The sequence below is a fragment of the Thunnus maccoyii genome, chromosome 19 (genome assembly GCF_910596095.1).
Source record: "Thunnus maccoyii chromosome 19, fThuMac1.1, whole genome shotgun sequence".
Taxonomy (NCBI): Eukaryota; Metazoa; Chordata; class Actinopteri; order Scombriformes; family Scombridae; genus Thunnus; species Thunnus maccoyii.
This window is the reverse complement of record NC_056551.1, coordinates 13,515,976-13,659,334: the sequence shown is the minus strand read 5'-3', so window position 1 is coordinate 13,659,334 and position 143,359 is coordinate 13,515,976. Positions and strand designations below refer to the sequence as shown.

Here is a 143,359-nt window from a genome sequence, read left to right as displayed (position 1 = left end):
GTACACCATCATGTAACAGTTTCCATATTTTATGGTACTGAGCATTAGGCATGATCAAACCAGGCTCTTTAGGGGCCAGGACTCTAACTTTATACTAGGGCTGCAACTACCAATTACTTTCATTATCAATTAATCTACTGTGTATTTTCTTGATTAATCAGTTACTCATTTGGTCTATAAAATGTCCATAAATATTGAAAAACAGCCGTTAAAATTTCCCACAGCCCAAGTTGACATGTTCAGATCTCTTGTTTTTTCCAACCAACAATCTACAACCCAAAGATATTCGGTTTACTATCATGTATGACAAAGAAAAGCATAAAATTCTCACATTTGAGAAGAGGGAGGCAGCAAATATTTGGCCTTTTTGCTTTAAAAAAGGACTGAAATGATTATTTGATTATTAAAAAAGTGGCCGACTAAATTTCTGTCAATCAACCAATCTATTAACTGACTAATCGTTGCAGCTCTACTTTACACTAATTAACATTGTAAATTTACAGACATTTTTGCCCTGTCATACCTTAAACTGTTTTCTCTACAATAAACAAGACCACTTGCAAGCAAACACAAGCAAATACATAAACTAACACCCTCAGGCCTGAGTCCAACCTCAGTGCCATCTGCAGTGTTGGGCTGGACTATACATAATGGATAGACTGTCCAAACAGACAAAGAGGCTCAAAGTGTATTTGCAGTCACACCAACACACCCAATATGGGCAATAGGAACACTGATTACCGGAATGCTGGAGCACTACTGTATTGCTTTAACATACTGGAAATGAACTAAACAGCAGATTAGATAATACTGTGTCACTGTTATGCACAAGTTACTGTGGTAGTAGATAATGGGTTCAGAAATATCACCTCATGTGTCCTGAAAGTACCTTATTTTCTGTGGTTAGTTTTGGTCAAGTTATCTGCTTATCAGTTCAGGACAGCATGACATGTGGTTGTTAAGCTTGTTCAGGAGGTGAAGCTGAGGCCTACTGATTTCTTGTAGTGGTGGCAAATAAAAAGCACCTAGCTTCCACTGGGTCTCTCCAGCCTCATGATGATCTCTAGTGAAATCCAATACTTCTACAGCTCTAAGAACTGTGGAGGAACAACATGTTGTCTGTTCACATTTCCTAAATGCTAGCTACGTAATTGCCATAATTTGTGGCTGGTCAGTGGCAATTACTGTACCTACAAACACTTTTTAGGTGTGTGGATGTTGGCCAAATGGCCTGCAGTCATTATCAGGGTGAGTACAAATATACTGACTTTAGTGACTCCACCTGTCATTTGCTGTGCTATATAAATTTCACAAACACACACTGTATTTCCCTTATTGACAGCATTTGAGGCTCCAAACATCACTTGTCACATCACTTTCACATGAGCATGACCCTGATTTGCTGTGGTCCTCTAGTAAATCATTTTCATGACTGACTGACATATTGACTTGCATGTGCTTAAAATCAAATCACTGGCCTGCCCTTGTTAAGCTTATACAGCACAGGGAGGGGTTAAAGCTGTGAGGCAAAAGTTGCTCTACATTAATCACAGATTTCCTAGTCAAAGTCATAACACCCTTTTAGTTGTTGCCCTTCTAGAAACTGTGTGGGCCATCCAGATGAAGAACTTACCTCCTTCTTCTTGATCTAAATTTACTACAATACTACTTTTTGTTTGGTTAATTTAGCTGTATTGCAAATTGGGAAACAACTGAATCAATGCACCACTCTAAAGGATAAGGCTGGTGTCATTCTATATTTTTCCATCAATGTGTTTGTCCATCTCTGAATACTTTCTGACTTCTCTACCCAAGCCCACTGGTTCATACCAAAGATGGCACAAATACATAGTTTCAGTCATAAAGTTATTAAAAAGAGGCTTATTAGGTTCTTTACACAGGTGAGCACTTTAGTATTTATCAAATGTTACTCTAACAGGAGTAAATAGTAATAGACTATTTTAAGCAGTGGATTAATACACATTCATTTTTAATCATTTTTGAACAGATGACATAATGACCATGGGCCTCATAAGCCAATTTTCTATCCAATAGCACAAATTTTAACAGAGTTTCCATAAAATCGTCAAAAGAAAATGCGTGTTTCCATCCACTACTGTTGTACAAATATTAGGAGTTGAACAGTTGGTAGCACGTCCCCTGCCATTAAACCATTGCAGAAGAAGAGAGAGGACTTATACACAATTTAATTGTACCTCTGATGAAGGACAGAGAGAGTTTCACTATTTTTATTGTTTCTCCACTGCAGTGTTTCCAAAATTTCATTGACCGGTTTAAGAGGGATGAGGTATACTACCCCCCTTTGCAGAACTGGCAGCAATGTTATTTGAACTGTAGGAGCCCTTTTTGGTCAACTACAAATATTTAACATTAGCAATCAAAATTCTTCATACTCTCTCCTGAACAGGGTGACCAGAATAAAAATCCTATGTCCAGGTGAATAAAATAAGTTTTGAATTGTGAATAATTTCTTTTTGATAAATAACTAAACCATATAAATCCTAATTTTCATCCACATCAGGAACACAGCTGCAACTATTTCCCAATTTGTCTTCTATTTATCGTTATTTCCATGGTGACCATCCATTTCGTGACCCCACTTAAATACATGATTCATTTCCAAGCTCTGTAAGTCCTTTCGTTGTCATATGTTCCATTACTTCACAAAGATCACAAAGATGCGATTCAGAGGAGCAGTCCACCTATAATTAATAGCCTTACGGGCTTCTAAATTCTGGGCAATCTGCCCTCCTGCCATACTTTATTACACCAGTCTAAAAATGCCTCTAATGCTTTATCACTAACATGATCTAACCTGACCTTTTTCATCATCGAAGTCCTGATTTATCCTCTTGTAATAATAATAAAAAATGCATTTATTACAGACTCCCACTTGAAACAAATAAACTTTGTTTACTCGTTGCTTCCCATCCATTTCTTTCTTCTCCTGACATATTCACATGGATTATATAGTAGAGCTGGAAAAAACAGATTTTCCCATGCTTCCAAGTTATTTTTTCACAACATAACTTCAAATTTCAAAATCAGATCTGTGGTTCCCATATGCTCCAAAACACAGCTTTTAATATAGTAATTATGTTTTTGTTAATTAAACAAAGCTTATTTTTCTTGATCAAAAATCCAATTTAAATCTCCATTGGAAATCTGCTTTCTTGAAGGTAATCACCAGGTAAGTCTTTAAAAATAGATACTTAATTACACAACAGATTTGTCTGTAAAGGCCTTTTCTGGCCTTAAGTGCAATCTGTATTTTTTTCCATAATTCATAAATGTTTTCTATTTTGCTCCAAAGCCCTGAGTATCAAACATCAGAGAGCAGGGAATAATCAAACATTCTTAGTTACATTCTTTTATTGGTATCTTACTACCAAAGGTGAATGTCAGTAAGTACAACATTTATTAAAAGAGTAATGCAACAATTCATCATTGCACTCAGCATCGTCAGTCTTACAATGGACTTTTTGAGACAAATAGTCTCAAAATTGATGCACCAGAACCAGAGATATCATATTTTTTTTAATCCACACATTTCTTATTCTTGACAAAACCTGGCGCCTACATTACCCACAATACAACTCAACCATGGACAGTTCAGTTGTAGAGTCTGGTGTGTTAAGCTAGTAGAGGCTAATGTAGCCTTGAGCCGCTAGCCTCAGGCAGAGATGCAGAGTAGGCTGCTGAAGTCTGGTAACCTCACTTCTTTTTAACTCTACACCCCTATATTTTTTGCTGATAAATTTACCAGACTTGCCACAGCTCCCTCTGGGGCAACAAAAGGCTTTATATAACTTTTTCACATATGTAGTAGCACTCCCCATGACCTGTAAACAGCCTTTGATGTGTGAAATCAGAGTAGTTCCCCTTTAACTACAGTTTTGAAGTCGCTTATTGGTGCATTTCCATTTTGAGCAACTTCATACTTCTTCAGTATGGGCTACACTCATCCCTCCATCCATTCTCTAAACTGCTTATCCTGTTGAGGGTCACAGGGAGCCTGAGGCTTTCTAAGCACACATTAGGGAGAAGGCATGGTACTCAACCTATTCACCACTTTCTCTACTGTTAAGCACCTTAATTAGCTCCACCTTCAGCATTATCACCTGTCCTTTTCCCACCACAGCCCAATTCTGATCCACAACTATCCCATCCACATCTCCAACACTCCCTACAGCCCTCACTCAAGTCACAGATCAGTTTACACACAAAAAAACAAAATTCTGTCAGTTTCTATTATATTCACCTTTTGTGTATGACACTGAATATCTCTTTCTTGAAATGCTATTTTCAAAGGTCATTTAGTCACCTGTAAAGGAGAGACTGCAGCATCATTTAATTCATTTTTCAAGGAAAAATGCTAAATATTCATGTGGATTTGCTGCTTTTTTGTCTTATGTGATAATAAACTGAACATGATTTTTGATTTTTGGACTATTTGCCAAACAAAAGAAGCAATATAAAGATGTCATCTTGGAATTATATTGAAAATGGTGAAATATTTTACTATTTTCTGACATTTTAGACCAAACAATTAACCAAACAATTTCTCTCTTGCCTGAATTTATGGATTACAGGGTTTTTTAGGCTGGATTACCAACAAAGTGGACTAATATACTGGGGTCTCAGGCCCCCAGGGACCACAAAAGCTCCACGAAGGTTTACAGTGTGCCAGATGGTTCATGGTAATATAACTGATTATTACAAATAGGCCTTTTTTACAGCAGACATTTTGATATATCATAGCAGAAATAGCACAGGTGTAACTAATAAAATAATGACAGCTGCATTCCTTATTGTTCGTGCTCGCTCAACATCCCATCTTTTGGGAGGCCATCGTTAAGCCAGTGTTAACAGAATTAGTTCCACCTGTGCACTTCCTGCAATGACAAATCAAAAAGTTAAAAAAAAGGCAAACACAATGAGAATTACCACCTAATCTTATTATTTTGGTTTGTGTTATTTTGTTCTTACAAGGTGCACTGATTAGAGGTATTGATTGGAGAAAAATTACAATTAAGCTGCCATGTAAAGTCTGCTGTTTGCACTGATGGGTGCAAAGAGTACAGTCTAGACCTGTTCTATGTGAAAAGTGCCCTGTTGTTATTTGGCGCAACTATATAAAACTGACTTGACTTGAATTGATATAGGTACTTGATGGTGACAGGAAACATCCTGTAGACAATCCACAGAGAATGAGAGGAATAAGGGGGATCAGGTTTGCTACAGGGGCCCCCAACATGTTAATGTAGTCATGCAGCCTTTGCATTGGCCATTTGTCTTTCAATGTAAAAATGATCAAGTATTTTAATGACGTAACACCATGTTTTAATGCACAGAACAACAAACTGAACCAAGTTTAAATAACTTTCCATTCAAAAGTAGGTTTTCTGATAAACAGATTGTTCAGGGGAAATATTATATTCTTATTAAATTTTTGATTTATTTTTGATTAATATCACTATTTTCACCTCCATGTTCAGGAAATGGAGCAGCTTCAATTGAACTTTGATGTCTTACGATGTGAAAAAAACATGTATGAATCTTGCAAAAGTGCAGCATATTGACAGAGGAAACTTTGTTATTATGAAACTAGATTTTGTGATTAAGTGTGCAAACACATTGCAGCCCATATGTGATCATTTAGATACACCCTGGTTGTTACAGAAAGACCTGTTAAGAAAGACCAGAAAGATCTTATATGAATGCATAGATAATTGAAATTATAACTAAAATCATAAAACCAAGCATTCAGAGCACATTAAATTTAGGGTGCTTGGTTAATCAAACTATTCAACATTTATGTATAATCCACATCATAACGCGTAGCACATGTTGCTACAGTGGAGGTTATATAGTATTTCACTAATGGTAAGAAATTCACCATTCATTCAATGGCAGGTGAAAAGCAAGTTTGGGTACATACTGTATGTTTTAGGTTCAATAGAAGCACTGCCTTGGTTTAAAAGGTTGTGTCAGACACCTTGAAAATAATTCTCAAATTAGGTGATATTTCCCAAAGAAAAAAGAGGTGGGGTAGAGCTTTAAATGGAGGAGGCATAGAAAAAGTTCCTGTTTAGAGAACATGAGTGAATTTCGTTTAAGATACTGTAATTAACAGACTGAATCAGGGTGACTTTGGCAAAACCATTACACAAGTTATCTCTTATACTCTGACTGGTATGACAAAGCAGTAAATGGTCTCCTGACTATGATGAAGTTTACTTTTTCCTTTGTTGACACTGTTGATTTTAGCTGCATGGAATAAAAAGATGTGGGAACATAGTTTTACCCTGTTTTGTAGGGTATGTTACACTGCTCTTTTCTGGAGTTTAGAAAGTTACTGAGATACAATATATGGCAAACTCATTGGTTAGTTGTTGTTTTTTCTTGTAAAGTTAAATGTGTTGTTTGAGAATACTTTCAATAAAGCATGAGCTAAACTTCAACTTTCTGTTGTTAGTCCATGCATGTTAATTATGGCAGTCCTGGCTTCACTCCTGGCTCCACGCTTCAGTCTTTCAGTCACTCATTCGTGGGCTTTTCTTGGAGGTAACTAGTGTTGTTATGGAAACAAAGATTTTCTCTTACTGTTAGCATTAGACACTTCTAACACCAGGAAGATGTGTCGCATGTTTCTTGACCACCTGACAGTTGACTCTGTTTGATATTTCTGCATAAAGACGTTGGGCAATGTTTTCCACTTGTTTCCACTTATGGGGAATTAATTTCCTTCATAGCAACAAAACAGAGGACAGGGGAAAAAAATCCCTGTAAATTTAACTGAACCTTTCTGGACCCTCTTGGGACTAATTAGCAGGCAGACTACAGCCAGACAGAAACTTGCAGGCTAAAGCTACAAACTCTTAAAGTGCAATCTCACCCCATCTGTTGTTGTGGTACATGTTGAGGTACATGTTCTCAAATATAACACAGTCCACATTTCTTAAAGGCAGTTCCCAGAAAGAAAAAGATTGGAGAATTTGACACACAGGGAAGCAGAGTGCATAAAGATATTCAGAATATCTCTCTTACTTTCTCTGATGCTGAGTTGCCGCACAACAGTACATCCTCTGAAAGGTAACCCCTGACCTGCCATTTAAACATAGATATGGCAATACTTGATTGAATGAATCAAGATTGAGATATACTGTATATAATTATAGACCTCAAACTAAGTGTATCTTGTAATGTCATCTTATTTTTGTGCTACCAGAGCTCTTAAAGTGTCTTCACGCCTTCACACCTTAAAATCAGTGACGCACCATACTGGCAGTGCTGTACTACTGTGCCACCTTGTGGATACCATATTCCTTAAAAGTTTCTTGTATGGTGCTAAAAAACTAAAACAGAAAAAGTGATATTTTTTCATAGTTCTTCATCTGTGCAGAGCAGACAACACCAGGAAAGGTAACATTAAGATTTAGCTAAGTATACTATTTGTAATGCAATCCAATGTTTGTCTGCCTCTTGATAATCTCTCCCAGCTCTTTGTCACTCTGAGACTACACTGCTCATGAAGGTGGACTACAATATTTGTCTAATACAATACAATACTTCACTAACAACTCTGATCACGATATTTTGGACTTCCAAGTTCATCACAACCTTACAGAAATTATCTCACAAGACCCATCTTCTTTGTTACACACTCTAAGGCAGTGAACCCCAAACAGTAACAACAGGGGAAAAGAGCCAAGTTGAATTATATTGAGATCATATTGTCAAGTAACTGTTTTATATGTTGCTATTATTTTAGCCTAATACTATTATGTCTATTATAACTACTGTTGTAGTTTCAACTTTGTCTGGTTTGTTTTGTTTATGTTATGTTGGGAATGTATGTACTGTATATGTTACATTTTCTACACATCAGCCCATTGTTCTTTGTCTGTTCTTGCATATTTTATCTCTTTTTCTATCTTTGTTGTATCTGTCAAGTCACTATTTAGAATAGAGAGGAATGAAATACAACTTTATTGTCCCCCAGAGTGGAAAATTGGCTTTGGCTCACAGGGCAAGAAAAGAATATGCAACATACACAACCAGTAGAACATTACATAAAATACTGTGGAGCAAGACCTGTAGTTCAGCTTTTTGAGTTTAATATGTTGATTTAGTGTTTTGTCTTTGCGCCAATTAAAAAAAAAAAAAGAAAAGATAACATTGTCAAGAGCATCAGCTGCATGTCTCTACTGCATGTTTCTCATTAGTATCTGTTGTGCAAATGAAACTTTCAAGTTAAACTTTGCCTCAACTGCCAAAGTTTTTAAGACACAAGGCAATATATTGGCAATAAACCCAAGAGTAAGATGGGTTTCTTTAAATTTTATGTTTGACTGATTCACTTTTTTCACTCAAAACTCAGTGAAATTTGTACTTTACTTTATTTTTTCTTAATAAATCTTACCTGGATTTTGACAGCCAGGCCAGCATCAGAGCATTTTTGTTCGCAGATCAAATCAGATTCACAGGACTTTTTCTCAGCAGACATTTTGGCTTGTTGTTTCAGGAAAAGCACAGGTGGAACTAACACCTAACAAAATGACATTAATGATATCTCTGCTTCAGCAATTACTGCAGTGAAATGCAGCTAATAACAATGTTGGCAGTCACACCTGTGTTTGATATGTCAGAATGACTGCTGTGAAAAAGTCTATTCCACTTTAGTTTCTCACCCTTCAGTGGAAATCGCCGCTTTAATGAGTTGATTCCACCCTTTTCTGTTACCGCCACAGCTGACGGAGAGTAGTTGTTAGTTGATGAAGGACCGAGTCCCAGCACATACCAATGGGGGCTGAAGAGGAGCATTAGACACACAATGACATCTGCTAAGTCCCAGCTCCCACAGTTCTGCTCACGTGAACCCCAGTGTGATCAGAGGAAGGGGGGCATCGTATTATGGTTTTGACGTACAGGGGGGCTTCACCTCTAATGACTGCTGCATGGCCCATGTGCAATTTCCAGCTGATCACCCTGAAGCGCTCCCTTCACCCGTGTCAACTACCCTGTATGACATCAACAGCTCCCTGGGTGAAAACCCTTCAGTCTTTGTCATGACTTGCGGTTACAATGCCCCTCTGTTACTGGACATGGAGCTGTGCCCAGACATTGTGTTGTGATTACAACTCTTGAACTACTGTACATGAGTTATGCTGACCTACAAGTGAACTCTACTCTCTACTATTAGTTGGTCACACAGTAGATAAATCCAATAATTTAGTCAATCTATTGATACATATTTGCTACTTTGAAAGTGAGCCTTCTCAAATCAGGATGTGATTTAAAAGACTTATCTCTAGTTTTTGTTAAGCCAGGCTCTTCTTATCCTTTTGATTCATCCAGATACTGTATGCATATGAGCCACTAAGGAATTAAATATTTTATTTAATACCTAGTTACCTAGTTTAAGTATTATTGTGTAAATAACCATATGATTAATAAAAGCAGTTGTCACTCATGCACATGTGCAACCAAAAAAATCAGTTCAACAACCCAAACATGATTATTTATTGTCTTAACTGGATACACAGTCAAAACACAAAGTAATGCAACAAACCAATAACATTATGACATAGTTTTACAAAAATATGTTTAAAAATAAGGTTGAAAGTATGTTTATGCATTTAGCAACTAAATGCACTAAATGTACTTGTTGCCCTCTATAGATGCCCTTTCCAAAGAGAGAAAGTCACTGGGTATATTATGTTTTGTTATCATTTATTAGTTGTATACCAATGATTGATTGAAATTTGTTATTGTAATATGTTGTAACAAGTGCATGCACTAGGTGCTCACCACCAGAACAGTGACAGCTTATCACCAGAGGGGTCACCAACATCAAGATTAATGTAAATTTGAAACCTGTTCATTTGCTGTAAAATAACCAAAGTACAAGTTTTTTTTCCCCTTGTTTTAGCTGTTTTACAGTGTGTTTTTACTGCACTTTCTGATATTTCTATGCTAAACAGGGGTCCATTATTGTACATGCTAATACAATTTAACCACATTCTCATTTGAACAATTTCAGCACTCAGCAAATACAGCTCCATTGATTCTTTGATAGGTGTGCGACCAAATCAAATATGGAATGTCTTGTTTAAATTACCAATGTGTGTGTGTGTGTGTGTGTGTGTGTGTGTGTGTGTGTGTGTGTGTGTGTGTGTGTGTGTGTGTGCGTGTGTTCAAAATTTGAGAGCTGAATGCACATGACTGCATTCACAAGTTACATACTGGGAGATAAAACAGACAAATAAGCAAACTTAGACATTGTGAAAAGAATCATCTCAGTTTGTTGGCTTTTACTCTGAATAGGCTGCTGTTATAATAAAACCAAAGCACAATGTGTAGCACTCACTACTGGTGCTGAAGTCATGAGATAAATACTGTCTATAGGTCTGCCTTGAAGGCCAGGCCTGCAGGCATGTTTAGCTGATTCAGTCCATGGGCCCCTCTGCCAGAACTTCCTGAATCATACAGATATGTAGACACAGGGAGAAGCTCATAAGACACAACTGTTTCTGTGTTGACCACAGGAGCCTCAATCGCTGCTCTGTTTGCCAAAGACAACTGCAATATATTCACACATTTTTATGTAGACTACTACTGTATAGGCACTGAAGTCCTGTAAGAGATCGATGCCTTGCACTAATCAGTCAGTGTTTGTTTGTGGTCTTGCTACCCTGGGATGTGATCGACTCTGTGTTTGTGTTTTAAACACCAACCAGCTCTTGCCAGGATTATTATACTCAGATTCCAGTTTTGGTGAACACAGAAGTAAACTGGGACACGCAAAATCAAAAAACATCAGAAAAAATCTGGACCTGTCAGGAGCTATTAGAAGGCCAGAGTCTCCTCTTGGGTTTAAAATCAGGGCTGAAATCAACGAGTGTGACTGAGCCTTAATCAACGCAGAGCACTGGCCTCATTCCAGTGATTGATTCTCATTCAAGTGAATATTGATTGTCCCCATTTAGAGATTTTAAGCAGCCATTTGTAACAGTACCAGTCTGATAACTCTCCCATCCCATCACTCCTTTATATTGCTCCCTCTCCTCACCATCCAGGCATTTAGGTAGAATGCTGTGGTGGTAGTTGCTCTGTCACTGTAATGGTTTGACATGCTTGATGTGAACACAAATAACAATGTTTACCCAAGTATTATACCTTCTCACCTTTTTCCTTACTTCTTCTTGAGGCTGATTTCTGAATAAATGTGAAACCATAAGTGCGTTTAATTTCCTCCCCTGGGGAATAAACAAATTATGTTGCATCTACATTTTTTCTTTCTGATTTGGGGATAATGCTTGAGATGGCATTTTTGTGCAATCCAGTTATTGGTTGGTTTTATATTTCTACCATACAGTATAACTATCATGTATCCAATTAATTTCCTTAATGCAAGTTCATTAACAAAAGCAAACACATTTTCATTTCTCTCTCTCTAGTTTCTCCTTTCCTCCTTCCTCACAGCTTCTGGCCGTGACAGAGCACTATAACCTTGGACACCGGTGTCAGCATTATAATGATAAATAAAGCTGCAAGCAGCCAACTCACTGGGTCGAAGCGGTCTGGTAACACTGGGACATAGGTGGTGAGGAATGACGCAAATGTTGAAAGTAAATTGGATTCTGGGCTTACAACAGTGGGCTCAGTAAGGCTTAAGTGAGTTTATAAGATACACTTAATGGAATTCAATACAACAGCCTTCAATAAACAAATCACTGTTAATTTAATGCAAATTAGATAGCAGTATTTTTTGGCTGATGTTTACTCAAGGCTATTAACACATTGGTTAATTACTAAATTGCATTCTTAATTACAGCAGGTTATGATTAGGATGTCTAAATAAAGTAATGAGGGCTCTGGCTCAGTGTGATGCTACTCCTTGTATCTAGTTTAATTGTTTTTTGTATCCATCACCTGTCCCACTGAGGTTTTGTGGATGCGCTCACGACTACTTTGTTTCATGATTTGGATATTTCACATTTCTAAGATGTATTGTTTAGCTTGTGTGTACAGATATGGCTCAATTAAAATCTCAATGGGTGTTTTTGGGTGTTTAATCTCCAACCTGTAACTGTGCAGTGTGTTACAGGTGTGGTCCTGCTCAGTGGACGTTTGCCCTGTCTATCATTACATTAACTACCACACAACCTATAAACCCTCCATATGACCAAATGAAACAAAGAGTAAAATACTAATTATCACTCTCATATCATGAAAAGTGTTCATTTTCTTTATTGAACCAGTGAAAATTTAATATTTCTGTTCAATAGTTGCTGTTTATAACAAGACTTTTAATAAACAATTTTATGTTAATTTCCCAATGCCAACACCTGTTAAATGCATGTCCGTGCAGACAGTACACACATCATGTTTCACTGGTATTTTCTTGCAGAGCAAATATATTATTAAAGGCCTTTGAACACCCACACAGGTGTTTTTAATTCCTCTTGCTAATTAGACCTTTAGTCAAGGTTGGGTGCAGCGATGCTAGGAATTTTATGATGTCACATGGAAGTCATAAAAATGGTAACATTATAAATTGTCCCACCCAAACAGCTGCAGCAAAACAATCAGGAGAGTGAGAGAGAGCTGTCAGTCACGTACAGTCCGTTGACACCCACACAGTCTTGAGAAGAGGCCTAATCAGGCAAAAGTGAAGATACCTGTGTGAATGGGCTTTTTGACTCACTTTTTGAGTGAGATTTGTACCCTTAAATATCTTTACCTTATTTACAAGCTTTAAGTCGCCTTATTTCAGATTAGTTTCACTGTCCTATAGAGACACCTAGTGGCTGCTGCTTCCTTTATACCTGTATGGTATTTATTGTTTTATTTTTTTTTCTCCAGGAATCATACATGCCTTTCTTTGGAGGTGGTTTAACATGAATCATCATTATGGCAAGTGATTCTGTTGCACCCTTCCCAAAATACTGGCCTTTGATTAATAATTAATACACAGATAAACAGTTGAGTGTTATGAGGATAAAGAGTTAAGTTGTTGTTGTGAGTGGGGTGATTTCGGGGCTTTTTTGTTTGACATAGACTTCCAGTGAATGAGAAAATATTTCCTTGTTGGCAGAACTTAATATTTTAAAATTAGTAATCTATTTATATTTATGATTCAGTATTTCCTTGATTACTCTGCTATGTTGTTAACATCATTTCGTCTGATGCTCCAAATATCAGTCGGATTTGTTATCAACAACCGTGCATATTGCCATTTTACTCATTGACAGAGGTGTCAAAGTCAGTGCGAGAGGGCAGTGAGAGGGCAATTGGGGACTATGTAACAGAGGTTTCATGGTAACACGATCTTCTACAAGGAGGCAGCTATTCAGTTGTGAAATATCTTAATTTCTTAATTGCTGTTTGATGAAACTTTTCTAATTTACTGAAATTGTTTATAACTTGATTGTAAGTGTTGGAGTTGAATTGTAGTGAACTGATTTGCACTGCTGATGGAGTTTATCTGTAGGTCAGGTCCTTTGTTTTACGAGAACTCCTCTGTTTCTTTGCTCAACATATTTCCTTGTTGGTTGATCATTAACAACATTATTTGCTGAAAGGTTAAACATTTTAGCACATTCATTTTCAAATCCATATTCATGAATCAACCATTTACAGTACATTTTCAATCAAACACAATATCTACACACACAATACACTCACAATATTTGTTAGATGAACACACCCCTTTGTTTCTCTCTATCTCTCTCTCTCTCTCTCTCTCTCTCTCTCTCTCTATCTGTCTCTCTCTCTCTCTGTCTCTCTCTCTCTCTCTCTCTCTCTCTCTCTCTCTCTCACTCTCTCTCTCTGCTCCCCATCTTTCCCACTCTCACATAAACCCACCTCCACCTGCCTGCAGGACCAAAGGTACATTAAGTGTCTTTGACAGGTGCGTCAGTCAAAAAGGAGCGATTTCACCAACACTCCTGTTCTCTGGTCACCCTCTCAGCAAAATGTCTCATGATTATTTTGGATTCTCCTTTATAAGGAGCAATGCGAGAAACGGCACAACCACCGTGGCCCTTAACAATGCAGCAGATATATCCGTCATTGTGGTTTATTTTGTGGTTGTCTTGGCTGTCGGAGTATGGGTGAGTTGTTCAACCTTTTCGTTGACCATTATCTAAATCCTTCTTGCCTGTGAATAGTGTTATATGGTTGTGAGAGTTGTAGTTTAGTTTTCAGTCTTAGAAATTAAACCGAATTCTGTTTGTATTGAGCCACAAAAGGAAAATGTAATGATTTATATTTTGGAGAATTCAAAATAATAATTATATTTGCTAAGATAAGAGGCATCTCAGTTGTTTGTAGCATCTTTACAGCAGCACTTTGAAGTAAATGAGACACATTTTACATTTCAGGTTGCAAATATTTATTTAAATAAGATTTGCTGTATGTGTGCAGTCAGTGATAATGATGAATTGTATGCAGAGATTTTGTGATGTTCTTCCACTCTTTTGTTCACTGTTAGTATGCAATCATTAACAAATATGCAGTGACTGTTGGAATAGTGTGTGAGAGTCTGCAAATGCATTCAAGGATAATCTAAAATGTCCCCCTCTGTTACAGGCTATGGTCCGCACCAACCGATCCACAGTTGGTGGCTTCTTCCTTGCGGGGAGGAGTATGGTGTGGTGGCCAGTGAGTATCTAGCATCTAGCTGCTCAGAATAACAGACAAACACTTACTTTCATGCTTATTGAGATTGAGTTCTTTCTTAATCTTCTTAACTACAGTAACCTTGAAGCAATAAAGTAGCATTATGGCTCATGATAACAAGTTTTTATTGTTTTGTGGTAACTGGTAAAAGGTGTGATGCAGTGTTTCATGAGCCTTTTGTGTTAACATCAGCATTTTATAGAGTAATAACATATTAATAATTGTGTGCTTATTCATTATGCTGACAACATGGCATATCATAAATGCATAGTCAGCTGGAATCTTCTTTGTTATAATGATTATGATCTTTGTTATTCTTTCTTGTAATGAAATTCACTCCAAAAAAAAAGTTTTGAGACTTAGAAATTATATATGTATGTTTTTACAAATATAACCATACACTCCACAGATCGGAGCGTCACTGTTTGCCAGCAACATTGGCAGTGGACATTTTGTAGGAATAGCTGGGACTGCTGCAGCTGCAGGAATAGCCATTGGTGGATTTGAATGGAATGTGAGTAATCAAAGTAGTCTGATGTGCCAATTATATCATTAGCATTTCTTACATAAATGTGTTTCTAACCTGTGACACAGATATTATCAGTTTTCTCTGTTAGGTAAGCTGATAAATCTGTAGATTACCCACAACAAACACAGAAGTCAACTTCATCTTTAGGTACTTCTTAGCAAATAGCAGCACTGATTATTCATGTTTGTGCTCTTTTGTTTCAGGCTCTCATAGTGGTCGTCATTCTGGGATGGCTCTTTGTGCCCATCTACATTAAAGCTGGGGTAAACAGCTCTGTTATTTTCATACTGTTATAATGTCGGATCTCTATCGTAAACATGGGCAAAATTCCAAAACTTACTTACGTATGTAAAAATTCTCCCTGAAAGTCAAAACCCAGGCCTCGGCCTTCCTCCTTGTGATGATGTCACATTGTTCGGGCACGCCCATAAATGGCCATCCTTGTCCATCTTTAGCCTTTGTTGCTTTGGATTTCGGCTCAAACATGTAAAGTTGTTTTTGAGATGTTTCCATTTTGAGTAAAGAACAAGAAGAAGAAGTGAAATCCTACTACTATAGCTTGTTTACATAGTGTCCTGATCAGAGAGGCAGCTCCTAACCAATCAAAACAGAATGGGCTCATTAGGAGGGGGGCTTAAAGAGACAGGAGCTAAAACAGCCTACTTGAGACAGGAAAAAAAACTGTAAATCATGCAAATATATTGCAGCAGAGCCCCAGAATATAAATATAGACCTGGAAATGTGCATGATATGTCCCCTTTAAGAGCTCCCCCACTGAGCAATGAACTCCCAATCAACTGGGAGGTAACAAAAGTAAGTAAAACAAACACATAACAAAGTAAAACTCTCATGTGGATGTGTTTAGGTGGTCACAATGCCTGAGTATCTGAAGAAGAGGTTTGGAGGACAGCGTATTCGCATCTATCTCTCTGTGCTGTCCCTCTTCCTGTATGTGTTCACCAAGATCTCAGTAAGTCGCATCTTAACTCTCATGCCATATTTCTATTTCAACATTTTACCAGTGTCGCATGCAATTGATTGAAATGACACATTTTCTCCTCTCTGCTCCACTCAGGCAGATATGTTCTCTGGCGCCATTTTTATCAATCAGGCTCTTGGGTTGAACATCTACCTAGCTGTTGTCCTGCTACTAATGATTACTGCGCTGTACACCGTCACAGGTCTGTCCACTTTGGATACACTCACTTCCTTTTCCACTAAAATCACGGAATATTGTACCTGTTTACCAAAGTAAGAGGTCTTATCAACTTTATGAATGTCACCATGAGTCACCTGAGTCTTCTCAGGGCTATAAGTAGAGACGAGACATACACACTCCCTCTCCCTGGTTACTTTATCTGTGGTGTATTATTGTGGTTAATTACCCATGGACTGTGATAAGCAGGAATTGGCCTTCTGTTGCTGTTTTGTAACAATGCATCCACACCTGTACTTTAGTGTTACAGGATGAGCAGTGGAAAAGCACTTACATAACACCACTTAACACTGAATACCTAATTTGGTGTAATAAATTGGATCATGCACACAGTTATTTTGATTGTATTCTCTCCATTAAGTTCAGTTATGTACATTACAGGCAATGATTTTGAATGCAGAATATATAAATTAATGGCATCACATGTTGTATTTCAGGTGGACTGGCTGCAGTGATCTACACAGACACCTTACAGACTGTCATCATGATTGTTGGATCATTCATCCTTATGGGCTTTGGTAATGTGTTTTTTTCTTTTTTTATTCTTTTGCTGTTTTGCTTTTATATTGGTTGTTACAAGGGGACAAATCACTGTAAATTAGTCTAACTTACACACTTGTCCACAGCTTTCCATGAGGTGGGAGGTTATGAAAACTTCATGGACCGCTACATGACCGCCGTCCCTGCCATCACGGGTAACATCAGTGAAAGCTGCTACGAGCCTCGGGCAGACTCTTTCCATATTTTTAGGGATCCGATCACAGGAGACCTGCCATGGCCTGGCCTGGTGTTTGGACTCACCATTCAGGCCACCTGGTACTGGTGCACTGATCAGGTCAGTCAAGCAAATGGGCAGCACTGTTAGGCATTTGTGTGACCACTTTTACTGGTGCTATCAACTATCAGTGGTCATAAACACAGACTCATTCAGTTAATCCCCACATATTTGTACACACATTTATGCACCTTTATCTTGCTTTGTTTTTGCCAGACAGCACAGACACGCTTTTATTTAGACCTTGGTGTGACAAACCCAATGACATAGATAAGAGAATATGTCTAGTGATATCTTGTTTTATTTACTGTCAACAAAACCCATGAAAGTCCAAGACCAACAGTGAATTGATCCTACTACCAAGTATTGCCTGTGTAACCAAAGCAAGATGTAGCTTATTCCACTGTGCCATAGACCTCCATTGTTGACCAAAGACTATTAAAAACACATCAGTGATTCACACCGGTGCCACACCATACACTGATAGCCTGCAACCTTCCAAATAAATGGGTGGGGAGTTGCCTTTCATGCTCTGGAAACATGCACCGCTTCCTTGGACCAAAGCAAACACCAGCTTACTGGGATCATCGAGTCGTGCATACTTTGGCTATATTAGCTACTTTAGCTAAATTGTGCTAACCGGGCAGGTATTGTAATTAAGTAACATTAAACTTACCAAAATATTGCGACAATAGTCCGACACAGTGTAAGTCCTGGAGCTGGCTTGAGCATTGGCCTCAGCCTCAAGCTGTGATAGTTGATACTTGGTAGGAACAATTGGACCTAGGGCTGCGCAACAGAAAGACTGGGGAAGTTGTAAAGTACTAAGAGACGGATGAACACAGTATTGGTTTTGGTCTTTTCAATGGATTTGTTGACAATAACAAAATATAGGATATCACTAGCCTTATCCTTGAGGTGAAGAACTAGATGCTAATTGAACTGTTGACATTCAACACACACATTAACACAATGTGATCAGTCTACTTTATGCCTGTTCAGGTAGCAAAAGAGAATACTTATCAGCAAGCATTCCCAATTTGGCTTCTTTAACTTTCATGTTTTATTGTCTTGCAAATATTTTATGTTGAACTTTTAAATAGAATTTTAACTTCAACCATTTTTCCATCCATATACCCATCACTTTTACCATTTATTGTGTCAATGCACTTTTTTTTCCCCTCAACTGTGGCATGTTGTCTTTCTGTAGGTGATTGTCCAGCGCTGCCTCTCAGCCAAGAATTTATCTCATGTTAAGGCTGGCTGCATCTTATGTGGCTACCTGAAGCTGTTGCCTATGTTCCTCATGGTGTTCCCCGGGATGATCAGCAGGATCCTCTACGCTGGTGAGTGTGTTCTAGTTGCTGAAGCTCATCATGTGACTTGTGTTTGCTGATGCAACTCATCTTACCACAGAGATAATGGTGGATTTAAATCATTTCCTAACATCCTGCTGATCTTATTCCAGATGTGGTGGCATGTGTGGACCCTGATGAATGTGTAAAATACTGCGGGGCCAGTGTGGGCTGCACCAACATCGCTTATCCCAAACTGGTGGTGGATCTTATGCCCGATGGTGGGTGGCTGAAGACCTTTGTCTTATGAGCTGATCTGCCTTTTTCGCCCTTCTTTAAATCTGTTATTCTATCTATTTCAGGTCTACGAGGACTCATGCTGTCTGTGATGCTGGCCTCTCTGATGAGCTCCCTCACCTCCATCTTCAACAGTGCCAGCACTCTCTTCACCATGGACATCTACACTAAGATTCGCCGCACCGCCAGTGAAAAGGAACTCATGATCGCTGGCAGGTAAAACACGTCTGGGGCCAGATGCATAAACGATGTGTACGTACAAAAACAATGCATATGCCATTTCCCGCACATAAACTGGGATTTATAAACACAGAATGTGCGCACTTCACGTATTCTTCAGACCAGGCATACACATGTTTTTCTAAAGCAATCTGAGGGTGATGTGATGAGGTAGAGATGAAATATAAGAAGAGTAACAGAATGTTTTAGTAAAACATTGTTTGTTTTGGTTGATAACCAGCAGCACTGATGGTGTCACATTTATAAATGCAACATTGATTTATTACTTTATGTGATTAATTTTATCATTCTTTATCATTAACATAGGAGTCAACATTTTATTTATTTTATCTTTAGATGTGTCATACCTCAGTTTAGATAAGAGTGCTACAACCAAATCATTTATTACATTTCTGAGGTGTCACTACTGACGATGGTTTATAGTCCATGTGATAAATTAATGATATGGATGTTATGAGGAGCCGCACAGCCATGCGTAGTAGCGGCACGTAATGACAGCTGTTATGCTGTTGGAGAACCTCACCAGTGCAACACAATCAGTGAAATGGCATGCAAATTCGGCACAAAAAAATGAGTATGCATATTTCTGGCTTTGTGCGTACACAAAGTTTTGGTCATGAATCTACACAGAGTGTTGAGTGGTGTTTTGTTTGATATGATTTCTGATGATTGTTAAAATTCCTATGTGCCTGCTACTATCTCCACATGTGTGTTTGTTTGTGTATAGGGTGTTCATTTTGGTTCTGATTGGTGTGAGTATTGCATGGATCCCTGTGGTACAGTCAGCCCAGAGTGGTCAGCTCTTTGACTACATCCAGTCCATCACCAGCTACCTCACACCACCCGTTGCAGCTGTCTTCATGCTTGCCATCTTCTGCAAACGTGTTAATGAGTCTGTAAGTTCCCACGTCATCTTTTACTCTTGTGTAATGCTGGACATTGCAAATGATAATGCCTGTTACATTTAAAAACATGGAAGTTTTGAGTGAGGTCAGATGCAGTTCATTATAAGGATCTTAAGTAATTACAGGCCAAAGGTCTTTCTTTGGTAACCTTTACTTTTACTGCGTCCACTGAGTTCTTGTGTAACAGTGTGTCTTCTGACGGTAAAGAAGTTAGAGACAGTTAAAAAGCAACATGGACATATGTTATACGATCTGGAAAAGTGCTGTTAGGGTCAAAGGGCCTTTTTTTAAAAAAAAAAAAAAAAAAGTGTGGTGTGAACATGTACCCTATGTTAATCTGCTTCTCACTCTTATGGTTGTCACATTAGCTGAGGAAAAACCCAGAAGTCATGCACGCCATCAGCTGATCAGTTTCAGTTATCAGCAGATTCATACAATGACAGCTCACATTCAAACAAGTCTGTAAGAAAGTTCTTAAGATTTGAAAAACTCACTCTTACTAATGCTGCTGTCATTATTGCCTCAGCTGACCTCTCCCTCCAATGCTCCTGCTGCATCCTGAAACTCTGGTTTATTGTTGTTAATCATCCACTATTTCAGTTTCAGTTTGTCTAATACTTTAATGTATGATAAAATGCCAGTAAAACTAATGGCATTCTCAGTAGCCTCCGGTGTTCTTTGTGTACAGTGCTAATTTGCAAATGTTAGCATGCTGACAAGCTAACTAAGATAGTGAATATAGTGAACATTAAACCTGCTAAACACCAGCATGTTAGCATTTTCATTATGAGCATGTTTTCAGTATGCTAGTGTTAGCATTCAGCTCAAAGCACAGCTGTGCCTATTGCCTCAGAGTACTGCTAGCATGGCTGTAGACTCTTTCACAGTTTTTCAAGTCTGCCCTAAAACAACAGTCAGGTGGCCAAATGAACATTGACACATTTTTCTTGCTATAATCATTCCTCCTATTCATACGGACCATTGAGAGACTCAGATGGCTGAAGCCTCATAATATCTTCAGGTAAACTTTTTTGAGTAAATTTTTGCTCAATATGAGGACTGTGGATTTTGGCCCCCATCACTTACATTGTAAGCGTATTTGAAATGGGATCTTCTAATGGTCAGTGTGAACCTTCAAGTCTATGTGTTTATGTCTAAACTGACAGTGTTTCCTACTTCTCTCTTTCCTCAGGGTGCGTTTTATGGCCTCATGATTGGCCTGCTTATAGGCCTGTCCAGGATGATTGCTGAGTTTGCTTATGGGACAGGTAGCTGTGTTAACCCCAGTAACTGTCCCACCATCATATGTGGAGTTCACTATCTCTACTTTTCCATCATCCTGTTTGTCATCTCCTGTATCATCATCCTGGGAGTCTCTCTCGTCACCAAACCAATCGACGACAAGCATGTATGTGGCCTCTGTGAGATAAGGCTGGATAAATCATTCATTTCCCCAAATATGACCACTCAGTGGAAGACAATGCCATAACCATCTTTATAAATAATTTGTTTCCACCCATGTGTCGTGTTGTTTGTGTAGTTGTATAGGCTGTGCTGGAGCCTGAGGAACCGTACGGAGGAGAGGGTGGACCTTGAAAAAGAAGACTGGGTTGATAACAATGATTCCGACTATATGGGCATGGAGGGTAAGCACATACACAGTGGAAATATAGATGCATTCACACATGTACTGTACACATGCACAAGCAGACCTTCCTCATTCCCTTTGTCTCTTCCATCACAGAACCAGAGGAGGAGCCAGGCTTGTGCAAGAAGGCCTTGATGTGCTTCTGTGGCCTGGAGGACAAAAAGGCCCCGAAGCTGAGTGCAGAGGAGCAGGCAGAGCTGCAGAAGAAGCTCACAGACACCACAGAGAGGCCTCTATGGAGGAACATTGTCAACGCCAACGCCATCATTCTCCTGGGCGTGGCTGTCTTCTGTCATGGTTTTTATGCTTAAAGAATACTGACTGACTCCAATTGCTCTGGGATAATTTATATTTAAGTGACAGCACTTTATACGAATGTAATTTATGACCAAAGAACTGTAGCCCACAACCCTCTATAATAAGATAATGCACATGTATATCCTCCTACTCTGTGTCATTAAGTAACGCTTTATTTGACATGTCCCTTTTATTCTAATATCCTGTAAATTAAGTAATTTGCAGGTATTTAACAGAGATTTTTACAGAGAGGGTGTTTTTTCTGGAATATTTTGAAAGAAAAAACAGATGAAAGTGTTAAGTTGGTTTAGTTGGTAAGTTCATTTTATTTGGGTTCATACATAATTATTCATTTGCTTAAAAATCTTAATAAGTTAGACTCTTTAACTGACAGAAAATACTGAGTTTTCAGTGTGTAGTTTTGTGTGTCAAACTACATACTAGCAAATTGGGTTGTTTCTTAAAAAAACTCTAAAATGAGCACATTTCCTGTATACTACCAAATACACAACTCTTTCAAAAAAATATCCTAAGAATTAACAGTTACACAGCAGCTACTAATATGCTAGTATAGTGTTTGACACACAAAACTACACACTGAAAACTATATATTATCTGTCAGTTAAAGAAAGAGTCTAATTTATTAAGATTTTTTTTTTTGCAAATTAACAACTACACATTAACCCAAATGCAATGAGTGGTTACTCACTTTTTTCTGTGTTTTCTTATAATTTGTAACAAATTGCATAACCCTCTCACTAAAATGTCCTAAAAGTTAACAGTTAAATACCTGCAAGTTACTCAGAAAATTTCAGGGAAATTTGTATAAAATTTAGCAACCTGTAAAAACTATTATTGTATATATGTTGTGTGTGGCTACTGAACTCCTCCAGGTCATGCTGTAAAATTATATTTTTATAAAGTCTATCTAAAACTCCCAATATATTTCATTACTTTACACAAGACTCTTACGAGAGTGTTTGTGGGATGTAATTTTCTATCATTTTCATTTCTGTTCTTTTTCCCTGAAGTAACACAGTAAGCTGTATTGTAATATATTAACACAGTACACATTCATTGTACATAAATATTCACACATCTGTACACATTGTTCTGAACCCTTCACATTTGTAGGTCTTCCAGTGTTAAGCATGAGTTTCTTCCTTGTCTGTATTGTTGCTTTTATGAGTGTAAGTGTAATGAGAAAGGACAAGGTTGGCTATGTGTTTTAGAGCCTAAAAACATGAGAAAAGAGAGATCAAGGGATAAACAAATACCAGTAAATTACCTGTAACACATAATAGATATGTGAGAAGATAGAAGATAATTACGGTATGTGCTACCTCATTCAACCTAAACCTCATTTTTCATATTGTGTGTGCTCAAAGTCCATGACTGCTATCATATCTTAAATCTGTGCAGCTTACTGTATGTTGTTTTAGGTGTTAATGAATAAAAGCATCTCAGGAAAGAAGGGCTGTGAATTGCATAAAGCACCATCTGACTCTCTTTACTTCCCTCTAGTGGGTCACTGTTGTTCTTTGCTAAAAATATTGGATACTGGTTTGATGTTTATTTAATCACACATTAAATTTCTGGTAAAATCAGCTCTTACTGTATATTGTGCTATCTTTTATTGACTTCGTAAATAAACGCTGAATAACAAACAAACATGATCACTTTTTAATATACTGTGTGAGACCTGTGAGTCATTCCCATTATGATGCATTATCTTGCTCTTCTGTGGTTAATGTACGTAAGTGAACAGCACTAATGTAAGCCTTGAATATATGCACTACTGTTGAATGATTTATGATTTCTGCCTTGGACTTCCTTCCTTTGTTCCCTGCAGTTTTATCTCTTTTATCCCTGACTCAGTTATTCTCCACCAGCTGCATATTACCTTATATCTCTTGTCTGGTGCTGATATTGTGCTGGCCTGCGTGGTGAGTAAGGTAACATTCAAAGGTCAACCGTCACGGAGGCTTGTCTCACTCTCAACAGTCAGATGAGACATTTTTGTTTTAGTGCTGCATGCCAAACACCATCTGTCAGCCACCTTACTCATTCTGAGGAATAATGAAACCAGACATGTTTTGAATTCCTTGAAAATTGGTGATTGTGATGTATTCTAGTATGACAGTGAGTCATTGTTGGAAGAAGAGGAGCTTGAATAAAATGAAAGTTTTGATGGCATTTTTAATAATGATAAAGTAATTTTATATGATGAAGAAGTTTTAGGTCCTTTTCACATGTACTTAATGTTCTTTGTAAGCTTGTGGTGTTGGGTTGGCTTTTAACTGTGGAGTCTTTTTGAGGAAGAGGTTGAGCTGTCTCACGCCACAGTGGCCACAGTGGATGTAATAATTTTCAACATGTAACGTCTTTCAAAATATCTCGATGAAGAGGTAAAATACAATAAAGAACCATTAAGACAGACAAACGTGTCAACAAAATGTCCTTTTAAAATTGGGGATAAGAGTAAAATGACATACATGTGATAACACTATTTGTCATGTTTAATCTACACCTCTTTTTAGATTTTTAGGGTTGCATCACCAATACCATTTTTTGAATGGTTTTGGTGAGATGCAACCCTAAATATCTGAATCTGAAAAATGATGATGATGATGCATGTGTTGACATTGTGGTTGTCCACTACAATGGCCTCTACCAGAGTATACGCATATGCATACTGTCATATATTGACTTTTATTCAGTTTTAAGCCACATTTTTTTTGATAAACTTTTTAGATCTTGGTCATTTTTAACTATATCTTTGAACTGGATTAAGGATTTAAGTCATTAGATGTCTGGATCTTAAGTTATCAGAGAAACAAGCAAGTTAGCAGCAGCTCGGCTAGCAACCCTTCCTGGACGTCCTCTTTCCGCAAAACAGCATCGGAGACACACTGATTTTTAATGTGAAACTGCTTTACTCACTGTTTTTACAGTTTTTTCCTGGTGTACGTTTGTTTTGAAGAGGAAGAGACCTCTGCAGGTAATTCGACTCATGGTAAAAACCTGCTGAACGTCTAGATCTTAAGTTATCAGAGAAACAAGCTGAGCAAACATTAGCAGCAGCTCAGCTCACAGCCCCTACCAGACATACTGTGTCCACCGAACAGCGTCGGAGAAACACTGATTTTTAATGTGAAATTGCTTTATTCAGTGTTTTTACAGGTTTTAATCACCAAATCTGTTTGTTTTGGAGAGGAGGAGACCTCTGCGGATAATTTGGCTCCCGGTAAAAAACATCCTGAATGGTGAACACTGAGGTAATCCTATCCTAGAGAAGTTGGTTGTTTAACACTGAAGACAGCAACTCCCATGATCCCACATTACTTCACACCATCATCACACTACATCTTTTGTTATTGTTTTGATTGAGAGACCCCTAGTGGCAGAAATTACATATTGTGCGTTTAAATATGCAACATACTAAGTTTACAAAGGCTTGTGGCAGGACTAGATTTCATGAAACTATACATGGGTATGTAAAACTGTGAGAACCCCTATAAGCAGTGATGAAATAATACTGGAAGTGAAATTGTGCATTGTTGTCTGAATAAAACATCACTTTCAAAAAATTCAACACAAGCAACATTTAAATCCTGAAAAAAATGTCATACAATTATTTTTTTACACAGTATATTAAGACAGACGTGGGGAGAACAGGGAGGGACTCACATCCACTAACATGCACATTCACATGCACTAACACCCACGCGTGGCTGGACTGGCTTCCAAAACAAAGATTAGAAAGGTTCAGATTACAACACACACAAGAGTGTGACTTCATTCACTGCTCAGGACGCCATTACTCCACTATATCTTTACATAGCAAATAGTTGTTTGCTGACATCTAGTGGGGCTGAATGTCGTATATTGCACCTTTACAAAAAAGATGACTTTTTAAAAATAATCTTATACACATAATTTCTATGTGATTATAGTACTTTTCAAATTACTCAGATGATATGCACTTTTTTAAAATGTAGATATCCTTGTGAAAATAACCACACTTAATGTTAGTTTAGCCCATTCATATGTTGCCCCAGGTCAGGTGTGTGGGGGTGGGGAGTATCAGCATGTAGTACTATTGCCATCAGTGATAGTGTCATTTTTGATATTCCTCGTACTTTAAAATATTCCACCTGTAGATCTATGCTTTTGTCATGGTCCCCCAAAATCAAATTAATACACACACGTTATTGCATGTTTTGGTCTTGGTTTTGCCTTGCAAGAGGGATTTTACACATGTTAAAAAATACCGTGCCAAAATACCAAGTATACCTAAATGTTTTCTTAAACGACAAAATATTTCCCTTCCTCCTCAGTCTGCCCATCGTCTGACAATAGGCTTATGGAAGAATGTAAAGTAGAAATTAGACCTTGTTGAATGAAGTCTGCCTTAGGGCATGTCTGGCACTCTTTTCATGTGACAAGTCTTATTGTCCTAGAAGCTACAATTACATACTGTATGTCTTCAATCTCTTATAGCTACAACTGAACTGCACTTCAACTCTAAAGACAGCAGTGGAAAAATTCTTATAAGAGAAAACAACATGCTCACTCCAAGGACCTTGACTTCGCCTTAAACCTCAGTTTATGGCCAGTTGAGTGCACTTGGTCATAAAGCTCGCCTGCACACATGTATATAATGTTTTGGTCTCTTGACATTTGCAGAAAGTTTATAATAACAGCATTCTAGTTCTTGGTCTATTTTTAAACAGACGCTCTGCCCTGCTGAAAGTGCTTTTTATGTCTCTCACACTGTGAAAAAAGTGCTTTTCCACAGGTTGTACACCAGTATTTTTATGAGTGACTTATACTTGTAGGATTTCTAGGAGCTAGAATTTCACATAGAGAAAATCCAAAGTCTAGTTCAGATCAATGATTCGCAGCAAGACTGGATGCAGCTGGATGCTGAATGCTTCTTCTGTGCTGATATATTGTATTAAGCGGATTAGCTTTTATTTGTCTTTGATAGCCTACAAGCTACATTACTATCTATGAACAGATTAAATGCTACCACCATTTGGCTGGTGACCGGTGTTTCATTTGTTAATGTTAGCTAGCTGAAAAAGAACAAGATGTAATCACTGGACACACCCAGGACGTATCCAATCATGCTAAGGGCGTTGTTTTTGTTTATTTTATTGGAGATACATTTTTGAGCTACAATCATCTAGTAAGTTTTATTAAAAAATCAAAACATTGCTATTGAGTACAACTCATTTTTAATTTGTAATAAAGTTGTACATTTAGGACTTGAAGCTAGAGTTAAAAAGCTAATTAAAGGGCCTCTCAGTCAGCCTCTAACTGTAAGTACGAACGCATAACTTTCCATCAAAGTTCAATCAGGTTTGGTTAACTCACATGAAAGATTTCTGTATTTGTGTTTGTGCTCTTCTCGCTGGCAGGACTCAGTTAGAAAAATATGATGTCATGCACCGGTGCACCAATAAGAATTTTTCTACATTTTGCTAACATTGCCAGACCTCTGTCCCTCAAACCATCAGCCATCAGCTCCATCAAAGGTGTCTTTTAACAACTCCAAAACCACACGCAACATCTGTATTTAAAAGATGAGAAACATTGTGGTTTAAGGAGACATTGTGGTTTAAAAGCAGCCAGTCTACAGTTGGGATGTATTTACTAACTGGCAGGTTAACCATTAGCTAATGTTAGCAGGGCAGCTAAGAACACACAGCATTGAAATAAAATGACTTTGGAGTTACTGGCAGGCGTATTTCTCCTCTTGCAAAGACTATTGTTTTCCGCACATTTCCAGCTGCTGTGCAAAGATAACACATCAGGGACCAGTCTGTCCACTGAAGGCACAGAGATTAAACTGACATCAGCCCTCCATCAAGACAGCAAACAAGCTCAACCCATAAACAGAATCATAAATTGTAAGCCCTCACACTACTTTTTCCTGGAAAAAAGTGATCACATTACTGTAATGCCTTCTATATAATTCATTGTTACAAACATTCATGAATATTTAATTCTTTGAAGATAATCTTTAAGATTTGAAGCCACATTTTCAGGGGCTTGACATTGAATGTGACATGTACTTCCAGTTTCACACCAAAGTTGCAAAAGTGCACACGACATAGTCTGAGTTTGAGTAACTTTTATTGCAGCAATGATGTGTTGACCACAGCTCTTTCTCAAACTTCTTACTTCTCAGAAGTCTGAAGATCTACAGAAGATCAAGTATATGGAACTAATACATGCAATATACTCAGTGCTAAAACTCCTTTTAACAAGAGCTATTTGGTGTTCAGATTTTCTGTTATACTCAGTGACTTATTGCTCTAATGCATCTCATTACATGATGCATTTGATGCTCACATTATGTAAGCGTAACCCTCTTACATTGATTGAAATACAAAATCACTGCTTTTTTTTGCGTGGATCTGAGGATTATTTATATTGGTCAGCATGAAAGCTTGAGCAGATACAAAACTTATTAAAATCCTCGTTATGCAACATCACTGCATGTGCAGATCTGTGGCAGGAGCTTAGGATGCTTCCTTCAAGTTTCTGGGTGAATTTATAAAAACTCAACAGTGTAAAATTTTGCACCTCGCTGCTGTGTTATAAACATTTTCTCCTTGAGGCTCGGTTTGTGAGGAATCCATTTCTGCAAACATGAATGAGATGTGGTCAGTGTTGAATATGAGGGATCTGTTTTCCTGAAGCCTCCAGTCAGCAGCCTGATAGAAAACTAATTTGTGAATTTATGCTTTGTTTTCCCTTCCGAGCTGTGCCGCACTCTGTAGATTAGATCTATTTGCACCAGCTTCCTGTATTTCCTGTGTGCCTGGCTGGTATGTGTGTGTGTGTGTGTGTTAAGTATTATTCATGGCTCTGGGTGCAAATCTTTTATGTTTCGGAAGGATGTGTGCATATTTGTGTATGCATGTGCGTGTGCGTGTGTATGCATATGTGTGTTTAGTCGGGGGTGGGGTGGGGGGTGGGGAGCATTGTTAATGTTTCTCATTGGCTGAAATATTTTCTCTGGCAACTAGAAAACGTGATCCTGCCTGCAGAGGCACTGCAGTGTGTGCTGCAGCGGGAGAGCGCAAACGAGAGAGAAAAGAGCGAGTATGTGAGATAGGGATAAAGAGAGAGAGAGAGAAAGAGGAAGGCCAGAGAGAGAGAAAGAGGAAGGCTGGAGAGAGAGAGAGCGAGAGAGAGAGAGAGAGAGAGAGAGAGAGAGAGAGGGAGGGGAGGGGGTGAGCAAGCAGGCAAAACAAGCAACATGCATAAGGAGGGAGCCAGAAGCACAGAGACAGAGAGGGAGAGAGAGTGTGTGTGTGTGTATGTGTGCATGTATGTGTGAAAACACTGCGCATGTCTGACTGTGAGGTGCACTGACTGGAGCAGACGGAGGAGGAGAAAGAAGAGTAATGAACGGCGGCTGAGACAAGAGGAGAGATAACAGCAGAGAAGAGGGAAGGAAGGAGAAGAAGAAGAAGAGAGATAAACGTCCACCTGAAGCAGAAGAAAGAGACGAACAGAAAAAAAACAACAGAAGAAAAAGAGAACGAACAGCACAGAAGCTCAGGTCACTGCACAGAATAAGCTGAATAATTTGACAGGCTCAGCAGGAGGGTGAGACAGAGAGGGATGGAGAAAGAGATACCAAAGGGAGACGCTCAGCCACAGCTCAGAGGAGAAGGAGCAAGGGTGGGAGAGTGAAGGACAAAAGGTACCACAGAGGCGAGGAGGAGGAGGAGAGGAACAAGAGATGAAAGCTGCCCGAGACATGACGCATCCACCTTGCAACAGCTTCCTCCATCTTACATCTCCCCCATCTTTTCCTCCCTTCCCTGCCGCTTGTTGTTCATCCTGCTAGAAATCAAATGGACAGAAGAGAGCATCCTCCCATCTAGTGAGAAAAAGAGACTGAGAGGTTTGGTTTATCTTCAGCATCAACAACGTCGACGGCGACAATATCTCAATAACTGGAACAGGAGCGAGGAGGCGAGGAAGGACTGGAGCGAAACAAGTGCGTAAGCAGACAGGTGAGGATGAGAAAAGGCTTCGCATCTGTTTCGTGTGCTGTATTTTCTGCATGTGCATCTGTATGTTCCAGATCTGCGAGGTGTGGCTCCTGTGTGTGGGTTTCATAACAATATCCCACTCTTTCTAGCTCTCTTTTGTGTGAGAATCAAATAGACAGAGATGCCTGTTTGCCTTTTGCTTCTGTTACGTTAAGCTGGGATTTACATGGTTGTTGCATCATGGCCGTCCATTTTGCAGATACACAAACCCGAAGATGCATGAATGGAGACGCACATGTCTACTCACAGAGACACACCTGCACAACTACTTATCTGCATCGATCACAAACAAGGCTTAGGAACTGTGAATAGACCCTGATGATGTGTCATTTGAGGTGTAGATGGTATCTTGTGGGTGTCATGTCTCCAGTGGTTATGACATTTGACAGACCTCTGCACAGACAGACAGTGGGGGCAGGAGGAAGGAGGGGAGAGAGTTGGGGTGGGGGTGATAGGGACAGGGAAGGAACGGCCTGTTCTGTAGCTGTCAGCAGCACTAAGGCATCTACATATTGGCCATATATTGGCGCTGCAGTGAGAGTGTTGGGTACGCCATGCTGCGATTGCATAACTGCTGCTCCTGAACACACCCCTCCCACATGCTAAAGCTGCTCCATCTCACACAGTCCAAATATTTTGGCCAGTTCACCTCTATCTCATCACCTCTTAAGCCTCAGCTTGCAGAACGTCAACAATGCCGTCCACCTTAACCCTGTGCTGAGATAGCCTCCTTTAAAAAATAAATAAATCACCTTAATCAATAATTATTGAAGAGCTGGGCATTTGCTGAACCTTTCCCTCATAAATCTTCAATGAGGTCTGTGTCAGGTGGAGCGATGATGGTTATTGCTTTTATTTTCCTGCCCGTGTGCAGCTCTGCCATGTTGCCGTGGGAGCTACACAGACGAGAACAAAGAGCACTTGGCTGTAATGAATTGCGAGGCAAAATGGCCGATGTCTGCCATGAATGACAGCGGGCTGAATTATTAAAAACAACACCTCCTTCTCATACTCAACAAGCACTTTCTGCCCATACAGAAACACAGACATCAGACTGCCATCATACAGAAACCTATGGAATACTTGCATGTGATCACAGCCTGATGGATCGACTGTAAATATAACAGTCAGCCCTTTAGAGTCAAACATCAGCTCTGTAGCTGAATCCTGGGGGAAAAATACATGCATTTAAATCTTGACATTTTAATTGTGTTAGCCTTACATCAACCCACTATACCTGTAAGTTATATGTGAATGTACCATGGAATTGTAAGCAAAATCCATGGTAGAAGGCAAAATTTAATAGAAAAATAAAGGCATTTAAAGGTGTAATTTCAGCCTTAATTATCATGACATAAATCTTCATGATAAACAAATATAAAATGCGAGGAACATTAAAAACAAACATCTTCATACCAAAGTTAATACACATTTCAAATAGCAAAACATGCTACTAAAGTAAATCCTCCTGCACTGCATTTTCATACTTCATTGAATCTCTGCAAGCTGCAGCCAGAAAACATACAGTAAATCTGGGGATTTGTCCTCAGATCACGCTAAGGTCGTAACATGTTATGCAATCAAAACACAACATAATATCCCATACAGGTCCGAGAAGAGATGTGCTGATGCTTTTTTCACCAGCCGAGGCATGAATGTGGATACACATCTCAACATAGCTGGCATACCTAACACACTGCTGGTATGTGGTGTAGGGGCACAAAGACCTGCAGCCTCTGTGCTCTCCAGGCCAACAGATGGCTCATATAGATAGATAGATAGATGGATGGACAGCGAGAAGGAGAGATGGATAGAGACAGACAGATTTTCATTGAGAGAAGAAGAGAGAGACAGGCGGATACTGATGCGCATGATCACTACGGTATGACTCATTCAGAACATGGTGCCCTTCTCCTGCTCTCCTATCGGCACAGGTGGAATCTATCCAGTGTGATCATGAGGTAATCGACAGACCTATGTGTGAATGTGTGTGTGTGTGTATGAAAGAGACGATATGAGATGAGTTATATGAGATGACAGGAATGTTCTCGGAGTTAGAGCTGTGTGTGTTTTTCTCCCTCTTTTCAGGTGTGTGTATCAGTTTAATCAGTCAGGAATAAACCTACCATGACTGATAGTATACACATCTAAAAATGTACTATCTCATATCAGTCTGCTATGTGTTTGTTTGCGTGTCCACTGGAATGTAAAGGGTGGTGCCGTGTACGTGATGGGGAGTCGTCTGAGGGTGAGAATGTTCTTGGATGTGTGTGTGTGTGTGTGTGTGTCTTGATATAGTGTGTATGCAACTCTGTGTGTGTTCAATGGTATGAGGAATTTGATGCTGAGCGAGACTCATCTGACATCTCTGTGGTCAGCTCTCCTCTTCCTCCGCTTGATCGTGATGACGAGGTCAAATGCCTGCCATGATTTCATTAGTGTAATAATTCCTCTGCAGGGAGAGGACCCAGAGCTATGCACACACACACACACACACACACACACACACACACACACAGAGACACACACACATGCAAAAATGTAAAGACTGTTGGAGAGCTGCAGCAGTTTACACTCTGTTAATATGTTTGCTGGGTCGGAGATGAGCTCCTTACATAACCGGAGAGGACTCCGTCGATTATGAGAAGGCTGCGCCAAAGCTGGCCCATCAGCAGGCAGCCTGCATCCGTTATCAGCCCTTTTCATAGCACTGTCACCAAATTAGAAGGTAATTTTAGCTACTTCATCTCCCCCAGGCTCAAAGGCTCCTCATGCAGCCTGGATGCTTTATCAGCTCGACCCCTGCTGCTATCACACCGGTGCATTTTCACAAACTGTTATAACCAGAAAATGAGTCTGGACATCTAGTATCTGTGTGAGGCGGATCCCATTATTTGAATTTTGGCCAATATCATTAGCAATATTAGAAAAGAAATCAGATTATGATTTATTGGCTGACTGTTTTTTTAACATAAACGCATAAAATAAATAGACATTTTTTATATGTGTCCCTTAGATTTGTCTGTACCCAGCAGCTGAAAAATAAAATTTAAATCAGTTTCCTCTGGTGTACAAACAGCGACACTATTTCTGATTTTCCTCCAACATATATTTGGCATTTCTGTACTGTGACTTCCTCTTATCTGCCTCTACAGTATATATGCAATATGAATATACACATATACATCTGCAATAACACCAGCTGATATATCTGGCAGGCTGATTTATTGGTCTAGCTCTAATTCAAAACATCACTTGGTATAGTTTGAATTCAGACCTAAAGTCACACTCTTGCACATGTATATAACTGTGTACAGGGCTGTGAAACATCAGTATAATATGGTATAATCTAGGGATATTGCTGATATGATTTCTGATACCAAAATCGATACTTTACTTTGATGAATACAAACTCTTTTTATTTAACTAAATGAAGCCTAAATTCTCAAATGCTAAGTTTTGTCTAAACACAAGCAAAACTTTGCCTCCATAAAATACAGTCTAAAGGTGTCAACATTGTTATTTGAATCATTGAATATCTGATCAAAGAATAAGTAAACAAGACTAAGAACCTGGCAAGATGTTCGATGCCAGACAGTTTTAGATACACAGTGCCATAGACACATTTTACAAACAAACAAACAAACAAACAAAAGAATTTGAGGTTTTTATACCCATCCATGATTATCACGACCATATCATGCTATTGTTTCTTATAGTGTCCAAATTCATGATTCTTAGGAAGTTTTACTTAAAAACTTGTGACAAAATTAGTTGCTGAAGGTTTTCTTTTCTATTTGTGAATAGTTTTGACGCATGTTATTCATTGAACATCAATTTCATCCATTTTTTATGTGATTTTGCGAAACATTTGCCATAAGGACACATATCAATATCAAACAATTAATCTTATTAATATCATGATAATAATTTCAGTCATATGGCTCAGCGTTTGTTTCATGAATAAAACTGGATATTGTCTCAGATTTCATGATATTATCTTAATATTATCGGTTATCATAATACTGTGATACAGTAAAAATGTATTTTCATGATCTTACAGGCAGAGTTACTGTTAACTACTTACTGTTAAGAAGATTCTTCTTCTTCTTGTTTTATGCCCTCCTAAATATCATCACATTATCGCTATAAAGGTATAGAATTTTAGATGGATTTTTTTTTTTTTTAAATGTTATCTTGTGGCTAACGCTCAGCCTTATCGAATGTGTATGAATACCTACTGTGTGTGCAGGAGGATGAGAAAGAAACAGAGGCTATTTTGGGAAGTGTTGCAGCGCTGCAGCTGCTGGAGGGACACATTTGGTGAGATTGTGAGTGATTCTTGTTAACAGCTTGGTGTGTTTGAATGTGGAGTGTGCAAATATGTCGAAAGACTCATCGAGAAAGGATAAAAGGGGAGAAACAAATGTCTACCTGCTTGCCCAAAATATGGCTCACATGCATCATGTGAAAGCACTTCCGCCTGTTAGGTCCATCTCTCTCATTCAGTGTGAATCTTCAGCAGAGGTTGGGGGCAGGAAACCACTGAGAGGTGCATAGATAAACAAACCATAAATAGAAACAAGGACCAGTGCTGTGCGCCCTCTCCTCTCTTTTCTCTCTCTCTCTCTCTTTTCTTCCTCACCATGTAAGTCACCTCCTCCTTGTTTTTTTCCCTCTTCTAATGAATCATTGCTGTCGACAGCCGTGTGGAGAATGAACGATGTGTCATCCTCCCTCTTCTGCCGTTTGGCAGCTATTGTTTTGGTCGAGCTAAAAATGTTCAACCATACACTTGTTCTTTTTGATAAAACCCACACACAGTATGACACAAACCCTCCATACAGTACAGTACAGATTGTAACCCGTTCCCACACGTTAGAGTCAAATTGACGCAACTCGGAAGATGACTGAGTGTTGACAGGAAGCATGAAATATGACAAACAACATCGCAATAGTATCACAATCATCTGCTCTGACCAGACAGTGTGGCAGTTCCTTGTTTGTTTGTTTGTTTGTTAGTCATGTAACATTAACTATTTCTCTGAATTTTTGGAAATAAATCATCAATTTGTATATTGTTTATTTAGAAAAGTGAAAAGCGACATTGGAGGAAAATTCTGTCAGCTTGAATTATGCATATTTCCTTGTCATTACATATCTATATAAAACTGTGTATTGCATTAGTATATGCACCATAACAAAGGACATCACTAATGTTGTTCATAACATTCAGTATTTTGCTGTATTTTTACCAACAAAAAAAAAAGGCAATAGGAGACAGCAGCTCCAGGAACTTGCAATCTCTGTTTGTCCTTATCTGCAATGTCATAGACTAGGTATTAAGTGTTCTGAATGGGTGTGCTCAGACTTGAGAAGAGCAGTGGGTGTGCTGTGTTCTTATGCCTAAATACACCACACATATCACCATAATCTTCAGACTTTGTAGCACGCTGATTGTGTTTAGTCAAAAGAAAGGCGTAGTGTCTGTGCTGTGCTATGCCCCGGAGCAAGTGGCAACATGATAATTATCTACCCCTCAAAGAAACACACCTGGATCGAGGCCAAGACGCAAAAGGAAATAGATTATAAACTCCCCCACCCCACCACCACCACCACCACCACCACCCCAGTGAGTCTTGCTGCTTATCAGATAAAGACAAAGACACTTTATACAGCTGGGATTAGTGAATTCTACTGTATGAGGCTGATTCATTTCCATTAAAAAAAAAACCACTGAGGAATTGAAAATACACGGAAATACAACATTAACGAGTGTGTGAACAGCAAGTTTTGTCATTACAGAAAACAAAAATCTCACAGCCAATTTGCCTTTTTACTTGTATTCCATTTATTTTCCATATTAAATGTGTCAAAATCTACTTTATCTAGAATATTTATATATCCCTATTTTTTTCTGTTTTCGCAGGTAGATGGACCAAAGGAATCCTGAGGACACTTTATGAGTCTGAGAAACTGAAAAAGGGAGACAAGCACAGAGGCATACTTCAGACTTTTATCACTTCTTCTGCTCAGTTGGGAGGACTGTCTGAAAGTCAAAAAAAAAAAAACAACCTTAACTCCCACCTCTGAGGAATTCAGGAGCCTTGGAGCGAAGGAGTCATTCCAACAGCCTTCTGGAGCATTACACGACACCTCCCAAAAAAAGACCTCCTCCCACCTTCTTATCAACAATCCACTGAGAGGGTCACACAGGGTCACCTGACCAAATTGGACAAAAGAAAGAGAAAGACTGGAGGTTACTCATTCTTTCTCACGCACTCAAGTCGAGGTGTAACTCACACGCAGCCGAAAACAGGAAGTCAAGCGGGCGTTTAAGCGAGAAACACATATAAAAGGCTAGTTTAAGAAGGCAAGAGTTTCCCTTTGCAGTCTACAGGATATAGTTTAAGACAATACCTCCTGGACCTTTCTGAACTACCTGCACTCAATCCCCCCACTCTGTGAATGCAGATATCCACCAACCTGTAGTGTATGTATATATGTGTGCATCTGTGTGCATATGAGATTATTTATTGGTGTTATCACTGAGTGAGAACATAACTTTGTGCTACAGTTCTGTCTGTCCTTTTGTGTGAATATAAGTTTATGAAAATAGCCATTAAAGACAGCACAGGAATATCAGCGTAAGTGAGTTAAAACAACAAAAAAACTACCTTTTAGTAGTCAACACTGGTCAAATACTTTAAGCTGGACTGTTGAATCATCTGTACATATCAGCTGTGACAGAATAAGGTGCTCTGGCTAAGCTGCTCTATCTGTCATCCCCTCATAAGGACTCAGGTTGACAGTAGCGCCAAACAAGGGGGGGATCTCTGAGGGAAACATGGAGGCAACCATCCGTCCTCATGTTCCCTCAAATGGCTGACTTTAGAGAAAGAGCCCAACCTTGTCCCCAAGTCCAGAACCAGGCAGGGGCGTCCAGCGCTGTTTAGAGCCACAACCCCTCTCTCTTCCGCCTCCAACAACGTGCGAATGTCCTGCCTCAGGCGTCAGCCCGTCACCATCCCCATGGACACCGTCAAGATCATCCAGTCGGAGAAGTTCCCCAGAGAGTGCCCTGTGCCCGTCACCCAGCCGCGCTATGCCCCGCCCCCCAGAGTGGCGTGGGACGGTGGAGGTGAGGGTGAGATTATCGTCAACCAGGCCTGCAGCGACCTGAACCTGGACATAACGGGCTCTCCCCGGCCTATGGTGTCTTCCCCGGCCCCCATGACGCGCAGGGAGCAGAGCTTCCTGGCGCAGCGCAAAACCAGTGCCAACGAGATCTGCTACCACCAGTTCCACTATAAGATGGAAGACGTCATAGTCAACCAGTACGTGCTGCGCTCCTCCTCCACCTCCTCCTCCACATCCTCCTCCTCCTCGTCGGGGCCCGTCATGCCCTGCGAGCCCCTGGACTGCCCTACCTGCGGTCACACCTACAACTTCGCCGGCAAGCGTCCGCGCATCCTCTCCTGCCTACACTCGGTGTGTGAGGAGTGCCTGCAGATCCTCTACGAGTCCTGTCCCAAGTACAAGTTCATCTCCTGCCCCACGTGCCGGCGCGAGACAGTGCTGTTCACTGACTATGGCCTGGCTGCTCTGGCCATCAACACCAGCATCCTGAGCCGCTTGCCCTCGGACCCCAACGGGCCCGTGCAGTGGGGCGGGGACGCAGACCGCAGCTGCTACCAGACTGTGCGCCAATACTGCCAGTCAGCCTGCACCTGCCAGATCGCCAACCCCTTGTCCTCCTGTGGCATCATGTAGACAAGGGGGGACACTGCAGGCGTGACTCGACGCTGCTCCCCCACCACTCTTCTCGTCTATAAGCTCTCCTTTCTCTGCCAGTCCCTCCTTTCTCACACATACAGTAAATAAATCCCTCCACAGATGTTATCTCTATATATTTAATAGCACAGACGGATGCTGTGTGGGACTTATGGATGCTGGTGGTTCAATAAATAGTAAATAAATGTATTTTATGTATGGACTGGAATCCTATTCACCCTCTCTCGTTTGGTTGGACGTGTTTGTCATTGACATCTCTTTACATGGGAATGCCAGGGGAGGTCTATCCCCCCAACCTAGGTGAATAAAGATTAAATAAATGATAAAAGTACCTCTGTGTGGCCTGCACTTGTTATATGTTAATTTACAGTGATTATGGCTGCAGAATCCTTTTGGACTAGTATGAGCCTGAGTTCCTTAATTATTTTACCTTAAAATATCAATTGTAAGGGGAAAGTTAATGGATTAAATAATTAATTAAAATATATTGAGGTATTGTTTAATAGTTTTTCAGCACAGTTTAAGGGTGGTTTTAAAGATTTGGGTTTTAAAAAACCTCTTAAAACCTACCAATTACCATGAGGCCAAACCTTAATGTACTTTTTTCTATTCCAGTTAAGATGAAAATTCAATGGCTTCAAAGGTGCAGTTTGTAGAATTTAGTGGCATCTAGTGGAACAGACATGGCAGAAGTGGAATATTATATTTATATGTTTTAATTGTGTTTTCATTGCCTTAGAATGAGCCCCACAGAGGCCGCCATGTTGCATCGCCATGTTTTTACAGCAGCCCAGAATGAACAAACCAAACACTTTCTCTAGAGAGGGCCTTTAACATTTTTCATGAGTTTCGTGGCCACCATAGGTTCTCCTACATCCTTGGAAGGGGGAGGGAAGGGATATTCAGTTGATTGTAATCTGCAACCTCACCACTAGATGCCACTAAATCCTACACACTGTTCCTTTAATGCTTCAAACACCGAGGGTTACTTTCATTTAGGTAGGGTCAATCAACTGAAAATTTTTATAAATAATCAACAGTTTAGGTTATTTATCAAGCAACATTCATTCCAGTTTCTAAAATGTGTAACTGCTTTTGTATGATTATAAATTGAATATCTTTTGGATTTTGTATTGTTGGTTAAACAAAACAAGCAACTTGAAGACTTTCCACACTCAGCTCTGGAAACTTGCAATGCTATATTTTGACATTTTATTTTATTTGACTTGTAATACTGTCTTCTTTACAAACTCGCAGCTTTGACCAGGAAAAAATACAGATACCAGTTTGAAGTTTTTTAATCAAGCTTTGCACTGCTATTAATTACAAATTACAGAGAAACTATACGTTTATTTCATTCCCTGTCAGAGTATTTTAGAAAGTAACATACTTTATCAGTATAAATAAAAGATTGCAAATGCACAGCTGACAATAAATAAACATGGCAGATTTGATACATCACACAGGCTGAATAGGAAGTCAGCATGAAAGCAGTGAGAGTGCTTCGCCTATTTAAAAGAGAGTTTTCTCCTCTTCAGAACTGAAACCAAAATGTCCAAACATCACAAGAAATACAGTGTGGTCCATTCATGCAGGCAGAGTTTTCCTTCGTCTCCTGAACAGCTTGCTCAACCGTCGCCGGGTGGAGTTTTTCTCAGATGACTGCATCTGTTGGCTGTATAAATAATAAAATCATCAAACAGAGTTGAGGCAAGCCATTGTAGAAAACAGGAAGCAGTATGGAGGCCGAGTTTCATGAAAAAAGGACAGAATGTTCAAGGGGAACGGATGCACAGACTAAAAATGAACTCCCACCAAAACCCCTGCATCTACTGAGAATTACTGTAACTCTAGACCACTGCATCAGTGTGACTGGCTGCCATGTCGGAGCTACACACACGTTTCCTCAGAGCATCATGCATCATATGAGATTAATAATACTGCTCCCCTAGAGGTTACATTTATAAATACAATATCTCACCTCTTTGTATCTTTCAAACCAGAATCATCTCTTCTCAAAGACCCAATTTTTAACCTCCAGTTCTTGTTCGTTTTATTCGTCTCTCCCTTTTTACACTCCTGAAAGAAACATTGAAACATTTGTGGACCAAAATGACGAATATTCCTTGGCTGGTATTTTGATTGTGTTTATTTGGTACAATATGTGTTATATTTGAATGTATTCTACCTGCTTTTCACCGTCTTCCTCTGTCTTTTTCAGCAGGTCATCTGTACTCAGGTGTTGCCCTTTGCAGTCTGCTTTCAATTTCCCTGCACCAAGCACACACACAATAATATAGCTAAACACAAGAACATCCTGCCAATCCATGCCCATATAAAATAAAATAAATATACAAAAACATAAGCTGAGAATGGAAAGACGGGTGGAAGATGACTCACTTGAATGCAGTGTTTCAATAGACGTGTATGAAGCTGATCTCTGACGAAAATTTCTGTAAGGATAATCTTTCTGTTGATGGGGTTCACAGGAAACTTGCTCGTCACCTTCATTCTCAAGAGTTTGACAGGAGGAGATGTTTTCTTCGAGGGCTTTAGAGACACCCTGACAGGTGTCAGGAGCCTTAAAGAGAGTCAAGTGATGAGAATGACATTGTTTTTATAGCTTAATTCATATGAACCCTGGGGCTGCAAGACGACACTTGTCATCACCAGCTTGACAGGGCCGTGTCATAAAAATCAGCACATTGTGGAATCTGTGTCAACCTCTAAATTGTCTTGCAAAGATGTGATGCTTGAATGTCTTGGCTCACCTGTGTGTCTTGATGTTCCTGCAGGGCATCCATCTCCATCTGTAAAGCACGGTTGTGCATCTGTTGCCTGGCAATTTCCTCCAACATTTGGCATACCTGCTCCAAGTAGTTGAGCCCAGGACTCAATGCTGTCCTCACCTCCTCACCAAGGTCCTGGATGGATCATTAAGCAAGAAAAGTGCTACCATGAAGGGTACAAATAAAAATACAATGGTTATAAGTTTACTCAACTTGAAAGTCCATGTTTGTCTTCACTGCTGCTTTGCATTTCTCTCAAATGTTTGAGAAATGCAAAAATTACTGTGATATTATTAACAGCAGTGCAACATGGGTCTCCGTAGTTGACAAATTTGGTCAGTAGGTCAGTCCACCACTTTGGTCTAGACTGAATTCAGCTCGAATTTTCATTGCAAGCATGTTCGCATGCTGATGTTATCATTTAGCTCAAAGCATTGTTGTGCCCAAGTGACAGACGAATTTTTAATGAGAAATGGAAAATACCCATCACATTCTCCCAGAAGCAGCAAGGAAGCTAAGTTTCATCAAAAAAGGACAAGGTGCCACCCTCAAATCAGCAATCAATACTCCAAAGATGTTCAATTAATAATAATGAAAAACAAAGAAAAGTAGCAAATTTGAGAAGCTGAAACCAGCAAATGTCAATTGATTTTATGTTGATTATTGGTATTTGTAATAAAAAAAAGATATGGACTAGAGGCTGTATTATTTTTTCTCATATTACTTTCTGAAATTATTAAGTTGTTACAATGAAATCCTCAAGCTGTTTAGTCAGAATATCCACATCAGTCTGACTGACAGTGCATGCTTGCACACATCACATGAGTTTTGAACAGAATAAGGAATGTATAATAGATATAATGACATTATATACTGTAATTGGGTAATGCCTACTTGGCATTATATGCTTCTCAGAAATGCATTCCTCAAAGCCTCAGAACTCTGGCTCTTACACAAGAAAAGCTACAGTACAGTATTCTCACATACCCGAGGACTAAAACAACATTGAGAACATAATTAGATACAAGTTGAACAATTAATCCAGTTCTTTCAACACCTCTGTGGTCAGCATGACCTGACTTTCACATTAAACACAGTTAGTTATGACAAATATGAAACAGGTCACCAGTGTTGTTTGAAATCACATTTCAAATCGAGACTAATTGTTTTCCGCTATCTACTTAATGACATGTCTGTCATATTTCTCTAAAACACTGCAGACTGCTCAGCTTCCCCCACATGTCTCCGTCCATTCCTGTCATGCACGTGAGCGTAAAGTCACCTGGGCAGACTGGTTTACGATCCCTTGCACCGCAGACGGACCCATTAAAGGTCGTCGCCATAAAAGAGATTTTGTGTGAGTAATGACATGCCTGTCCTACTTTCAATGTGAGAGCAACTCTGTGAGTAAGTGTTGCAACCCATTAATGGTAGTTTCCCTTGTGCGACTTTCTTTCAGGCTTCCCTTTTCCCAGTTACAAGCAAGACTATACATGTTACTGTGAAACTGATGTAACCCTGAAACTGGTTCCAAATAAGCACATCCGTTTTGTATTTTCACAGACAGAGATCAGACATTGTGTAGAAATCTTTGTGTTTCTTCAGCATTTCCCCACAAAAAATGCTGAATTCTTTGAATATGAACACAGTTTGGTTTGCAACATAAACAGTATCTCACCTCTGATCTTGTCTGAGCTGCCTGCTTGCCACAACTCAAAGACAGCGGCCGTCTGTGAATTTCTGACATCTGCCTGACTGGCACTGATGGGTTGACTGTCCTCCTTGGGCCTAAACTCTGTGACCTCTGACCTCTCACCAAGTTCGATGTGTGCCGTTTTGATAGAAAAGATGTTCGAGGCTGCCGCCTGAGCACCTCGTCAACTGTAACAGGCTCTGGGTTGTCCTTTAGTCGTTCACAGTCAGCCCTCTGGAGGGTTTGCTCCACTTTTAGGTGCAAGGCTGTAGATCCTTCCTGGGCTCTGCTGGGACAGATGTGCGGGGAGGAAGAGGAAGAAAAGGGAGGCACAGAAGAGGAGAGCAAAGGAGACTGGGATGTTGAAGTCTGAGTAAATGTGTCTATTTCTGCATTATCTGTGGAGATGCAGGATGTAGCAGGAAAAGATGTGTCAGAGCTGGGTGTCTCCACTCCAGAGTCCACCGATTCAGAGCGCAGATTTGTCCCCATGTCAGTTGAAGATGCAGCAGAGTCTTCATCATGATTTCCAAGCCATTCTGGGTCAGAACACAGGTTTCCCTCAGTTACCCAAGCCTCCATAAGGTTCCCGAAGCTCCTGTATAGATTCATCTCCAAAGGTTTCCCCCTCTGTCTGTCACACGTCTGCGGCTGAATGGCAACTGCAACAGGAAAATGAACAACGGTTAAGACAGCCCACATAGTCATTAGCTGAGGTGAGCTGGTGATTGCTGGAGAATTCAAAACATCCCCCTTGATCCGCCTCTATTCCTTCACCACGCCTCTCCCTGTCATCTGTCCTGTCACAGCACAGAGCTGCATGTCGATACCCGCTCCTTCTTGTCACCAGTACTGGAAAAAGAGTGACTCATCTGCTGTGTTATTTGAAATGTTTGATTTGTCCTCACACCTATAAAAAAAAATCCAAGACATAGCAAGAACAAGCCTCGACACGGTCACATAAATTTAACCCGGGTTATTCTGTGTAATTACAGATGGCACTCTAACAAACAAACTGCAGATAGTTCTTTTGTAAAACAGAGGTATTGTAAAGGGAGTAACAACATATTAAAGATAAAACAAGTCTTAGAACTGCCCTTGAAATGTTTCCCACAAGTTGAGATGGAAACTAATTTCTGTGACCTACATGCCATAACCCATTTATTCCTGAGAGAGTGTATGAGAAGGGTAACATAATATGGTAAAAATCCTACAGTGGATATACAGTATGATGGTATGTGTGTGAATAGGGACTGTAAGAAGAAGCTGAAACTCTATACTCTGTTTCGTCACTTGAACAAACCAAGACATATCTGAGACTATAGGAATGTGTAGAATGGACATTCCTGTGGGCTGATATGATCTGCATTCTCCAGGTGAATACTGACAGTCATCAGATCAAACACACGAGTCTATTCACAATCATGGAACCACAAAACTAAAGAAATCATTTTGCAGTCTGCTGCAGTCGCAATGATTATTATCTGTGATTTAACAGTTCCTCCACTTTAATGATTTATTTACTGACTTATATTCTTGTTTTTTGTCTTTTTTCTATACACTCATACACATGGCTATACATCCATTCACAAACACACATACCCACAAACCAGCCAATTGAAAATTAAAGTGAAAACAGAAAAAAGTAAAAACTCCACTTCTCATCCCACTCAATCCATGTATATTTGAGGTTTAAAACTTATGTTTCCAGCACACCACTTGTTATTTGTAAGAAACTACGAATAGTATTTGTTGTTTCTGTTGATCTTTTTCCGCATTTCAGGATAGAGAGCTCATGTCCTGTGTATTGTGGAGATTGATCTGATAGGAGTTATATTCTACAATAAAAAGAATAATAATTTAAAAAAGTAGGTTAATTCCAGTATTTATAGACTTAATATCTTCAATTCATTTTATTAAAAAAATAATACTTTCAATACAAAAAAATTAATTGAAGTAGTGAATATATCTCACCACCAGAAATGTATTTCTGGCAATGTGGAGAGGCTTTTGACACATCATGTAGGGGAAAAAAATACATTGGCATGATTTTATATGATAACGTACAGTATAACTGTTGACTGAATAACAATGAAGAATAAGTCATTAAAACTTTTCAGGGGGTCGTGGTTGGGGGACTCTTCATTTATTTACTTTTACTTTTTTTAATTTCATAAACATTTCTATTTACAAGCCCACCCATATGTACATAAGTCTGTGTTAACATTCCCCCTCTTTATATTATGCCACAAACTGCAGGGGTCGCTAGGGGTAGTCGTTGAGCATTTCTCAAGAATATCTTTCTATCTATCTATTTTTCTATCTATCTATTTAAAAAGTCACCCTCTCCATTTTTAACAGTAATCACATCACAATCACAAATAAAAAATACATACATAAAATATTCAAAACAAAATCTTAAAAATAACATTTTTTAACAGTGAGAACCGGTCAAGGAACGTAGCCCTTTTTGATACCACGTCCATGGGTTGTCATGGTAATATTCACGTTTGAATTGGTTGTTTCCTTCATTCATTTTTTTATACACCTAATTTGAAAAAAAAATTAAAAAAAACACATATATATATTATTAATTATATTTTTATGCAAATTATAATGCAATGTAAAGGTGGCTCATGCGTCTGTCACATAACAGACCCTAACACATAACAGCAAGACCCTCTGATCACTCTGGGAACCTTTCTGAGGAGGAAACGTCGCTCTTATGTTAATGTTAAATATTAGTAGGAAGCAACTGAATCAACAAAACCTTAAATCCCAGTGGTGATATACTACTGTATTCCTGCGACAATGAATTTATAAACATAAATGTGTGACTGAGTGATAGAACAGTTACTTATGTTCTAATAATCAATATATCTAGCTATTAGACTACAGCACAGACTTAATTCCCACACTGTATTATTAAGTACAGCAATAGGAAACAATAGCATTTTTTCCTTGCAGTAAAAGTTTTCTTGCTCTCGTCACTTTCATGACTCTGAGCTTCGATGCATCAGTTTGTTTGTGTTTGACTGTCTGTAGCAACCAGCAAACACCGCAGGACGGCGAGCTGCTGGAGCCTTCAGGGGGATAAATATGGAGAAATACGCCCCTAAATTTAGCAAAGTTCTGCTGACACCCGACCCACATTACATACCAGGGTAAGTCCGAGCCTCCTCATCAGTGAGAAATTATGATATTTTAATATTTAAGATTTTACAAAGACATACTATATGTAACGTTGATTGCACAGGATTATAATGGAATTCATGTACTGTATGTGAATTGAAATTTTAATAATGTAGCTAATTGTCGTTCCTTTTTCCCTTTTTTTTTAAAATTGAAGTCTTTTCAGAGTTGTGTTTAACCAATGGTTGCTACTTTCTTTTATTTCACCATAAATGGCTGCGTTCTAAAGTGTTTCTGTTTTGTACACACAATTAAAAGACCTACAGAATAGTTCACTGCAATAGATTACAGTAGTACTATAATGCTGAGGTGTTTACCCACAAGGGTCCATTTGTCCCCATAGAACAACACTACAAACTCCATAAATCACAATTCCTTCCTCAAATCCTCTTTATTTTCTCTAAAATTGTCTGGTAAATCAAGTCAACTCATATCTACTGTATATTTAAATAATTTCTTATTGTTTCAAGCTCCAAACCTGCTGAGGCACAAGACCCATGATGACTTTGTTTTTTACACCAGACTCTCTCTCTCTTTCTTTCAGGTACGCAGGCTATTGCCCGCAGCTGAAGTACAATGTGGGGAAGTCCTACGGCCAGCTCACAGCCGAACTGCTCACCAATCCTGAGGTGAACCACTCCAACCGCCTGGTCCTCCACACAGGTCACATCCCCTCCACAGAGTGTGACCCTGGTCTGACACTGAGAAGCAACCCTGAAAGTAACATGAGGAAGGTGATACCAGGATTCACAGGTAGGTATCACACACTAACACAGGGGGTCAACAAAGTAACTGAACACCGCATGGAAAATTATTTTTATTTTCACATCTACAAAGTTTGGTAACATTTTAATTCCCAAGCTGTTGATTACCTAATGTGAAATAACTGAACGCTAAACCACAATATGTGTCAGTTATAACTGAAATCTGTCAATAAGAACTTTGATGACAGTTTTCACAGCAATACAAGACCAAATAATCAGTGTCCAAACTGTTAAATTATTAAGTAACAGCTGCATAGAAGTACAGTAAGTGGTTGATAAATCCTAATTGGTGTAAAATATGCAGTAATACAACCACTTGCTGCAATGTTTCCAGTGGTGATTTACAAGGTAAAGTCCCTTTTTGTGTTTATGTACAGCAGCTTTTTCAAAGGGTCAGTTCCTGGTTTTTAGATATATCTATCGTCAAGATTTCTGATGCCTCGCCAGTACAATTCAGATGAATAGAGTTTCATCTGTGGATTAACAACATATCCCTCTAAACACAATGTCACAGCTATTCTGGATAATACACAGACCTCGTTGTGAACCTTTTTCTTTCGAAATACAATGTGTATCAAAGAAAATAGGACGCTGTTTCTGGAAAGATATGTAGCTGTTAAATTTTTTAAATGTTATCTTTAAATGCTGTGTTATCTTTTCAATCGCATCTCAAAACCCTGGCATATCAAACTAAAACCCTCCTCTCTAGAAATTTGGAGAAACTGACCCTTTGATGTTGTTTGTTGTTGTTTTAGGCTTCATCCCAAAAAGGCGGAACTACTTTGCCTGCAGCTACTCTGAAACATGTCATAAAGCGTTGTCTGAGTTTCAACAGGAAAGGCATGAAAGGATCCAACGGAAATCATCAGAACTGCCAGTTATTGTCAACTACACCAACCAACAGTTTGAAGTATCTCCTCTCTCACACACACACACACACACACACACATATGCTCAGCTCTACCACTCTGTCACTGTGTTGCCCACACACACACACATACGCACATGTTGACACGGTACCTCTGAATAGGTTCACTCTTGTTTAATTATCCATGGTGGAGCTCAGTGTCAGTTCACTGTAATGTAGGCTAATCCACCTTTAGAAGAAAGACTAAGAAGCAGGACTGAACAGCTTCCCAGTACAACAAAACACAGATTCACCAATTATGTCTCTGAGATTCACATGAATGACTCTTTTAGATGTTTAAGCAGCATAATCAATCAATCTCAGATTTCCATTCACCTGCACTAAGTTGCTGATATCACTATTACGTAAGTGGGTTTACATTAATTCTGGGGTTTTTCGCATTAATTATGTATTGTTATGTAGAATCTTTGTTGCTTTCATAACCTTTCTATTACGGCTTTTAAACATGTGTGTCATATGATCATTTTAGCAGAGATCATAGAGATCATATATCAGAGTCATGCATGTTTTAATGGCTCTCAAATGTCATCTTTTCATCATCTTTGATCCAGAGGCCAAAACCCCCTTTGACAGCGATCTCCAATAAAGTGATCTACAAACCGTTGAAGCCCTTCATCCCCCTTGGAAAACCATATTTCATGGACGATGATAACCCACACAAGTATTTCATCTCAGGTACAACACAGAAGACTTAAACAGTTATAAACTGGTGCTGCAATCTTGTTCACCACGGGGGGTTTGTAGTGGAAATACAGTAAAATCTGTCACATAACCAAAACAATAAGCTTAAAGAGGATAAAATGCTGTGTAGAGCATCAGAGTTGGATGATATTCACCGTGGATTTGTCACCTCTTTATAATCCAAATTTATTTATTTGGGTTAGTATAAAATATTGAGTAATTCAGCTTTTAAACTTGTTTTTTCATGGATAAACATGGCAAAAAATGTGATGTCTAAGTGATGTCTTTTCACAGGATTTACAGGGCACGTGCCGAAATCTCGCTTCCTAATTGGCAAAGGTTACCCCATCACTACCAACCGGGCGCTGATCCAGTTTGGGAAGCAGCAGCAGGCTGAGCCCACCTTCAAACACATCCCAGAGTGGAAGGACAGTACAATACCTCCCATCCCGGCAATCTATCCATCAAACAGGGGTGTGGTGCCATCATTCACAGGACATATACCAGGTCTGTGTCAGTGTCATCATGTGATCAGCTAAATTATGGAAGTAACTGAACAAATTGCCACAGATAAGCTTCATGTTAAAGCATGTCTAACTCTACACCATCCCACAGGATACCAATTCATGTATGGACATACCTTTGGTCAACTTTCCAAGAATGCACTGGAAAAGAGCAGCATCAAGAGAACCCTTCAGGCAAAGTCATAAAACACCTCAATAAAATGATTACCAGCATTATGAAGTTGTGACATGAGTCAAATCTGAAGTCCTCACATTTCCATGAAAACAATTTGTGCTGAACTGCAACAATATTTGGCACATGAGTAAACCTTTGTACATGGTTGGTACATTAAAGTAAGGCAGGTAATCAATATGTTAAATCTTTATTGACAGAGGTTGATTGTCACTGGGCATTAGAGGAAGCATTCAGAGACTGAGGATAAAACAACGCTGGGTGGAATAATTTCACAGACTTCACATATTTCAGAACATTAGAAATTCTCCATTAACAAATGCAGAGAACATATTTTCTATTCTTCCCATCCCTCTTATCTTACTAGTGGTCTATCAAAATGTACCTGACACACAGTTAAATACCTGAAACAGCCACAAGGTGGCTTGTATTTGTGCAACTGAACAAAATTCACCGGAAGACGTACTACTGTATATATCAGACAATACCACACAATTCATGTGCCAGAAAATTTCCAAAACCTAATTCTACAGCTATAAAAACATTAATAGGAAGTTAGGAGATCTAGTAAAACTGTAGCACCTACCTGTATTCTTGTTAACTCATGCACCTATGGTAAATCCATGCTGTGAGTTTGCTCAAAAAAGCAAGTTTACTGGAAATAAAATCACTGACAATCCACCACAAAAGGCTGGTGTGTGGCATATTTGGCACTAATAAGAATGTATTGCTTGCGGGGGTGAAATGAAAGGTACAGCTGTGGAAAGTCTGACAGCTACATATAAGAAATGGATAATGTGTCCCATAGTCTACAGCAGGTCAATATTCACATATATGATTGATATTCGCCTACAGGAAATATAGAGGAGAGTTACAGGTAACAGAAGCACCTACTCAAGGTTATTCTGGTGGGTGTGCAGTTGCAAATAGGTGCACTGGCCCTCATTCATCAAGCAAGTGGGAAAAAGGGCGTTTAAGTATGTTGCTCCCTCCGCTTGGAATCAATGGCAAAAGTTGGTCTCACTGGATGCATTTAAAGTAATTCTAGATGACTTGGAGGCAGGCACATCTGGCTGTAGATGTTTTGACTGACTCATATTACCCCTGTTTGATCCCTGATGTTGATGACTTGCAACGAATACTGATGAATATTTTTAATGTTTTCTGATTCTGTAATTTATTCTTTATTTTCATTGTAAATTATTATGTTTTTGATGTCTTCAACCCTGTTTATTGTGCTGCTGCCTGTCTTGGCCAGGATGTTCTTGTAAAAGAGATTTTTAATTTCAATGAGACTTTTCCAGGTTAAATCAAAATGAAATCAAAATGGTCCTCAGCCACCTGCCTGATCTCATTCATGAAGCTCATCTCACACCTTATATGAACACAAATGTTCACTGATAAAACAACATCAGAGAGACATTTTAAGATCAGAGGGTCTTGGCACCAGTTGTTCATAAGTTCAAGCTTTGCCTATTTATAATGTACGTGTCATTCTAGTGCTGAAATCAGTTAAAATGTACACGGACCGTTCAATAAGTAGAGATTTGTATGCTCCACACAAAGTAGTTTCCTACGTAGAGATTATTATTACTAGTGTTAAATATACAACCCAGTAACTGCCACAGTTAACTGCTGAGTAGCTACTGAACCAACTGACAAAACGTTAGTTTGCTAATATCTGACCAGTTTTGACTGAAGAGTCAAACACATCTGACCTGACACTTGATCAACATGCTGTTTAATAATGATAAACTCAAAAGATTTTAAATTACATTTCACAAAAATAGCAGAATATACCTCAAACTGAAAAATGTTATTGTATGCTAATAATGTAGCTAAATAGCCTCAGTTAGATTAGTGTAATCTCATATTTTCCACTAATTCTAGACTGCATGAATAGTCTGAAACAAATATTTCTCCATTTATGCATATAAGTAAAACAAAGTGATACCAACATTTACAAAAAATAGCACTTAAGTTAAAAATATAGATTGGCCCCTAAAACTGTCATTTTTGGCAGTTATGTTACAGCTTGTGCTGCTTCAGTTTCCTAGCAACCATTTACACATTTCTAAAGTCTGTACTAAGATGTTGCTCATACAAATTTAGAAATGGATTTATGAATAGCTGGTGCAGCAGTCCACCTTTAAACTCATGAAAGCTTGATGATTAAGGGCCACTGCGAAAGCTGTTAATCTTGTAAAATAAGTGCTTCCTGATCAGTGCAGCAGTGAGATCGAGCACTGTGTTTTGCAGGACTATGTACTATCATGCAGTTATCACAGTAAATAGTTTCCACTCGGTCCTCCACGCACAGAGGGTTTAGTTTTCAACAGTCCTTGTCTTTGTCAGTCTGAGCTCCTCTTAGCTTCATGGACCTGATGGATTGAGCCAAAAGTCCAAGCTGCGATCTGTCCAAATGCAGCCACTGTGATGGTCGCCTGTGCCTGTATAACCAATGACAGAGAGGTACTGGTTATGAGTAGAGAGTTACGGTGTCAAGTCCTCCAATCTAGATCCCATTCTCACAAAAAAAAGAAATCTACTCAAGATTCGGGAAGTATACAAATTAAAGTTTGAGTGTGAAAATCAAACCACAAAGTCTGTACTGTTTCTTACCTTCTGGTTTGTGCTCCACTGTGACTCTGAGAAACTTCCTCTGTCCTGGTGGAAGAATCAGCTCCTCCAAACAGTTTGGCCCAGCGCAGACCACCCTGACAAGGACTCTCAACCTGGACACAAGGTGACACATTTGGGATCCCATTGTCTTTCTCTCCCTTGCTCTCTTCTGGCCTGCTGTCCATACTTATTTGAGACCAAGTATCTGCATAATTGTGGCTACAGTCCTCCCCTTCAACCACACCATCCATGAGGTCAGCCTCTTTTGGCCACCACTCTGGAATAGGGGCTAAAAATGGACTCCTGTTCACATGCATCTCTCCACATCCCTGCTTGTAGCAACTTGAATTCTGGGAACTGGGAGACTCTTGGTGATGCAGACATGTCTGGTGTGAAATCTTAGACTGACTGCTGTGGCTGTTGTCCGCCTTTCTGTCAGCTTGCAGTTGTGGCCAGCTGGTCACTAAGAGGGCAGAGCACGGTGGAGGTGGAGAAACACCCTGCTCCTCAGAACACAGCTGCCTGTTACGTAACAGTCGGGGCTCCAGGAGCAAGTTGAGGTCAAAGGGCAACACAGACAGAGGTTGCAGCAGAAGTAGCAGCTCCTGAAACAAGGGCTGACACCGATCCAGTGACATGGACAGGAACCCCCAAGAATGGTAGTATGTCGTCACAACATCTACAGAGACGGTGAAAGACAGACAATCAATTATTTGTTTACATTCAAGGAAAATTGTAACAGCTATTTAGAAAAAAATAAAATAAAATTGAATGTGTACTAACCTTTTTGACTCTGAAGGTGACTGAGCCAGAATTCCAAAGCTCTCAAGCTAAAAGAAAGCAAGTTATTAGCAGATGATGCTTGTAAGTACAGTAATAGTATTAGCATTCTTTAGCATCATTAGCGTCATCAGAAGTAATTTCGTACATACTTAAGCAGACCCATGATGAAGGCTCTCAGTCTCATGCAGTGGCTGGTGAGCTGGGGACATTGTCTGATTTTAGAGACCAGGCTGTGCAGGACCCTGGTCGACGGACCTGTAGCGGAAATGGACAAAGACATAAAAAAAGAATTAATCAAAGAGATCACAGTGTGCACAATGCTGCTCCACCAGTACGTCAAGCCAAACAACCATCTAGTACTGCGTGGCAAACAGATCCAGAAATATATTCATGACAGCTCCTTTGAATCATGATCACTACATTATACTTTAATTGCATGTACCGATCCTAGTAGAGACTTCCACCACATTCCAGGAGTGGTTGCGGCGCTGCCCGATGATGAGATCCAGTTTATGATCCCTGAGACCGTCTTCTAAAATATTTTGGATCGTTGGACATAAGTGTTCCAGGACCAGACCAGCAATTGTGGGACTCCGAGAGCTGTTACCCAGACGCATCTGTGGCATGAGGAAACATAATATAATACAGTATCTTTCCTGCTGATACAAGTTAATCAAGTCCAATCCCAGACTGTAAGTAATTTTAATGGCACTTTTCATTTGTGATCCATAATTCAAGGTGCTTGACTCTGCCAATTCATACCTTTTCTTCAGGGTCTCTGCTGCTGCCAAAATGAGCCATAATCAAATCCACTGCCCTGCTTACAGACCTCAGCAGACCTAGAGACATTGGACAAGCAAAGGAGCAGAGGTTGGATGAGCTGAAGTTGTAATTAATGCCTTATACATTCTGTTGGCTGATGCAAAAAACAGAAATATTTATATGACAGTACATGTTACATTGCAGAAATACAGATCTTATTACATTTCTATGTATTACTCATTGCTGAAAGTCATATTTTCTAAGTGGAATATATCTGCTAATGTGTGTGTGATAACTTATAATCTGTTTTCAGGATAAATCAACTTAAATCAAGATTTTTCTAGAAATATCATTTTTCTTCATTGTTGTGCTGCTATCTCCTTCATGCTATCCGCTTTGTTTAAAGGTACAGACACTCATTTTGAGAAAAATCTTGAAACATGTTTATTTATATTAGAAACACAATTTTTTTTTAACTTTCAGAACACATTAATAAACAACAGTAACTGTAAGATTTTCACCTCACTAACTGGGTCAAACACATAAAAATATGAGAGACGGCTTTCAGGGTTCATTATCACATTAGAGGAATGCAAATGTGAAAGAGAACTGAAGATGAAAGAGTCCTCCATTTCCATTTCAGCAGTGATCCTCACTGACTTGCTTTTCTCCCTGCCTTTCTGTCTCCATCTCTGGCTAGCCTCTGCAAATGTCACGGTAAATTCTTTATGCATGTTGAAGCTGCCTGCAGTGCTGCACCACACTGACTGTTCACTGCTGCTGCAAATGTCTCTGTCTTTGATCGTCCACCTCAAAAGGTTCACATTTATATAATTAAATTCGCACCAAGAGGCCCATATGGTAGCACTAGAGCAAAATGATTAGCTGTATTATAAATCATTAGCACTGTTTCTACTGCATCATTCTCTTTCTTGTCCTCTCTTGGAGCTTGCAGTCGCACACACATAGGCTACAGAGCAGAAGGCTCAGCCAATCCTGTGCAGGGAGAGTTAAAAATAGGTCATGTTTGAGTGGAAGCCCCTTCAGGGTATTGAAGGCACTGCTGCAGCACAGTGAGTTTTTAATGCTGCTCTCCAGAACAGCTCATCACCAGATAGACAATCAAGGAGGAACTAAATCACTAGTTGGTCATTTTTTCCTCCATTCAGCTTCACATGTTTTATGCACACTGATATCATATCATTAATTGAGTCTCACCTCTCCTCTGAAGATGGCTGATAGACATAGACTCATAAGATGTATCAGGCGAGAGGCAGAACTCTGTGGGCGGCCTGTCACTCAGGATCAGAGATTCGCTGTGTTGACTCTGACTCTGCTTCCCAGCAGAGTCCTGGGTTTGCTGTGGATGCAGCCCAGAAGCAGCCAAGGAGAGCAAAGAACTCAAAGAGGAGAGCGGAGCAACTGAGGAGAGGGCAGCTGTAAAACTACCGTGAAAAAAGCCGGAGTCAGCTGCAGGTGCAGCGCGATACTGAAGGGACTTCTTTTGAGGTTGTGGAGTTTTTGGAGGAGACAGGGACACCTGCAGGTTTGGGTGATGGGCGTCAGTGGTTAGGGGTAAAGTGGGTGGTGTGTGAGAGAATACTGAATGGTAGGAGCTGTGGGTCTGATTTGGACTTTGAGTTTTGGGCTCAGTGTTGGCATGGCTCTGCTCAGGGGTGAGGTTGATAAGGTCCTGGTAGGTAGGAATTTTAACAAGTTTGGACGGATTTGGGGCTGAGGTCAGATCTATAAAAGAGTTAGTCTGAGTGTTGCATGAGTATGGGCTTGTTTTATCTTGCATCTGAACCAGTCTGGGCTTTGGGCTGGTGTGAGTTGGATCTCGGCTGCTCTTTGATGTACATGGACTTGGGCGTCCATGGCCTCTGCTGGACTGGCTCCATGTGTGTCTGCGGCTGAAGCGCTCTGGGCTTGGCGTGCAGGTGGAGCAGCTATCAGAGCTCGAAGGAGCCTCAAGGAAGATGGGGCATTGGCTGCCCATTGGTGATAGCTGAAGATTAGAAAAACACTGACTTCTTTTGCCCTTGAACTTGAAGCTTGGTTGGGAGCTACCAGACTTGCTGCTCTTTTGATTTATGTACTGCTCCAGAAGACAGCCCAAGTGCTGGGTCTGGGCCTGGGGTTTTTCACTGGGAATCAGAACAAAGGGCTGGATGGGCAGAGAGGTTGGCCTCTGGGCTTTACTGTAGCGTACCACTGGATTTTCAACTGCACATGCTCCTGAGAAGAAAGAAGAGGACAAGAAAACATTTTTCCTGTTCCTGTTTCCTGTTCTTTCATTTTTCTGGTGTTGTATCTTTGCTTATTTTACCCTCCCACTCATAAAACCAAGCAACAAAGAAAACATCACACTTCTCTCTTAGACATTGCCTTACCCTTCTCAGTAGCATCAGTGGCACAATGTTCCTGGTCCAAAGTCACAGATGGCTGTGTGGATGCAGCACTTGTACCTTGGCATTTACAGCTATGTGGGCTACAATGTCTAGGGCACAGCAAACCAGGCGTGTGGGAGTGGTTTTGGATGCTGTCAGTATGTTTCTTCCTGCAGAGGGCTTTCTCAGTGGAGGTGGTGGCAACCTGGTAATCATAGGTCTGAAACTGTGAGCTGTCAAACCCGGTGCTGCACTGTGCAGAGGAGAACTTTATTTCCTTTTGTTGATCCTCTTTCTCCTGATGGTGGTGAAAAAAACATGAAACTGTTTAAGTTTACAAAACCAAATCTCATATGCATTTTCCCACAACATGTTGATACCACTTTTTAATAAGGCACCATTTTAAAAGGGTTTACAAGTTGCAGCTTCATTAAAGGAACGGTTTGACAATTTGGGAAACTTGTTTAACTTAAATAGCTTATTGGCTTTCTTGCTGAGATGAGAAGACTGATCTCACTCTCATATTTGAATGCTAAATATGAATTTAAAGCAAGCAGACAGTTAGCTTAGCATGAAGACTGAGAGCAAAGGGGAAAAGCTAGTCTGGCTCTGTCCAAAGGGGACAAATAGGTACAGGTAGGTCTGGGTTTGTGTGCCACCCATTCAAGTGATGAATTAATTAATTAAATGTATGAATAGTGGCGAGTGGGCAACAACAAGTCTCATCAAATCAAGCTCATAGAAGAAGATTGTCAGGAATCAAGTTTACTTATGACAAGTCACCTCCACAATTGTTCACTATTTTCATTCCAAAGAGAATTCACTGTGCGTTATGATGACATTATTGCATCCCCAGACCCAAGCCTTGCCATTTTGCACTGTGAGGCCATCTAATAAGATGATTTAACATTAGGACATAACTGAATTCCCAGGCTTATCTCAGGCTCAGTAACGCATACTTGTGCCACCCGATTATGTACAAAGCCCACATATCACAATATTTCTGGCAATGCCACTGGTCCAAAGGTAAAAAAAAAAATCTGCCTTCAAACTCTAAAACTCATTAATTTACACAAAATTATCTTGTTTGTTTAATCCTTACAAAAACAAAGTGTAAAACTGACAAGTACTGGTTTTACCAGGGGGTTATGTGCTAGAACTAATTCTAGGTCAAACGCAGTAACTTCCTGTTCTACACTTGTAAGAATGATGATCCTCATCCTTAATAAAACAGTGCATACAACGCCTTTGTTAGTGTATTTTATGCAATTGTATTGTTTTCTTTTTCTTCTATTCATAAATGCGAGCCTTATTTTTCAAATACCACTATATGAGACTCATATTATTTCTGTATTTTACATCTAAAGGTCTATGCTAGGTATACCCATCATCTAATTCGGCAGAAGGAGGAGGGCTGTTTCATTCCAAGATTACCTTCTTGACTTCTTTGTGTTGTCCTTCTTTCTTATGATTGACAAGCAGGTGCTCAGAGGGAGCGAAAGGGCTACTTCTGCCCTGACCCTCAGGGCAGCTGGTGAGGCTGGACCAAGCTGGGCTGGGTGACTGGGAGGAAAGGTCACAAGTCACAAGCTTGTAGTACTTCTGGTTGGTCCCTATGGCCAATGTTGCCTGACTTTGTAGACAGGCGGCCAGGTCTGATACCTCCAGAGAAGAGAGCCCCGGGGGTAGTGGCTCCAGGGAATAAAGATTGCAGTTAGAGTCGAGACCCTGAGGAGACCAATGGGAAGACGAGGGCGCCAGGTCAACCTCCTCTTTTGGGGGCGCATAAACTCTCGTGTCATCCTGTTGAACATCTGCAGTCGGAGTCTGGGGAACAGGTTGGAGGTTGAGGAATACAGATCCCTCAGATGACTGAGAGGGGTGAACTGCCGGGCTGCTGAGGTCATGAGGCGTGGCGGGGTTGTTGCTTTTGTTATAGATGGTGCAGAAGTTAACCAAGATGCCATCAGAACTGTTGCAAGAAGAGTCACTGACATACTCTGCTTGAGTGTTGGAGAACAACTCTGGGGAACATTTGTGTTGGCTGTGGATGCAGCAGGACATGTTATCCCCCATTCTGTCTGAGTCCTGCTCTCCACAAGCCAGCATCATGATGCCAGATCTGCTCACATGAAAGCACTGGCATTCAGTTTGCAGGGAGTCCAGCTGGTTAGGCTGGTTAGAGAGCCACTCTTGGTCGCTCTCAGTCGCCAACATAGTCCCCTCATTGCCCCATTCACTGTCCATGTCCTTGTGGGATATTGTATCATTTCTGGTATCATTGTTTAGTGGCCAGTTGGAATTTCCATGCAACACAAAAGATGAGTCCTCATGATATCTGTGTAGATTATCTCCATCACTATCTTCATCTTCCTCCTCCTCATCTAGCTCTGTATTGGGAAGGAATGAGTTGTGTGACCGCAGACCACCTCTAGCACTACAGCTTTCCTTCTTCAGATGGGAACTCGTCTCCTCTGGCGACGAGATGGAGTCGTACCTCCCGCTGCTGTCACTGGCCCCCTCCTCCTCTGTTCGGTCCTCATTGAGACTACTGTAGCTGCTAGAGAAAGGCCTCCGGCCACCGGTGAAGGTGTGCTCCCGGTTGAGTGAGTCTCGCTCTGGGAGGGACACAGCTCGAGTCAGGCCCACTGAGCACAGACGACTGGGCCTCTTGGCTGAGCTGCACAGGGCCTGGACGGGAAGTTGCCAAGTGGGAAGCTGAACCACAGGGAAGTGGCACGCTATCAGGGTGTCCCCTGAAAGACTGGTGGTTCCAATCATACTAGTGGAGGCTGAATGATGGCAACCGACACCATGATCCTGAAGTTAAATCCTGCAAGGACAGAATAGAATAGATTCACTTTTAAGAGCGATAAAGATGCTTTGAATGTGGTATCAGTGATGAAGAAACATGTTCACAAGTTTTCTAGGTACATGGAACATTAAGTTATTACTACTGCTGTATATTCAGCCTGAATACAGTTTGGTCATCCAGAGTGATGGAAAATGCATTGAACTTGCTCCATGACAATATATTAATGAGAAGTAAAAAGCTCAAGTTCATGAAATAATAAAGTTGAGAGAAGTATTAGACTCAATTGTATAAGGGAAGGGAAAGGGGATTGCAGAAAAGGTTAGACTTGTGTACTGTAGAGTGGAGGTGCCATTATGCACCATTTGTACATTTGGATGATGCAGATATGTTTTAACGTGACATATAATACATATAAATCATGTTGTTGGTGTATGCATATGAAGTGTTTATATTGATCTCCCTGTGGGCCTGCTCCTTGATTTCTCTCAGTTATTTGGCCACACTGGTCTTTCTAAATGTGGTCTCATCACATACACAGATTAAGGTGTAAACATTGCCTGTGTGGGTGTCAAAATTATACAGTGACCGTTCTAGCTGTAGAAGCTGAGACAGGCTCATTGCCTCAGGGACCCAGTTACAGATTTTAGTGGTTAGCTGCCTTCAATTTCTGTGTATTAAGGTGCCAGACCTTTTGAATATGCAACACGATTAGTCAGAGAGGTAAGGGGAGTCTTCAGAGAAAAAATTACATGTAATAGAAACCAAAATAGAAAAACATAAAGCAGGACTGCAGGCTAGCGCTGTCTGCTCCCTCACTTCACACCACTGGTCCTCCAGTCAAACTCCTACTGTGTTGTCGGCTTCTGGCCCTCAGCGCAGCCTACCCTCCATAATTCAGTCAACCATTAACAAACTCCTCCTCTCTTTGCCTGGTCCAACCACAGGCTATCACAGTTACTCAGCTGCTCTGTAACTAGGGCAGCTGCACTGCAGAGATGCTCCGCTGGCACTGCTAAGAGTAAATACATTTTCACATCAGTTTACTTAATTGAAAGTGTTCTATCACATTTAGGCATTTCTTCTGATTTTACAGACCTCCAGCTTGAAATAAAAAAGGTAAACACAAGTTGCATAATAATGATAGTCATCCTTTCATGAAATATATTAAGTTTTACAAAAGTAATTACAAAGCATCTGCAAACTCTGCACATGAAATATTTAAACATCAGCAAGTGCGGGTAGTTTAATGTTATGACATTCAACCACAGAGAAGAAGAGAGAAAAGTGCATGCAAATTAAACAATTGATTTAAATTACCAGCAATAAAAAAAACATACAGCATCCACTGATATCTCCTTCAATACTGTTACATAGTCTTGATGCTATGTTGTGTATATAAACTAGATTGAAAAATCATGTTCATAAAATTAAATATTTCAGATGTCTTTCACTTTTTTGCACACATCAGTCTTATGACAGTGTTGTTGTGCTACTGTCTGGGTATGATGTGTAAACAATATAAACATCTGTTGCAGATGACCATGAAGAGGTAATCCTCTTTATCACTACATTGCTACAGTAAACAACATCCCTGCCATGGGAACAAAGAGTAAACACTTCAATAACACGCTCATAGGCAGTAATACCCCAAGGCAATACAGTAGCTTCTGATCATGAATCCCTAATAAACTGGGTTAATCTATGTTTATGGTGCAATTTTAATACTAAAACAGAACCAGGAGATGATTTAGAATTTCATATTGCAGCCAAATAACACCTCTTTTTTAGATATTTAAGTATATTGTGCACAAAGTCTCTCAACAGCTGAATGTGCCATTACAGAGGACCAGAGCACTCTCCTTGTCTTGCCTTTTAAAGCTGGTAGAATAAAGAATACTGAACTATGATGCTGCTTAAAGACAGGACATCATTTATCCATAAAACTCATAATTTTTGAAAGGTAGCTGTGGTGAACCTTCTTCATAGTACTGATTCAACAACATTTTTTTTAATTTTTATTTTTTTTTAAAATGCTGCCAAATGCAGACATAGAGTATAATCCCCTTCTGCAACACCTGAGCCAGGTTTTAATTTTGGCACACCCACACATTGCATACATTTCATACAGTTGGTCTATTTCTAGTCCTCCTGATATGATGCAATTACATGACATTATTTCTTATTTAAATGTGATTAGCCATCAAGCATTTTGGGGTCTGCTATTTCTGAAAAAAAGCTTAATTGCATAAAGGTGCTGTTTAACATGCGCAGGAAGATCTGGAGCTCAAAACACATGTCAGTCAATACCAAAATATGCATCTTTATCTCCAATGTGTAGCAGGTGATGCTGAATGGATCAGAGACACGGAAAACAACAAAACACACAACAAACAAGGCTGCAATCATTCATTAACACCTGCCTCAGGAGAATACTAAGCATTTGGTGGAGAGACAAAGTAAGCAATGTGCACCTGTGGAAAAGAACCAGCTAGGATCCCACTGACTTAGAAATTCGAAGGAGAAAGTGGAATTGGATTGGACACACCCTCGGAAAACCTGCGACAAACATCACCTGACGAACACCCCCGAGGAACAAGGAAAAGAGGAACAGCTGGAGACGAGGTGTCTAGGCAGAAATGTCTAGGAGTGGGCTCAACTGGGGAGATCTCAAAAGAAGCACCAACAATTTGTCAATGGCCTATGCTCCCTAGAGGAGCAAAGAGCTTAAGTCAAGTAAGTCAAGTTAATTGCATGACTCTTTCTCACAAGAGGCAGAGTCAGCAGGCTTTTAATCACAGGCCCTGAATTTGGTGCTCAGTGTCTTGCTCAAGGACACTTCCCAGCTTGTCATTGAATCATTTATCAGTTATCATTTGATTATTAAGGCTAATGTCTCTAGTATGTAGTAATGTAATATGAGGGATATGATCCTCGAGGGGGCACTTTGCATTGAATTTTGATTCATCCTGTCCGCTTAATTTCAACCGTTCAATACCACAAGAAAGTAGGCCAGTGTGACTGACTAACTGTCTGCAGAGGACTAACGGTTTCCCTGCAAAGCGGATACGACTCTCGCGTGTTGTCTCTGAAGGAAGGCCCTGAACTTGCGGCACAAAAATCTATGCCAAATAGCTCTGTCCTCTGAGCACTGGAGCACACTGAGATGGTTGTGATTAGCTGAACTATTTCACCGGGAAATGTCTGTCACATCAAGTCAGCCATCTCACATGAGGGATGGGACTCGTGGTTCTGTCTGGGAGAGTCTGAGGCCCACCGATGATCTGCTTGGAAACAGACTCAGATCATGATGCTGCTGCTCGTTATCAGCGAGGTCTCTCTGTAATGAGACGACATCTTTACAGCTCATATTGATCTATATTCTTGTGAGGAAAAGTTTCAGTAAGAACTCAGTACTTGTTAAACATGATCAGATCAGATGTGATGTTTGACCTAAATCTAAAAAGTAAAAGAAATATGAGCAGACGGAGAAGAAGACTGTCATCAATGATAGCTGTACTGTCTAGTCAGATTCTTGTGTGTGTGTGTGTGTGTGTGTGTGTGTGTTTTGGTTTGCATAACGAAAGTTAAATATTCAAACAGGCTGAAGTAGGACAACTTGCAAAAAATCAAGAGATTTTGGTGTGCACACATGTCAAAGAAGCATCTATGATAGGAGCATCTATATCTCCCTCATACACACACACACACACACACACACTTGCTCTCACACACACTAAACACATAGGCAGACTTAAACCCAGACAAAGTCAGACAAACGATTTCAATCAATAGAATCAACATAGGAGTGAATAACTGACTCCAAAGCACATAAAATCAAGCGCTCGTGCATTTGCGCATCCGCTTTAATCACACCTACTTGAAACCAGCCGCCATACGATATCCATCCTCTTCTTCTAGGTGACTTTGTTATGTAGGTGTCTCATAAATACGTGGCAAGGTCCAAAATTATACAACCAAACTATTTTAAAAAAATATGCGAGTGCTCGACGCAGCTTGGACTTCAAAGATGCATTAAAAAAGCTAATTGTTTAGTTATATTACCTGATATCTAGGGTGAAAATGGACGGGTTATTCCGGTGATGTATAACTATTATAAAGGGTAATATGAAACCGGTCCGACGCTGATGTCCGGACAGACACAGCAGTCTCCACACCGCCGCTTCAGCAACACTCCAGCTGGCGGAGATATTGCGTCACGGCGGCTTTAACCAATGAGGAGGGAGAAATTCCTGCCACTTAAAGTATCCAAGACACTTGGTAGGAAAAGAGTTCAACATGAACACTTTTTTTCTGTTTTTGTTCTGTTTGTTTTTGAAAGAATGATAAAATAAACATCATGAGTAACTTTATAACTTATAGTCTAGTTTTAGCACAGTGCCAAAAATTAGGACTTTTGGCTATAATGATGATTCACAAATATATATGACCTTTGTGTAAACAGGGAGGACCATTGAGCCCAAGCTCTCTTTTACAAGGACGCCCTGATTACAGTACTTATAAAAAACAATAAATGTCAATGTCAGTCAAAAGAGATTTGAATTAAAAAGGATTAGTTTGTCTAATTTTACAAGCTTCTGCAGATTGTTCCACTTGTGTGGAGCAAAGTCTTTAAAAGCCAGTTTCCCAATCTTAGTACTAATATGATGATTTTCGATGACCAAATAGTCTTGGGACCTAGTGCAGTTTGCCAATGATCTGTAGTTAAAAAGACATGTGAGATACCCCAGAAGTTTGCTAATAAGTGTAAATAAATAAAAAGCAGTGCTTTTCTCTTGTCACTACCAATTACTGCCACACAGCTTTCTCTAGTATAGTATACATATATATACTATAGTATAGTATACAACAATGTGTTCTAAAGCCATCCCTAGTTATGAACCTTAGGACAGAATGACTGCATCAAGAGATTTAAGAGTAGAGGCAGGACAGTGCATATAAATTACATCACCATAGTCCATAACGGATAAGAAGGTTGACTTAACAATTTGCTTTCTGCAATTCTGGGTAATGGATGCCTTATTTCCATAAAACGAATGCCAGTTTTGCTTTAAAGGACTTGGTCAGTTCATTAATATGTTTTTGAAGCACAGCTTGTCATCAAGCCAGAAACCAATGTATTTATAAAAAGATACTCTTTCAATTGTTTTCCTATTAAGGGTAGTAATAATCACTTCAGTGGAGCTGTTGCACGAATTTTGTTTTATTAGGGTTTAAAAGTAATTAAAGTTCAATTCAAATTTGCTGTACAGCACAGAAATCAAAATGCAGGTTTTGAAATATGAAACACTAAATCATAATTTTGACATATTGCCTACTAGGGGAAAAACATGATTGTAATTAATTATACTGAATTAACATTGTATTCATGAGAGCTTTCCTTAATTTCTTATGTTTTCCTCTTTTTATTATCTAAAAAAAGCTTCATTTGTATGTTTGCTATTCAAAAAAAAGGTAGACTGGTGCATATAAATTGTAAACAGTGGTTGAAATAATTAGTTTATACAATACTACAGTTTATTGGTCACACCACTGATATTGTGGTACCATGTTCGTCTCACTAAACTTGGCTCAGGTCGCCCTCCAGTGGTGAAAATGAGCAGTCAGTGTTCAGCTATTGATGCATCTACTTTTATGTGAATGTCCCCATCATAGGTAAATTTCACATATTAGGCAATAATCCACATAGCGGTAATGTTGTTCTCTGATATGGGCATGAAAGGTAATCCTGACTAACCAAGGGACAGGCTTTATCTCGTTGTTCATAGCAGACGGTGCGTGCTCCTTGAAGTCTTCTTTACCACTGGATGTCTTGCAGATGGATGTCTTGACTAAATGTTAGCCTCCTGAAAGGTTTACTGTGGAAGTGAATGAAGATAATATTTGTGTTTTCTGTGTCATTTAGGAAGTATCATGCTATTTACCAGCTTCTCTACATTTGAGCTCCTCCACAGCTGGAAGCCTGAAGGCCTGTCGGTCTGAGAGCATCCCTACCCAGACCACTTGCTCAATAGCATCACTTTATGTGAACATATATCCCAGCACGGTAAAAAAGAGGAAGCCTCATCGAGTCTACTATGTTAACCTGTTTAAGTACTGGATTGAGCCACATGTAGACATCAGTACTGCAGTGGACGGATATCAGAGCTCAACCACCATTTTACCATACATGATCAGCTCTCCTCATTATCACAACACATAAAAGAGCTGAGAGAGCTCTTACATTTGTTGTCTCCAAACCACACATTGCTAAGCATTTGACATATTAACATGTCAAAAATATCCTCACAATTCCCAACAACCTTATTGTTCATTTTAGGTTAAAAGTAACCTTTGACGCAATGATATCTGCTGCCTTTGACACAGTAACCAGTCAGTTTGGTGTCATTATTCACATGAATGGGCAACATTTATGTAAATATATTTGAATTTCAAATTTCTTTTGGCATTTTGTTATGTATAACAAGAGCTTTTTATGAAAAACAGTAAAAAAAAAAAAAAAAAAGTATAATAATTCAAAACATGTAAAAGCGGTCGGGCTAAGCTTCTCCCTTTAAGTGAAGACTTATGAGAAGAGCATCACCACTTTATGGATTTGGATAAATAAATACTGAATCATCAAATTTTACCTGATAAATGATTTGCCAACCAAAATCAAAGGTTGTTTCATATTATTCGATCGCAATGAAAGAGTAGCAGGAACTGTGAGGAATATTTTAATTTCTTATAAACTCGTTTTACAGTTAAAGACAAACAAAATTTGGGCAGCACAACCTCTTGAAAAAATGTAAAGTATATTTGAGTATTTACATTGTTTACAATATGTACAAATAAATATATAATAATAACATGAAACAATAAACTCAGAGCACCTCACAAATAACGTTGAATTAATATTTATATTTTCTTATTAAACCATTTCATATTCATACAGCCTGTCTGATGTCCTGTAAATTTTATAAAGAAATTAATTGCTAGAAATCCATATCAGTCTAGGTGGAGCCATTTGATTGTTCATGTGGGGTTTACAGCTTTGTTTTGCTGCAGTGCAGTGCCAGATCAGATTACTTTGACTGAACATACAGAGTCATAAACTGCCAGCACGTCTTCAGTTCAAGCTGGAGTATCATAGCAGTAATTTTGCAGACGGTTAATTTGGTATCTTTGGTCCATAAAGCAGATGTTTGCTTTCTATACAGCCACCCTGATGGAGTTGTGTTTGTGCATATCTTCTTCAGGGAGATTTCCAGAAGGAACAGGTATTTTTCCTGTAAAGATAAGGAGGAATTTTATTGCAGTGTCATCAATTTCTGACTTTGTCCTTGCAATGCAAAATGCACGTGGACATGATTAACAGAGCTGTTAGTGTGCCAGTAAAAACTGACGCACTGTCTTATATTGTATTTTATATTGTGTAATGTCACTCAGAGGAAAATACCTGGTTTTACATTGATGACAAAACATTTAAGAGATGCAGATTTATTCATGTTAAAAGCCCTTAAAGCAGTAAATGAAATGTGACAAAAACTCTTCTTCTAATTAGGTGATCAAGTAAACTTCTTCTAGTTTCCCAAATGCGTCAAACATGTTTTTGTTTAGGCTTTAACACCTCTGAGGGGTTCTGCTGTACCTGCAGTATTTTGTGCCGCACTCTAAGTGATCTCTGCAGCTGGCACCCACTGGCTTCATGCTGTTCCAGCGCCACAGCAGTGATCGTTTGGTCCGCTGGATCAACCCATTCCAGTCTTCAGGGGCGGGCATTGAATTGACCTATAAAGGTAAATATAAGACCTTTTTAGAGCTGTGATAACCCTCATGATGTATGGTGATAAAATCAAATACAGTAACTCCATCAAAATCAAAGGCTAAGTGTTGTCTAGCAGAACAAAAGAGATAAAGCCAACTCTCCCATGCAGGACATAAACAACATAAAGGTTATTAGTTTACCTGAATGGCACAGATCAGACACAGAAAAACTGTAAGAACGATGATTCTCTGCTGAAGAGTCCCCATGCTGTTTACAGATGAAGTTCAAGAGATAAGCTGTTCTGTGGTTGTACTGGTGTGCTGTCCCATGTCACTTATATTAAAGGCTTTAATTAGGTTGGGAGGAGTTACTCTCTGACAGATGTCAAAGATTAATTCTCCAATTACAGTAGCTGCTTTAATAAGTGACTCTAAGGTTTGGCAGAGAAGCTGGTCTCAAAGCCAACGATGTAAACCTCTTTGCACAGTGGTGCTTATCAGTTTTATCATGACAAAGCAAGGTCAAAGGTTATCTGCAGGAAACCAAAGTACACTTTAACCCGGTAATTGAGGACAATTCCACGTCGGAGGTATCCAAGTGAAACCGTACATGTGTGACCAGACACAAACTGTCGACAAGTGCCCATCCACCATTTATTTTACCCTTGAAATCTATAATTCACCAGAGCTGCCAGGCTTTGGACTACAAGAAGAAACCGTCTGAATACAGGGAAAACATGCAAACTCCATATAGAAAGAACCAGGTCCAAGATCCGACCCCTTCATGCTGAGATGTGACCATGCTTACCACTAAACCACATGCTGTAGATACATGAATGGTCTTCTTGAAACCTGAAGCTAGTTTGGATTTGTATGGCTGAGAAAAAAAAGAGAATTAATTTTCCAAAATTACAGTAAAATTAGAGGTGCCAGAATGACTACTGATTTACAGTTTTGCCAGACAGGAACTTCCATCCATTTTGTTCCAATAAGTTTCACTGGCCAACAATGCAAAGCTGTGGTTATACTGCTGTGAATGTGAGGCTGTTTAGGGGTGATAGTTTGACATTTTGAAAAATACACTTATTTACTGTCTTTCTGAGAGTTAGATGAATAGATCAATACCACTTTCATATCTGTCAGTTAAATATGAAGCTAACTTATAGAGCAGACGGTCAGCCTAGCTTAGCACTGAGGGAAATAGCTAGCTTAGCTCTGTCCAAAGGCCCAACTGAAAAAAATCCTCCAACTTGCACTTCTAAACAAATTTACATCAAACCAAGATGCATTCAATTGTCTGGTACTAGTTTAGCTGAAAAGTTAGCCTCCTCTCTTGCCCATTATGTTAACTGTGAACTTGCTAGCATTGACGTTAGCAAGCTAATTGAAAATGTAGAGGGACAATGTGTCTGATGTTGTAGTTTCAGGAGAAGTTATGAGCTATTTCTCAGTCAGGCAAATTGGTTCCTGGAGTTTCAGGGGGTTGCCTAGGGTCATGTCTAGATGGTGACCCCAGACCCGCGTAAGATCTCATGAGAATGATCATTTTAACCCAAACCATGATTTTAACCAAGAGGTTTTGTGCCTAAACCTAATCAGACCTTAACCACAGCGTTGTCACATTGTAAAACATAATTATTTTGTACAACGCACACAATGAAGAAACAATGTGTACAAATCTCACAAGAGACCACTGCCTAGCAAGCACACGCACCCACCATGATAGTTCCAGCTCATAATCAACATAAAACTTGTCACTTTTACAAATATGTTGATTAGGGGTCTTTAATGGGGCTGGTAGCCAGGCTAGCTGTTTCCTCCTGCTTCCAGGCTTTATGCTAAACTAAGCTGGTAGCTTTAGCTTCATATTTAGTGTAATTTACAAACGAGTAGTATAGATCTTTTCATCTAACTCAAAACCAAATACAGGAATTTCCCAAAATGCGGAACAATTCCACTGTTTATCAAAACTTTTCCCTACAGACTGCTAAACAAACTAAGACAATTTTGAGCCTTTGTAAACACGGAGCAGCTGGTGATCATAATCTGCACCAATTTCTTTTAAGTTACATTTCAACCCCAAAGTTTGTTCCAACCAGCAATGGAAATGGGAATTATCCAGCTGAAAATACTCTATAATGTAAGTATGACTGATCAAAACAGTGAACATTCATTATAATGATCATGTAGTTAAAGAAATGGAAAGAGAAACATTTCCAATATCAAGTCATTTGAAGTTGAGTCATTTTCCCTTCTTTCTTTCTCATTACTTGATGAAGAGACTTTAGTAGAAGGTAGTTAAGTCTCAAGTGTAACCTCTTAAAAATGTTTACAAAACTTCATTATTTATATAGCAGGTTTGTAGGTAATTTGTCAATAGTTTCTTTCAAAATTGCCTTAAGTAGTGTGCAAATATTTGTTTTACTAGATAATGATTCATCTGTTGAAATCAAGAGTGATGTGTGTATGTCTGACTTAACATACTTTCAGGGACACATTTCAGATTAAAGACCAGTTAATTGGGGATAGTCCACATGGGGACAAAAGCTGTGTAAAGGCTGATTTTTGGGTCAGTGGTTAAGATTACGGTAAGTCTTCAGGAAATGAATGTAAGTCTATGTAATGTTCCCAAACTGACCTAAGTAAACTTGTATGTGTGTGTGTGCAGCTATACTGTAATTAGGAACATTTCAACACAAATTTCCAACTTCTGCAAAAAATAAATTAGTCAGATCAACCCCTCAAGTTCGTCATAAGGTGATTCATGCTAGACTGGTGACCTCTATACAAAAAGGAAAAAGTTAGCCAATAATTTTGCAATGTGTGATGGAGGGAACACGGACAAGCCTTCAGAGAATATGAAGCACACAAAGTTTATTGATATGTTGGCGCAAATGACAAGACAATGTGCAAACTGTTACATATGTGACCTACTGAGAGGGTGTAAACATTGATTTTTACTTTTAGTATTGATTTTACTGTTTAAAAAAAATTTCTCTGTTACATATAAAACAAACATTACAACAAAATGAACACAAGACAGCTTGTCAGTGATGTGTGTAAAACAGTCGTCAAATTACAAAAATGACATGTTCTAGTGACATATTCTGTGTAGTGCCGGACAGAAACTCCATTATATTTAATTTAGCAGTAGCAAATCTGTTTAGTAGTACAGACTTTAGCCATAAAAATTATGGACCGTTGCTAGTGGTTAAAAGGAAAAACACTGTTTTCTATTTGGCAAAATATTTATCAGTAGTGTCACTAGCATTCAGCTGTTTGTACACCAGTGAGAGTATGACTTGACTTCAGTTAAAATTTTTTAAAAATTAAATCACACAGTTGGTAAAGTATTGGAAATAGGAGATAGAAAATATTGCGTGTTTCACACCATCAGGAGACAAGACTTGGTACTTCACACCATGCAAAACCTTTCCCTTTATTCTGCTACTGTTGATGTAATACTATTTGGCTGTTATTCCACATGATATGATTCACACGTACTGTAGATTACTGTGTTTACACTAAAGACTACAACAGAGTATATGGTTTCAAAAGGAAGCTGATCCATTTCACTGCAGATTCAAAGCTCCAGTCAACCCAAGACACTGAAGAGATACATCTGAACAAAAACTATCAAAGGTCATATTCAAAAAACATCCAACGTTTTCTGAGAACAACAAATTTCATATGGAATATTATATCATTCAAAAAGGTGTACTTGAAAACAGGGTTTTGTATCTGTAACCGTAGTTTTGTAAAATTGTACATTTATGTTTGCTGCTGATTAAGCTGATCTTACAAAGCTCAATGTACAGAACTGCAACACATGCAACATGCAGTAAACATGTCAAAAGTCTGTATGCATGTACACACACTCACATGCAAGTGTTTTTGCCTCACAGGTCATGTAAAATAAATGTAAAAGTTTACAAAACTATTGTTACAGATATAAAACCTTGTTTTCAAATACACTTTTTGAATGGTATAATATTCCATAATATTAGGGTACAGAAAAAATATTCACCACATTAAAGGTATACTATGCAGGATTTGTTGGCTGGTGTTTGTAAACACAGCATTCAAAGTTGGCCCCTCCTCCCCGGCTCAACGACACCAAAGCGAGCTGAGCGGCAGCGGTGGTTGAGCGAGCTAGAGAGTAAATGAAGAGAGCGAGTGGCGATAACAAGAACAAAGCCGTAAAATAGGATTTTCTGATTGTTTTACGGTGGTTGCGTTCTAAAGCACAAATAAACACACCCACACCCCTGCATACCTCCGCACAACCCTGCAGGAAGGTGCAGCATTGCCAGATCTTGTATTTTGTAGACCCCACACCCCATGTGCTGTTATTGGCTAGGAGCTACACACCCACTGACCAAAGGTTGACACCCAGAAGCGTCCTGAACACAGCAAAATAATAAGAAAATCATAAAATACAGGCAGAGGGCAGGGTCTCTGTAGATACATATACCACTACTCACTTCTAGTGATTCATAATTGAGAGGGATTATTTTTGTATGAGTCTATACATTGTTTTTTTTTTTTTTAGGAAAATCCTACATATTATACCTTTAAGAGTAAAATATTTTGGCTGCAGTCTTTTTGCATAGAGGGACTTTGTTGTTTACTTTGCTTATGCATAGACAATATAAAAACACAAAAATGTTGATCTTATAAAATTATTAAAGAAGAAAAACATTTCTCTTGCACTAATGCAGCTTCACAAACTTTCTTATTATTAATGCCTCAACAATCTCACCAAACCACATTAAAAACTTATTACAGCTCACTTTTAAAAACACACATTCCTTCATCACTATTTTCAGTTCTGTAGCCATTTGTCTTATGGACACACACATACACTTAGTCTCACACACATACTCAGAAAAGCAGCGATTTCAAGAAAAAATATTGGTCGAATTATTCTCTTAAATTCCTGGGGTTTGACTCCCCAGAAAATTCAACAATCAAAATTAGATTTGGTAGGAGATTTACATGATTCATTTCAAGTTATTTCAATCTAAAATCCCATATTTAGAAGTAAAAACGAATACACTCAAATTGAGAAATAGGGATTTCAAAATCATTACAACTCACTTGAAAGGAAAACATTAAACCCAAACCTATAACAAACACAGTCCTCTTGACTTTGTATCCTAAAAGCATTAGATTAAAAACTGTTTAAAAGATGGAAATGTGGTTACGAAAGGAAACTTGTACTTGAGTAGCTTAAAACTGCAGATCCATTGAACTTGTGAAATGTTGGTTTATACTAAAGCAAATATGGCAATCCTCCTTCTTTCACATCCTTTTTTGGTGCTATGATGAGAGCAGGGGCTGTCGTTCAGCAGCAGTGCTCTGAAAAATGAAATCACACACAAAACAAATATTACCATAAAATATTATGTCTATTAATAGTACATAATAGACATTAGTCATATCTATTCACATGAATGTTTGAGCTTCAATGTACAGAATGATGTATGTGCAGAGTTTTCACATTCATCTGCTGAAGGGGGAAAGTTTCTTGCCTTAAGACGTATATCTACGAGCAGGATTTTGTGACATCACAAAAAAAAAATAAAAATTGGGAGGCCAATCATGGTCCAATCTGCAACTTATAGAAATGTGATGTGGAAACTTGAAGCCTCCAGACATCTTTTGTCTAGCAGTTAAACTTTTGCAAAGATAAACATTTTCATATTTATTGATTTAGGGTTTTTCAATGAGGGAAAAGGAATAGACGTAATTTTAAGAATGTTTAACAAGGTTATTAAACTAACTCAGAACAAACTCAAATGAAAGTGACTTTTCTACATGACCACACAAACTCATCAGTGTTTATCTCAAACACTCACCTCGGGGATCTTTTGTCGACACATCAGGAACATGAAGATTCCTCCCAGGAGGATGCCTAGACCTATCAGCATGAAAGGAATGTTCACCACCACATTCTCCTCGAGAACAATCACCTTCAGCTTTGTGACTGAGGCGTCGTCGATGATGACGCTCTACGAAGATGGTGGGAGAAAAGACTGGGGGTGAGTTACAGTTCAACTCAACACATAAAACTGTCTGAAATCACTCCCTCGTTCACTCATTCACTACTCCCTATATAATAGACACTCAATAGTTTACTCAATAGTGAGGAGTAAAGTGAGATTTCGGACATTTACTAATCTTTATCAGTTTGTGTCATCACCGTCAGCTGTAGAGTTGCACAACAGTAATTTTTATCTATAAAATGCACTGCATTGCATTTTGGGATTGTCAACAGAAGGAGTGTACATGCCAGAATACAACTTTTTTTCATGTCAGTGTGGAATTTTTGAGAGCTCTATATAGAGATCAATTCCAATTCAATTTCAATTCAATTTTATTTATATAGCGCCAAATCAAAACAGAAGTTATCTCAGGGCACTTTTCACATAGAGCAGGCCTAGACCATACTCTTTAATTTACAGAGACCCAACATTCCCCAATGAGCAAGCAAAATTTGCACACTCTAAATTCTTCAACAATAAAATGACAGAGGGCAAATATAGTGCACTATCTAGTAAACAAGGAGTGATTTCAGACACAAGAGTCTACAGCCATGCTAGCACTACTGTGTGGCTGTACTTAGGCACAGTGGTGCCTAAGTACAGTGGTGCCTAAGTACAGTGCGTGTTCATCATCTTAGTTTAGCATGGTAGCATGCTGAAATTTGCTAATTAGCACTAAACAAAAGTACAGCTGAGGCTGATGGGAACGTCATCAGTTTTGCAAGTATTTGGTCATAAACCAAAGTATGGGAAAAGTCTAATTTAGACCTGATTATGGTGCTGGATGAAAAGTAAAGAAGAAGTCAGGTGATCACCAAAGTCATTAGGATTCATCCTCTGTGCACCATGGATATTTGTACAAAATATTATGGCATTCCATCTAATATTTGATGAGATATAGACTGATCAGCTGACATTGTCATCCCAAGAGTCACACTGCTAGTGAGGCAACAGTGAACAAAGAAAACACTACCTGAGGTCAATTATCTATTACAGTAAACATTTAACTTCATTATTCTGTCATTTCGTGTCTGTTATTTATTGCACCCAAGTTGAGTGCTTTCATAAAAGTAGGTGCTTTTCAAAATGTCAATCATCTAAATTTAGAACAAACAGGCCTTTTTCACAGCAGAAAATCACAGGTGTTACTAATAACATTAACGATGGCTCTGCTCTACTCAAGTAACTACAGTCCCAGTAAATCACGACTGTAAAACTGAAGCAGCTAAATTAAATTCAGCCATCATTAATTTCATTATTTACATCTGTGCTTTTCCCACTCCCACATGTCAGAATACCTTCCATGGAAAAGGCCTAGTAAGGTCCCTGCCAAAACCTGTCACCTTAAAAGTTTTATTGCCACATCTGTGTCTTCTTGTTTGTGCTCTCATTATAAGACTCAACTCATAGAGACTTAAAGTCTCTTAAAAACTTGGAACTAAGTCTTATAGACTTAGACGATGGCTCTGCTCTACTCAAGTAACTACAGTCCCAGTAAAACACGACTGTAAAACTGAAGCAGCTAAATTAAATTCAGCCATCATTAATTTTATCTCTAACTAAGTCTTATAGACTTAGTTCCAGGCAAGATTAAACAAAGGTTTTAATTTTAAAAAGACAAAAACAGGGAAGACACATATTGATCTCAGCCTATTAATCTTAACTGTGGGTACATAGGCTAAATGACACTGGTATCCCATCTTAAAAAGAGGAATCCACTTTACAAACAAACCACTGTCTGAGCCAATCAGCAACAAATACTGAATATTACCTTGTTGATAACATAAATGCAAACATTTTAATGTGTAGTTTGAATGCTAGAGTCCAGCAATGAGATGCATCACTGAGATTCTGTGACTGACAGATGGACGTAATGGGTAAGAACAATAAACTCTTTGTGTCTCTGAGTATGGCATACATTTAATTTGGATTTGGATTGTTGATGATCTGCCTGCAAATCAGTGTTTTAGTATGACTGAGACAACTATGACAAAAAAGGTTTGTGTGTGTTTGTACCTCATTTAGGTAAACCACAGGTAAGACCACTGTCCTCACGTTTCCCGTTTGACTGAAAGAAAAATGAAATTATTTACAATGTTTTTCCCACCATCAGTATTATTTTGTGGTTCTTATTAGTATTCCGAACATTCACTCATAAATGAATACATAAGTGGCAAAGATACATTCAGAAAACTTCATTTGATGTTGTCTTACAACTAAATCTTTATGAACATGCTATTCAGTGTGTAAATACATAGTTGCAGTGTTAAAACTGTTTCTGTTACAAGGTTAGTTTGTCTGTCTAGACATCGTTTGACAACATGTTTATCTGATAGGTCTAGACTCAACATTATCGTGCTGTTTTGTTTCTTCAGACCGTGAAGTGGATGCGTAACAAGTGAGGCAGGACTGTCCAAAAGTCCATTCATCATGATGATGGTGGCATAACTGCTTTATAGTTATCTTACTAGCAACCCTTCCTAGACTATGGTAGTCATGCGGCTATTACAGCTTAATATGAAGCCAGTATGGTTAATAAAACAAGAGGCAGTGTCACCACAGCTAGGCAGTAACTAGACACCGATGAGGTCAATGAGTTGATTACCTGAAGGTGGGAATTTTCTCTACATAGACGTTGATCTGGATACGCTTGGCTGCTTGCAGGACGAATCCTGTCAGCTGCAAAACAGAATAAACTTTGTTAGGAACACATAGTTTTAATTTGTAAATTAAAGGTGAATAACGACATTTAACAGTGCTGATGTGTATGCAGAGCTATACACACATCTGTCAGAGCTAATGTAAGAATATTTATGTCCTATTACAGCCTCTAATAATTATTTAGCATATTCAGCAGCAATACCACATGTTATCAAGCCACCACGTATTATGTTCAAGATCTTTATGCTGAAAATATTTTTCAGTCAATGCTTTTTGTATTTCGCTTTGGACAAAAGAATCTGCCAAATGAATAAATGTAAATCTGGTTCGGCAGAATTGATCTGAGAGCTAACAAACCAACCATCCCATGTACACACTAATGAATGCTGTAAACAGATTATCTGCATACATCTTTATCGTAGGTGATCAAAGTGAAATTCACAGCTCTGAAGCTGGAAATGTACATGGTTTGGTCTTCCTCTTGAGTTGCACAGGGCGCTGCCACCCATAGTATTTATGACAGGATTCAGTCTCAATGATGTCATATGGTGACACAGTGAAGATTATAGTATATTAGGGAGAGTAAATAGACGAGACAGTAGCTTGTTTACTGGGTTCAAAGACGTGTAACTTTATGATGTCACCACCTTACACGTTGATCTTCATAAAGTGTAAGTGAATTAGTATAAAATGAAGTGTTCTGTACGTGTCACAATTATTTGGGCAACTTTTTTTTCCACATTTTACTTCCTTGTTTAAGACTAGGCTTTAATTTAATAGATAACATTTAAAATTATATCAATGCAGTCTTCTAAAATGTACTGCAAAAAGAAAAAAGAAGTTAAATAATGTCTAAATTCAACTTTTTCTTTTTAAATGGGGATGGTTAAAGCATGTTTTCAGATATATATTACTGAACTTCAAATGCAAAGCAAGTACTACATGTCCTCCAATCTGCAGAGAGACTCAAACTACACTCTGTCTTAAAACTGATTAATTATTGCACAAATATTTTATGCCTTACTTATCTTTCCTTGCTTTGATCTTGAGGTGTATCAGCCAAATAACTTTGTTAACAATATCTTGGACTCCTCTAATGGATTGCAATGTTTTAAATATTTAAATCATGTATACTTTTGCCAGCAGGCAATACAAAATGGCACCACGAAGACAAAACAAAACTTCATATAAATTTTGCTTTAAAGTGGACGATGCACTGAAGAAAATGACTGTATCTCTGAGTCAGGAATTATCTGAGGGGGCGGCAAATAGTAACCCCAAACCCAAGTACATACAGGATTACATGAAACTACTCTTAGTAACTATCTTTTTATTTTATATTTATATTTTTATCTTTTTTAAATTCTTTCTGATAAACACACATTTAGCCACACAATGTGCATCTGAAGACATAGTACTTTTTCTGGTCTGCTTCATATAATCACTGATTTGCCACAGGCTCAGTTATCACTACATATGATAAGAGCTGTTAGAGCTTATCTCTGGTGACAGCTCTGTACCAAGTACCTCTGCTTTAATTTTTAACCACTGTTTAAAAAAAAGAAACTCTGCCTTAAAGGACCAGTGTGTAGGATTTAGTGGCATCTAGTGGTGAAGTTGCAGATTGCAACCTAATGAATACACCTCCCCCAAGGTACAGAAGTTAAGAAGCTGAGATAGTTCACCATCTAGTGGTAAGCAAAATGTCTTAGTGCCAAGTTTTATGCCAGTTTTCAAATCAGTTTATTACATTTTCAACATGAACTAACAATTTGCAGACAAATGACATCTTCGAGTATTAAAGTTAGAATTCCTACCGGATTGATATCGATGGTAGTCTCGTGATGCTCCTTCTTAGGCTTCATGCCAAATACATCCTGAACAAATTTCTCATCTGCCTGGTAGAAGTGTGGTGAAGACATTATGATGGGAGCTCCTAAACACACAAAATAATCAGTTACAACAACATTATGGAAGATGTTGAGCAGAGCAGATACAGAAAAACAACATTTCAGGTGATGATAATACACCAGCTGCTTAATGCACTTCCCACCTTGTTTACATGCACTGACATTAAGCACACCAGAGCCCAGGCAGTTTCCAGCAGGGACACAGAAGCCTGCATTGGCTGGGTTCACAGTCAGATTGGCGAACACCTCACTGGGGGGACTGAAGCGGTACCCAGGGATCCCCTTCACTATCACATCCTCCTCATATAAAGCATACAGAGACCTTTGAAATAGAGTCAGATGCTGGTTAATCTTTGCAGGCTCGAATAAATTCTGTAAAGCTGAAAGAGCAACAAAAGAGGAAAGGTTTGCGCAGATTTTGCTCTATGGTAAGCTGGTTTACAGTAAACCTACTCAGCACAATGTTTTGGTATGCCACTGCCTCATAAACCTTGACTGTTGAGTCTCTTCACAATCTCAGCCAGCAGTTAGTTGACCTGTATACGTTGTACTCTCTGTTCTGATGTATGAGCAATCACAAATAATTAATATTAGTTGTTTTTAAGCAGCACTAAATCAGTAGTAAGCTAGCAGTGACCTCATTCAAGAGGCTAACACTGACCAGCTATGCAAGCAACCAGGTTAAATAGGCATCCATAATCCAGACCTGAATAATGCTGAGGGAAAGGCTTAGGAAGACATTCTTAGCATGATTGAGGGGAGAGCTGTTTCCCTAACTGACTCAAGCCAGGCAGATAAGACCAGACAAAGAATGTCCAACAAAAAAAGCAACAGAGAGCCATAGCTAATTGAGATTGCTTTTATAGTACCTAAAGCTGTTGGTGTGTTCAGAACTGTTAAGCAAATTTTCCACTGAGTGGAATACCTACCTAGTGTGTTTTCAACATCTATTCACTACAGATTCTCAATGAAAAAATAATTGTACACAAAACCCAAATGAGTTTAGTGGTCAAATGTAAAGGCTCTGACTCCACTTTTTATTCTATCAGCCCAAGAGATGCCAGGAGCTTCATCTGAACATACACATAAAATACATAAATATGATGATTTGGTATTTGCTCAGAAACATTTGTGGATACACTTAGTCTTGCAGTATGGTCCTTGGAAAACTTGGAACTCACCTGCACAGGTCAGAGGAGAACATGTAGAGCGTCTCATTCTTGGTGATGACTGGATGGAAAGACGCTCCGTTGGTTCCATTTATCATATTGCACTCATCAGAGGTCCACCAATTCAGTGAGCTGCACGCATACACAAAAAAGTGTAGTATTAATGTGTTTGTTTGCGTCAGTTTGTCATTTATGCATTTCAAAATCAAGCACTTTCATGCATTTAGAATACCCAGCATCTAACAACACCTCTCCTTTGTCAGCTGATTGACATCTAAACAATTTGTTAGCTAAAAAATATATTTTTTTAATGTTTTAAAGGGTGTGAGCTTGCAGTAGATCAAGATTGCAAAACATATGTAGGTCAGAATAAGGCTAAAGCTGCTGCTGCTCAAACCGAATACAAATCCTTTGTGTGATAAAGGAAAAATCCAATGCTTTAAGGCCCTATTTTAACCATGCAAGTGCAACAACAAGCACAAGGTTGTAGGTCTTGTGCATGGACAGCGTGGGCATCTCCATGCGCACCTACTAGTTTGTTTCATGTACGTGCAGCAGCCCAAAGTGCAAAAGGGATCAGTGGGTGTGATGATTATTGAACACTCTCTCAGCCAGTCACATCACAGGTCTCATAGCTCTGAAACGGCTGTGCCAATCACAGTTAAGCGTAATGACAGCTCAACAAACAAATGTCTGGATGGTTCAGAGCGCCACAACATGAACACACATCACCACAAATGTGCAGCCAAAGACAGATGGACACAGATGGAGCAGATTTAACTGTCCTGCTGCCTTCAGACGCTGCAGGGATTTAATGAACTGAAGGAGAATCTTTTCATACAGTATAAAACAGCTGTGGGCAAAAGATACTCTAAGAATCATCCACATTCATTCATAGTTCAATGCAGACTAATTTACTGACATTCCTACTTTAACCACATTGAAGGTTATTTTCTGTGCCAATTTTGGTTGTAGAGTGTTTAATTTAAATAACTTATTCATATTTCAAGAATTAATCCATTATTGCAGTTATTACGTTTGCAGTAAGTATATAGTTTGCTCTTGTTGATAAAATCACCAAAGCAGCAGCAGATTGACGCTGCGCCATAAACAGACGTGGTTGTGAGACGTCTCTTTTCAGCACAATGTCTAGGACCAAATTTCAACCAAAATACAACAACTCGCTTTGTGCTGCTTCATTTGAATGATCCTCCCACCTCTTTGTGCCTCTCCTCCCACCTTTTGCTCTGCAAGGGTCACCAAAATACCACACAGACAGGCAAAGCAAGTTTCAAGGTCAGGAAAATACCAAATAGTCGGAGTGCTGGTTGTTGCGCCTCCACAAAAAAAGGGCCTTTAGTCTGCGGCCTGCCTGCTGGCTGCAGCTTCATATTTAACTTACAGATTTAAGAGTTGTATTGATCTTCTCATCTAAGTGCAGTGTTACCTGGCTAACAAGTCAAGTATGGAAGATCATCGTTATATCTTACTGGCAGACTCGACAGAAGAGTCAGAAATTAGGTTTTAAAAGAGAAAAAGAGATGAAAGAAAGCATAAAAACTAACCAATTAACCTAAATAATTATCTCATTAATCATTACATGGATAGCCCCAGAAATAGTGTTATATCAACTGTGATATGACAATTATTTTATATATAATTATATTACTTGTTGTCCCAACCTCATCCAATGAATTTGCATGTGATCAATGATTCTCACTGATTGGATTTACAGAGTGACTTTATGCTGCAGGTCAGCAGAGACAATTACCTTTCACCATTCCATGTATCCACTCGAGCAAAGTCCCTGTAGTCTTGCTGGCCAGTGAAGAACATGTATTCTCCATCATTGGAAGCATTGGACTGTAAGCAAAAAAAAACAAACAAACAGCTCTCACACAACAAAGCCAAAAACAAAAAACAAAAGAAGTGTGTCTATAGAGTAGAATTAATCTAAAACTTTTTTGTGATTTCTATAGGGTTTCTGTGCAATTATCTTGATGATTTTGTACCATTACATGAATATAATCACTTCAGTCTGTAGAATGTATACAATAATGTATTAATATGCTGAAATGAGACCTTGTAGAAGAGTCCGAAAACGTCATCCAGCTCGGGTCTGATCACTTTGAGGGCTTTGAGCAGTTCATCTTCATATCCCCACAGCAGCTCTCCCACTGTACGGGTGGTGAATAGGCCCTCCCCTGTGGACTTCATGTAGGATGAGATAAAGCTGGCCACCCAAGAGTTCTTGAATTTCTCCATCACCGTCTACAAGGAGGGAGGAAGGAAAGGGGTCAAGTTAAAGACAACCTCTTATGTAAGGAGCTAAATTTAATAAGTTCTATGACAAAATTAATCATTTACTTGTGTAACATTTTTAAAAAATATATAGGGATGTTCACATTACAGTAGCACATTCCTACAGAACATATAATCACTGATTCACTGCTATATTTTTTAACAGTGAAAGGAAATCACTTCCAATAAAGAAAAATAAAACACTTGAGAGACCAGAACAAGATTATTAGATAAAAACTAGACAGCATGTACCAAACTGTAACCTGCAAGAGTAAACTATTGCATTTCTCTGTCAAGTTAGTTTAATAATTATCAATAGTAGCTGTAAAAAATTAAATCTGCATCATATCAACGCTAAATGATAAACATTATAAAAGTATAAAAAATTATGAATTTCTTTAGAAATCCTTTTCTTTTTTTGTGGCTGCTGAAAATCATCCCATAACCTTTTAGGAAGGCATAACACCTGATTTACTCTGCATTATTTCATAGCTGTAACCTTTTTGTTCCAAAGAGTGAAGCACTTAATATTTAAAATAAATAAATTAAATAAATAAAACTGGGGATCATTTTTGTAACTGAGGAAAACCATATTTTGTGCTATTTATTCCACAGGTATAAATGTGAAAGCTAGTATTGAAATCCAATGCTTTCACTGTCAAAAGAAAATAATACTACTGTGACTCAATAATGTATTATCAAACCACACTGGGGATCTAGTGATTTGATGGATTTCTTCAGCTCACCACGGCGGGGATGTTGACTGTCCTAATGAGGTCACTCTCTGGACCTCGGGACATGTTGGGCTGGAATATGTAGGTTTTAGTGTTGACAGCTGTTACTTTGGTGCCATTTTCATGGAAGCTCACTTCCTCCATAGGCCGGTACTCCCTGTATAAAAAAAAACAAAACACAACTGGGTTAATTGTTACAGAGCGGCAGCCAAACATGTAGAGAGAGAAACAAACTTTAAATAAGTTTGTTCAGGATGACGATATGGCTCTATCTTCCTACATTCAGTCTTAAATCCCTAAGGCCCATGTTGAGTATTAAACACAACATTAACATTAACACCATACACAAGGATGGCCAAGAATTTGGCACCTCAAACTGCAGAAATAAATGGTACTTCTGTAACGAAAGTCATATTTGGCTCAAATACAGCATGGCACACAGAAGTAGAGGTTTCCTCTGTGGTTTTTTTTCCCTTCCTGGCTCAATTTCATGCCACCGTCAAACAAAACACATCCTTGCGGTTGTTGGGCAACACAAACAGCTGTTGTGATGCAATTATTGACGACTGAAATTCCTCTCCAACTTCTCTGTTCACAAAGGTGAATCTCAGCTGTTCTACACTACACTGATTATCTTCTTGTAACTTGAAACTTGTAATTGTGAAAGTGCAGGTCAGGAGATTGAATTAGAATCACTTTTTCTCAACAACTTCAGAGAGGAACATTTGTGACTATTTGGCTCAACTTCATGTACAACTATAAAGATTTTGTAGTGCCAAAAAAGATGTGTATGGTGTAAAAAAAATAGGGGTTTACAGGATAATATGAACTTAAAGTATGGACTGGGTGAGTTATGGGTCAAAGGGTTATTTCAAGTAACACCCCATTTATACAGATAGTGAAAGCTTTCATAATCCTTGTCACCTCAAGTATTAACCCTACTCATCACTGGGTTGGCAGTTAAACCTGTCATGCTGTTAAAGAGCTGCTATTTGGCACAATGAAATGTTTTTGGCAGTGGAAAAGAAGGAAGGGAAAACAAAATTAATTCAGAGGTGCAGTCCTAATATCAAAGTGAGACAAACTGGCAGCTGTACAAAGCTACTGTGTCAGTGTTGACGGTGGAGAGTCAAATAAGCTGCTTATTTATCAAGCCAGCCAGAGGCAGAATGAAACTAATTTTTCTCTGCGTCTAACCCTGCTGAATGTCACTGTCATTTATGTAAGGATAATAATTCCAGAAAAGCAGAACATGTGGTTTTTAAAATGAATTGAAGAGCTATTGTTTTTTTTTCCACTGTATTTTTTAACTGATGCAAATACAACATGCTTGAAACATCTGAGTGACCACATGAGCATAAATATTTTCTAAATAAATACACAACCAAACATATTTTGGACAGCTCTCCATTTTGTGTCTGGTAGCTTTTTTTGATTTTATTGTGCACCGTAGATGCCCTGTGGTCACATTTTTTATGTAAATCTAACCTACTTAAATGCTGAGAATTCTTGACAGACAAATGATTGCTCTGTGGACTTATTTTCTTTGTCAATCAAAATACTTTTATAGTAGTGGATGTTCTGCTTTCATGTGCACCTCTGCCCTAAAGTAAGTAGTAAGTAGTAAGTATCTTCTTTTTTTTTTCCTTTGTGTTTCGGTTAATCTAATCATCATCTTGGCGCCTTTCCACTTTGAGGAATGATGAGATTTCCATTGTCTTTAAGACAGCCAAATGCTTTAAACTCACTCCAAGAGTACTAGTTTTACCCCACCCCCCTTTAAATCTACATGGCTTGTCTTCTGACTGTGACATCTGCATTGTTTTGTTTAACCAGACGAATGGAGAAACAAAAGTTAAGCCTTTTTCCATTTCCTCTCTCACCTATATGTATACGGCCCAATTTCCACCACAGCGGGCTTGTCCCCATCCAGCACTTCCAGGGGATTGGTCAGATTGAAGAAGTAAAACTGCATGTAGATAGGTGCTGGTGGATTCTCCCAGGCATCAAACGCCAATGTGCCATTCTTCAAAACGATTTCCTATGGGGGGACAGAGGGCAGTGGGTTACAAGTCCTGCACAGCTGAGAAAAATGTGTGACTTCAGACGGATCATTTCCTGCTGACTAAGCTTGTCATCATATGACAAATAACCTTTCTGTCTGAAAGTGGTGAAATCACCATGTGATTTATGAGTTTATGTTGTGTTACTTATTTCACATTAAAGTAGGCCAATGAGGGGAGGATATCACAGAGCTGGTATATTTGAAGCAAAATAACATTGAAAGCAACTATGTCACTCAAGTGGTACTCATTTCAATTATGTATAACAAAATTTTAATATTACTTTTTATGATAGGAATGGACATTTTTAAGATAAATAACATAACAGTTATTAAAATAGTTCATAAAAATGACTAAATACAAGTTGTCTGTGACAGTATTAGCAGTAACTAGAACAACAACATGTCTAATTTTGCTAGTCGTCTGAAAATAGCGTTCCTAAATGTGAGTCATTTGTAAAACATTCAGCTCAATTAGTCAGCTGAAGAGCAACAAAGCTATCCAGCTAACATTTACATATTGAAACTTAGTGGCGAAATGGAAACACGACAGACTGTCTTTGTTGTTTGGTCAGTTCAAGCTGTAATGTATAACATTAGTCGTCACCAAAATGTTAGCTTACTAAGCGATTGTCTAACGTTAACGGTTGATTTTAAAAACGACGTTAGCCTGAATAAACAGCTTGCTTACCTTTTCAACCACCGACTGTAGAAAATGTGGAAACACGTTAGACAAGACCATAGAAATGCCCGCAATCAGAAGTAACATAGAAAACACTCCAGTGCTGTAAATGCAACATAGTTTCAGTAGCATGATGGGCGGACAGGTTGATATCTCGCAGCGACAGCCTCAACTGACATTAGCTACAGTGTGTGTTGTGTTTGTTGTGAGAACTTGCTCGATGGAGCAAAGACTCCAACGAACAGAACAAAACAATTCCCTGTTACCACTTCCGCTTTCCTTCGACAGTCGACGGCTTCCTGAAGCACGCAGCCGTGACGTACACACATTACAGTAATGTATTTAAAATAGCTGACGTAATGCAAGGTATAATTTATAATTCTGGGATATATCGGCCTCAAACATTCATTTAGTGGCTGATAAAATAACGTTTTTTAAGACATTAGCTAGTTGTGAAAGCCCAACTGTAAGGAGAGTATCTATCTTGCAGATGAACACTCTTTGTTTTTAATCACATGACAGTAACACCCCATCTTTCAGTCTATTGTCAGAACCTTTTCACTACCTGTTAGTGTCAAACAAAGGCCAAAACATAATATAATCAGTGGTGGAAAGTAACTAAGTATATTTACACAAGTACTCTATTTAAGTACAATTTTGAGGTACTTGTACTGTACTCGAGTATTTTCATTTTATGCTACTTAATACTTCCACTCTACTACATTTCAGAAATATTGTACTTTCTACTCCACTACATTTATTTGACAGCTTTAGTTACTTTTCAGATGAAGATTTGACACAATGGATAATATAACAAGCTTTTAAAATACAACACATTGTTAAAGATGAAACCAGCGGTTTCCAACCTTTTTGGCTTTTGACATCTTACAAAAAGTAATGTGTAGTCATATTTCAGATGTCTATGAGTTGTTAACAGCTCCACCAAATAGAGATTTTTCCCTCTAAACTTCTCACACGGTTTCATTTCAATAAATGTTCAAATGATCCAATATTTCACCAAAAATCAAAGGTTAGAGAAAAAGCCCAAAAACTGAAAGCAGATTTGTGTATCAGAACTTTTTTTTTCTTCTTTTCTCCCTCATTAATCATCTCACAACCCCTCAGATTTATCTGGTGACCCCTTGGAGGGCCTGATCCCTAAGTTGGGAACCACTGGATTAAACTAGGTAACTGTATATATAGTAGTTCAAACTAGCTCCACCTCCGGCAGCTACAACAGTAACATGCTGCTTACACACTGATGATGTCATGATGTTATATATAATAATATATCAGTCAGAGGGACCAAACCACCACCACCAAGTACATTTTGCTGCTAATAGTTATGTACTTTTAGGATTTTTCATGCAGGACTTTTACATGTAATGGAGTATTTTTACATTGATGTATTGGTACTTTTAGTTAAGTAAAGGATTTGAATACTTCCTCCACAACTGGATATAATATTGTGTTGTTTATTTCTATGAGATAAAAATTTTAACTGCATGGGCTTATTTCTTGATACACTAAAGACAAGCAAAAATAGAGCAAAAATGTGGCAAAACATGTAAAATATATCCAGGTTTTTCTATTAAGGACGATGTTTCACTGTTATCAGGACTTGTTGTGGTGTTGCTTAATGTAAGACAGAAAACAGACATAAGACTTGGGGGAAAGATTTCAATAAAATTGCAGCAACTTTGAGCTGTTATATGTGATAATTTGATACAAGCCAGCAGTTTGAATATAATAATTATGTAGTAGTATAATTATGTCAAAACTCAGGTTACACTTTGTAAGTGTAAACCTGTCACCATGCACCATTCTGCCACTGATTCTGATGTTGCAGTAGGTCCGAGGTTGGATCACCAACCGGATCCCCCAAAGGCCCCTTATTCATTTTGTTTCAGTTTGTTTGTGGTAATTTTATTAACTGCTTGTGAATATGCACCTCTACAGCAGTATATCAACTGAAAGTCCTGCATTATTACCTGTATTTTCTATATTTCTTGTATAGGTGTCCACAGCGCTCAAAACTGAAAGGGTGCATATTCCCAAATAAATAAGAGTTGTGTTTTATTTTTAATACAAATGCACCTTTAATTTCCTCTCCCCATATTTTTCATCCTCTCCACACTGACACTAAATCTGTAAATGTTAAGTGCTGAAGTACCCTTATGGAAAGCACTTAACGGCCTTGAACAATTTCTTGGTTAAATAACAATTTCCTGTTACCTATGATTCAGGTCAATTCAGTGTAAGATGCAGGAGCTAGAAGAAAAAACAGAACCACCAGTTTGCTAATGGTTCTCACTTACACAGAAACCCTGCAAAAATATGACATAGTCTCATATATTTAGATAGCTTACATGTTTTAATGGTTTGTATTTTTTATTGTCTAGGTCACCTTCAATTGCTCTTTGTGCAAAGATGCCTTTTAGCTACTTTTAGATTTTAAAAAAACCCTACTATTTATTACTAAAGTACCTCTCCAATCGAAAGTGTGTTTTGCTTATTTTTGCTTCACATGGATGTTTAAGTTTCACTGTGCAGAATGATATAAGTGCAGCATTTGAGACTAGAAGGCTTTTTTCACATTCACCAGCTGAAAGTGGAAAAAATCTCTGTGCCCATAGAAAATCAGAGTTTATGGCGTGTACCTATGAGCATGATTTGTGATATCACAACTAGTTTGAAAGATAACATGGTCCAGTATGTAACTTATACAAGAGTGATCTGGAAAGTTGAAGCCCCCAGTGTACAGACACTGAGAAGGGACTCAGTAGGAGGAGTAAGTAGGAGACATTTTGTGTCCAGCAGTTACATTTTTCAAATTTACTGTATTTGCATATTTATTGATTCTGATTTTTTCAATGAGGGAGAAGGAGGAGGAGAGAAAAAACATATCAGACACATATTATTATTCCAAGCAGTTTTTTATACAGTGTATCTGACATCATGTCTGGAGAGGCTCCTTAATTATAACACACAAAAAAACCCCAGCTGTAGTAAATATCTTTTCCACTAGATATCACTGTTGTGATAGTTACTGAGACTTCACACCACTGCCTACATTCTTTGCTGCCCCATAAACTGAAGTCATAGTTTTTGTTGAGTCAAACCGTCGTGTTAAAAGGGCCACACCTTGACAAAGCGGATGAGCAGGCATCTGTGTGTCTCTATATTTCTGTCTCTCATTTTTCTGTCCATAATAGTTGACAGAGATATTCAAGAAACATTTCATTCTAAAGACACTGATCAAACTGATTTTAAAAATCTTTTTATACCTGCCAGGACAATATTCTGAATAGAGCACCATATAGTGTATAAAAAAGACACTGAATTGAGTAAAAAGTGCTATATTTATTCAGACAGGCTGAATAAATCCAAGAAAGGCTATAAATCCATATGGAAATATTTGCTTTGAATGACTGGTTTCGGTTTATGACAGACAGTGAGAGAGTCTACGTTATAATTATCTCATCTTAACAAATTGCATCAACATTACAACCTTAGGGCTCAGACATGTTCTTACCTGCATTAATAAGTTTCATTGCAGTGCTGTTGCGACACAGACCTATAGCATCAACATGAGTTGTCTGACTGACGCATTTACACACTGATTTTTCACATGGCCAGTTAACACGTTATTGAGAGTACTGCACAGCCTGTGTGAAAACAGTTGAATAATGACATGTGTGGATCTGGGGGAGCTCTGTCAAGTCTGGGATGTATTATGGGAAATGTAAGATCCAGCTTTTCGGAGCTTGACCCATACTTTGAAGTAAAAGATATTTTGCCTCCTGCTACACCAATTTTACCCACTCTCTAAAGTCTGTGTCTTGACATATAGCCTAGCAAATATATATAGCCTAGGGCATTGACTGATTTATTAGCTTTAATTAAAAAATACATGAAATAGTGTTAAATATTAATCTACATTAAGGAAAGGTATGTCACATGAAACTGTGATAGGAAGCTACTTCTTAGGGTCATGGGAGTTCAGGGGTCTAGTCAAGAATGCTGAGAAACATTATACACTTTGATGAATTATGTAATATAATGTCTGTAAAAAAAAAAAAAAAAAAGCCAGAAGATAGCCTTTTTTTTCCCCAGATCCTTTACTCAAGTGAAAGTACAGTGATGTAAAAATACTCCATTACAAGTAAAAATCCTGCATGAAAAATCCTAAATAAGTAAAAATATTAAAATAAAAGTACTCATTTGGTCCCTCTGACTGATATATCATTATATATGACATCATTAGATTATTAATTACTGAGGCATCAGTGTGTAAGCAGCATGTTACTGTTGTAGCTGCTGGAGGTGGAGCTAGTTTGAGCTACTTTAGATACAGTTAGCTAGTTTAGCCCAGTGGCTGCCAACCTAGGGATTGGGCCCCTCCAAAGGGTCACCAGATAAATCTGAGGGGTCGTGAGATGATTAATGGGAGAGGAAAGAAGAAAAAAACAAAGTTTGGAATTTTTGTCTCATCTTTAATTTTTGGTGAAATATTGGATCATTTGGACGTTTATTGAAATGAAACCATGTGAAAAGTTTAGAGGGAAAAATAACTATTTGGTGGAGCTGTTAACTCTCTAAACATCTGAAATGTGACCCCAACTACACACTGCTTTATGTAAGACATCAAAAGCCAAAAAGATTGGAAACCACTGGTTTAATCTTTAACACTGTTTTGTATTTTAAAAGCTTGTTATATTCCATTGTTTCAAATCTTCATCTGAAAAGTAACTAAAACTGTCAAATAAATGTGGTGGAGTAGAAAGCACAATATTTCCCTCTGAAATGTAGTAGAGTGGAAGTATATTCTCAAGTAAAGTACAAGTACCTCAAAATTGTGCTTAAGTAGAGTACTTGAGTAAATGCACTTACTCTATCTGTTTGAGTGTGGTTTTGTGGGAAATATCCCTTTACCCGCAGAGCATGAATGGGGCACAATAGAAAAGAGGAGAAGAGGGCTCGCTCGCTCGCTCGCTCGCGGTCACGGGAGCACTGGGAGAGTGACGTCACTTTCCTAAACCGGGCAACAGCCGTTGAGTTGAGTCCCGAGCGAAAGAGAGAGAGAGAGAGACAGTCCATGAACACAGCTCAACTTTTAATGTATGCGGGCCAAGTCGGGCCAGTGTGTAGGGTTACACACACACACACACACACACACATACACACACACAAACACACTGTTTTCTTCTCCTTTATGCATCGACTTAGCTGAAGAACGGCTCGCTGTTTTCACACCGGCTCGTTAGCTAATCTGTTTTTGGCACAAAAAGCGGTTGTGTGTCAGTTTCTTTTATGTGTCCAGCCCTGCTACGACTCCTCCAACACATTAAAAGGTAAGTTTATCCAGTCATTTCATATCATGTAAGTTGTTGTTGTGGGTCGAAATGATGGTTAATGTTGTTTTTTTCCCCTACAAAAGCCTCACAACTGTTAAATGAAACAAGTACAGTTTCGGTGTAGTCTCACGGCGCAGTCACAAAGCCTTCAATCTCATATTCAAGTGTTTTGTGTACAATGATGCACGTCGCGCGCATTTGATACTTTTTGTGCTAAACGACGTGCAGCTTCACGAAGGTTTGTTCATGAAAATCGCCCATAACTTTCACTGGTTTTTTGAGCAGTATGCGAACATGCACACTTGATAAACAGTGTACTGAAATGTTTGCTGGCATCTGCAAGTGGCTATTGTGTGCTGCTTGAGTGTGTGCTTTAATTAAAAGCTTGTCAGTGGATTTTGGAGTAAAGTTTGCTGTCCTATAGTGTCTTTTGAGACAGTATTTGTACAATGTTTTTGTTCATTTTGCAAATTAACGTCTAATACTTCCACTTTTTCATTGTGGTTTTGATCACATACAACATTTTCCCCTAATGGGCTACTGATATTTTACAGTAAATCTCATCAGCGGTGCTCAGAAAGTTAATACTTTCTTTATGAATGTGGCAGCTGCCTATAAATATTAATTTGAATGGCTTGAATGTCGTCAGAAGAGCCCAGACATGGCTGTCCTTGTCCTGCACCCACCTACAATAAACCTCTTATCACATCAGTGTCTGCCCACAGAAAACTAAAGAGTCTTTGAAATATGAATAACTCCTTCTAACTTATGCTTTATGACTGCAATTGTATGATTATAAACATTTTAAAACTACCAGTAATCATTGCAATGAGGCTCAAATTGCTTAAGGGCTCCTGGTTAAAATATAAGCAGAAGCAGAGGACCTGGAAATAATAATAATGAAGTAAGTAGCCTAATTTTGCCTGGAATGCTCACAAGGATATTTTGGGGGTAAATCATTGACAAGGTCATTTCAGCCATGAAAAATTGGAATTTGCTAGAGGGGATTAAGGCGCAGAAATACAGTTACCAGACATCCCCAAGGGTTCTGTGGTGATTTAAAACATCCTTATAGGAAACAATACAACGCCGGATACCATTTTCAGCAACAGGTTTAAATTAGACTTGCATGTGTTATGCTAAGACTGTTCTAAAACTGCTCATTATTTCGAGAGGAGTAGGTAAATGTAAAGTTACTTCAGCTTGAGATTAAACACATGAAAACATTTATTTTTGTCACATAGGAGTAGAAGTTTTGCTTGTGATGAAGCTCCAATAAACAGCTGCACATTTACACCTCATATTGATGGTAATTGCAGCTTGTGTGTAACTGATGGAGACGGTGTACGTCATAAGTCATGTAGCTGAGTCTTATTAGAAACATCAAACTCCATTTAATGGGAGCAAACATCACTGAGGCTGAGTTTAAACATCTGTGTGTTTTTTCTTTTTTTTTCTCCCAGCCTCGACTGAGTGATAGACTGCATGGACCGGACTGAACATGAAGAGCCTCAAAGCCAAGTTTAGAAAAACTGATGTAAGTACTCTAACATGTGTTCGTGTCTATGTAAAGTGTGTGTACATGTGTACTGCATGGCTGAGTCAGTGTCTGTGTATGTATGGCATGAGCAGTTACGGATGTTTTATAGCAGAATTTCCCAACCTTGGGGTCAGCACCCTGTGGCTTGTTGATATTTTGCTACTTGTTTGTGAAGAAAATAAATAGGTTTGAAAACTAAAATAAATAGATTTGAATCATAATATCTGTGTTATCAATTTTAGAGCTGCCTCCATGCTCTTGTAAACAGAAAAAATATGCCATGCTCACTTTCACATGACAGCTTGTCAGCTCTAATTGTGGGCGTCATGAGAATTTTAGGACCTAATAAAACAGGGTCGCGGGCCACTGAAAGTTGAGAAACTATGATTTATGGTGTTAGCAATATGACACAGACTTTAATACAGGCAGACAAGACAGAAACCATACACTTTTCATGTTTCTTCACTCCAGAAGGTGAATTTTCTGATTATTCCAAAAAAGGACACAAATATCTTTATAGACTCTGACACTGCAGGGCCTCTGATGTGGATTTTATCCCGCTGACTATGATTCACTCTTTAGGGAGGAATTTCTTCATCTTGGTTCAATCATTCATTCGGTCACAGTCTAAAATATTGTACACACACAGGAAGTGAGGCGTCTCCACAGCGTCTGAGTCATCTGTTGTCACGGTGACCGTAATGACACAGGGCCAAACTCCAGACAGGAAAAGTCTGGAGGGCTGCTGGATGAATGGGATAAGTTTAAGGGGATGGAGGGAGTGGCAGAAGTAGAGAAGTTGGCGAACGGAGCGAAGAATGCTGAGTAAATGAGACGCTCGGTTCATGTAGGCAGTTTCTAAGAGATTAAGAGAGTGTGGTGGGGCAGGACTGTCCCACAGAGGAAGAATTAGGTGGAGTACTTCGCTGCTTTTACTCAGTTATAGCCACAATATACTGAAAAGCATAAGTAGTGCATCAATGTGTAAAGAGCTAGACTGCTTCTAGAACTGTAGAACATCTTGAAGAATATTCAAATGTATGGTTAAAATGATAAATAAGGGATGCAGATGCAAGAGAAAATTGGAAAAACAACCGTTTATTCCAGACAGCCTGACATTTTACATGGGCCTACAGTCTAATATTAGTAAATTATTGCAAATTTAGTCAGCTATGTGGGGGGAGTACAATGGTGTCCATTGTTCTGGAAAATGTTGAGTTCAGGATCGGGCTGCAAGGTCACAATAGTTCCCCCTCAGTGCGTAACATGGATGGTGTCTGTCTCACCTGTTTTCCAGCCAAAAACTTGTTGTTGCGGTGAGAGTTGTAAATAGTTTGAGATGGAAGCTTTTGGAGTGAAATGCACAGCCTCACTTGAAATAGCCAGTCGTAGGCGGCTTGAGAGAAGAATGGGAAGAGCAGTGGATGTGAACGTTGCTTAGAAACACGACTGAAGCCATTTGCAGTCATGCAGGGCTTTGCAGACTTCACACCCACATACAATGTCGCACTTACAGTAGATCACCATGATATCTGTTAATGTTTTGGTTAATGAATCCCAGTTTGTTTCTGTGCTTTGATATGATACTGTTTGGAAAAGGATATGACTTGTGCTGTACATTCAAGGTAGTAAAAAGGTAGTTTTTGGTTATGATGTATCTTCACATGTGTTTGTACTATGAATTCTAAAGTAGAGATTGCAGTTGTTTTCAAATCTAGTCATACCTCTAAAACTGCTGACAGTGCAGTTTTTGTATCAATTCTTTTGCACTGAGTCAGTTAGTATAATGACAATAATAAGGCATCATTGTTTTGTTGTATAGTATTACATAATATAATAACTGATGTGACTGCAAAAGCATGTTTTTTTCTGTGTATGTCATGTTTCATGCAAAGCTCTGCCCATCATCCAAGTCAATATTACCCCCTCAGTGTATGTATGTCATGCTGTATGTATTGATTACTTACTAAAAACCGGAAAATAATTCTGTCCTGCTGCATTGTGGAAAAACATGTCTTTTTCTCTAAACTCCTTCTGAGATCAGAGATTGAATTATTATCTCTTGAGCAATTCCCTGAAATACAGTACAATAATATATTATTTTAATACAAAAAGATCCAACAAGTAACTTACAGAGGAGTACCGCATTCATTTTTTACACAAAGGAAACTTCTAACTAAAAAAAAAGCCTGTATTGGTGATTAAAATTAATGGTCATGATTAAGAAATGCAGAAAAGAATGTTTCACAGGCTAGCTTGTTTATCCTCTGAGCAAGTAGCCATTCCATTGCTTTTTATAGAAACCATGAACAACGGTAATAGAAAGAAAATATCTCCTTGGTTCTATTTTAGGCCGTGTGTGTCATTGATAGATTACCCTGGAATGTTCCCCCCAAAACCAGCCCTTCATTTTTTTTTTTTAACAAAATAACTGAAACTTAATGTCTTTGTAAATTGCTTTTTTATGAAGTGAAGTCATTTCAGGAAAATGTTGTAATGGAATCTGTGTTTTAGTGTCAAATCTTTACTAAATGCTTCACTCTGAGGATCCTCCTCCAGCCCAGTGAGTTTAATGCATCAGGCAGCCAAGCCTTTACTCAAAACACCTCTGCAACATGAGGCCTAAATAAGGTAGAAACTTAAAAAATTGTACTGGAAGAGAGAATAGGATGTGTTATTTCTGTAATGTAATACAGGCAGTTTAAAGGCTAAATGTAGAGATGGAAGATATGGCCTGACAATAAAACCTTGATTGTACATTTTTCAAATTTATGGATGGTTCACGATTTTATTTGATCTTTCTTTGTATCTCTACACAAGCTAGAATGTCTACAACATAATTCAAACTTCTATCAGCAGTAGACTTTGTACTCTTTATCTACTCAATCCACCATGTATTAACAGTTATACAAGAATAAGAAAACAACCAAAATCATTGCATTTGTCCACGTTGTACTCAAGCTTGTAAACTAGCTCACAGGAGGGAGGCATTGTTTGTTTTAAAATGCATAAAAAGATAATTCAATAGGGCTTTTTTTCACAGCAGACATTTTGACATGTCATGGTAGAAAAAGCACAGGTGTGACTAATAACACCAACAATGACTCCCGGTATCCCAGTGAGCCATGACAGTGAGTCGTCACGCGCAACAATAGAATACAGCTATTGTGAATGTTGTTAATTACGTGTTTGCTTTTCCTGCAATGACATGTCGACGTGTCTTTTGTTAACAAGACCTTTTGCTATCAGTGTAGCCTAAACTGTCAGATGTATGATTCAGTTACACACTTTACACACCACACAAACACATGATTACTCTGCTGAACAGCTGTAATTGCAGAAGATATGTTTCCATTTGACGCAATGGTGCCGCCATAAGGGATATCTTGGATTGTGAACATTAAACTCAATGTGTAGTGAGGATGTTGGTTACTAAGAGGGAGATAAAGAATATATACGCAACACCAGACTGTCCTTTATACTATTAGCTATCATAAGTATGTGCTCTTGACTTTGCGCTTTCCTCATTTTTAAAAAAAATTCAGATGGTACTGTAGGTGTGTTTCTTTCTGAGCTTACTTTAGTCGTTTTGTTCCATTCATACATTCATATTTGTGATGTTTTTATAGGTTATCCTTTTATTTATTGCTTTTTTTGTGCTTTGTCATCTTGTTTAATGCTGCAAATCAGTTTCCACTATGACACAGCTTAAAGTTTATATGAGATGTCATGGTACAGTGTGTGGAAAGGGTTTTTATCAAACTTTATTGGTACTTAAGTAATTAGGGTTAGAGAACATTTCATATGTTGTGAGGTGCTGTATTATTGATTAGGTTGCTGTACCAGATTGTGTCATCTACAGAACTAAAGGTGATTATTGCTGATAGGAGAGATGTGACAAAGGTCAAGATGTGTGAAGATTATCAGTGTGGTTCTCTGAGACTACACATAAACAAATACACACACAAACACACACACACACACAGAAAATGTATTGATTGCACCCATTTTGCCTTGTACTGTGCATGCTCTAGTAATTGTAGTACTACAAGGGATGCAGGGTGCACACATTGTCATCAATACATTGAAATAAGATAAAATCTGGCAATGCTGACACTTAACGCTGTGTTTGATTGACCTGATCATTTCCAATATTTGCCGTCCTCCACCATGATTTTACTAACTTCATGCTGAGCTTTCTTTTAAATATGACAAAAACGCAGGCCTGTCTTCCCACATTACATTTGGGGTATGTTTCTAATTATTATTTTTTGATCTACCAGTTTGTTTTATATTCGGAAAATATGTTGGCTGTAGAAATTCCACACAAACTAGCTAAAACTGCACAGCCAGGCAGACTCAGCAGAATGTGTCACCAGGTTAAGTAGATCGGCTTTCTCAAATGCTTCACTGTGAATGCACTGTAAGGCTAAGTAGTGTGAAAATAACACCTACGCTAAAGGTGCTCATGCATTCCCAACCTCAATATTAAACGGCGTTAATGCTGCACAAAACATTAACTGAGAACACAACTGAATGTGTGATTTTCTCAGACACCATACAGCAGTGGTAATAACAGTATTTTTCTGCACTGGGATCATCATGACTGTGTTGACGTCTGACTTTTTCCACATTAAATTTGTCCACTAAAATTCTGTGCATGCCAGTTCCTAAAAAAGGGAGTAACACCAGTTTTGTTTTATCAGACGCTGTGAGTAGGTGTGTAGTTATGCAAGGTCAAAGTGAATCAGAGGAATTCTTTTAAGTGTTTGTGTGTTCTGAACGTTTGCATGTGTGTGCTAGACTTTGTGTCTGCATTTGAGTGTTGTTTCTGTTTGTCTGTGTCTGCCTGAATATGTCTTTGGAATACATCACTGACATTTTGGGATTCATATGTGGATCATTTAGGCTAAGCCTATTTAGCCAAACAGTCAGTATAATGAGGGAGGTTCTGTGTGTTTGTGTGTGTGTGTGTGTGAGCAGTGTTTAAGACAAGCAGACGGTGTAATCTGGTTTCTGGGAATGGGTTTGGCGAACAGCCACAGGGAGACTTACAGGCATTCTGCTTCAGCTATGGTCTGAACAGTCAGCTGTCAGAAATGGTTTAGCCATGATCTGCTCTAATATCAATAAGAATGGTTCTCTTTGTTGTGTTCGAACTAGACCTTCTTAATTTAATTTAAAAGCAAGTCTGCCAGTTCCATCATTGCACTCAATTTTGTTGCATAAGGAAATAAGGTGGATACACAACCTCTGTAAAGTAAGATGATGTAAGAATTTAAATGACATTGTATTATGTCTGTTGATCAATCACCAGTTCTGCCCCCAGAAATTACTCTTACATAATTTTTATTATCTTAAGTCTGAGTTCAATTTTAGAGGACTGATTGGTATTTAAATGTATCATGTAGGCCAAACAATATAATCTGTATTTATGTGACCATCTTTATTAGATTTAGTTGGAATATTTTATGATATTATTGCAAAATGGTAACAAAATGGTACTTTTTTCAATACTTTTGATAAATATAAACATGTGTCATATAAAAGTTTTCAAGTAAATACGAGCAGTTTTACCAGAGCTTTGCCCAAATAAAACAGTAGTAAGAAGAAGTGAGAAACTGTGATCAAAGAATAAGTTAACAAGACGACAAATCTGAGCAGACATCCAGTTTCAGTGCCGCCATTCTGTAATGTAGAAAGCAAACAAATTGTTTTTCTTGAGGGTTTCTTCAAACAACCTTAATCTCTGAAAAAAAAACTGTCATGTGTAATTAGTCTGAGGAATCTTAATTAATCTTGTAGTGTGCACCGACCCTTCGAGACCACATTAACAACTCTGTCCCTGCTGTTTAGCAGAGCCATTCTAAATTAGTTAATTTGCTTAGACTATTATCTTACTCTCAGCCCCTTACTACCATCCCCCCAAGCACATTACTTAGTGGCTGTGCTGTTCTGCACACACATACACAACATATCTTTGTTTGTTATTATCTGTGTATTCTATTGTTGACAGTGGTCCCAGTAATAAACCCTCAGCCAGCCCTTCATACTGTCACACTACTTAAATGTGTTCCCCCAGCTACTGGACTAAGCAGGATTACTCGAGGCTTTCACAAACACACATACACACACACACTTTCACATTCATGTGCACAGACCAGTATCCACAACATATGCACAGGCACACACACCCACCCTCCCTTTATCATCCAGTCTCTCTGTGTCTAATTGATGTGTGGATTATGCTGTCTCCTCTCACTCCACACAGCTGTTTCATGGCTTCAATTCATCTCTGCTACATGATACTGGAGACTGAAATCTACATTTACTGTTTGCTGTAGTTTTGGCCACTTCAGAATGTATAGAATCTAATTTTAGCTATGTAAATATTGCAGGTATTCAGTCCTCCTTATCAGGAGATATGACATTTGTCCACTGCTGTTAACTGGAGCTACACTGCAAAGAAAATCACATGCTGATCATATGAAAACATTTCCTTTTGTACTGTGTGGTTGAAGACATTGAGCCATAATATTTCCCCGACTTCATGGTACAGTGCATCAAGGAAAAGATAGCCATTAGAAAGAAATGTTAAACATTACTTTTTGAAACATACTGCAGTCACAAAATTAAAATCATTATGTAGTAACATGATAATGCAGAAGTCCTTCATTTATAGATGGTTTCTTTTTAACTGAAGCATAGTCTGAAGTATCTCCACTTGGCTGTATTTAATTTGGCCCAGTCTGACTTGGTTTGGCATGGAATGGTTTGTTCTGGCTGGGAGCAGTGAAAGGGTATTAGTACTGGGAATGACAGTAAAACCTCAGGGACAGCCCACCATTAATCTGGGAGAGGAGGTGGAGGAAGGGTCTGTCTGTGTGTGTGTGTGTGTGTGTGTGTGTGTGTGTGTGTGTGTGTGTGTGTGTGTGTGTGTGTGTGTGTGTGTGTGTGTGTGTGTGTGTGTGTGTGTGTGTGTGTGTGTGTGTGTGTGCGTGTGTGTCTCTGTCTGTGTTGTCAATTGTCATCAGGAGATAACAGAGAAGTCCAAGGGATAGCTGTGGCCCTGTTCACTCTAAAGTAAGAGTGAACAGGGCCACAAATTGTATCAAGATCCAGCCAAGATAAATGGCGGCTCAGTGTCAACTTTGATGTGAAAATACATGGGGGACAAGGTGATATGGGTTTGTAATACTTATCAGTTTGATTTTATCATGTAGGAGGATGAGCAACCCATCAGCCAATCACAACTAAATATAAGCCGTGGCTTGTAGGTTTCCCATGACTTAGTCACCCCACGGCATGAGCAGAAATATAGCTGAAACATTTACATAGTCAGTTAATCGATTAGTTGATCAAATGAATTGGCAACTATTTTGATAATCAGTTAATCATTTGAAAAAATGACAGACATTCTCTGTTTCCAGTTTCTTAAATGTGAAGATTTGCTGCTTATCTCAGTTTCTTAAACATTGTAAACTGAATATATTTTGGTTTTGGACTGTTTAAAGGTATACTATGCAGGATTTACCTTAAAACTAATTTATAGACTCATACAAAAATAATGCCTCTCAATCATCACTTATGACCCACTAGAAGTGTATGGTTGTGTGTTTGTCTACAGAGACTCTGCCCTCTGCCTCTATTTTATTATTTTCTTATTATTTTGCTCTGTTCGGGACGTTTCTCGGCATCAGCCTTTGGGCAGTGGGTGTGTAGCCCCCAGCCAATAACGGCATGCAGGGTGTGAGGTCAGGACTTGTAGTGTAGCAACCAGGTTACATTGCTGTCTCCGCCTCCCTCCTCTGCTCTGCTCTGCTCTCTGTCTCTGTGTAATGGATGTATAAAGAGCTGCAGGTCTGTGTTTGACCGAGGGGCGGCTGAGCTACACACACGCAGAGCAGAGAGGGCACAGCGGACAGGATGAAGCTCTGCATTCACACAAAATCTGACATTGCTGCACCTGCCCGCAGGGTTGTGCGGAGGTGTGGACGTGTGTATTTGTGCGTTAGAATGTAACTGCTGTGAAACAAACATGAAATCTCTCTCTCTCTCTCTCTCTCTCGCTCTGGTTGAGCCGGGGAGGAAGGGCCAACTTTGCATGCTGTGTTTACAAACACCAACCAACAAATCCTGCATAGTAGGCCTATACCTTTTAACTATTTCATAGACCAATTTGGTCTATGAAATAGTCAAGACCATTTGTCAATTAAAAACCTACATGGTCGAAAATAGACTAAAGAATAAACAATGCAAAATTTGTTCACTTCTAACAAACAAATAAAAAGAAATAATATAGAGACTATAATTAAATTCTCACATTTTATATTGTGGATTTCTTTTAAATGGAAAACTAGTGTTACGCAGACTGATTTCGGTGTGTGTTTACATTACAAGATTACTGATTGAAAATACTCTCTTGATTCCTTAAAACAAACTGTTCAACTGCTTCATGTGGCACATTCAAAAGTATTCGAGCACTCCTTGTAATGAGTGCAGTACTGTATGTCACTCTTGACATAAGGCATATCAGTGAAGCAGGAAGTAAATGTCATGTAGCTAAATGTTATTTTTATGTCTCATCTTTGTGGCCCTTTGGTATTGGTCTTGCTTACAGTAGCTTATTTAGTGTTCAGATGTCCAGTCCACCTCTTCTGCTACTTTAGTCGTCACGGTTAGTTAGCTATTGATTGCACTAGCCACCGTGCTCCTAATCCTAAAGTTTCACCCTTGATTTTGACCACATGGGTTTCTACAAGAATGTTAAAAACAGACTTGAACCAGTTCAAATCAATCCAAGGAAAGGCAAAGGAAAATGGCTTACGGCCTGTTTAAACATGGATCCAATTAAAGCAGGAAGTACTCATGGGATCTCTTTATTCCTTATCGGCTGTGTACATGAACCACAGACATACAGCCAGGAAACCTGCTTGTCAGCAAATACATGAGGCACTGAGCATGGCAGAAGGAAGCGGGTATGATCCTTGTGTTTGTGCATGTGTTTGCATGCTCATTTATGTGCGGGTGTGTGTTTGTTCATGGGCTTGTTTGTCATCTTGTGTGGGTGTGAGGGTATCGGTGATGATGCAAAGTGCTCGTCTGCTGGTTTGTGTGCATGTTTGTGTATTTGTGTGTATGAAAATCTATTTGTTTGTGGAGGCATCTTTATTATCGTTAGTTTAATGTTCTTTAGGAAACTGTATGGCAATCAGGTCTGTTAACATGACTCAGAACTACGTGAGTATCATCATGTAGATGAAGTAATGGTGTAAGACACAACTAATCACTGATAAAGGTGGCGGCACCAGCGAGATAGACAGAAGCAGATAAGGTGGATGAGGGGAGTTAAGTTGAAAGGTTGTGGAATAGAGGGAGGAGTTGTAAAGAATAATGAGAGAGGCGAGACAAAGATGAAGGAATAATGAGGAACAAGACCTGAAGAAAGGAGAGAAGATGAAAAGACAAGGATAAAAGAGGAGAGAGATTGTGGATGATGAGGAAGAAAGTGAGCTGGAGAGAAGGGCAGTCAGGCTCCCCGCCCCCAGCTTGGTTCAGACGGGGTGTTTAGTTTGGCCTGCTCTGAACAACTGGAACAATATTCATGCTAGGAGATGGATGGAGGGAGGGTTAGACTCAGTTCACCTGAAAAAAAAACTATGAGAACTTTCCTTTTGGCATTGCGCTGCTTGATTTTCTGTTTACTTTCGAGAACTGTTTTTGCTCGCAAACGTTTGTGAGATGTGTTTTCAGTTCTATCTAATGGTTTAAGTGATGAAATGACAGACAGCTTTATGGATATAACTTTAAAGTAGAGCACCCAGACGAGCACTGTTTCCTGTTTCAAGTTTGTGCCCAAAATGTTGTCTTAGGAGCTCAACAGAACCATATGTGTAACTTTTTTGACTCTACTGTGACTCTTTATACACTGACTGATGTCTGTGTCTGTGCGTGTATGAAGTGCCTTTCCTATCCCATGACTGAACTGAGGGATACAGTATATTTTTGCCCTACTCCACTGACTTTATGAGCAGCCCTCAAACGTAATGAGGCCGTTTGCTTTCCAAGTCCAGCAGTGTTTATTTATAGGGCAGGAAAGGCTATTTGTGTCAGGAGGAAGTGTTGCACAAGTGCTATTTTTTACTGGAGGTCTTCTTGTACCCATAAATGTCCTATGCCGGATTTCTGCATGAATCCTTCAGTTTCAAAATGGACAATAGGTACCTTTGAGTGAAAAGCATGACCTGTATTCAAAGTTGAAACTCCATTTGTGACTCCAGCTGCAAATCATTTAAAGACTTCCAGCAGTAAGATAATGTACATGTAGTCAGCTAATTTTGTTATGTTTTTTTTAAGGAGGTGGCAGGCCATATTGCACCAAACAAATATTATATGATCTGTCACAATGTCCAAAATCGCATTTGAACTTTGCTTTGATTTTAGGCGAACAGCTGATGCTTGTATCTGAATGAGCACATGGGTATAATGGGCTTGAGTCATGGTGGCCTCATAGTATTTCCGTAACTACAAAAGCTGTTTATAAGAGGGTTACTAGCAAAGCTGTAAAATAAGAGGTAATTAGAAAGGTCAAAGGGAAATGTTTTGAGTAGGGGTCGACTTATGTGCTGAATGAGTTTTTTTAAGGGCCGATAGTGAAGTGAAGAGAGGGCAGGGTGGGCTGATGGATGACGTGATGACAATTTAGTTTTTTTAGTTTTCCTCTCCGTAAAGTCTTCTCTTCAGTGGAAATGTTGAGAAGGAGAGATTACATGCCATCATATGTTTAATATGTTGAAAAAGTACAATGATATAATGTAGTGATGTAGTGTTAAAAGCAAATTTAAACTCATCTTCTAGTGCTTTACATTTAAAATATATTAAATGTAAACATGACTCTCAGTGTTAATAAACACAAATGAGAAAGACTAAAAACAACTTAAATAAGATCTTTAAGGCACTCTGCCAAATGTTGCTTTATTTCCTTTTTTGCATATTTTCGGCCAACATATTCATGCCTTACAAACTATAACATCACATTGTGGTAGACCTACGATCTAAGATGAATTTACATGGGAACTACATCTTGATTCCTTTGAAAATTATTTATCATCAGTTCATCTCAGGCTAAATGATTCTACTTGGCAGTCTCGGGTGTTGGCAAAGTTGGTGCATAGAAGCCTCCTTGGCAAACATTAGGTGTTAATATGGCTGCCTTTTCAACTTGCCTTCTAACTGGCATCTGCAACCACACCATTGGCTGATGTTCATATATGGACATACAGTGTGTGTTATATTACAGTACCACCATTCACTAGTTTAGAGAGTAAAGGAAATTTAGAGAGGAGAGGGCAGTGTAAGTAAAATTTTTTCATTATCTAAATGTGCAGTCCAGATTGTGAAATACATTGCAGCATCTTTCATTATGAGAGCAACCATCTGGTCTTTGTTTAACAGTTCTTTCTACTAACTCTCTTATTCTGGGTTTGAGTTTCAGAGTCCAGTAAACTATTGTGGTGTGTGTGTGTATGAGTGCTCATGTGTGTTTGTACCACACTAAGCTGTTTCAGCTGCGGCCCAGGAGAAAGGACGTATTGTTTGAGGACATTTGAGCATCTGCTTTGTTGTAGATAAGGGGTTTGAAGTTAACGTCCACTGCTGATCAAAGGGCACAGATATTGTAGATGTGTCAATCTCTTGTCTTTCTTTCACTGTTTCTTTCCTTTTTTATCCTGTACATTGTTCTCTCTCCTTTCCTCTCCTCTACTTCCTGCCTGTACTGCCCTCCTCTGTCTCTCAAACATCAACAAAAGAATATAGAGGTTATTCCCCTCTGGAGTTAAGTCTCTTGTTTATGTGTCTTAACTTGCATCTAACCTACTTTTCTTCCTGCATTTATTTACTCTTTTTTTTTTTTTTACACAAAAAAAACATGGTTGCAATCTGATTTAGTGTGTGATTTGGAACAGTGGATGTTGTGTGTTATGTTCATGTTATGTTCAATCATGTCACTTCCTCTTCTTTGTATTTTCATCTTGATAATCTCTCTTTTCTCCTTTCTTACGTGACATAACCTGACTTGGTCTGTTTTATTTCCTTGCCACCTTTTAGCCTTTTAGTGAGCCATACATTTAGAAATAATACCTCCTAACTCAGTCTGCTCTCTTTTCTCATCTATTTCCCTTCTGTACTGTCTTTATGTCTTCATGTGTTTTTGTTTTTCTTGCCCAACTACTGTAACAACAAGGCCTATTTTGTTGGCAGTTGATCTGTACTTCACCTCAGTCCAGATCAAGATGTCTTCACAATTACTGGCCAGATTACTATGAAATTTGTTGGGGGTATTTTTGATCCCCAGAGTATGACTACCAGTGATTTGATGCCACTGTCAAATTTCCCTGAAACAACACTTTAGTCCGTGACAAGACATCTGGAATGTAATTCCTGGATTTCCATGAAATTTGCTGTGGATATGCACAGTCCTGATTTGGCCTCTCTCTGATTTTTCTAATCTTTAGATTTCCTGGGAAAGGATTTGCTTAACATGCATTTTGTTTTTCGGTGTCACCCGAGTTCACGAAGCAGTTCTTTAGCTCTTTGTTTTATATTAGTTTATATATTAGTTTTATCAGCTTTAATTTTGATACTACTCTGTTAACCTTGTTTCTTTATATATGGACCTAATTCAGTTGCATTGAAATATACAGTAGAGTCTCCCCCTTAAGTCCTTTTTAAAAGTGATTTTGAGCGTAACGAAGGCAAACAGGACCCAGAACATCAAAGAAGAGCAAACCCTTTTCTATCTGTAGATCAACAAAAATGTTATTTTGTCTGTTGAGGACGGGAATATCGAGGATTTTCCAAAGTAAATGTTTTTCTGTTAAGCTCTGTCTGCTGTAAGTGGCTGAACTCTATAAACATACAAAATGTGATGTAGGAATTACTGTTTCCTGATCTTTGTTTGTTTTTCCTTGATAGACAGAGGAAGTTCAGAGAAAGTGAAAAAAGCACTCTTAGCAGACATGTTTATGCAAAAACTATTAAGTTAACAAACATCAAATGCACTCGATGAACTGTTTTGATCTGTTTTCTTTGCAATTTAGTCTAAACATTAAGTAATTACTGGGTGTTAGAAGTTGCAGTTCCACATATTGTTTTCAAGACTTCATAGATTGACTTATTGACACCTGCAAAACACATAAAGGAAGGAGTGAGGTAAGAAATAATGAGTCATTAAAATATAACTTTAAAGCAACACAGAACATAAATACATAGTAAAAATTCTGATTTATCAGTTCTATACATCTCTATTTCTCTTAATCTCTCCGCATTTTTCTCCCAATTCTATAGTTACTCTTTTCCATACCTTTTTACCTCTTTTGCTCTCTTGTTCTTGTCCTTGCAGCCAGCCCCTGGTCTGGACAAACAGGAAACACTTAGTGTTATCAGTGGACTCTTTGTGTGTCTTAATGAGTGTCAGGCTAAAGACAGAGAGGGAACAAACACTACCGTCCACACCCTGATCCCCGATGTAAACACACTTATCACTGCAGAATAAAGAGAGGGAGAACCTGTGAGAGAGAGGGAAACGGAGCTGGAGAGGAGGTGGGCAGTCAGGGAAACAGAACTGAAAGTAAGAGAGGAAATAAGATTCATTTCACTTCCTGGCGGTCCACACAGAAGGACAGTGGTCTTACTGCTTCACTGTATAATCTCAGGATTAGTGACCCATGATTTATTGCTGGCGCAACCAATGTGGGCTAAACCCATACTGTCCAGTGCAGGCCATTGTAGGCTAAGCCTACAGTATTCAATACAAGCACATGTTGTCCAAAGTCATTTAGAGTTCATGTGTTGTGCTGTTTTTGACATTTGTACAGTATTTATCATGTTCTTTCCTCTGTTGTGTCGAGATTTTAGATCATGAGGAGTTTAGGGTAAATCAGATGACAGGAACTAGGGCTATAATTTTGAGCTGCAACTAATGATTATTTTCATTATTGATTAACCCCTGGTTATTCTCTTAAATAATCATTCAGTCAGCAAAATGTAAAAAATGGTGAAAAGGTGGAATTCACAATTTCTCATATGCTAGAATGATGTCTTTGATTTGCTTGTTTTGTCTGACTAACAGTCCCAAACAGAAAGATATTCAATTTAGTGTCATATGATAAAGAAAAACAGCAAATGCTCACAAGTAAGAGAAATGACTGAAATGATTAATCGATTATCAAAATAGTTGCCAGTTAATTTTCTTTCAATGGCCTAATTGTTGCAGCTCTACTGTTATTGATCAATTTGCACTGATATTAGGATATTAAAAATGAATCAAATGCATCTCCTTCTCAGTTCAGAACTGGTTCTCAAAACTCAACCCTATCAGCTAGTTGTCTCCACACCGGTTTTCCCTGCACATAAAAAGACCTCTTTTCCTCAGGAAACATTTAGTTTCCTACCAGCTTTCAGTGACTGGCATAGCATACCTCCCTACTAGTCTCTAGCTACTATATACACAGCTACTTTGCAGGGACTTGGGAATGCTTTAAAAAATGACCAAGATACTAATGACAATCCATAAAACACAACAATGTATTTCTCCAGTGTGTACCTGATTGGATCTCTTATTGTTTAGTAAATAATTATTTACTTTAAAGACACAAAGATATTTTCTGGTACACTGTTTGTTATCTTGGAACAGGCAACACTTTTGGTTCAGAAGACTCTTAAACACAGTTTGTTCTATCACTTTTTGTTGGATCTGAGGCCTGTGCTGATTTTGCACCGTCTCTGCCAGCACATTATTTTTTCATCAGCCTCCCTGCGATGACACTAGTTGTGTATGAGGCTGGAACTGGAGCAGTGCATTCCGCTCCACTTAAACCTGTCCATTGCAATGTAGTCTAATGCTATCGGTGTCATGCTGCTCTATCGTGACGGCCCTTCATTTTTGTTCAGCCTATTAACATCACAGAGGCCATTAGGCAGGATCATACTATACAGTGCATCAGTGTTTCCCCTGTAATTCTTTGCCGGTAGGTGGTATTTGTGTTGGTAGAGGTTCAAAGTCCATTCCAGCTTTTCTCTCACATGCAGTTCCTGTTAATGAGATCACAATATGAGCATTCACAACTGTCAGCTGTATACTCTATCAGGTTTTTGAACAGAGCTGTTTCTTTACACTAATAGTACACAAGAATCACACCAAGCACATTTTTCTACCAGTGTGATGCTTCAGCGTACAAAGGGGAGGTCCTGCATGACACGAGACGAGTGAAATCAATCATGAACATTTGAGAACATGCACTTCTGAGACACAGATGTGTGAAAAGTTTAATGTACACAAAGCTGTTCTGGTCTTGTAAGGCTGGTTTCTCCTGTCATACAAACCCCTTTGAGTAATAATAAATGTCATGGTAATAAACAGTAACAGTACATATTTCTATTTGATAGAGAAGGGGAGTGTAGACCCTGTAGACACAGTGGAGGTCAAACTTTGGGCAAGAGCTTTTGAAGAGACGTGCACATTCAGAGTGAAACTGTTGTTAACTTCTTACCATTTTCATTTTCTTTGCCCTAAATGTTCTGTGGTTTTTTGATGCAAAGTAACTGACAGCTGAAGACAGCATGAACAAATCTTTACTGAAGTGAGTATATAGAGAACTGGATGTCTGGTGTTTCTGGTAGTACTTTTAATGACAGTGCAAAGCTCTCAACCAAGAAAATATTCCTAGATCCTTGAGCCTGAGTTTTAAGACGCTGCACAATTTCATACCTTGTTTGTGGTTTCCCTACTCTGTAAAACTACTCTAACACTTCTAACTGACTACTCCTCTTACTGCCCTCTTAGGCTGAACAGGTTTGTGTGGTTGACCACCTTTCATGTAAACTCTGCTCTTCTCTTGGTTTCTCTGTAAATGTTAGGTAGGTACATCTTAAGAATGAACTTGAGCCTTTATCTTCTCTCTGTGAGGCATTTTTCTAACTTACTACTACTACTACTTCTGCATACTGTAGCTGAAAAGAATACACATCCTTCTCTGCATTGTGCCAGTTTGTTTCCTTTTCCTTATCTGTCTTTGTCATTTGCAACATGCTCAGCCAATCAAGCATCTCTGAAATTCATATCATACCAGCAGCTAAATATTTGCTGCTTGAGTGGAAATCAGGAATCAAGATAGCCAATACCATGCAGTGTGCTAGCCTGTGGGGAAACTTCTCTGAGAAAACCATATTCAATCCTTGCAACAGGCATTAAAAATATATATAAATTAATAATATTTTTTCAACCTGGAATAGGCAAGGAGACAGGATTCAGTTTTCGTAAATGGTGCCAAGTCTGGTTTGATCGTATTGGTCACATTGAACACAAGAAAACCACAAATTTGCAGAAACGAATCAGATGCATCACCAAGAGAGTTTTACTTCTTTTAGAGATCTCATACATTGCTGAATTATACAGGCACACACTATACAAGTTAGGCTTAAATTCAACCATAGTAGCCTGAACTAATTGCAAGATGTGACTGCTTGTATTAGTCAATCTGTCATGTTTAGGGGTGTGTTTATTTTGCTGCTGTTTCCGGATCACAAAGCACTCAATTAGAGCAGTAAGATCCACCCTTCCTGGTGTCCTCCAAACAGGATAAGGAGAGTACTGGGTACAGCTGAACAAGTACTGCCTCTGTTTCAATGAAATGTATTGAATAATGTAAAAAATACTGAAAAGTAGCAGCATGCACAGCTCCGATACTTAAGCAAAGTTTCGGGTGCACGGTTGTGGTGAGGATCAAAACAAAGGCGTGACGCTGATGATAACAATAAATACAGACAATAAATACAGACAATAAATACAGACAATAAATAAGAAGACTATAGTTATGTGAGTGTTGGAGTTTTGTTTAGTTAGTAGTTTAATTTACGTTTGTTTACATTATGTAGTTCTGTTTACGTTTTCTTTGATAATTTTTGTAAAACTCTAGCAACAGAGGCACTGCGGACGTTCATATACGTACATATTTCTTTCCATTTCCTACAGTTACGCTACATGTCCGCTCATCTTTGCCTTTTTAGTTCTACCATCTCTTTAAGTGTAACTATTTTTAGTACTTCAATGCCTCAGCGCCCTGTGAGCTGATTGAAAAACACATGACCGTCTGTATGAATATCATGAGACTTTTCATACAAACATACTGGGAGGCAAATCCAGCCCACCTCTGTGAAAACAAGGACTCTTAGCCACTACACCATATGGGATATGTCCTGTATAACTTCATCTACCTCCTACTGTGTCATGTTTCACTGCACACCAATCATACTGACAAACAGTTGCACGTTCGCTGACTTCACTGTTCCACTTTCACTTACACCCCCCCGCCCCCCCAATCCCTCAGCACCTTTGTGAATGTGTTGCTCGAGACCACACGGTTTGAGGAAACTGTTTAACAGAGGTGGTCGGCCACCCAGGTCCTGATGCATCCCGTCTAATAATAAATTCAGTTAATTGATGACAGCCTAATAGTCACACTCATTAAAGTATGCTGTGAAATAGCACCTCTTTTGTTACCTTACAGTTAATATTATATTTCATAAACATGTTTTACTGTTTTGTGAATGGTCAACATTTCAGGCGAGGTGGCCCACCTCAGCTATGAAATGTAAAACGTTCCTCTCTGATTGATGGAAAATCTCTGCAAAGTTACCCATATATGTGTGTTTCCAGAGATTCCTGCATATGTTATATGCACTGCAACTAGAGCCACAATGATTAATGGATTAGTCTGTAAATGTAAATATTTTCTGTTTTATTTAGTCTGTTGTGATAGTTAACTAAATATCTTTGGGTTATGGACTGTTGGTGTGGACAAAACAAGACATTTGAGTACTTCATCTTGGACTTTAGGAAACAGTGATCATCACTTTTCAACATTTTGTGACATGTTATAGACCAAATGACTAATTGATTAATGGAGAAAATAATCAACACATTAAACAATAATGAAAATAATTGTTAGTTGCAGCCCTAAGCCACAAGGCCAAAGGTTGTACAGGGACACAGCACAGCGGCAGTTTCCGGGGGATGCTAATGAACACACTAGTAATTAGGCTAATGCTAGGTGTGCTATATAGCCAATATCTCCTATAATATTGGAATTGTTTAATAAGAATTTTAAAACTCAAATAAACTCATATTAGCTGATTTTCTAGCATCACTGACAAGTGGTTGACTTCAGAAAAGCTCACATTTGTGTGTGTTCTTCAATTTTTTATTTGTACATGATGAATATGCTGAAATTCCTACTACTGCACATGTGCTATACAGCAGGGGTTCTCAACTGTTTGTAATTTAATGCCCACTTCTGATTGTTAAAAAATTTCCGAGGACCACCTTCCCAAATAAATGAGAAAAAACATAACATGACAAAAAAGGAGAAAAAATGAACTGGTCTGTAAAAATGTGCTATGCCACTGTCATCTGCAATGACCAAAATAAATATTCTGCTTACCAGCAGTGAGACACTTGGGACTGCTTCTGGGAAATAATGAAATCAAGTCATGGTGGAGGGGGGGGGGGATGCTGACACGCGGAGTAGCATTAAATGTTGCTTTCAGTTTGTTCCTTCCCTTTGATTTTGTGAGTCTCAGTGGAAAACCCCTGACTCACATAAATAGGTGGTGGTGCAAGGCAACAGAAATTTGATTACCTGTTTTGACAGAGAGGGATATTGACTGACAGCCAGTATCCAGAACGAAGCAAGGTCAACTTGTGTGAGCTGAAGCTTCAGGTTGCTGTCTGCTGATAGTTCCATCAGTTCATTTTCCAACACAAAAATACCTGGTCATTGAAATCATTCATTTTTGTTTAACGTTTTTTATTCATGTGAATTCTTGAGCACATTTAGATATAAAAATAGCTAGCTTTGGCAGTACCGCTGCCTCCACGGTGCTCATAATGGTGCTCTGAGGCCTACCTGTGGACTCTGACCCACTCGTTGAGAATGGCTGCTATGGAGCAATACATTCCATGATCCAGTCATTACCTTATTTATTAACACTGTACTGGTCTTTGATATTTTGAGATATACTTGGTCGGACACCTGGTAGATTCATCTATCTTTTCCACATGACATTTGTCTGTGCTCAGACAAGTGCCTTAATATCCAATCTGTTATTTCCAGTCTGTCAGAGAACATTCTCGTCACCACCTCTTAAATTGTATCTCACTTCTTGCTTTAGTTCTTTGAAGCCTGATCAAGGAGACATGGATATGGTGTGTGCATTTGTTTACGTTTGGATAAGGATCAATTTGCCAGAGCTCCACAGAAGAAAAGCAACAATCTCTCAGTCATTTTGGCATTACTTATGTTTAATTTTCAAGACACCAACAATTTAAGAGTTTTTCACTTCCTTAGTGGTCCACATTAATGATCCTGTGGCTTGGGCTGCAGAGCTCAGTGGTCATCCAAGCTGTTTAAGTGACAGAAGGGATTTTTATAGCCCTGCGTTTTTCCACCAGCTGTGCAAAACGTATTGCAGTGATTGCATTTGGGTGTTTGCCGCAGAGGCTATTTACACCATGTATTGCTATGCTGGCTTATTGCTCTCCAAAAATAGGGTACAGTTTGCTACCACCAGTATTTATGGAGTCAGAGAGTTCAAACCCCTTATCACGTGTAGGTCAGTAGGCTATCAGGTCAAGTCTAATGCTGTACTGCATCCTAATATGCAGGTGGAACGTAGGGGGAGTATGATTCAGCTGACTAATGTACTCGAGCTGCCAACGTGGTTGGGCTGCATGGATTCAGTCCTCTCCTCTTACTCTGGTATCAGATTAAGGAAAGAATTTTATTTACAACCTGCTCCTCTAACAACCATTTCTTTAATCTTATTTTCTAATCTGTTTTTAATGTGATGTTTGATATACAAATACAACCGTTGAGAGGTTGAGTAGCTCCTCCAAATGACTTGATTATATGATTCGGATACGGCTAGGCTGCTTCTCTCCTGATTTGATATTCCGGATTTTTATTTGTTACAGTTTGTGTGTCCAAGATAATTCTCTCTGTATGTTTATAACATTCTTCTTCTTTTTTTTTTTTTTTTTGGAGTTAACATTTGTTTATGGCCAGAGGTAAAATGCTGTGGTGGGCAGCTCTTAAAGCTTGCTCTGCTGTATTCTGTGCCATGAGACTGCAGTGTAGCAAGATTGTCTCTGTATGAGATCATGCTTGAAGCTTTCCAATAGCTGATTTCTCTCTATCTGAACAGCCTGTCAGCAATACAAATGTGGGGCCATTTGGTTTGTGTTTGTGTGTCAGTGTGCGTGTGTACATTGGATGTTGCACATGAGTGTGTGTGTGTGTGCGTGTGTGTGTGTGCGTGTGTGCATGCATATTCACATATGGACACAAATGTTTTGTGTGGGCTTTAGCAGAGCCAAAGAAACATTCTCTCTCTATGAAAAACATTACTCACATTAAGTACATCTCAGCCATTTTGGCTGCAGTGGAAGATTTTCTTATGTGTCTGTAAATGTCTGACGACAGCATGTCATTGTTGGGAGTGTATACATTTTTGTTAGAGAAAAGGTTGATGCAACATACTTTCCTAGAATTAAATATTTTTGTTTGGATACATAAATCACAATGATAATGAAATAAATATGTTAAACTCTGTAAGAGTTTACAGACTGAGGAATTGCTTTGTTGTGATGGTTTTGTTAAGTGATCCTTATTTTGAAATACCTAAACGGCACATTATTTGCAGAGTATTATTGTTCATCTCCTGCTTCCCCATTTGCCTCTGCTTACTTTTGATGTAATTTTTTTTTTGTCTCACCCAATCTCTTCTACTCTCTTCTCTCTGTCCTTCATTTTCCCTCTCTCTCTCTCTCTCTCTCTCTCTCTCTCTCTCTCTCTCTCTCTCTCTCTCTCTCTCTCTCTGTCTTATTCTCCTCTTTTCCAAATCATCTCCTGTAGGTCAATGAGTGGAACAAAAATGACGAGCGCCTGCTTGCTGCGGTGGAGCATGGCGAGGTGGAGAAGGTGGCATCGCTTCTTGCCAAGAAAGGTGCCAGTGCTGTAAAGCTGGACAGCGAGGGCAAATCAGCGTAAGCATTCTTACTTTTAATCTAAAAAAGAACAAAGACTTTAATACAGATTTAGCAGGCAAAGAAATGTACTTTCTTGCACACCTTTGTGCTCTATATTGATAAGTCTTTTTGTAATTAGGGTTGATCTACAGTAAAGCACATAAAGCCTAGGATAACTTTCCACATGGGGACAATAAAGGACACAATAATCAGAACATGCCTTCTGCCAAAAAATATTCCTGCAGAGTGATTAACTGAAAGAGACAATAGTCTGCCGTGGCTTCTTTAGGATGAGTGTGGGATGTGAGAAGCAGCTTCAATCAAAACAAAAAGACACATGGATTTAGATCTGGTACACTGACAAGGCTGCAAATGACAAATCAAAAACCAGAATAGAGCAAAATGTGCAGATCTCCAGTTTGCTGCCTAGTTTAATAACATCCGACAAGTACTATTGCAGTTATTTAGGCGTTATCTGGGGCTTAACTCACATTTTTAACAACAAAGGTCTAGTGAGAAATGGATTCTGGTAAAATAAAAGTAGATGTATTTGATTTCATGGAAACATCATCTTATCGTGTTTTCCTTTCGATTTAAGGATTATATGTGCTTCTATAGTATATGTTCAAATTCTCAAGTCTTGTGCTTATGAAACGGCTTTCATGCTCCACAGCGAAATGTTAAAAATGTATGGCCGATCTAAAAATACAACCACTTTTCTTAAGTTCTGGGAGGTTGACATTTTGCAATCCAATGAAGCCATTCATGCAGCCTCCCTGAGAACCAGTGTTTTAAAAGCTGGCTCATTTCTGCAGAGGCGGTGGAACTCGTTGCCTCACCAGTTGAGATTGTTGATAAGACAGAGGCTCAGTGTTAATATTTGACCTCTTTCTTTTTCTGAAATACAACACTCACTGACCTCAATGTGTTCAGCAGCTCATGCAGAGCCAGGAACATCAAAACACAGGAACAAATGTACGGGGGAAAAAAACGAAAGCGGGTATTCTCACATGCTGAAACAAACACACACAGTCTTATTATTCCACCGGTAGTTCACATCCTTGACCTTTTCTCTGTTTGTGACTAGAACACAAAAACACACATACAGATGCATACTCAGCCTTTGTAAATCATGAATGTGGTAGTTTGGGATCTCAAAGCTCCAATCTTTTCAGGACGCACAAAGGAGGAGTCTACAGTATCTCTATGGTGATAAAACCTGATTGAAAGGCATGTGGGCATAGTTGTGTGCGTGTGTGTGTCTGTGTTTGTATCCCACGCACACACCAAGGGAAGGCAGGACATGTGTAGTTTTTTTTTCATTCTGCTCGTTGAGCTGGAAAGAGGTTGTATTGATTTCCTTCTGAACACATATGCACAATGCAGGCAAAGGGTGTTTTTTGCATACAGAGTGATATTGACTTATTACATTTTTGCCTACAAGGCAGTGCTTTACCTTATATACACTCAAAATAACACTGATTACTGGACAAGTTTAAATTCTGAAAACTGTAAGTATTCTATAAGATCGGCCGGTTATAACCTTAAAAGTAAAATGAAATTGTATCCTTGAATTCCTTCCATATAGAAATTGTCTAACAGCCAGGAGACATTTAGGTTAGCTTAGCATAAAGACTGGAAACAGGGGGAAACAGCTAGCCTGGTTCTGTCCAAGTATTTAAAAAACCTAATATCAACTCTATTAATATGTTATATTTTGTTTGTCTGTATGAAACGAAAGTAAAAATTACAATTTGTGGTTCTACAGGGAGTTATGTGCTCGGTGCAGTGACTTCCTGAGGTCTCAGCTGATGGCCTGGACAGGAAGTCACGGCTCCTGGCCAAGAAATAGTGTAACACATAACATCCTGTAAAACCACAAATTGCTGATTATTACATTTTTTTACATCAAAAAAACAAATATGTGTTAATTAAATGGGTTGGTAGTCGGAGTTTGTTACCCTTGAACAGAGCCTAGCTATTTCCTCTGTTTCCAGTATTTATGTTAAGTTAAGCTAACATGCTGTTGGCTGTAGCTTCATATTATAGGGAGGAAGGTCAGTGTAAACCAAAGTGCAATTAGAGATGGACAGAAAGGCAGCTTCCCTTGATAGGACAGGCAGAGAGGTGGACTTGCTGACTTTATTGGTTGTACTTTTTAATTACATCCATTGATGCAGCATGAGGTCACCACTGGAGATTCACTATTTTTTAATGTAGCAGTTTTTCAGGAATTTCTTGAGAACTTTAATGTTGAAAACTGAGAACTAGCAAAGATAGTAGTTGTAAAATAGCATCGCCATGAGTGTATATCTACTAACAATTACTGCAAGTCTAATTTGTTCTTGCTTTGTTTTTTGTTCTTTGCTTTGGGTTTGTGTACAGTCTTCATGTAGCAGCTACACGTGGTCAGACTGACTGCCTGTCTGTCCTCCTGTCCCATGGAGCTGACTTGTCAGTCACTGATGCTGCAGGTATGTAATGTGGGTATAAATTGTACAGTGGTGCTAAAATGTGTGTACGTTCTTTAGGATATTTCTACATAAATGTGATCATTTAAAATGGATAGATAAAGTATATATATTTTTTTGTGTTATGTTATTGTTATCCAGTTTTAAGACAATGTTACAAGACGATCAGTCTTGTAACATTGTTTTTAAATTGCTTTCTTCTGGTCATCCCTTTTCTATCTCATTCATATTGTCACTAAAATCTTTTGCGTTATGAAGATCCTAACAAATATCTATCTTTATTTGTGTTCAGGGTTTAATCCGTTACACCTGGCTGCCAAAAACAATCATGTTGAGTGCTGTAAAAAGCTCATTCAGGTAAGGTGGATAAAGTGAAGGAGGCTTTCAAAAGTAACAAACTGTGACTTGTGTCTCTAAAAGAAGCTGCCAGTAAAACGCAGTATGTTCCTACAGTGTTGTAATGGTGATTAGATACTACATGATGTTTGTTTTTATGTAATGGCTGTGCAGTATTTCAGGTTCAGTGAAATGTTTTCAAGATGTGTAACACAACAAGAATCACAAGAAATATGGAATAAAGAATGTTTTAATGGCAGAAGTTGTAGTTGCCCAGCAGGACATCTTCTTGGATGCATTAGTTGGTGTAGCAGAAGAGGAATGTGTGAAAGCTGGAGCATGAACTGTATGAAACCTACAGTCTGAATAGTCTCACTATTCTGTGAAGATGCCTGAAAATAGACAGTTTCACTGCTTCATTTCCTCACTCTGCCAATTGTGTGTGTGCACGCAGATCAGCAGATCTCAATACAAACACACACACACACACACACACACACACACAAACACAAACACACACAGCCTTCTCCGATCTGCTGACCAAACTATCCCATGACAGTCTGCAGCATCTCAGCAACACACACCTGCCTGGTCAAACATACATGCAAGTCTACTGGTGCACATAGAAAAATATGCTTTAAATACCTTTTTGCCTCAGTCCCCCAAACTGCTGTGTGAAGTTCTGACAAACCTACTGTATGTAATAACTCTTTACAAGACATCAAGTTGTGCCAAAGTATTCCACTTTGTTGCCTGAGTTTTGTGACTAACTATTAGCTTATTGTTTTCCATTAGCAACAATTGTTGCAAAAATTGTAGCAGTTCACCAATACTTGCAAACTATGGGGAGCAAAGTATAAAAAACATGTAAATGCAAAAATATATTATGTGCTGCAAATCATGTGTACACTTCCGGTGTTATCTAATATCAGATAAACATGTTATCTATGTAAAGCACCAGTGATTAACAGATTTTGGTGTCAGTTCCTCAGAAAATAATCTACTTTCTGTATATTTTTCAGTGGAAATAGAAATGGCGTAAGCAGCAGACAAACTAGATAATTAGATACTCTGCACCAGAATTTTATCTTATTTTTATATTTTACGAGACAGTTAGAGTTTTATATAGAATTATTTGCCATTTTGGGACACCGTTAGACACCTTCTCTGGGAAGTTTTAAAAGTCATGCAGGGAAACTGCAGGTTGATGCAGAGTGGGGACTAAATGCAGTGTCTGCAGATCATCACAAAACAATCATTGAAAAGTACTGCATGTCACAGAATGCTGAAACGAAAGTGCAGGAGTATTTAGAAGCTTCACTTTCATAATCATTTATAATTTATGTGTAACATTGATTTGCACATCTGATATTTTTCTGTTTCCCCTCCAGGGTAAATGTCCTGTCGATGCTGTAGACAGCTCAGGAAAGACTGCTCTGCATCACGCTGGTGAGTGTTTTCAGTATCCTGAGAGCTAATTTTACAAAAGTGCTTTTATTGAAGATTAGCCTGCTTAGACGAGACATGGGAAAATATGTTGTGAGATCGAGTTTAAGCTGTAATATTATTTGGATGAAATCATCTACCATATTTGGAATTAAGTGATTAAATGTGATTTCAGTGCAGTTCATTTCAACTAAAAGTTCCCATAGTTCTCTTGCAGGTTTTCATTTAAATCAAATACTACAGTACACAGTGCTGTACATCTAACTTCCTCTCAGTGTCGAGAAGATCGCTGCTACTTTGTTGAAAAGTTTTATTTTTAGAGACAGTATCTGCCTACATTAGGCAAGACAGATCTCTTCTTAGCGTTTCAGTTTGTTCTACTACGCTGATATTATTTGACAGGGCTGTTTAGGTAAAAAAAAAAAAGGAAAGTATTTTAAATCTTGCACAAGTGGTGACGATGGTTTTCCAATGTCTTGTTTGCCTGCCTGTGTTACAGTTTTGTTAATGAAAAGGAGAAGAAAGTCCAACACAAAGCCTCATTTCAAATAATTGTGCTTCAATCTCTGGACACCTGACTGCTTTGTTTTTATTCATTCTGACTTTTGTTTTATTTTCTCCTCAGCTGCCAGTGGGAAGATCCAGACCATCCAACTGCTATGTGAACTCAAAAGTCCCGTCAACCTGAAAGATGCAGTATGTACTTTCTCATAACTTCCACTGTTTCTTCCCCAGACGTATTTTTCCTGGCAGGATAGAAGGGTTTCTGAAACAGAATATACACCACAAAAATGCACTTTCATTCATTCAATTTAGTCTCAATCATATCACTGTTCCAATGCGAGGAATTTGTTCAGGGAACATTAATCACTACTCATACGCTTTGGATTTTCTTTAGGATTTACCTGTCTATTGACCCAATGTTTACAACCCGTATGCTGTCAAATATTATTTACCTAATTTTAGATTTGTCTGCATCCCTTTATGTGATATTTAATTTTGTGAAGACAGCAGAAAACTAATTAACTGCTGATGCAGATGTCTCTCACAGCTGTAGAGCAACTATATGAAGGATCCCATTAACTGACATTTCCTCTCATTTGTCCTACTCTGTTTTAAGATTGATTAATATTGTTCAGTGTGTGTGTGTGTATGTATGTGTGTGTGGGTCAGCGTACTGTGGGAACTCCGCTCTGAAGCCGCAGACATGTGGTCTCCATTGCAGTGATGCTCCATGCCTGTGGTTTTTTTACCCAACTGGGGTGTGTTAGCATGATATTTCGTGTGTGTGTAATAGAGAAGAGAATGTGGTGCCTGTTTATTTCCCTTTTTATTATCACACCGTGGTCTCTCAACCCTACATGTAAAGACATTTTGTTATTTCTAATTAAAATTTACTGCAGCCTCATACTTATTTAAGCTTGGGACAAGTTGTATGTTGTGGCTTTTGAAACTGGTGCGTGCTACCACTTTGCACCACTAGCTGTAAGGATTGTAAAGCTAAAGTATAGGGTTTCACATTTCACACTCACTTATACATCTCAAGTTTGACACGTGAGACGACAAACTCATCCCATACCGGAGTCTGTCATCTCGTCACAGATGAAAGACAACAGTGTAGTACTGTAGTCTGTTGACTTGAAGACGGTGTGTGTGATGTCACTTCCATTGAACAGCATTCATGTTTCCAGCTACAATCATCTGCAAATGTGTATGTGTGAGACGTTAGCAGCTCTGTCTGCTGTTAGCGAACACATAGACAGCGAACCACAAAATCATCTGGAACATATTGCTGTTTTTGCCGTGTTTTCTATGCTGAGCAGAACATGCCAGCTTGTTAGCTTCAGGCATATATCATGGCTATGACATATATCTGTACCTGATCTATATTTGACTTAAGTAAACACACAGCAAGATACTGAAGGAAAGAGAGGAACACCTGCCAGCTTACATATGTCGGACAAAGAATGTTTATAGAAAATCAAGTAAATGTAAACTTAAGTTCTTCTCAGAGACGGGGGTTATATAGAGTATAAAAGCTTCCTTTGTTTTCAGTTGGAAATAAACATTTCTCAACAAGCTCAGTCTTGACACAACTCACAGACGGGGCATGGTAATTCTTTGGCGTCCATGCGTTTGGTTTGAGTGGGTCGAAAAGTCTTTGAATACATCAAAAGGCAAAATCTGGAATAAAGATGATCCTACTTTCTTCAACCTAGAACAGGGAGTCATGCATACTATAGTCACAGTATTTCAGTATATTTCAACAGAATGAAAAAAGCCTAAAAAATACAATCTAAATGGCTGAAACGAAGATATTATGTGAACCTGTAGGATACAGTGAAAAAGTCCTCTGAGCTCAGAAGTTCACATCATATAGCACTTAATGAACATCTCAATAAAAGTTTGGCTCTTTAATTGTTTGTTTCATTGGTTTATTTATATTAAATGTAGTTTGCTGTAAGTAAACAATGTGCTGTGCTTTGAGGAATAGATGTAGTCTAATTAAGCAATATGGTAATAGTTTAACAAGCATGAGTCAGGTTGAGGGTTGTCAGTGGACGTTAACATAGCAGGAAGTAGCTTGGTGAGTGTGTGAATTAGTTTTGTAGTAGTACTAATAATTCTAGCTTCCCAACCTAAATGGATGGGGTTGCAAGAGAGAATAAAAAGGACAAGAAAAAAAATCTACAAAAAATTGAATATTTTACATACTATGCTTTTTCCAGTCTTTTTACCTCTTCAGGCCTCTAAATTAAACAATCTGATCACTCTTTGTTTCAACAGTTCACGGACATATCCAACATGAGATGACAAGTTCACAAGTAGACATTGCCTATTTTTAGGGGGTTGCTTGATAAAAACGTTGGGTTTAAGTATCCCTCACCCTCCTCCTCCATCACCATCACATACTGTACTGTGATGAAGAACCACTACACTTGTTTGAGCACAATGTTAAATCATTTCTCCTGTAAGAGGTGGGATGAAAAAAAGCCCTTTCTAAAGTGGTCTGTCACATGTCCTGTTATCCACGTGCACGGACCTGCATGTGTGTCTAACATCAAGTAGCAACCACCACAGCTGACAGTCACCAAGAAATGTTTGTCAGATCACTCTTCTTGACATAGAGCTTCAAAGATTAGTCGATTAATTGATCAGTCGATTGACAGAAAATTTTAAAAAATAGGCATCTATTTTGATAATCAGCTTCTTAAATGTGAATATTGTCTGTTTTGTTTGTTTTTTTTAATCTTTCTATGTCAGAAAGCTGACTATCTTTGGCTTTTGGACTATTGGTCAGGACAAAACACTATTTCCCAAAACCCAAGATGCAACCTAAGATGTGTTTATTGATTTTTTTCACCATTTTCTAACACTTTATAGATCAAACAACTAATCAATTAAGCGAGAAAATAATCAACAGATTAATCAATACTGAAAATAGTTAATAAAAACAGTTTCATTGTCATCCAACTTCAACATGTAAAAACAACAGTAGGTTATATATTCACTTTCAGTATATGTGGTAGTTTGACAACAAAGACATACAGAATTTAGTTTTAAGATTCAGTGTATCTAATAGATGCTGGATCCAAAAGACAACCTTAAAATACAAATTATAAATACAAAGTTTCTCTTAAATGTTAGGGTTTGAAGACAGTTTCAGCTCAGTGTGTTCAGGATGCAGTTTTGATCATTATTGCTCCATAAAGAGTGTATTAAGCTTTAAACAGGAGCATGTTTGTAAGTGTGTTTGTCTCGATTGAGAGTTGCTGCTTGCTTGCCCCACTTCACTTTAGCTCTGCCCAGACTTTACCCTGTTGCCCAAATTTGGGAAATCTAGCTTTAGACTATCGACAGGATAGTAAACTTCAAGGAACATGTGTAAACAGCCAAGTATTAATGCACACCTGTGTACATCTACACACACACACACACACACACTGAATCTATTACTCTGAGAAGAACAAAATGATTTCTGCTTTTTAGATTCCAGAGAAGAAAGTGTTCAGTAGAAACAGACGGAGCAGAGCAGACGCAGGGCTGTTAAAGTCTTTAGCAGAGCTCAGAGGAACCCACAAACATAGTTTTGTACTCTGCGGTGTGTGGAAGCAGCAGCCTTGTAATATAAAACACAAAGCTGTGCTGACACACTTTACTGTTTCTTGACATTCTTTTGCTTTTTCCATTTGGATGTGACTTCTGATTTCCTCTTGTTTCACTTTTAACAATACACATGACCCACTGTGTGGAAATGTTTAGTTTAATACTGATTTCTGTATCTATTGTTTCTGTTTCATGCTTAATCACAAGTTACTTAGAAACATATTTCCTAATATTGTCTTGGTGAATATGACGTTTTTGTCCTGAACTCCAGCTCCTCCCAGACTCTACACCGCCCTCAACAATCTCGACCAATCAAATGTTTAGGTTGGATTTAGGTCATAGATGGTTAAGGTTAAGTTAAGGGTCATGCTTGGGGGTTAGGATCTGCCAATCCTGGTGAAAAATATGTATACACTGTGTTGCAGTTGACCAACGCAGGGCAGTAAACTCCAGAGAGCCCATTCATTTAGAACTGGAATATATCATTTTAGGGATTTTCCCTTCTCATCCTGAAACACATGCCGCTTTTGAAAGCGGAACAACTTTGGCTTTCCCATTTGTCTGCTCAGAAATTCATTTCGGAGACGTTCCATCTCTTTTTCACGTGGATCTGAGATTTCTCTCACCACACAGAGACTGACCATACTCCGTGTCTAGACCCACGTCCTGATGTCACAAGAGATAAGTTATGTACTATGTATATATGTATGTAATGTTAATAACTGTCTTTGTTTGTACCAAAGGACGGACTCACCCCCTTGCTGTTGTCAGCCAAACACGGTCATGCTGAAGGGTGCAGCACTTTGCTGGACTGCGGTGCTGAAATCAACACTTCTGACAACAGTGCCAGGTACAGAAAACATAGATTTTTGTGACAGAAATAATGTTCATGGATGATGGATAAATGTTGGATTGATGATCAGCATTCATACTATTGTATTTGGTTGCTCGTGTGTTGCAGGACAGCCTTGATGCTCGCCACTGAGTCCAACGCCGCTTCTGTGGTTGAAGTCTTGGCTCAGCGTGGAGCAGATCTGTCAGCTGTAGATTCACAAGGCCACGATGTCCTACATTACGCCAAACTGTCCGGCAACTCTGAGGTCAAAACTGCTCTCATTGCTGCTCTGAATAGACAGCAGGTCCCAGGTGAGAGTTATGCGACAAGACACACACAATATGGCAAGTGGTGAGAGGTGAGAGTTGGTGTGTACAGTTGTCAACTTTTTAACACACACAGAAATGCCACTTTTGTGTGAAAGGGATTCATGCTGCTCTAGTTTCAACACAGTCAATACTGCCATCTGTTGGCGTTTTCCTGTAATTTGTGTTAGCGTTTGTTTTTAAAAAGATGTTTTTTTTTGGTCTCATTTTACAGATGCCAAGTCTCCTAGAAGTCCTTTGGTAAGAAATGAGTCATTTCCTCTTCTACTTTTCTGTCTGTCTCAGACTGTTGATCAAAGTTACTAAAACAGCTGAAATCATGACAGAATCAATTATTAATAACAGAGAAAGAGTCTAAATGTGTTTTCAGTACTGTGATTCATAGTGAATAGCAGCTAAAATTATGAACAAAAGACATTTGTCTAAGTTCTCTTGTGTAGCTGCACCTCATGTAGAGTAGTTCAGTATCAGCTTCTGTAATGTATCAGTATATTTCTCAGCTTGGAAAAAAAATCTTTTAGTTGCTTTCTGTTTTGGAAAACAAAACTCAAGTCCAAGCACTCATTGATTGACTCTCCTTTTACTAACCAGCACTGAATCCCACTTTTCGTTTTTCTTTCTTTTCTTCTCTGTTTCTTTTGCTGACCCTCCCCTCAGCATGATCAAGTAGCTAAACTAAGTGATGAACGGATCACAACTCCCAAAAAACGAAAAGCACCTCCACCTCCTATTAGCCCACTGCAGGTAAATGCATGTCTCTCTGTGTATCTGTCTGCCACTCTTTGTATTAATGCATGTCTGTTATATTCATAAAATTAGTCTGACAGTCTGAGTATTTGTCTGTTACACATTATGTATTAAACAAACAGTTTTTTGATTACTACATAATTCCATATGTTTCATTTCATAGTTGTATTGTCTTCAGTATTGTTCTACAATGTAGAAAATAGTAAAAATAAAGAAAAACCTTTGAATGAGTTGGTGAGTCCAAATGTTTGACTGGTACTGTCACAGTACATCTCTGACTAAAAGGGTTTCATTCATGTAGTATGTTCATTTAATACATGTACTAATCTGTATTTTATTTTCCAGTTTATGATTTTAAAAATGTACTTTATACAATAATCTAGAGCAGTAATATCTTGACAGGACACATTTTGAAACATAGGGTTTTTTTTTTGCTCTTCCTCTTTAAACCGTGTTTCTGTACAAACTGAATATAAACATAATGAACTCATTGTTCTCACCATGGCTAACAAACTATTTTACTATTAAAGCAGCTGAATAACTGTGGGCCCTGTTTCATCAAGCATCTTAAGGCTAAGATGATCTTTGACTCATTGTCTTAAAATGGAACTAAGATCATTTTAGCCGTAGGATGTGTTTGGGAAATGGGGCCCTGTGATTTTTTTCCCCCAACCAGATCACGGCAAGGGTTTATGAGAAAAACTAATACAACTTCAACTTTGTCCTTCCTCAGAGCTCCGGACCCTCCTCTCCTTCAATCGTTACCTCCACTGGGACCCCTGTGTCCAACAAAAATGACACTCCCAAGAGATTCAACTACAAGGTAATATAAAAGCAACAGACAACATGATATATATTGGAAGAAAAAGCAGGAGTACTTTTAGTTCATATGCTGATGTTTCTGCAACAATGAGCCTTCAAAGAGTCTTAGTTATTACTCCTGAGACACACAGATGTACAAAACTATCGCAGGAAAATCCACAAGTTAAATAAATATAAAATTATTTACATGTGCATGCACCAAATTTTCAATAAGAACCAAACTTCAACCATGTCTTAGTCTTAAAACCGTACATGCTGGTATTTATTTACCTGAATAAGGTAAAAATAAAATATTAAGTATCATACATTTATAAGTAGTTCACATAGGGCTGGGCAATGTGGATTTTTTTTTATCACAATAACTTTTTTCATATCAATCGATAAATATATATCGCAATATGAATCAATTAAATATTTATGAACCTCAAAATTCCCTTAAACTTAAAATTCCTTTAAGATTTCCCCTCAGCAGATTCAGAATGTGAAAAATAACCAAGAACTGTGTGGGCTGCAGGCAGAAAATTAATTTTAATAAATAGATCTTGCCAATGTAAACAGCCTTCAAGCATTACAGGAGACTAAAAAGTACACTTACACAAACTAGGTTTCCAAAAGTGCAAAGTCAGAAAACACCTTCAGCTTTTCTTTCAGCTTTCAAGTTTTACAGATCTACAAAATAAAAAAAAATCTACATAGACTCTGTCATCTGTGCAAAAAGAGTACTATGTATAATAAACTGACCAAACGGACAACTAACATCTGAAATATTATCAGTCCAGCAGCCGTCCCACACTCACATGTTCAAGTCAACACAACATGATGGGTATTTTATTCATAGTTAAACGAGTTGACTTGCCAGGCAGCATCATAAGCATGGGTGAAAACTGCATTAGCCATTACCTGGAATTTGTCCATCTAGGATTGTAAAAATGTGTCCTCATTGTGAGATGTTGACTGAAAACATGTAAAAAAAATGTTTACATGAATGACACTGCTGGATAACAGTTTTGTATATAATCATCCTTATCATACAGTAGCACGTCTTTACCAGTCAGCAAAATTCTTGCCTTTCCCGTTTTTCTTTATCTTCCTTGTCTTATCCATCTTTTGCTCCACTTTCCCACCATCCCCCACTCCTCTCTCTCCTCCCCCTTTCTTATTTCGAAGGAGGATGAAGTTAGAGAGGAGGTCGAGAAGCTACACGAGGAAAGAAACATGTTGCTGGAGACAATTGAAGACTTGAAGCAGACAGTGGAGCAGACGGTGACGGGTCCTGAAATGGATACAAAGGTGATTAACAGCTGAGCAAAGCTATAGTGAAGTATTTACATTTTAAAACAGATATGACAAGATCAGATGACTTGGTCTAAGAAAATGACGTCAGACTAGTTTGAAAAGTAGAGCACATGCATTGACTATACTGATGTATAAATATATTGCTGTATGAACATTTTGTAAATGAATCATCTACCCAAGTAACTAAGTGTTTCCTAATTGACTGAAATGTATTTTAAAAACTTTTGAGTTAGATATTACTGAACTTTTTTACATGATGGCTATTTTTATTCACTTTAACCTTTTTTCTGTGTTTACTAAAAATCTTTCTGGTCATTAAAATCTTTTCTAAGCTGTGTGCAATATTCTGACACCAGACATCTGTGTGCCGCTGAACTTTTTCACCTTCAGCATTCTTGAAGGAGGTCTAACCTCAGCTTAAGACATGTCACAGCTCGTTTTGTTTTTCAGTAGGTAGCTAGTGGTCCCTAACGTTGCTTTCATGTCTCTCTGTGTGCCTCTGCATGTGAATGTATGTGTATGTATGTGTTGACAGGTCGAGCACAGTTTAACTGCATCTGCGGCTCTTGTCTCTGCTCTGCAAGCCAAGATCACTGCACTTACTTTGGAAAACCAGCAACTTGTGGGCAAACTCAAGGTAAGTAATTCTTCATTCATTCATTGTTGCTCCAGTTAAACCATAAACAAGAGACAAAAACTCCACCTACAGCAAAAAAAGACTTGAATCTTCAAAATTTCACTGATAAAAGTGGCATCAGCAGTACTTTGTTACTGAGGATTGTAATTTTCACCTCACAGAAACAGCCGTCCCTCCAAGGAAGCGAGGACCTAAAGGATACCAGTCGTCCGAACAGCATGACCTCCAACTCCTCCTTCCACTCCACCCAGGACGAGTTTGATTCATCGCCACCACCTCCCTCCTCCACTACCGGTTCAGGAGGTGTTTCTATCAGACAGGAAGACACAGTTGAGGAGGAAGAGAGTGAAGGAGGAAGCAAGGAGGAGATCAGATTGTTGAGACAAGCCCTCGAGAGCGTTCAGATGAAACTGCTAGAAACCAGAAAAGAAAACCGCTCGCTTCAGGCTCAGCTGAAACCTGAGAGAGGCAGAGAAAGAGAGGAGGATGAGAGCGTGAGGGAGAAAGGAAGAGAGGAAGAGCTGATGGAGAGTCTAGCAGAGCTTCAGGCAAAGCTGACAGACACCCAGGAGAGATACCACCAAGCTGTGGAGGAGGTGGAGGACCTGAGAGTGCAGATGGGAAGGGGAGGCGGTGACCTGATGGAACATGAAGTAAAACAGCTGAAGGCCCAGCTCGTCCAATCGGGATGTGAGCAGGAGAAAGCGACTCAACGAATCAGACAGCTGGAGGAGGCGCTGAGGAGGGCGGAGGAGGAAAGACAGAGCGTAAAGGAGAAAGAACAGAAGACGGCGCAGATTGAGGAGCTGTACAAGGAGGCACAGGAGGAGATTAGGATGCTGCAGGTAAACATTGGCTTCTTCTTCTCTCTGAGTTTCCATATAACTGAATGTGTTGAAAAGCACAGATAAGATATATTCAACATTTTCTCCATATTCATCAAATATCTTGTCAATTTTTCAATGCATTTAGTTCGCTTTGTCTTTCATCCAATGACATATTTCCTACTTTTTCACTGTCATTCATTCATATTTCCTTTCTGTTTAGGAGGCTCTGAGGGGCACTGTGCCTGTGGAAGCTGCAGCCAAAGACTTTGAAGAAATGAAGGCTGGGCTCAATGAGGAAATTGCGGGGCTGCACCGTCGCTTGCGAGAACTCTCACACTCCTATAGTGAAACCAAGAGTCAGCTAAGTGCCGCACAGAAACAGCTAGCGGAAGCCCGAGCTGAGAGCAGCGCAGCATCATCTCCCTCCTCAGAACAACAACAAGCCCAGTTGCTAAAAGGCCAGGTGGAAGAGCTGCAGACGTTGCTAGCTGACACGGAGAAGAAGTACTCAGCCGCTCAGGAGGAGATTTCACAGCTGAGGCAGGAGGCTGAAGCTCAGGCACAGAGCTCTGTGGCCCTCGCAGACCACACACAGGTGATGTCGTCTTTAGGAAATGCCATCAAAGAGTTGGAAAGCCAGTCAGAAGCTCTGAAAGAGCAGCTACAACAGAAGACCTTGCAAGTGGATGCTCTGCAAAAAAGGTGAAGAAGGAAACCCGACAACAGAAACCTGCCAAATATGATGTCATATGTGGTTGATGAAAAAGCCTCTTTTTCTGCTTTTACAGGTGGATGCTGGGGTGGAGGTGGGGCTTATAAAATGGTTTAGGAGCAATGAGAAATCCAGTGAATGGATGTAACTAATTCATTTTCTGTTACTGTACTTGATTCTCCTACATTACTGAGCCAAATATTGTTCTTTTTACTCTTACAGATTAAGATTTTACTTACAAAATATAAATTAATTTTGTAAAATATGACATTGCTATAGGTTAAGGAAAGGGGTTCACAAATTTTCAAGCCTCTGTCTGGATAATGAGCACTTTTAGCTTTAAATAAGCTTTGAACGCAGTATTTTTACTATTAATGGGGTATTTTTTCATCGCTAACTTTCTACTTTACTTGATTAAAGGAGCTGAATCTTCTTCCACCTTCTTCTGCCACCAGTATGTGGGAAAGGTCGTGTGTGACAAAAAATCATTTTCATTTTTCAGTCTTAAGCTGATGTTATTCTCTCTGAGTACACAAGGCTCCACTAGGGTCCACATGATGTAAATTTCATCATCAGTGGGTGTACACATAGGCCCTCTGCAGACATCTTCGTACCTCCAATTTGTTGTGACCTACTGTGCATGTGTGGAACGCGTCCTCCAAGTGGACTCTTGAAAGTAGTATAAACAGAACTACTACGTGTCCGCAGCTGTCCGTGTATGCGTCTGCTTGGGACTATATTCAGGGCTTTAGTCAGATCCTCTCTTTTTAAGGACATGAGAATGTGTAGGTCTACTGTGTGATTGTGCCTCTGAAAAACTAGATTCTATGCAAGAAGGTTTTTGGTTATTTTAAAAAAATACATGTTAGTGAGATGTATAATCACCTTGTTACAATCTGGTGTGTGTGTTTGTGTTTCTGCTACTGTAGTGATGGGATGATCAAGTTGACCATGTATCAGAACTTACAGGTCAAGAGTCAAACTACTTTGCCAGTTTTAATAGATCTCTTATCTGGCAGAATGTACTAGTTGTTAATGTGTCACCATGTGGTTCTTCACCAAAAGGCTGACAGCGGAGAAAGACGTCACCCCAGATGATTCGGTCCCCCTTCTGGAGCATAAGACCATGCGAGAGCAACTGGAGGGCGAGGTGAACCACCTGACACAGCTCCTCCAGGGGGCCCTCAGGAAGCAAGACGAGATGGCTCTGGAGGCTGCTGATGCTTGGCAGAAGGTGAGAAGAAAGAGGAGGAGGAAAAACAACTTTCCAATCTTGACTATTAATTCTCAATACTTACATAACCACGATCTTATTCAACCATCAGGCTCGCGAAAATCGGGCAGAGCGGGAAGCCCTGCAGGAACTGGTGATGTCAAGGGAGAAGGAGAACCAGACGCTGACCTCCAGGCTGGCTGAGTCCCAGGATGCCGTCTGTCAGCTCAAACAGCTGGTGGAGAATCACGTTGCCTCGGAGAGAGAAAAGAACAAGAGGGTTGGTCACTTTTGTCTCTCAGACTGTTGTTTCCACTATTAAACTTGGAAAAACTCTCTTTTAAGTTCATTGTTTCATTCACCAGATGTTTTATGTTTTTCCTTCTCAGATAGATGATTTGTCACGGGAGGTCGGGAAGCTGAAGGACGCCTTAAACAGCCTATCACAGCTCTCCTACACCGCCGGCTCCCCCTCCAAGAGGCAGCAGCAAAACCAGCAGCTGGAGACGCTGCAGCAACAAATCAAACAGCTGCAGTACCAACTAGCTGTAAGATTTATTTAAATATTTAATACTGACTGAAACACAAGTGTCAGTCGAATTCTTAAAAATACATTTTTGATGCACAGACACTTCTTTTGACATACTGTGGTTTATAAAGTTTGCATTTACCTGATGCTTTTTTCTAGGAGTCAAAGAAGCAGCACCATGAGATTGTGTCAGTCTACAGGATGCACCTCCTCTATGCTGTCCAGGTACATGCATCCACTATTTTTTTCACCTTAAATTTTACAGGAATGGTTCACCCAAATTATGAAAAAACATATTTTAGCAGTAGATAGATAGTTTTGGTTTTATTTGCTTACGTTTGGAAATGTCCATCTCAAATTTCTACCTCCACCCCACTGCAACAGAGGTGAAAGGAGTCGCATTTGAGGTGTTCACAGGACTGAAAAATGACATTTAAAAAATTCTACAGCATATGGGATCATTTCTTTGGTAGAAAGTAGTTCAAATGAAACCTGTTTACAATGTGGTCTGTTAATTGTTGAGTTATGAGGACACTGTCGTGTCTGTAAACATATGTCACTGTCCAATTTTGTGTAAAAGTGTAATTTAGAAACAAAAAACAATTCTGGTCTCTATTGTATTGGGGGTGGTGGCAGAAGTGAGAAGGGTCCAATGCAGACTTCAAGTCTAGGGGCTCCAGGTCTGTGAGCCAATTGGAAGAGTGTAGGGTCCCCATACGTGAGGTGTGTCGCTTACTTTTCTGCCACAAAAGAATATAAGCAAATAAATTAACCATAAAATAAATAGTCTAAGTCCTTTTCGCTCAAAATGAGAAGTGTTTGTAGCTAACATTAGCATTAGCAAGGTGCGTAAAAAAATAGAGTAGATCTAACTTTATGCTAACATTAAACAGTCTAATATACTGTTAAAATGTGCTTGTAGTAGATGGTGATTTTGTGTTAATGTAGTAACATCACCATTGCATTTTTATACTGAGTTGGAAGGACACAACAACATAATGAATATTTAGCTTCTTTTTAAAAAAAATTTATGACAAAAACATTACGATAACTGTCTTGAGCACTAATTTCTATAAACAGATATCTGCATATGAATGCAGAATCTGAAGGCAATGGGACAAGATTTTGGTACCGGAAGCGTTCTGGTTTCTGTTTGTAGTCCGAGTAGTATTGACCAATCCCGTTTGAGCAGTCTTTCGTTGCATACAGGTGAACAGTATGTGTGTAGAGCAAAAGAGGCGCAACGCATTGGCCGAAATGCAATCTTGGAACCCATCGACTATCGTCTGACAACGATTTAGCTTTTTAAAAAAAATTATCTACATTCATATGAATATAACTGTTTATAGAGATTAGCCGAAATGTCATCTGGACCATCTCAAGTTGCAAATCGGACTGTAAATAAAGACCGGCGCACAGAAGAGGAAGTCTTGGCCTGGATATCCCATATCCAGATATCCGCGGGCTACACTGGAAGCCCCGAAATGTTGCTGCCAGAGGCCAAATCGTCACCAGACAGATAGCCGATGGGTTTTTAGATTGCTTGAGCACAGAAATATGACCATTTGCAAATGTAGCAATATAAAACTTAATAAAAAGAAACCCTAATGGAAGTGATGCACCTCAGGTTTGCAAGCCCCCTTACATAAGATGGACATCTCCAAACCTGGTCAAATCAACCCAAAAGTATAAGTGTGGGAAGATATGGCAAAGATATTTGAGTGATCTGACCCTTTAAATCACAGGGTAATGTAAGTTCTGTGTACAGTAGTAGGATATATGTGTTTAATATTTTTATTTAAATTTACTGAACCTGTGCTGTGTGCTTCAGGGTCAGATGGACGAGGATGTTCAGAAAGCCTTGAAGCAGATCTTGATGATGTGTAAGATGCCAAGTCAAGCCAAGGAGGCCTGCTGAGACTCGCCGGGCCTGGTTTCCCAAAATGAAATGAACTGCTGGCATCACATCACTTCCTCTCGTCTGAATTCACACATTCTTGTGCCGATTACAAGCAGGGCCGACACTTGGTGCCTCTGGATAAACCTTGAGTCTTTGTAAATGAGGTTTACATTCATGTTCTTTGCCTTTGTTAAAGTCATTTTGACCCATTAAGATCTAAAAAGGTCATCGATGTTTTTGGGAAACCTCAGCCCAGCACACAGATACTGTCCATCAGCCAGTCAGTTGAATGGTCATCTTCTGCCAAACGTATAATCTCAGTATGTGCACGTTAACACTACACTGTAAATGTGCAGTAACCTTAAATCACATGCTGTTGCACATGTGTGATAATGCAAACTTGATGTGTGTACGCACTAATCAGTCCAATGAAAACAGTGAGTTTGACGTGGTTTGTTTCTGTTACAACGTGTGTTTAGAGACATGAAAGCCTCAGTGGGCGCTGCTGTTAATAGTATCTATTTTCATGATACAACAGTGTTAGTTTTATTTTACTTGGTGTCTAAATGTTTAACGCTTGTCCACATTTTCCTGATACAATCTAAATTATTTGTGCCCTCATAGTGATGCATGTGACTTTGTTCAACGTCAGCCCAAAAAATCACATAGAAAAGTTTTTTGGCCGCACTTCTATGAAGAAAAAGCATGATACTGTTTGTATTGCTATTTTTCTATTAGTACAAAAAAATCCACAATTTTACTGAATTGTATTATAGTACAATGTCATGTTTTCTAAGTTACTGTACTTTAATGAAGAGGTTTGATAGCTGTATTTTTGATGGCCTTGTTTTGTGTCTGTGTGTGAGTTTTTTTTATTGAATGAGATGCTTTTTCCTCGTGTATAACAACACACTATTTGTTCTAGTGACACCTTAAATTGTTTAGTTTATTTTCCTGTTATTATCCATATTTACTTTTGTCTATAAGGGGTTGAATAGCATTGATTTACTGTAACAAAAAGACAAAATATTTCATTTGTAACAAGTGCCCAGCAGTATGGGCTTAATGTTTTAGTCTTTTTGAGTCAGAGGATAGTTAGGAGGTAAGCTTTTTGGTTCTTACATTTCCTCTCCTCTTGTCTACTCGTATACTTTGGTCTTTTGTTCAGCAATTTCTTACTTGAAAAGCAAACAAAACCTGTTGGTAAAATGTTATGAATTTTGCATAAAACTTGTGTTTTCTGTCATGTGCCTGCATTTGTTAATCAGACTGTTTTTCATGCTCTGTAGTACTTATAACTGGGAATTACAGTCAATATCAGCACTTCTTAGTTGCTAACTTCTTTGTACCATCTTAATATATTTGCCAATTATCAGGAGTGGGTTTTCTGTCTTTTATGTTTGTGATACTCTCAGCTCCTTTCAATCTTCCTTTGCAGGTACGGTTATACACTGTACAGTGTTTGAGAATTAATTTCAAATGCATGTCTTTCAGACTTGTGAACTGTTTTAACATCACACCCCTTTGCCTTAGTACTGTGCTTAGAGCCACATGCCCTTAGATGAAACCTTTTTCTGATTATTCAGAATAAACATAACACTAACACAGTTTATATGGAGATTAATATGACTGGCTGAACCCCACACCCTTGTTTCTCACTCAGGAACTTTTTTTACTGAACATGATTTACACCTGACTGAGATTTGTTGGACCCTGAGTAGAGCCTTTGCATGTCTTCATTTTATAGGTTGCAGGATATCATAAACTTCTCTCTAGGCCTTGACTGAAATGTTTTGTACCAAGAAAGGGACGAGAAAGAAACTACTTTTCTGTTGTTTGTTTCTTTACCAACAGTTTTGTAGTGATATGTAAAATTGCTTGTTTGCCAATTGCTTTTTTGCCCACATTAATAAATTTTTAAAATACTGTATTCTCTGGTATCTGTGATTTGTGTTTCCCATTTATTGTAAATCAGAATGTGTACAAATGACCTGATTATTGCTAAATGATAATGTTACTTCAAGCTTATGACCAAATTAAACAGATCAAAAGTGAACAACCATTCCCATTTCTGATCATCTGCACACCAGAATACTTCAGGGTTTTGCCAAACCATTTCATCAAGAACTGACAAATCATCAAAGTACAAAAAAATGGGACTCATTTTCCACTCCTCCAAAATTACACAGCTCACATTGAATATGATTTAATCTGCCAACCTCAATAGCAAGAGGAAAAATACCAATTTTCAATGGTGCAACGAAAGATTTTTGGCTTCTAGATAAAGGAAATAGAAAATACAAGTCATATGTCAGATGGAAATGGTAATAGATCAGTTAAATGTCCCATTTCATTAAACATTTGCTAATAAAGACAGGAGCTGTTCATTTGTTATTCAAGAGTCAATATTACATTTACTTAAAACATACTTGGGTCAAGTATTATGTGAAATGCTATAATAGGTTAAGCCTGAATAGGCAATAAATGACCACTAGATGGCAACCTTTGTCAAACTTGGACATCATGTCTCTCCCATACAGTCCTCTCTGCTCACAAAAAGTACAAACTGGTGACAACTTAATGGAAAAAGTTGAACTATTGACTTGAGAAACATGATCTGAATCACTCATTGTGGCCTTCACGGTCACCAAATCTCAACCAAACTGAGCACACATGGGTGATTTTGAAGTGGTGTGTTAGAGACAGCGCTCTCTACCAGCATCCTCAAAACACCAAACTGAAGGAATATCTTTTGTAAGACTCCAATAGAGTTACAGACACTTGTATCTATGCCGAGGAGGATTGATGCTGTTCTGGCGGCTTGTGGTGGCCCAACACCTGTCTGAGACACTTTTGTTCCCATCTACACATACAAACACATGATATTTGTTTCTCTTCTCATTTAGCTTCCAGAATTAGAGTAAAAAATACACACTTCAGGCTTCAGAGTTTGAAATACTGAGCGTAAAAACTAAAAAAAAAAAAGAAATCATGCATTGTTTGTTTTCCTGTTAGACACACCGTCCTCCATGTCAACACTCTGTCCCCCCTCAATGTCCACTCAGCTTTGGCTCTCAGAAGTCCTGCCAGCCCAACTCTGGGTAATTTATCTGCCGTTCTGTTTCCTCTAACCGGTGGCACAACCACTTCGTTTCCTGCTCTGGCCCTGTGTTCTGCCCGCTGGGCAAACACACACATACACATATGCACGCAAGAAAGCACACACACAAGCATAAACACACACACACACACCTCTGCTTTTACACAACAACTTCCTGTCAATCTTGCTTTCCCACACGTTCTGCCCTCAGGCCTCGGGGGTTAGTGAAGAGAGATCTAGTGCTGTGATCCTAATCCAGCTAGGGCCCGCATTTGTCAAGCATCCCAGGCTGCAGTAAAATCTCAACGTCTGGAGTCTTTTGAGTGGCAGGAGGAATTCTGCTCGGCTACACTGAAACGTACAGTTTCTAGATAACTGGTGAGGATGTTCAAATATGAAACTTTTCTTTGTCGTTTCTGTGTTTGTGTTTGTTCATCTGACAAAAATCACATTCAACTTTCAGTGTTTTCCTTCGATATCCAATTTCTTTCAGTAGATCTAAAGATAGATACTGTACAACTGTTCCACACGTCACATAATCATTCTTTATCTGCTTTTTCCAAGGGCTTTTCTTGAAGTAGAACTGAGACAATTTGCCAATGAATCAATTAGACAATCAACTGAAGATTTAGCAACAAACTTTTTGATAATTAATTTATTGTTTATATCATTTTGAAAGCAAAATTTCCCAAAACTCCAAGACTGGATCTACTAATATATTAACCTTTGCTGCTTTTCTTTGTGTTATATAATAGTAAATATATTTTAAATATAATACATATAGTTTTCTGAACTATTGATTACCTTTTTGCCATTTTATGACTTTTTTTTTTTTTTAAACAAAACGAATAAGGTTTTATCTAGAAAATAATGTGCATATGTATCTATGATGAAAATAATTGTTAGTTGCTGCCCTACTTTGAAGCAATACTGGGGGTTAATGGATTTAAAATGCTAAAATATTAAATGATGAGGGGACTGAGAATTGAACCCTGTGGAGCCCCAGAGGACAGATGAGGTCAAAATGACAAAGAAAGACAGCTTATAGCGGATAATTCTGCGTAGAGAAAAAAAAGGGCTCAGAAATGAAGAGTAGAGACAGAGTTTTAGATGATGCGAAGAAGTCATAACCGAAGGTCAAAGCCCAGGAGAGGAAGACTGCAGCTGAAGGAGCCCTTTCGGGGAGGAAATGAGAAGAGTCTGTGGCCAAGAGAAAAAGCGTGGAGAAGCAAGAGTAGCAGATCAGGAGAGAGGGACAAGTGTGCATGTTGAATCACTGGAAGGATGACTAATCTGCGACTCAGAGACTCTTCTGAAGTAGCGTACAAACGTGTATCAGCTGCCAGAAGCATGAGGGGAACATGCTGAAGAGGGGAAGAGGAGGGAGGAGAGGAAGCTGCTGATGAAGAGGTCACTTTTCTGGTTAGTTTTCTTGACAACCGTAGCTCACTGGTGATTAAACATGGCGGCAATAAAAGTTGTGCAGTTTCCGCTGCCAACTCACCACTTTTAGAGCACTTTAAGTTTTACGTCCATGTCTTTGCTAACTATTTGTTTACACCGTGTATTTCCAACTAATCAGGGTCATTGTCTCTAGTAAATATTGTTGTATGACTTCTCACCAATGTGCGTCATAAGGCTGTGTGCGTGCTCTCAAGCGAGCGGGCCGGCGTTATCTGCCAGCAGCGTGTATGTATTCTCGCTGTTTCTTGCTGTTGTTTTAATGAAGTGTTTCCTTCATATTTGGGGTCGGTATGAAAAACATCTGGCCTGCGACACTTTTTTGATAACTGTGGCACAATTACAGAAATATTTATTATTACCATTTATTGTTGTGTCTGTCTTACAAGCTTGTATGACAGAGCTGACTTGTAACCAGCTGTCGTAATGTAAATCTAAAAACCTTCAAAGCTCAGGGGTTCCTCTGCCTGGTGACAACAATCGAGATATCTGGGCTGCAGCTGAACTCTGCCCTGCGACTGATCAAACTGTGGTCAGTCGTACCAACAACAAAATGTGGTATCAAAAAAGACTGAAAGAACATCACTCCACTGTGGTTCACATTTTCCACCCACCATAGGAAATACACAGATTGTCATTTGTGCATAAAAAGACGTGCACACACACATCGACACATGTGTCACAGGGCTGAATGTCTGTTGATTTTGCAGGGTTTGAAACTTTTTCTCTGGTGAAAAGGTGGATTAATCTCACATTGTGTCTGAATTTGCACACTTCCACATTTGCTGCACCATGAATAATATCAACAGACGGATATTTTGGATGCCTGAGTGCGTAATATACTCAGAATCCAATACATCTGCATCCTAAGGCATTTAATAATACTCTGTGTATCTGGTCCTCTGAAAATCTTGACTGGTCTGCACAGGGACAGACCTCGACCTCATCATAGACCTTTGGGGTGAAATGGACCGCCAAATGCGAGCAAGCCACCCATCATCCGTGGCCGATGACCTCACTGATGTTCTTGTGGTCTGAACATGAACAAATCCCAGATACAAAAATGTTTGTAGAGCCTTCCCAGATGGGTGGAGGCTGTTAGAGCAGCATGTGTTTAAGAATGAGATATTCAACAATCACACATGGGTGCAATGTTTGGGTGTCCACATACGTTAGATCAATGATTCCCAACAAGGGCGTACTTCTCCAGTTACCTGAGGGGTACATGGACAGCTCAGCTAACTACCTCACTAAACTCAGTTGCTGTAGTTGAGAGTTTGGGAAAACTTAGTAGAAATAGCTAAAAATAAAGGATAAATAGTTGAAATAGACAGCAGTAAAAAGTAGCCTAATGACAAAATGGTTAAAAAAGGTGAAATACTGAACTAAAAGTAATTAGCTGAAAGTTATGAATCAACAGTTTCAGCAATGGATAAATCCTACGTAGCCTATATGAAAATATATTGTAATAATATCCACTTTTAGGTGATTAATAGTGCTAAATAACAGCAAATTAAGTGGTGTTGATGAAGGAAGGAAGTAGAAGGCCACTGGTGTAGATCACTGTGCATCAATAAGTGCAAAGAATTTGCTTATCTATAACCACTGAGGTGATTTAAGACCAAACCTCATTTTATTCAAGAATTTCAAATACAAAATGTTGAATATCCATATTTTCTGGCACTGGCAGTGTATCACACACTCTCTCTTGCACCATCTAGGCCTAGTGGCAGCGTACAGCTATCTACATACTAGTTTTCACTACACAGCCAAACAGAGCCGGCCAAGACCTTGTCAGTACACTCACTGTCTCCATAATCAATACTTATGTGAGTTGTCATCTACAAGAGATCGTTTATCTGATTTTTTTGTTGATTATCTGCTGACATACAGTTAAAAAAAAAAAAATTTGATTGTGACATCTAAGCTGTGCTAAGTGCCTCTCAGAAATGCTAGGGACAATTGGCTTTTGGCATCCGGACTCACATAAACAGAGGAAGGTTTCGGTATGTCAGAAATCTGCTAGCATGGTTTCAGTCATGTTGTCATCAGGGAACTCGATGGCAGCAAACTGAGAAAGCTCACTGATCCGCGGCTCTCTCCTTGGCAGAACATTGAGACCACAGGGGTGTTTACATGTGTATTGTGATGGGAGGTCTGACGGTAATGAGCATTGTGGAAGTGAAGGAATGCAACAGAGGAATAAAACATGTTTGACAGATTTACGAATTAGAAATCTTTGCTGAGACTAACTTGTTTTCCTTAAATGTAAAAATGTGAATGTACAGTATCAATCTAAAGCCTGCAAATCCCATCGTTTTGTTTCTAATCCCTATTTTTCCAGCAGCTGTCATCACATTATGGCCTTCACTTATCTCTCACTCTTCCCCATCTCTTTATTCCCTTTTACTCTCTTTTGCCTATCCTTTCACTTCCTCGTCTCCTCCTCTCGCTCTCGATTGTCAACATGGTTAACACGCTTTCGTTCCATCTGATAGAACCGCATTTTACTGTAAAGTAATTAACTGATGTGTGCAACATGTTGTTGCTATGTTCATCCATCTAAGCTCGAGCCACCAAGCCGTCAAATGTTCTCAGTTTGTCTAATGCAGGCTGCCCTTGAAACAAGACCCCGCAGTAGACGAATGGAGGGGCGTAAGAGACGCATGCAGCTTAATTGCTGCAAGATGTAACCTCGCCTGCAGCCTACTGTGGCCCACAAACACACTCACACACATTCATTCACGCACATGAAAGCATGCGCACACACACACATTAAAAAGCACACAAACACACAATCAAACATGTGTACCCATAGAATACGCAGTAAAGAAAACACAAACAGCTCTAAGTGTGTTACTAGAATACAACATGGCTGCATTTCTACTGCGCATAACGCAACTGGCCAAAACTTCATAGACACATTTTTTGTTTGTTTGCCGGTGAAAAACAAGGTTTTAATTCTAGTGCGAGGCTGTCCTTTGATGGAGAACAATCAAAGATCCTTCTCTCTGAAGCAAACCAAATGGAATCAAACCAAATCGAAATGGTTCAAAATCTTTGGGTTGTGTTTCCTTGAGGCATTTAATGATAGTCTTTGAACCAAAGTTTAATGGATAAAAGATGATATTAATGCAAGGATGCTTTTGAGTAATCTACATTTGGCCCTTAGTAAAAGCTCATGAAGCATTGCTGAGAAGAAATGATGAGAGGGATCAGAGGAGAGAGACTCTGGGCGGATTTGATCGTAGATAATATGAGGAGCGTTCATGAAGCCTTCTAAATTACACCATCACAGTATATTTCTAGGATTACTGAATCCATACACTGTATGTGAACACTTAATGTCTTTTCTCACAGTCAGAAACAATAAAGAATCTGTGACCGTTGCTCAGGTCCATAGAGAATCAATTGGAAAAGTTGGAAAAGACCGTAACAGTACGCTGGAACATTTCCTACGGGAAAGTGTACATTTTATGACTCAAATCTAACATCGTCGAAAGATCACCTAAAATTTCACAAAATTCAGTCTCATCTTGATTGTCGCTCCGGGCGGCACACCAGAATGACATCACAGATTACTGCCTCGGTTCTCTGGTTTCTCAGTTTGGAAGAAAAGTGATTCGGGTCCCTAAAAAAGTGATTTGACGGTTCTGATAGCAGATGTGATTTCTTAAATTGAATGGTATTCCCCTGCAACCACTACACCATCTCTGGGCACGGCGATGCGGTCCCTGACATCATAGCGCGCTGCACTGCAGCTCTGCTGGCGGCAGTAACCCGGGTCACTGAGATACAGTTACACTCGCGACTCTGGAAGACCACAACACAGCAGACCACAGGGAGGCTCACCAGCAAAGTCCTGCACAGAAACACTGCAAGTGATGTGCTGTGAATGTAAAAGCCATGATTGTGATGATAAAATTTCAAATAGTTAGATCAGTAATGCGTCTACCTGTCTGTGTTGATTTAGGAGAACAGATGCTGCAGTCAAAATGAAGAGTGTTTGGGATATTTTACCTCTTAAGGAAGTGATTTCAGGTTACATTATTCCTGTTGTTCCTAAACATAACTCAGTGCAACTTCAGCATTATAGAAAACATAAGAAAGCCTGAAGTTTAACAACCCACCGTCTTCTTTCTTTAGTGTTTACAAATCTCCAATTTTTGCATGCATATTGGTGATATTCAATCTGTAATCAGTAACACATTGTCAGATCAGCAGATCAGAAGTTGCTCTTTTCCTTCCGAAACCTCTTTTTAAAGATGTGGGATAGTTGGATGAGATCCCTGATGTGAGAGAGAGTTTTGGCTATAGATCCGAACCCCAGAGATGTTTATTTCTGCATCTGATTTAGCGCAGAATGATTGCAGCAACACTGTCTGGAGGTGGGGTAACAGCAGTGGGCAGGACAAGGCCTTTGATCAGGCTACTTTCTTGTTTGTGTTTTACATTATGGCATCTTACAAATATGTTAATAGTGATGTCCGCTTACTTGAGTCCCAGGGCACCTTCTTTGTAAAACAATCATATAAGACAATATAATTATATGATCACTTGTGTATTGTTTAAAATGTGTGCATGTAAACATTTGGCAGGGAGCCATAAAACTAGAGAAAGGGGAGGGGGGGGGAAGAAATCTGTGCACGCTGAAGTTTTTGCAGCTTATACTATCTTTCCCACGAGCTATCGGAATCCCTCTTATTCCAAACAGACTTTGTGCATTTTCATATATCACCGAATTGTATACCTGTGCACTGAAATAGTGGAGACCCTGTGATTTAATTACCTTGCCCATTTCGAGGCCAGGCTTCCCGGGTTTTCAGTCCCTCTCGTTCACTCCGGCCTCCCCACATCAGGTTCTGATGAGCCTAACTGGAAACACGTGCTCCACGCTGGCTCCCCCGACAGATGGGACACTATCATATTATTATTAATGACAGAAAGAGAGGGAGACTGAAGGAGAGAGAGGGAGAGAGAGAGAGAGAGAGAGAGAGAGAGAGAGAGAAGTGGGGAAGGAAAATCCTCCCTCCTCAAAGGCTTGCTGGTCTTAAATAGCTCAACACTGAGCTGCCGTCGCTTCTGAGGAAGTTATTGTAGGAAGGCAGCCTGTCTGTGTTTGCATATGGAATATCCTCTCAATCTAACTCAGTACTCAGCAGGATTAGCACCGTGTCACTTCTCCTAAAGCTGCTGAAGTCTGGACCCTGATGCACACTTTTGACTGATGAAAAGATGTATACTACATGTCCAAAAGTATGTGGACACCCCTTTTGTGTGCTTTTTGGTCTGAGGCTGTCAGATTAGTTTAGCTGTAATTAAGGGAAACCTAAATATTAAAGCTTCCAATGATATTTTAGATACTTCCAACTCTGAAGCTTAAGTATGGGGAAGACCCTTTCCTGTTTCAACATGCCCCCGTGCACAAACTGAAAGCCCAACACCTTTAAAATGAACTGGAACAAGACCTCCACCAGGCTTTCACTCCCAACATCAGTCCTGACCTCATCAACGCTCTTGTGGCTGAATGGGAACAAAGGTTTTGACTTTGATGCGGTTTTGAGCCTTAGAGGCAACCATTTTGGTTTTAGACTCATCACCAATTACAACAAAAACTAATTAAAGCGGAGAAGCAATTTCATTATTACTTAAATCATGTCTACTGCTATTAAAGGACATTCATCAGTGCCTTGTTCCCGGATTACGAAGAAAACATCCTTGTGCAACAGGCTGAGTCACAAAGACCAGATTCACCTGCACCGAATTACTCCGTGAGCCCGAGGCCATGTATCCCGCCAGCGCCAGAAACACTGAGCATGTATAGATCGCAGAGGTATGGGGTGCGAATCGCAGGAGAACGGACGTGACCTTTTTCCTTTTAAGATGCCAAGTTGAGCTCTTGTGGTTGGACGGGAGCAAATATTTGCAGCCAGGTTCCAAAATCTCCAAAACCAGAGGAGTGGAGGTTGTTAAAGCAGCGTATTAAGACCATGGTTTTGGAATAAAACTGGACAGATACTGTGAGCGGTGCACAAAACAGTACATGCTGAGCGACAATTAGGTGGTCTACTGCCCTAATGGCTTCTTTCACCCGCCAGTCAGCACTGATTCACTTTGTATCAAAGTACCGGAAGCTACTTTCACACTGAGTCAAACCACCAGAAAACCTTCTGTCTCCCTGTTTCATTTGTCCTCTGTCTCACAAACACACACACACACACGTGTACAGTACCACAGCTTATACACAGGAAGGGGTCTCTGAGTTTGCGGCCAAGTGACAAAGAATTTACAGGCATGTTGTAAGGACCTGTAGATCTAAGTGTGCATGTGTGTGTGTGTGTGTGTGTGACAGAGTGTGTGTAAGAGGTAGAGAAAAGAAAAAAAAAAGGTCTGACACTTGTCTATGAGTGCCTTATTAAAAAGGTGAGAAGTGAGTGCAGTGTCTGGAGGAGGGGGTTAATTGTGCTCTTAAAACAGGACTTCAAAGGGAGGCTGGTGTCAGGGCTGAGGGGCATGGGAGTGAGAAAGGATGAAGAGGAGGAGGAGGAGGAGGAAGAAAAGATACAGTAACTGATGTTGGAGGAGGAGAAGGGGAAGAGCTGTGAAAGGGCAGGGCTCAGGAAAGAAGAAAGCTAGTGTTGGGGTCATACTGTATCAATCATTTTGAGATGGAAAATGAGGAGATTGAGAGAGAGAAGATGTTTTCATGGAGGCACTAAGACAAAAAAAAAAAAAAAAAAAGCTGTGAAGTGAGACATGGCAGCAGAGGAGGAGCAGAAATGTTCTGAGGCAAAAGAGGTTGTGTGAATCTTGAAAAATGGTCTTGCTTTTTGTTACCATTTCTCAAACTCCCTCCAAGAAGCTCATTATTATTACTGTCAAATACTATCTAACCACTTGTGTGATACGAGGAAATAACAACCAGATGCTGGACTCAAATATGGCACCCATTCACTTGATTAAAAATTGCTCACAGAGGGTATATAAGTTTACAAAAATGTTTTCAAGCTCCCGCATTGTGCAGATCACCGCACATACAGTTCGCATAAGTGTTTTTCCCCAATCGCCCTTCCAGCACGTTCCTGTTCAGCCCGTAGAGTTTACATTGGGCTGACTTCACACACTTTAGAATAGCTTTCCCAGGCTCTGGAGAAGTTTGATATAAGAGCTTCATGATTTAACTATGCAAAGGGAAACTGACCTTGTTCTCAGTTTTATAGAAGTCTCTTATATAATAGTAGTCTATGGGGAAAATGCTCTTTGGGCTGCAGGGGATTTTTTTGTTGCAGTACCGTGAGTGGCCACTGGGAGAAACTGCTATATCCAGTTTAATACATCCATGGTACAGACTAGCATGACAGTGGACTCTTAATCTTGTTTGTGGCTAAATTGGTTTAAAAAATTGGTTTGATATGCACTATATATTGAAATCAGTGGATACATGCTTAGTGTGGCTGTAGAGTCTTAGTTAGAGCTTCAACTAACGATTATTTTCATCATCCATTCATGCAGATTATTTTCTTGATTAATCGATTAATCGCCTAGTCTATAAAAAGTCGAAAAATGCCCAGTTTACCAGGGTTCAAGTTGACATCTTAAAATTCCCTGTTTTTTTTTTCGACCAACAGTCCAAAACCCAACAATATCTGTATTACTATTCAATATGATAAAGAAAAGAAGCAAATTCTCACATGTAAAGAGCTGAAACCAAAGAATGTTTGGTATTTTTGCTTGAAAAGTAACAAACTTTTTATCGATTAATTGATTATCAAAATAGTTGCCGATTAATTTTCTCCCGATCGACTAATCGATTAGTCAACTAATCACTGCAACTCTATTTTTAGTCTTGTTGCTGCATAAATGACAAACAATTATCCAATCACTGTTCATTAACTGTCTGTCAATCAACAAACAACTAATCATCTCAGTGCTAGTTTAACTTTATTTGACTTATTAATACTTGAACAGCCTCAGAAATGTCGAGTCTGCACATTACACACTAAACAAAGTGAATAAAGTCTTTTCTGGTCATCAGCTCAATATTTATTACAAATACTGCTCTCTATAATTAGCTGGAGTAACCAAAATGTTTAAAATCTTTATCAACCACTCATTTAGCTCTTTGACAGTAAAAGCTCGTCTCAAGAGCTTTGTTCCCTTGTGCTCCCTGACCTCCTGATTGGTCGAGTTAGATGTTAGCTTAATGTAGCATAGATGATTGGACATTATCATTGTTCTAATTAGACCCTCTTACAGGCAGCTGTAACGCAGATGGTGGAGTGGAGCTCTTAGACTAAACACTCCAGAGCCAGAGGAGACTTAAAACTCTCCGATATTGCTGCTGCGGAGGGAAAACCTTCCATCTCCAGCACTTCGACTTTTCGGTTACCAAGAAAAAACAGTGTTTTGGGCCTGATGACTGTGTTCTGTATATTTTTGTATATTTCAACATGTTTCTTACAGAACCCATGAAAGATTATATATATTTCAGTCAAACAGGGAAGTAATCAAATTGGAGATACAAGGTTTTTTTGTTCAGCAGTGTTGATAAAATGTACAGCAGTAATTTATCAGGCTGCAGTAAGTCCTTGATATTAGATTCACTGGTTTGCTCTTTGCAAGTATGCATCTGTTTGTTTTTCCAGAAGTTCTTGGCAAAACTTCTAACATATTACAACTTGTAAAAAGTGATGTTTGAAAAATGTCACTCCGCCTCTTAGAAAATTGTAATAAAATAATTGGCAGAGAAAAGCAGATGCACACTTACAGCCTAAACACAACAAGCTCTTGTGAAGGAGACTTTCTCCTGACTGCTCAGTGACATGCATTCAAGTTTTGAAGTTTTATAATAATAAAATAATCCCATTAATAAATGCAAAGTCAAGAGATAATATTAGTAAAAGGTATGGTAATAGTTCCGAAATTCAAACAACAGTGAAGTGGTTCAAGTATCATTGGTGCAATGTAACTGGTTTGTACATTTAAGTACTAAACTTAAGTACAACTTGTGGTTCTTGTACTTGATAATTTTATTGTATGTTAGTTTACACTACTCCACTACGTTTCAGAGGGAAATATTGTACTTTTTTTATTCCAAACAATTTTTCTGACAACTAACACTCATCACTAGTTACTTTGCAGGTTAAAGTCTCCTTCCACCCAAAAATGTGTTTTTCTTTTTGTTCCTTCAGTTGGATGTTTGAAATTCACTGTGCAGAATGATGTTTGTGCAGAGTTTGACACTAGAAGGTTGTTTTCACATTTATCTGCTAAAGAAGGAAAGTTTCTCTGTGCTCACCTTAAATCTGAATTAAAGACGTGTACCAAAGAGCAGGATTTGTGACATCACAACTAGTTTGGAGCCAATCGAAGGCCAATATG

The 143,359-nt window shown here is 39.0% G+C and overlaps 8 protein-coding genes and 1 long non-coding RNA gene across 20 annotated transcripts; 4 read left to right on the top strand and 5 right to left on the bottom strand.

Moving 5' to 3' along the window:
• The first annotated feature begins 16,103 nt into the window (after positions 1-16,103).
• Positions 16,104-22,481, top strand: slc5a1 (solute carrier family 5 member 1). Of its 7 annotated transcripts, none has more exons than XM_042395265.1 (11): positions 16,104-16,208; positions 16,314-16,419; positions 16,892-16,972; positions 17,081-17,289; positions 18,440-18,575; positions 18,698-18,805; positions 18,887-19,037; positions 19,789-19,957; positions 21,159-21,374; positions 21,507-21,612; positions 21,717-22,481. In XM_042395265.1, exons 1-11 carry the CDS (start codon positions 16,113-16,115, stop codon positions 21,923-21,925), a joined length of 1,587 nt encoding a protein of 528 aa, XP_042251199.1. In that variant the 5' UTR covers positions 16,104-16,112; the 3' UTR covers positions 21,926-22,481. The 7 variants fall into 7 exon arrangements, with proteins under 7 accessions (XP_042251199.1, XP_042251193.1, XP_042251196.1 ...); XM_042395259.1 differs by having other exon boundaries at positions 21,711-22,481; XM_042395262.1 differs by having other exon boundaries at positions 21,507-21,620; positions 21,671-22,481.
• A 13,731-nt stretch (positions 22,482-36,212) lies between these two features.
• rnf208 (ring finger protein 208) lies at positions 36,213-37,975 on the top strand. The gene has a single exon (XM_042395362.1). The coding sequence runs from the start codon at positions 36,989-36,991 to the stop codon at positions 37,763-37,765; it is 777 nt and encodes a 258-aa protein (XP_042251296.1). The 5' UTR covers positions 36,213-36,988; the 3' UTR covers positions 37,766-37,975.
• A 568-nt stretch (positions 37,976-38,543) lies between these two features.
• Positions 38,544-42,901, bottom strand: si:dkey-106l3.7. Of its 2 annotated transcripts, XM_042395733.1 has the most exons (6): positions 42,254-42,901; positions 40,558-40,710; positions 40,187-40,367; positions 39,975-40,057; positions 39,768-39,865; positions 38,544-39,461 (listed from the first exon to the last, which is right to left on the bottom strand). In XM_042395733.1, the coding sequence occupies exons 1-6, from the start codon at positions 42,878-42,880 to the stop codon at positions 39,374-39,376; spliced, it is 1,230 nt and encodes a 409-aa protein (XP_042251667.1). In that variant the 5' UTR covers positions 42,881-42,901; the 3' UTR covers positions 38,544-39,373. The 2 variants fall into 2 exon arrangements, with proteins under 2 accessions (XP_042251667.1, XP_042251666.1); XM_042395732.1 differs by having other exon boundaries at positions 39,975-40,367.
• Positions 42,902-45,254: 2,353 nt separating this feature from the next.
• fam166b (family with sequence similarity 166 member B) lies at positions 45,255-48,573 on the top strand. The gene is made up of 6 exons (XM_042396164.1): positions 45,255-45,432; positions 46,005-46,213; positions 46,980-47,134; positions 47,704-47,827; positions 48,128-48,340; positions 48,449-48,573. Exons 1-6 carry the CDS (start codon positions 45,368-45,370, stop codon positions 48,541-48,543), a joined length of 861 nt encoding a protein of 286 aa, XP_042252098.1. The 5' UTR covers positions 45,255-45,367; the 3' UTR covers positions 48,544-48,573.
• A 14-nt stretch (positions 48,574-48,587) lies between these two features.
• LOC121886217 (iporin) lies at positions 48,588-62,074 on the bottom strand. Of its 2 annotated transcripts, none has more exons than XM_042396162.1 (10): positions 61,779-62,074; positions 56,521-57,919; positions 55,090-55,384; positions 53,915-54,934; positions 52,697-52,773; positions 52,377-52,551; positions 52,084-52,189; positions 51,935-51,981; positions 51,152-51,830; positions 48,588-50,979 (listed from the first exon to the last, which is right to left on the bottom strand). In XM_042396162.1, exons 2-10 carry the CDS (start codon positions 57,865-57,867, stop codon positions 50,862-50,864), a joined length of 3,864 nt encoding a protein of 1,287 aa, XP_042252096.1. In that variant the 5' UTR covers positions 57,868-57,919; positions 61,779-62,074; the 3' UTR covers positions 48,588-50,861. The 2 variants fall into 2 exon arrangements, with proteins under 2 accessions (XP_042252096.1, XP_042252097.1); XM_042396163.1 differs by lacking the exon at positions 61,779-62,074 and adding an exon at positions 61,129-61,252.
• A 2,720-nt stretch (positions 62,075-64,794) lies between these two features.
• LOC121885948 (liver-expressed antimicrobial peptide 2) lies at positions 64,795-67,016 on the bottom strand. 2 transcript variants are annotated; one of them, XM_042395793.1, is made up of 4 exons: positions 66,474-67,016; positions 65,867-65,933; positions 65,550-65,689; positions 64,795-65,187 (listed from the first exon to the last, which is right to left on the bottom strand). In XM_042395793.1, exons 2-4 carry the CDS (start codon positions 65,930-65,932, stop codon positions 65,154-65,156), a joined length of 240 nt encoding a protein of 79 aa, XP_042251727.1. In that variant the 5' UTR covers position 65,933; positions 66,474-67,016; the 3' UTR covers positions 64,795-65,153. The 2 variants fall into 2 exon arrangements, with proteins under 2 accessions (XP_042251727.1, XP_042251726.1); XM_042395792.1 differs by having other exon boundaries at positions 65,867-67,016.
• Positions 67,017-68,513: 1,497 nt separating this feature from the next.
• scarb2c (scavenger receptor class B, member 2c) lies at positions 68,514-83,493 on the bottom strand. Its single transcript, XM_042394973.1, has 12 exons — positions 83,241-83,493; positions 82,371-82,528; positions 80,500-80,644; positions 79,535-79,723; positions 79,224-79,315; positions 77,465-77,584; positions 76,427-76,605; positions 76,191-76,309; positions 74,318-74,391; positions 73,729-73,780; positions 71,527-71,679; positions 68,514-71,026 (listed from the first exon to the last, which is right to left on the bottom strand). Exons 1-12 carry the CDS (start codon positions 83,361-83,363, stop codon positions 70,988-70,990), a joined length of 1,443 nt encoding a protein of 480 aa, XP_042250907.1. The 5' UTR covers positions 83,364-83,493; the 3' UTR covers positions 68,514-70,987.
• Positions 71,643-131,347, top strand: rai14 (retinoic acid induced 14). Of its 3 annotated transcripts, none has more exons than XM_042394971.1 (21): positions 71,643-71,709; positions 90,052-90,125; positions 111,101-111,231; positions 113,599-113,687; positions 113,977-114,041; positions 115,412-115,469; positions 116,092-116,162; positions 120,317-120,423; positions 120,535-120,719; positions 120,949-120,974; positions 121,392-121,478; positions 122,215-122,304; positions 123,471-123,593; positions 124,135-124,236; positions 124,398-125,081; positions 125,284-125,765; positions 126,841-127,009; positions 127,101-127,268; positions 127,378-127,536; positions 127,677-127,742; positions 129,349-131,347. In XM_042394971.1, the coding sequence occupies exons 2-21, from the start codon at positions 90,090-90,092 to the stop codon at positions 129,433-129,435; spliced, it is 2,985 nt and encodes a 994-aa protein (XP_042250905.1). In that variant the 5' UTR covers positions 71,643-71,709; positions 90,052-90,089; the 3' UTR covers positions 129,436-131,347. The 3 variants fall into 3 exon arrangements, with proteins under 3 accessions (XP_042250905.1, XP_042250906.1, XP_042250904.1); XM_042394970.1 differs by lacking the exon at positions 71,643-71,709 and adding an exon at positions 88,208-88,585; XM_042394972.1 differs by lacking the exons at positions 71,643-71,709; positions 121,392-121,478 and adding an exon at positions 88,207-88,585.
• On the bottom strand, positions 122,859-124,476 carry LOC121885484. Its single transcript, XR_006092566.1, has 3 exons — positions 124,391-124,476; positions 124,203-124,302; positions 122,859-123,576 (listed from the first exon to the last, which is right to left on the bottom strand). It is a non-coding gene; the product is annotated as an uncharacterized LOC121885484 (long non-coding RNA).
• Positions 131,348-143,359: the final 12,012 nt, after the last annotated feature.

What these genes read in the sequence shown, in the direction of transcription:
- slc5a1 (XM_042395262.1), top strand. Translation starts at nt 16,113, where the DNA reads ATGCCTGAGTATCTGAAGAAGAGGTTTGGAGGACAGCGTATTCGCATC. An exon ending in GGTACTGGTGCACTGATCAG is followed by an intron (nt 17,290 to 18,439) that starts GTCAGTCAAGCA and finishes GTCTTTCTGTAG; the next exon opens with GTGATTGTCCAGCGCTGCCT. An exon ending in AACCAATCGACGACAAGCAT is followed by an intron (nt 21,375 to 21,506) that starts GTATGTGGCCTC and finishes TTGTTTGTGTAG; the next exon opens with TTGTATAGGCTGTGCTGGAG.
- rnf208 (XM_042395362.1), top strand. Translation starts at nt 36,989, where the DNA reads ATGTCCTGCCTCAGGCGTCAGCCCGTCACCATCCCCATGGACACCGTC.
- si:dkey-106l3.7 (XM_042395732.1), bottom strand. Translation starts at nt 42,880, where the DNA reads ATGAATCTATACAGGAGCTTCGGGAACCTTATGGAGGCTTGGGTAACT. An exon ending in CAGCTCAGACAAGATCAGAG is followed by an intron (nt 40,711 to 42,253) that starts GTGAGATACTGT and finishes TGATCCATCCAG; the next exon opens with GACCTTGGTGAGGAGGTGAG. An exon ending in AGGAAGACGGTGAAAAGCAG is followed by an intron (nt 39,866 to 39,974) that starts GTAGAATACATT and finishes TGTTTCTTTCAG; the next exon opens with GAGTGTAAAAAGGGAGAGAC.
- fam166b (XM_042396164.1), top strand. Translation starts at nt 45,368, where the DNA reads ATGGAGAAATACGCCCCTAAATTTAGCAAAGTTCTGCTGACACCCGAC. An exon ending in GGTGATACCAGGATTCACAG is followed by an intron (nt 46,214 to 46,979) that starts GTAGGTATCACA and finishes TTGTTGTTTTAG; the next exon opens with GCTTCATCCCAAAAAGGCGG. An exon ending in ACACCAACCAACAGTTTGAA is followed by an intron (nt 47,135 to 47,703) that starts GTATCTCCTCTC and finishes TCTTTGATCCAG; the next exon opens with AGGCCAAAACCCCCTTTGAC.
- LOC121886217 (XM_042396162.1), bottom strand. Translation starts at nt 57,867, where the DNA reads ATGATTGGAACCACCAGTCTTTCAGGGGACACCCTGATAGCGTGCCAC. An exon ending in GCAGAGACCCTGAAGAAAAG is followed by an intron (nt 52,552 to 52,696) that starts GTATGAATTGGC and finishes CTCATGCCACAG; the next exon opens with ATGCGTCTGGGTAACAGCTC. An exon ending in TCACCTTCAGAGTCAAAAAG is followed by an intron (nt 51,831 to 51,934) that starts GTTAGTACACAT and finishes CCGTCTCTGTAG; the next exon opens with ATGTTGTGACGACATACTAC.
- LOC121885948 (XM_042395792.1), bottom strand. Translation starts at nt 65,932, where the DNA reads ATGGGGACTCTTCAGCAGAGAATCATCGTTCTTACAGTTTTTCTGTGT. An exon ending in GTCTGATCTGTGCCATTCAG is followed by an intron (nt 65,690 to 65,866) that starts GTAAACTAATAA and finishes TTACCTTTATAG; the next exon opens with GTCAATTCAATGCCCGCCCC. An exon ending in TGCGGCACAAAATACTGCAG is followed by an intron (nt 65,188 to 65,549) that starts GTACAGCAGAAC and finishes TTATCTTTACAG; the next exon opens with GAAAAATACCTGTTCCTTCT.
- scarb2c (XM_042394973.1), bottom strand. Translation starts at nt 83,363, where the DNA reads ATGCTACTGAAACTATGTTGCATTTACAGCACTGGAGTGTTTTCTATG. An exon ending in TACAGTCGGTGGTTGAAAAG is followed by an intron (nt 82,529 to 83,240) that starts GTAAGCAAGCTG and finishes GTCCCCCCATAG; the next exon opens with GAAATCGTTTTGAAGAATGG. An exon ending in ATTGGGCCGTATACATATAG is followed by an intron (nt 80,645 to 82,370) that starts GTGAGAGAGGAA and finishes TTTTTTATACAG; the next exon opens with GGAGTACCGGCCTATGGAGG.
- rai14 (XM_042394971.1), top strand. Translation starts at nt 90,090, where the DNA reads ATGAAGAGCCTCAAAGCCAAGTTTAGAAAAACTGAT. An exon ending in CCAAGTTTAGAAAAACTGAT is followed by an intron (nt 90,126 to 111,100) that starts GTAAGTACTCTA and finishes CATCTCCTGTAG; the next exon opens with GTCAATGAGTGGAACAAAAA. An exon ending in ACCTCCTCTATGCTGTCCAG is followed by an intron (nt 127,743 to 129,348) that starts GTACATGCATCC and finishes TGTGTGCTTCAG; the next exon opens with GGTCAGATGGACGAGGATGT.